The sequence below is a fragment of the Lathamus discolor genome, chromosome Z, assembly GCF_037157495.1.
Source record: "Lathamus discolor isolate bLatDis1 chromosome Z, bLatDis1.hap1, whole genome shotgun sequence".
Taxonomy (NCBI): Eukaryota; Metazoa; Chordata; class Aves; order Psittaciformes; family Psittacidae; genus Lathamus; species Lathamus discolor.
In genome coordinates, this window is record NC_088909.1 from 65,018,927 (window position 1) to 65,163,105 (window position 144,179).

The 144,179-nt window shown below is 38.6% G+C and overlaps 1 protein-coding gene across 3 annotated transcripts; it reads left to right on the top strand.

Moving 5' to 3' along the window:
• The first annotated feature begins 8,731 nt into the window (after positions 1–8,731).
• MFSD14B (major facilitator superfamily domain containing 14B) lies at positions 8,732–48,778 on the top strand. Of its 3 annotated transcripts, none has more exons than XM_065662078.1 (12): positions 8,732–9,056; positions 17,727–17,822; positions 21,296–21,358; positions 24,291–24,418; positions 25,257–25,371; positions 27,271–27,489; positions 28,670–28,783; positions 29,309–29,380; positions 35,477–35,589; positions 36,479–36,576; positions 41,442–41,599; positions 45,803–48,778. In XM_065662078.1, exons 1-12 carry the CDS (start codon positions 8,886–8,888, stop codon positions 46,004–46,006), a joined length of 1,551 nt encoding a protein of 516 aa, XP_065518150.1. In that variant the 5' UTR covers positions 8,732–8,885; the 3' UTR covers positions 46,007–48,778. The 3 variants fall into 3 exon arrangements, with proteins under 3 accessions (XP_065518150.1, XP_065518151.1, XP_065518152.1); XM_065662079.1 differs by having other exon boundaries at positions 8,733–8,969; XM_065662080.1 differs by lacking the exon at positions 8,732–9,056 and adding an exon at positions 20,868–20,899 and having other exon boundaries at positions 17,747–17,822.
• The last annotated feature ends 95,401 nt before the right edge of the window (positions 48,779–144,179 follow it).

Here is a 144,179-nt window from a genome sequence, read left to right on the forward strand (position 1 = left end):
TGAGCAAATGCTCTGCTTCACCTTCGTGCAGTGTATTGCACTAGAAAAATGGTCAGGAACATACCAACATAATTACAGAACCAGAGTCTCTCGCTTATTCACAGCTGGAAACCTCACACTGCATCATCTAAATTTTATTCCCTTACAATTACAAACCACACACAGATGCTTAGAGATGTTCATACTGGCACCCTCATGCCACCAATGAGATGTTCAGCTGGCAGTACTTAAAGTTACGCCTCCGCAGTTTTCAGGACATGTTGTCTTATGCTTCCACTAAGGGGAAGAATTAGGGTCATCATGCAAAGTCCTGAGGGTGCAGCCTGCAAATCATACTGGTTTGTACAAAATACCAGGTTCAATACCAGGTTCAGTTCTTTAGATCCTGAGGGACCTTGGAGGCAAGTCAGGTCTAGTGTGACATAAAATATGTACCTATCTTTCTAGAACAGAGAACACAAGCCTGAAATTACCATAGGAAAAGGGAAACACATTTTATGTACCAAATGGACGTGAAACTCTCTGCTTGTATCCATAAAAGTTGCTACTCAACTTGTAAAAGGAAATAACAGACAGGCCTTTCAATTGTTCCCTTTTTGTTCAGGAAGGAAAGGAGCAGTAAGCGCTGTCACTTTGGGAACCGAGTACTTCTTCATTTGTATGAAAAGGGTTAAAATATAGTTGCTTGGGGTTTTTTGCTCCTCCTCTCTCCCTTCCCCCTCCGCCATCATGGGGAACTGTGAAAAAGAATACTTCTAACTGGACCCTTGAAAGAGCAGTTTCAGTCCTTGGACAAGGCATTGCCTCTATTCACTCACTTTTCGAAGATAAAGCAACACAAAGCAGAGTTGATGCTGCTGCAGTACTTACTACATGACTATATGTGAACTGCAAGCAGGAAAGAGGAACATGTGCAAAATGTCTGCTTTTTGTTTCTCTCCTATTAGATCTGTGCAAAATTATAGCAAACTCCAATTCTGTGTAGAAAAAAAAATGCTTCTAAAGATACGCTAAAACTTCTGTAAACTTATTAGGACTGCTTTGGGTTTTTAGCCTTTTCTGAAGCCCTGAAGGCAAAGTTCAAGGCTGCATATTCAATATAAACAAAAAAACTGTAAAAGCACCATGAAGCAGAACCAAATAACTACCCAAGGGGGAATTCTGAAATAAGATACAGGTGTAAACACAGCTGCAAGGGAAATAAATAACTGATTCTACCAAAGGTTAGCATGCTCTGTACTGGAGGTACATGTTAACTTCTAAGTTTCTTGAAAAGCTGTAATAGGCTGTACCACCAGTACTTGCAATTTTGCTGTAGCTGTAACTTATGTGGATTTACTTATTATGTATGCTGTGAGTTTACACATTCATTTTCATTCATTAAGTTAGCTCTTTAAAATGCGCCTTGTTAATCACAAGGTACTAGTGATAGCTTTTGTCTGGTACATACTCTTGAGAGCTCTTTTCTTCAGACTGAAAGCAGGGATTCAAAATAAAGAGCTATTTATAGAATGGTATTAATATTCCATTAAAAAAAGCTATTGCAAGGTATTTATACAATCATGCATGAGAAACTGAAACCTGGAGCTCGTTACTTTCTGAACGGAACACCTCCATGGGAAATCTGAGTGAAGGGGCAAGCGGCTGTAGCAGCTATGACCACGTCTGTTGCAGGAAGTTACCAAACACTGCTCTGCAGTGCCTGGCGATATATGAATCTGTCATTCAAAGTGAAGTTCTGTGAATGCTCCAACCTCCAGCCCCCTTCAAACGTCTTAAATCACTGTTAAAGTTCATATTCTACTGTTTTAGTAAAAGCATAAAAAGGTGAGAATTTAATTCTTCCTTAATTGTTGACATACCCAATATGTAAGTTCAGAGATGCAGACAAGACAGCACAGTAAGGACGGCTTTTCTACTACTCTACTTGCAAGCTTGAGGCCAAGCAACGGCTCAATGAACTTTTGCTTCATCCTACAGCAGTAGAGGAACAGCAGCACCAGCAGCAAATAGATTTAACTGGAAAAGAGCAACGCTAGCTGAAATTGCAGCAGAAATTACATGGTTTGCTACACACACTGGAATTTTTGATAGTCACGTTTTGTGTTTCTTGAGCAAATTCAGGTTTAAATCCCTTCTGTCTTCTTGGCAGTTTTTTTTAATTCAAGTTGACTCTCCTATATTCTGTGTTTCAATAAAATTATACAAGCTGCTGTGAACTGCTGAACTGCAGGCATTTGCAGTTGCCACTACTGTAATATAAAGTGAGTAAGTAGCGCCCACTACAGTTAAATCCGAGTTTTGATTTCCATCCCTCAAGTGCAGGTAGTAAATTCATTCACAGCGCAGCTTAAATGGAATAGGTTCTCTGCTGATAAAGGTCAAACACCACCTTGTTTTTTCTGTTTAAGTTTGAACTCTTGCACTTGAGTTTCAAGCCTAGCACCAGTAACTAACCTTCCATTTCCTGCTGATAAGGATTGTTAAGCATTTTAACCCAGACTGTTTTTTCGTTTTTAATAATTCTACTTTTTATTTACTGTATTTTATTTTATTTATTTAGTTTAGTTTAATTTTATTTATTTTAATTTAGTAGTTTCTACTACTAAACCCCATAAAAGCACAGGAAATATGCATAGATGATACAGTAGAGACAATTTTAAAATACAGAACAATAATAATTGAAAATGCCTTTTATTTGTCACAACCTGGATCTCACTTGATGAAGCTATATTTTGATAATGCGGTAATTTTCACAATAATGGTTCTTTCCTTTGATTACCAACTGATCCCATGATGTAAACACACGCTAAGGCCTAGCACAGTTACAGGCGTGAGAATGCCTTGGAAATATGGTATCAATGTCAACCTTGCTGCATGCCTGAAGCATTGGTGTACCTGTTATGTCCTTACAGAGTAAATGAAGACAGAAGAACCTAGTGAAACTGTCTGCTAACTCATTTCTGATCACAAACCAGCTAAATGAATTTCTGGGTCTCTAAATAGTGGTCCAATTTTTTTTTAAGTACTGCTGCAAGCCGGCAAGATTTCCCATGTTGCCTGTGTATGCATCCTCCTTGATGGCAATACCCCTCTTCAGATTGAAAGCATATTCCATCTTGACTTATGAATAGGTGTTCTGGTTCCCTTAATTCTCCAAACAGGTAATTCTGAGATCATCATAATGGGCTTACTTTCAATACTGTCCCACAGACTTGGCAGACTATCATAGAATCATAGAATAGTTTGGGTTACAAGGCACCTTCAAAGGTCTTCTAGTCCAACTCCCCTGCAATAAGCAAGCACCAACTACATCAGTTTGCCCAGAGCCGCATCCAGCCTGGCCCTCAATGTCTCCAAGGATGGTGCATCCACCAGTTCTCTGGCCAATCTGAGTCAGTATTTTACCACTCTCATTGTAAAGAACTTTTTTCTCACATTCCAGCCTGAATCTCCCCTCTTTTAGCTTAAAACCATGATAATTATATTATGATCTAAATTGGTATGTTGCTTAATAATCAGATTATTCAGCTAACTCCCGTGTCTTATACTTAATGACATATGTGACTATGCAGAAAGTAATAACCACTTTAACTATATCAATAAAAGTATGGTTGGAAATCTAGGCCTTTAATTTAAATGAAATTCTAGGCCTTTCATTTAAAGACAGGTTGTGGAGTTTTTGAAACTGTATATGCCTAAAAGTTGCATCTGCTACCAATATCTTTGTCCCCCTGGGTTCTAAATATCTGTGGCATTCATTGGAGTTGAATGTGATGGAAGGTATTGACTTGCCTTTTTCTTTGGTGATATCAAAGGTAGCTGCATTTTCCCAACACAGGTGATAGTCTGGCCATTTGCTTGAAGGTAATCACTTTCAGATAATCAGGTTTCACAATTTTGTCTTGCATGCTTACTAATACATGTCTTATTACACAATCATATAAACAGCCCTTATTACACAAGCCCTCTGTCTTGACAAAGTATTGGTATAATAATTTCTGAGAGTTTACTCTTACTCTTGCAATGGTGGAGTTCCCAGTCCTGAGAGATCTGGCTCAGTCAAAGAGTAAAGTCAGGACCCCGAATTTTAGGAGAGAATTTAGTCAATAGGACCCCCTGGGAAACTGCCCTTAGGGATGGGGGAACAGAACAGAGCTGGCAGATCCTTAAGGACACTTTCCATAAAGCTCTTAATCTCCATGTGTAAGAAATCAGGAAAGGAAGGGAAAAGACTGGCATGTCTGAGTCAAGACCTGCTGGTCAATCTAAAGGGCAAGAAATAAATACAGAGGCAGTGGAAGCAGCAGCAGGTATCTCAAAAAGAGTATAGGGACACTGTCCAGTTGTGCACAGATGGGGTCAGGAAGGCCAAGGTGCCGCTGAAGCTGAAGTGAATTCAGAGGATGGCCACAGAAATGATAAGAAAATACTTGGGTTGTTCAGCCTGGAAGAGAAGGCTGCAGTGAGATCATATTGCAGTCTTTCAATACTTAAAGGGGGCTTATACAAAAGATGGAAACAGACATTTTAGCAAGGCCTGTTTTGACAGGACAAGGGGTGATGGTTTTAAACCAAAAGAAGGGAAATTCAGACTACATATATGGAAGAACCTTCTTAACAATGAGGGAGGTGAGGCACTGGCACAGGTTGCCCAGAGTGGTGGTAAATGTGCCATCCCTGGATACCATTTAAGGTCAGGTTGGATGGTGCTCTGAGCAACTTGACTTAGCTGAAGGTGTCACTTAGCTGAAGGTGTCCCTGCTCATTGCATGGCAGGTGTATTAGATGACCTTTAAAGGTCCTTTCCGACCCAAACTATTCTATGAATCTATGATTCTATAATTATTGCATTTTAAATGAATTACAGAGATTACTTTAGTAGCTTTGTCAAGTTGGTGATCAGCCATGTACCTCTAATCAACATTAAGTGGAGCTATTGTGCATCCTACATTTTGCAATACAGTTGTTATACTAAGCAACTTTTTTATAATTGATATAGAAACTGAAATACCACATAGGAAATGCTAATGCTCAGCTGACTTCTCCCTAGTCCCTTCCCCTGCTATGAGGTAATTTCACATCAAGCAAGAGAGAAAACCATCCAAGCCAAGTAGTTACTACAACTCATCAAGAATATGAGTTTTGAAAACATCTGCATACTAATGTTCCAGGTCTTCTCTGATGCACTAACAACTCAACAGTAACTCTTGCTACTCGTTAGCAATGACATTTTAATACTTTTTAAAGGGACATTTACTTATGTTTGCTTAAATTAGCTACAATATTTTCATGCACTTAACAATAAAGCACCTTGTAAAGAAGTACCCCAAGACTGCATTGTGCAGAAAGCCTAAAGTGATATCTACCCCTGAATGTATCCCTCTAAAAAATAAAATGGGAAATGTGCATACCACCTTCTTTAGTTTGCAGTGAATGACACTATGTTCCTGAATACTATCATATTTGCATATAATCTACCTGACAGCTATTAATAGAAATTATGGAAATCTATCTTCATCATTGCACAGATAAATCTGAAACAAAACCATCAAAAATTTTTGAGCACTCACTCCTGTGGGCGTACATAAACTACAGGCAGCTCAAACTGAAATCCACTTCTACAACTGCTAGCCAAAAGTGGGAAATAATCCATATCTTGCAGCTGTGGACCAGAGAATTATGCAAAATTTCTTTTAAGCACGTAAGCCTGGACAGTTGCAAGCCACACTCAAAGGTATTTATACAACACAGGCAACTGTAGATGATCTCATTAACTAATATTTCAATTTCTGTAACTAATTTTTGCTGTATATATTCATATGATGCACAGCTCATCCATAACAATAGTCTGTACTGCTTGGCGCAATACCTAACTTTGACGTTTGCTGCTTATGTCTACAGAATTGAGGAAATGGCCTAACCAACATGTATGTCCTTCTCTGACACAATCAAAGTGCTCCTCCTGTAGTATACTTCCCAAAGTCATACCAGTGTGAATGACCATCCACAAATAAAAATTTTATATAAATAATTTACAGGGTATAATTCCATTATTTTTCCATGATAATTTAACCTTAATATTAGTGTAATAATTTATTATTTATCTGGAAAACAGCATGCTACATCTTGTAACATGGATGCTTCTAGTAACGAATTACCTACCACTCAGGAAAAAAATTATTGTGAGCTCCCAGCTCCCCATTCTCCCTTCCCATTCTTGCTGAAACATGTCAAGTTTCTCCATAACACTGCTGCAGAGAAATCCAAAAATTAATTATATATTATTAATTATATAATGGAAAAGAGATTATGAAAAGGTAATTTGATATGATAGATATCCAGCAGCAACAGCAAACTGTTCTAACTACACAGAATATTTCTACAGGCACATTAGAATACAGCAGGTTAGAAATAATGACTGTTAATTCTGTTATAAACACAGAATCACAAAATGGTTGAGGTTGGAAGGGACCTTGGAAGGTCATCTTTTCCAAGCCCTGTACTCAAGCAGGGCCACCTAGAGCCAATTGTCCAGGACCACATCCAGATGGCTTCTTAATGTCTTCAAAGACAGAGGCTCCACAACTTCTCTGGGCAGCCTTTGTCCATGCTCAGTCACTTCACATTGAAGAGGTGTTTCCTGTCATACAAGAGGAACCTCCTGTGTCTCAGCCCACTGCCTCTTGCCCTGTCAGTTGCAGAGGATTTAAGTCTGCAGAGAACCAATCAGATGGAAGCTGATTTATGTATTTTGTTCTAGTGCTTGAAATGTGTACTGCAGGAGAATCACTAGCAAAATCTTCAGTTCATTTCAGGAGATGAAAGGCACAAGTCTTGCAGTTCAGTCTGGAAAATCCTCAGCATTGCCAGCCACTTGTGGATGCACAGTTTGGCATTGTACATGTCTTTTAACTCCAAAGGCATGAAATACTGCTTTCAGTCAAAATAAAAAGTGTTTTCGGTTTTTGTTTCCCTCCTCCCTCCCCCCAAAAATTAGCCTTCAAAGACAAAATTCTCAGCTTCAGGTATCATGTAAATATTTAAAATTGGGTAGTGGGTAGGACCTGCTGCTTTTAATTCTCTTTCAAACTTTGTTGAGCTGCTGTTCTTCAAATTTCTGATTGATTTCCACCTCCGGCATGACTATTTTTTAAAATCTAAATGATTTCATTATTTCTTCTGACTTGAATGGTGGAAGGTAATAGCCATGTCATAGTGCTGCAGAACTAAGTCAGTGCACTGGTCCTGGGGCTGTGACAACAGGCAGCCTCTAGCTCCTGGCAGCCAGCCCTGGAGATATGGTGGTGCCACAGTAGAGTATTGGCAGTGGCAGCTGGTAACAAAGCCAGTCACGGATGGGCGTGAAATTGCCCGTGCTAGCCCAGTCTGACAGACTAGCAGCCAGCTGAGATGAGGTAGGGAGAAGTGGGCACATGGGCAGGTGCTGCTTTGTACTGCATTTGGACATATGGAGAGGGAAGCAATCAGACCATGACACACTCCTGCCCCCTCCCTCCTCTGCCACAGAGCTGTACAAAGGCCGAGAGTCTACAGGACAGGTAAGGCGGATGTGGTTGCTACTGGATGTGTTAGCCATAAACCTGTCTACAAAAACTGATATATTAAGCTTATGTATTCATAACTTTCTAACAGAGGAAGGCTTTTGAATTAATAAAAAAACCCTCAGCATTTTGAAGCCTGTTGGTTAACAAAAAAAACTGACCAGAACACCCAACACTGTAAGGGATGAAGCCTCTTTGTTTACAAGTTACTAGAAAAATGGTCAGGTCTTCAAAGGAGAAAAAAATGTTGCTGTATTTCAAAGTAATAAGTGTCTACTTCTGAAGAAATGAAATATTTGTAACTTCTAGGCTAACAGAAGAAGTAGAACGAATGAATTTCCACACAGGATTTCCTTGAGCTGGCTAGCAAAATTAATTTTAAAGACTATGTGTTGATTCACTAATGCCTGTATAACAAAAAAGGTAATTTTGCATTATCCATTTAGCTCATGGTATTCCAATGTTCCTCTTAAATTCTGATGTCTTCTTTAAGCAAAACAGAGCTTCAAAAAAACGTCACATACAGGAATGTGTTCAAGTAAATGCATGGTACTTTGCTAAAAGAGAATTCTTGTTAAACTGTGGTGTAAGATACCCTAAAATATAAATTCCACTATGCACTATATCAAGTATATAGATTGATATACACAGCACACGGGAAACTGCTTTTTAAATTAAAATTTCTTATTCTAGCGAAATGAGAAGTGCCTGAACTATAAACAGCTTGGTACTTAGCAGCAGAGAACACCTGAGGTACAAAGGAAAAAAAGGCTTGAGCCCAATAATGTTATCAAGGCAGAAGTAAGGGTGAAACCCTCTCAGCATCGCACATGCACGGGCCATGTTCAGCTGTCCGGTGAACGGCACACTCTGGATGGGCAGCTGGCGCGATGCATTCGCTCTTCACTGTTAGTAGCCATAATCTTTATTATCTTAAAGTACTCCTGTATCTGTGCACATCTGGTCAGCTGACTTCTTACGAAATCTTGTGATACCTCTCATAACCGGCTGCCCTCGTAGTGCTTAAGGGAGAGAACACTGAGCTTCCAATTGCCCCTGCCTGCTGGCGAAGAACCCAGCCAGCTCGGAGGCCGCCGCACCGGACACTCCTTCGGAAAGCATCCCCCGAGAAGCGGCCGCGCCGCTTCCGGCCGCTAGCGAGCGGCTCGGCCGCCGGGCCGCAGCGGCGCCGGGAGGTCACGTGAGCCCGGAGGAGGTCCCCCGTGCACGCGGCGCGGGCGGCGCCTCCAACCCGCCCCGGCTCTCCCCGCCCTGGGCGCTCGGCCCGCCGCGCCGCTCCGGGAGGATGTGGGGAGCGAGATGAGTCCCGAGCCGGAGCCGCCGCCAGCCCCGGCCCGGGAGGAGGAAGAGGAGGAGGAGGCAGCGGCAGAGGCGGAGACGGTGGTGAGGGAGGGCGGCGGTGCGGCCGGGCGAGACGGCTGCATCATGCTGGTGAAGAGGGTCGGCCTGAAGGCGGGGAGCAGCGGCGCGGTAAATGCGGCGCAGGGCAGGGCTGGGCTGGGCTGGGCTGGGAGCGCCGGGATTTGCGGGGGGCGGCAGCGACCCGGCCTGTCCCGCCGGGCCTCCCCACCCGCGGGGAGCCAGCTGCTCCCCAGGGCGGCGTCCGGGTGTCCCCGCGGCCCCGGAAGCCTTCTGGAAGTCGGGGTGCGGCGGGGCGCGGGCGGTACCTGGGGTCGGACCGGCCGGGGGTTCCTCGCCGCCCGCTCCATTTCTTGTGCTAGCTTCGGCGTTTCGTTGCTAGGTCATCCCGGGGCTGAGGCGACACCGGGAGCAGATGACTGTAAATAAACTTTCTTTTAAAACGTACAAATCCGAGGCGCCTGTAAGTAAAGCTTAGGTTTCCTTCGGAGTTCTACGAGGTGCCTCTTGGTGAACCAAAACCATCTCGTTACCATGCGGTTTTAATAACTTGCTGTGCTTTCTGTCTCGTCGCTTCCCACTGCATTAAGCATTAATACGATTTTGTGCAAATAAAAGGAGCTGGAAAGGGGTGGTCTGTGCGCTTGAAAGCATCCGAAGTTGTGTTTGTGTGGGAGCGAACCGTAGTTACATCCCAGCGCAAAAGTCTTTTGAGTAGCTTAAGCCTTCCACTTTGTGCGTGCATGCTCGTGAGATGCTTTTGAAACGGATCTGAAACCTCCTGAACTTTCTGCTGTAGGTGTAGACAGGTGAGTTGTTTCATACAGCCCACCTTGTTTCTTGGCAGTGATCCCAGAGCAGAATGGGAGTAGAGGAACCCAGGGGTAACAAAACCGATGATCCTATCACGTGTGGGTTTTGGAGGAGTACAGACAGAAAATAGGCAAAGCCTTGCCGTGATAAATTTTCTGGCAAGTTGAAATCACGTGAGTTTTATTTGCAACCCGACTTGCCACCTATTAATATTTTTTTGTTATACTGTATTCATGTTAGGGTGTTCCTGAATAATGTATTTAGTATTAATTTACTCACAGACTCAGATATGCTGAAGGTACTGCTCATTCTGGAAGTTAAGTTTGTGTGAGGGAGCCAACATCTGCTACCTGTGCCACCTAACCTCCCAAGGATAAGCATCTCTGCTATTGGACAGGCAATAGTTTACTGTTACATGTTAATGTGAAGTGAATGAACTTGTGATATGTTTAGTTGAGAATTAATGGCCTAGCATTAATGTGGTGATATGGCTAAAACTAAAAAAATGTAAATAAATAAATAAATAGTGAAACCTATCTTCTTGATATCAGTAGGTTCTTTGTCCCTTACTTGTATCTGATGAAGGGGTTAATGCACTTTTAATAAGTGGTTAACCCACAGAAGATTTAAAAACAGAAGAAGTTCTATGGAATTCATTAGTCAAGTTATTTTGTGTAAGTTAATTGCAAAATATCTGCTGTACATCTGTAAAGGGTCACTTTTGTATTTGAGTCTTTCAGTTCTCTTTTAGAAATGGTTATGCCTTCCAAAAAGCAGGCTGGACTTCTTCAAGAAGTGCTACTGTATGCTGTATGGTGTATTTGTTGTTCTAGGTTTGTGTACTGCTCCTATTTGTAACGGTAGTTACGTAAGATACTGTTACTTTAAGATACAGTAAGACAAACTTAAGCCTGAATAGGAAACTAACTCTAGAAGAAGCCTGTTAACTTTTTAGTTAAAAAATGTAAGTTTTCATTTTTATTGACATGGATGATGGGGTGAAAGCAGTAAAGATGATGCTGTCATTGTATGAAGGAAAACCATGCAGATTAATTTAAATATTAACAGAGAGTAGGAACTGGCGGGTATGGGTAGAGAAATTAAAAAAAAAAAATTAAGCAACTTTGATTTCCTTCTCTAACTTTGAAGAGTGAAACTCAAATGGAGAAAAAGACTGTAAGTGGCAGAGTCACTAACCTGTGTTTTTTATTAAAGCATGGAGTGTTTGCTGAAGTTGGATTAAGGATGTACTTAAAATATGATGGTTTGTCAGTTTGAAAATTTAGCATTAAGTGTTTATAAAATAATTTCAGATTTTGCTCTCTGGATAGTTCCCCCCCCCCCCCAATTGTACTCTTAAGGGACTTTGTGTTCCTGTAATGCATCTCCCACCAGAGTGAAGAACATGGAACTTTAACCTTATCTTCTGTACATCGGTATAGCAGTGATACAATTACAGGGTCTGCCTCACAATTCCTGACTGAGCAGTCTGTTTCTTACTTTGTTATTGCACTTCTGCACCTCCTTGTGATTCTCACGTGGCTGTCATACTGCTAGAACTCTAACTAAACTTCATTGAAAGAGCTTATACAAACTAAAATATGAGGGGCTGGATCATGGCTTTGTATGTAACTGTAGAGATCTCTTTGATATCAGTGGGAGCCCATCCGTGGCATTTGAAAGTAGAATCTTGCCCTTTGGGCTGCTGACAAGGAAATAAATGTCATTTGGGTGAGCCACTTCTTTGCTCTGTGAAGGATGTTTTAATTTTTATTCTGATTCTTCTGTCACACCAAATCAGTAGGACAACGTGAAAGAGTATGACCAAGTCTGTCAGGTTGCACAAGACCTTTTACCCCTCCAGCTTAGGAGTAACGAGCGTCTATCTTGTTCATTTATGTGTACCTAACCTCACCCTGTTGAATGCATTGGCTTGACTGAAGTGAAGAACTAAAATATAAATGCCAGGCAAATGAGTTTTTATTAATTGAGTTACTGGCTCAAAACTAATAAGAATAGTAGTGTGTTTAATTAAATTTCACTTGAATCAAATCAGTTTCTATTGGCTATGTTACTTCCAATTTCAGTGAGCTTCAGAAATTGAAGTAATGATGCCATGGGCATTTTGTTACTGATTATGCAATCTTATTCCCTCTGAATTACGAACACTGGTAGTACAGAACTTAGCATGACACTCAGAGTATTCATACCATGTACTTCTTTTCTATGCAATCTATTGTCAGTAAAATAATGCCGTGGTAGGGAAGCTTTTTAGCAAAATACAGTATACTGTTCTATCTAAATAAGTGCTCTTATGGGAGAAGTCCCCAAACAGGGTATCTGAGGATAAAACACACCTATATACCTCTTTGAGAATTAATCAGACATTAGTTTCATGTTCTCGGACACTGTAAAATATACGTCAGCTGTTGTGAAGCCCAGTACCTCTCTGGTTTTTTAGAAGCATAATGAATGCATTCTGAAAGTCAGAACTGTACATCTCGGAAGTTTGCCAGCCTGTATGCGTTAAACTGTTTTAAACAGCAGAGCACAACTGATACATACTTGCCAGAGTTACAGGTTTTTACCATTACTGCTATTATTTTTCTTTTTAATGCTTCAAAAAACCCATAGCATGGTGAAATTGAGGCAGTTTGATTAAATGTTACAAGACTTTACCAAAACACCTTTCAGTCCATCGAGTTTTTTTTTTTTTTTTAAATGTCTGGCTTGGAAATTGAGTTGCCAGTAGTAAATATATTGTTAAAGTTGGCAGTTTGGGTAGCCAGGCCTTTGTGTAACAGTATTGTTTCCCCCACAAAAATTATTTTCCCTGTTAAATCTGAATAATAAGGGAGAAAGTGTGTTGCCTTCTCAGGGTTGCCAGTGTCATTCTGAAATCTTCCCATCATGTTAAATTAATACTGAATCTGAACTCTGAACCATTGCCAGGAGTGGTTAGCTGCTTTCTGTAAAATCAAATCACTCTTGTTTATATTCATGCTGAGAGCCCACTTAGGCTGTACTAAGTTTGTGGTACTGATCCTCCATGTTCTAGCAGTTTCAAAGGTTTTGTGTCTAGAAAAAAGTATGCTAGGCTAGAGCAATAGAAAGTTAATTATATAAAGAGGGCTTGATACTTTAGTGCTGAAGATCCAAATTTAACCACTGGGCAATGAGCTTGAGCAATTATCTGTGCCATGGAGAAGCATGTGAATTAGCTAAGCAGTCTGTGTTTTTTAGAGTTGCTTCTCAGTGTCATGCATCTTTCTACATTGTAGGCAGAAAACTTCAGCAATGTTTAAATCAGCTGGCAATTGGGTGTAGCATAATATGCTGGTTATATATTATTTCTGTAAGTGTTGCCGTACTGTCTAAAGCGGAGTTTTCAGAATGTGTCAAAAGTGTATGGTTATTGTTCTCCGGGGTGCTTGATTGGTCTCTGGGACCCTTGATGGCCTTAGCCTCAAAGACTGAAGCAGAAATGGTGTTCTCATGTTTTATTTATGTTCTTCAGAATCCTGCTTCTTAAACTTGTCCAGTTTACAGGAATGTGTTCCCAGGAGAAAAAAAAAAAAAGTGGCAAAACATTTTGGACACCAAGAGGACACTGCAATTTTAACTTGGTGTGTTTGGTCTCACTTTACTAATTTTCTTGTATTTTAGCTTAAGGCAGTGCCAATTGTTTTCTCTTCATGCCCTTCATGTTACTCCAAGTTCAGTAAATCCCAGCTGTATCTTTCTGCAGATGTTTCTACTATAGCTTGGATGAGTTTACTTCAACGTTCGTCTATACCTTTGGCAATATTCTTTGTCCTTCTTCGGGCCTCTTTCACTTGTGCTTCTGTAAAATAGGCTATTAAACAATGTGTATTGCTTAAAGCTTCTGAACAAAACAAGCAGACATGGGATAAGAGGGAGATACAATAAAAATGGTTAGCACACCAGAAGCAGAGGGCTAGGACAGGCACATCACATGTTTATGCAGCAATATAATGATAATATTTTTTCTAACGTGGTAGATCTTTGAATACACTTTTGTAAGCCACTTGCTAAACTGGTGTCTTTCGTGGAACTGTTTTCTCTAGGATCACATTCCTAAATAACAGTCATCCTATATGTGGAATTAATTTTTTTTCACATTTGCATTAGTTAAATTTATCTACATTAATTTTAATTTGCCACTTAGACTGTTTTACTGATTCCGTCAGCTTCTGATGTTCTTCACTTTTACCCTATAACTTTTCTACTGTGAATTGGTTTTTGTCATCAGTGAACTTCGTTACTTTGCTTTCAGCATTTTTACAGCTCGGTTATGAATATGTTGAACTACACAGGTGGTGGGACAGGGCACTGGAACTCATCTGGTAACTTTCCTCAGTTGTGGAAACAGATTGGATTTGGTTGGTTGGTTTGTGAGTTGTTTGTTTTTGTTCTTTTTTTTTTCTGTTTTTTTTAAGAGCTTTTGTTGAGGGTCATGCAGTATGTTTACTTGAATTCTCAGAAGGCTGATTAATGTGCCCTGTTTTATCCATGCATGTTCTTTTGAGAACTCCAGGAACTTTTTAAGTTGCAGGCTATTTACAAAATCTCTGCAGGCTTTTCCATTTTGAATGAGTTGTGATTCTGATACTCTAGTCCTGTGTAATATGAGTTAACCTAGCTTTTTCTTGAGAGAGCACATCATTATCTTGGTGTCCAGATACAAATCTGCTTAAGGTATTTCTTTTGCAACTGAAATACAAGTTTGGACAATGCATACGCTGAACTGTTTATGATTTATGTTCTAGCTTACAAAACACATCTGAAATGCTAAAGACTGTGCTGAACTGGAGAGAACTTTCACTTGTGTTCAGTGTGTTTTGCACTGCATAGAAATTACATGTCTGAAGCTGCTGCGGTTTATACACATTGTCACTTTGGTGGTTACTTAATGTGACAAAAGCAGCTAAGGTCTTCTGGGTGCTTTTTGCACTTCAGTGAGTTCTTGCCAGTTCCAGTAAGTGAGTCATTCATGGGGAACAGCTGGAATTAGGGTGGTTCCTAAATACTTCAGTTTAAAAAGTAAAGACAATAGGCAATAGAAAGAGATGAATATGCAGTATGCCTAGAGAGCTACCTGGGTAACATGTGAGAGAAGAGTATCCATAATGCAGTGAGACAGATTGGTAGCGTAATATTTGTGCTAGAATCAGCTAAAATTATAAAATGGTGATGTAGTGATGCATAGCAGGAAAAGCGTGCATTTGAAGTATAATTTGCGGGAGAAACTAACGAAAGAACAGTGAATATAAATGTAGAAAGGGAATGCACTTTATGGTTTGGCATGAACTTCGGGGTTCGTGTATGAATGATTCATGCATGTTTCTCAACATGTTTTACTGATCCTGTTCAGTTCTTTGATTTCTTGAAAACTTTAGAGTTGACAGAGTGGACTGTAGCGCAGGTTGTTCTGTAAATTAAAAGTACTTGTAGCAATTAACTTGTGTAGTGGGAGGATGGTTCTGAGGACTTTTCAAAAATAAAACTCTTCATACTTAATCACTTGAAAGTTGGTTTACATAGTATGGAAGGACTGTGAGTACTGTTTGCGAAGTTGTCTGTGTACTGGAAGTAGAACAAGTAACTAGCAGGCTTTCCTGAGAGACCCTACTGCCTGGTGGGAAAGAATTTCCCAGAGGAGGGTGTGGGGGCAAGTTCCTATTGTTGTCTCTTCAGAAGTTCAGCTTGAGTTTGGTTGTTATCTACCAGAGAAATAACAGAATTATTCGACTGAAAAGGCACTTCAAAGAGATCACTTCCTCCTCAGGGCAGGATCAGCTATGAGGCGTGAACAGGTTGCCTAGAACTTTTCTGGTTGGGTATTGAGACTATTTGAGGGTGTCTGTGTGCAGCTCTGTGGGCAAAAAAGCATGCTGTGTTTATTCAGTAGAGTCTTCTGCACTCTGGAGGATTTCAGAGCAGTTAGAAGGTGGTTTTGTTTGCTTGGGTTTTTGTGTGGTGATTTTTTTTTTTTTTTAATTCCCCTGAAATAAGTGCATTCCTTCCAATAACCAGTAAGCATGTTTGAAATTGGATGTTAGGGTGCTTTGGCAGCCATTCAGACAACTTTAATTGTTAAATTACAGATTTGAATTTACAGATAAATAGTTACCTAAAAGTGGTGTGAATAAATGAATACTGTTAATTCTAGCTTTGCTCTGAAGATCTGGGACTAGCTATAAAACTGTCTTGCTGTGACATGTTTTAGGGTGACTTGTAATAGCTCTTCTTTAAAATATCTGTTCTTATTGATACTGTATTGTGATTTTCTTTTTTTCTCCTTTTCTATGAGTAATTCCTTGCCAGCTGGATTTATGATCTTGACAACTCCTCATGGGTTTATTAATGTTCAACAGCTGTGTTCTGCTTCAAAAAAAAAAACTTTGTATTGCATCCCAGTAGTTTTCCTTGTTATCTTCAGATGAACTTTGGGGTTTGTTTTGCCTCTAATATAAGCAGCAGAAATGTTGTTAAGAATTGAGTGTCAGTGAAAAGTATGGAAGTGTAAAATTGGAGAAATAGTGGGTATTTTGTTAGATCTCCTAGAACTTCAGATTTTACAATGATGGCCTTAAACTTTTATTGTTAAGCGTTTGAGATTACGTAATGTTTTGCTCATTATTGATTATGCAAGTATAATAGCTTGACCAGCAGCTGCATTTGAAAGAGATTCCAATGTTCATACGTAGTTTCTCAGCCCACACACTGGGCTGTCATCTGAAGATGATCTGTGTGGATAGAAGATAGGCCCATAACAGGTTTTTAAATTTTTCCTGAGGGCACTTAATTTTTAACATTAAAGCTTTAACATTTTGGGGATGGGGATGATGAAAGCAACTTGTATTTTACCGAATCTGCACTATTTCTGAGATTCTGTTTAAATCTTTTTAATCATGAAGAATTCAGTTGGTCGGCCCCATATTGTCTAGTTCCAGAAGCCTGGAGCTCTTTGTGCTTCAAGTTTATAACAATTTTTCATATGTGTGTCTCAAGTTCTTTATGTAAATTGCATGCAGTTGTGTTCTGTTGCGAAGTATTTTCTCAATGTAGAAATGAGCCAAACCTCTTACTTCTGGGGTACTTTCATCTTAAAAGGAAGTATAAGTATTTTTAGAAAGCTCTTTGATTTTAAAATGAGTGAAGAGTTTTTATTGCTTTCTTATCAGTGGTGCAGGCTGTGTATATGGTCAATTATAATCTGTTTTCTTGAAAATAACTTGATGCTTGATTCCAGATCTCTTACCTGGGATCCAGTCCTTGGGTCTTGAATGGAAGCAGTTTCACAGCATGCTAAGCAGCATAAGCACTTCCCTGGTTTGCTGATTCTTGTGGGATTACTTGTTGACCAGTAGAATAGCTCCTAGGCCTCTAGTGTGTAGGCACACACAAGTGTAGGTCAGCAGTTAGCAGAAAGCAGTTGCACAGATGGCATAAGCTGCCCCTTTTTTCATACTTGTGCAGTTTCAAATACGAAAACTACTGCTCTTACGTATGTTGTCGTAATTCTGTTGTAACAGCAATGTGATCTTCATAAAGGAGGTCTGTTTCATTGTCACTTGTGGAGATAGCAGGGAGAGTTACACCATTTGTCACATTGCTGTGGAAGGGTTATGAATAGTACTCAAGGGGAGATGAAGCCTGAAGGCACACTGGAGGTTTGAGCAGTACAGGGCAGTATCAGGAACTGGGAATGTAGTTCTCTTCAATCAGCAAGTATTTGAGGGAACAAATGTTCTTAAGTTTTCTGGGTATCTTTTGTTGTTCTGTAATAACTCTTCTCCACCCTTGTTTGAATTATTAGGGTTCCCATGGGCTTGGTAATAGGTCATTCTGAGAGCTGTCTGTGCTAGAAATATGTTTAAGAGATCTTTGCACATGTAACTAACTAGATGTTTACAAACCACTGCATGTGTTTTTCTTTCATAGCAACATGGTATTAGTCGGCCAAGTGTGTACCATGCAGTGGTGGTCATATTTCTAGAATTCTTTGCCTGGGGCCTCTTGACAACTCCAATGCTAACAGTAAGTATCACTGATCAGCTGTCTTCTTAACAATAATAGCAAAAATTAATTTACTAATTCCTAGGAATTGTTGTTTTAATTTGTTTTGCATTTTCTGCTTACCTCTTTAGCTGAATTCCAGGAGTCTCCACATTTAACACCGTGCAATACTAGTATATTACAGCTAAGGTTTGAACTGCTGAAAGACTAAAAGATAGTAAAAAATAAATCAGCAAAACACTGTAATACTTATTGACTTTTATTTGACTTTTATGGTAATATCAATTTAGTGTATTGATGTAAATATTCTTTGGAAATTCTGGGTTTTTTTAAGACTGCAGTTCAGTTCATCTTTCAATCATAACAACTGAATAATCTATGCATTCCATAGTTAACTTTGTACACTATTGTGGGCTGGCTGTTTTGCAAGCATATAATTTGAACTAAATTGTAAAGGCTTTTATGTAAGAGAAGTGGATTTTGTAAGTATTTGTTCTGGAATGCAGTTTGGTAATAGGATATGAAGCCTGAAGAAATGGGTATTATTAATTAAAATCAGGCCTGCCCGAGAGAAGTCATCAAAAATCTATTAGTCCAGTTTTTCATCAGATAATATCTGACAGCACTTTGAATACAAGACAGGCAAGGTTTTATGGGATTAAAAGGTCTTTGAGTTATTTTTTCTTCTCCAAACTCCATATAAAATAATCTACATAATTTTTGAGAGGTGTTTGTCTGCCTTTGTAAAGACAATCACTGATCTTTTTAACATAACTTAATAATGAAGTCCATATAACAGATTTCCATAACAAAGATGTCTCACTACGTGACCATCCTGTCACACTGTCTTGCCAGTGTCATAATATGGGGAAGCTTACTGGGTGGTTGTTCTTATTTCTTTCGTTTTCTTTCCTTTTTTTTCCTTAAGCAAAATGCTTAAGTTGCTCAAGCTTGACACTTCTCATCTAAAAGAATCATGTGCTGATAATAATTCCTACACAGTCTTAAAGAAAACAGCCCACCTTAATACAACTGTTGGATGGATTCTTCAGTAATGTGCTCCAAGTGAAATAGTTGCATATAAATTTTTACTGTTAGTCACATGCAGCTGAAATGTTAATTCTTGAAATTAGTATTGTGTCTAATGAGAGTGTTATGAAATTCTTCTAATGTAAAGCTAAATTCTTGCTTTGACTGAAGGTATGTGAATTCAGTACATTTGTGGTCTTGAACGTCTTGTATTTTGAACAAGTTGTGTTTCTGTTTTACCTGGTCTTGAATGCTTTGGAGGCTGTTAGATTGGATCGAAAACTTAATTTAAAACACTGAGTTACATATAATAGTGTTACTTGCCTTACACATGTGTAAATCTCTTCTTTGATCATGGGGGTGATCATCTTTATTTGTAATCAGCTTTGCATGCACTGAACAGTTGCTCTTTGTTTTAAATAATTTCAAATCTGGTTTGATACTTCCACCCTTCTGTCATGTAATGTAACTTACCTTGGCCTGCTGATGGGTCAGTAGTATTAGAAGTAATTCAGAACTTTCCTATGAGCAAGGTTCAGCATTGGAACTGCCATCTGCCCACTTTTGTTCAAGGAGGTTTGTCTGGTAGGAAGGGCAGAAGTGGAAATGTCTGTCCTGTCAATCAAAGCTCATGATCACTCAGTTTTTGTGGTTGTGATTCTCCAGGTCATTGTCAACATTAATTAGATTAAAATATTGTGCATTCTCAAAATAAACTGTATTTATTCTATGGTAGCTGAGACTATAATTTTTTTGACATCTGTTAGCAAAGCTGTAGTATTTGTTACATGACGCTATACTTGGAGAAGAGATGAGTGTTTATAAGCACACAAAGATTATTTTGGGCACAGACTACACAAAGCTTATGTGCATTCCTCTTATTTGTGGACTTGTAAGCCACTATTAGTAAATAGCTGTTAGAAAAATGAATCACTTAATGGCATATTGTATCTTCAATGTAATCTTTTTATGAATATGCACATGTTGTCTTGAGAAGCTGTGGCTGCCACATCCCATCCCTGAAAGTGTTCAAAGGCCAGGCTGGATGGGGCTTTGAGCAACGTGGTGTAGTGGAAGGTGCCCCTGCTCATGTCTGGGGTTTGGAAATAGGTGATCTTTAAGCTCCCTTCCAACCTAAGCCAGTCTATGATTCTAAAATATGAGTTCTATCAGCAGAACTCGAGTAAGGCAGTTCTCTTTGCTAGTTTGTCAACTGGCATTTCTTTTGTCTATAATGTGGCAAAAAATTAATCTCAAAAGCTTGAACCAATATCAGCAGTGGTTGTCTTCCAGGAAAATACTGGAAAACGCTTTACAGAATGATAATTAGGGTAGTTAGACTTGACACCGTGAACTTTCTGCTTGCCTGCTTTTTTTTTTTTTTATTTTTATTTTTATTTTTTCCTCTGACTTGGAAGACATCTGCTTTTTTTTTCTAATATGAGCCCTGACTTTTTTCTAGAGGTGCAAAATTCTTTTAAATAGAAGATGAGATCAGAAGTAAATAGAGCTGTTAATAAGCTGAATGGTTTGACCAGTAGTTAGCATGGGAATGATAGTCTTTATTAAACCTATCATTTCAGAATCTTAGTCATCCTTGAAAAATGATTCTGATACTCCCCAATGATACTGAAGTATTGTGTTTCTTAGGCTAGTGGATTTCTCTCTCTCTCTCTCTATATATATGTATCTCAGCAATATTTGTAGTAGTTACACTTGCCTATAGATAAAATGAGCAAATGTATTTGGAGTGTGTGTGCATACATGCTTTAATTATTGTAATAATTTTTTTAATCCACACAATAGCAAGTGTGAGGCCTTTTAAATCTCTTGCATATTTATGGTAAATCTGTTTAGTGTAGATTAACATGCTTGCCCTTGAAGTAAGACTGCTGGTAAAGCACCTTAAATGAATTCATAGCTGTAGTTAAAGGATACATGAAATGCTCAAAACTGTTGCTAGTATTTATAAGTATCTACTTGTTCATTAGAAGTGTTTTTAACTGTTTGACTATTGTATATCTGCAATTCTTACAGAAACAGTTTGCACAGTGCCTTTTTAAGCAGTTGTGAGTATACTGCTATTTTTTTCTTTACAGTCAATTATTAATAACAGTGATTGAGTCAACATTTTGAAGGAATTCTCTGTCTGAAAAATTCTGTTATTTATACCACATGGAACCACCTTTTGCTTATATTGATCCCTTTCTGATCAGAGTAACCCAAACCAAACTGTGTCTGCAGTAATATTCCATCTGTGCCAGCAGAGGAATTTTTGCCAATAAATTGATATTAAACCTTATCAGTATGTTCTTCCAAAGATGACAAGTAAGAGTGTAATTCTGGAATAAGATACTTTCTTAACAAGTTCCAATAGAGTTACCATGTTTTATAAATCAGATTTAAACTTTGTGTCAACTTTCTCCTGTCTCTTCTGATTCAGGTAATCCTTTTTTCCCTATCAGGTCTTACATGAAACATTTTCCCATCATACATTTTTAATGAATGGTCTTATTCAGGGTGTTAAGGTAAGTTGTTTTTTTTTTTTTTTTTAGCCTCTGATGTAGATATTCTGCGTGTTCCTGTATTGCAATTTGTCTGTCTTGCGTTTTCCAAGAGCATTCAAGCCACTGAGAATGTAATTAATTGTATTAATTCCTAAACCCTTTTTTTTTTTTTTTTTTTCATCGTAATGGTTATTTTCTTGGGCTCAGTTCCAGTTTTACTGCTAAATTGTAGCACTTTAAAACAAGCGTAATATTTCTCAAAGTTTAAATTCCTCTCATTTAAATAAGTACCAGTTGTGGCTATTATAATCTTGATAAGGATCCTTCTAAGAATGGAGATAGGTTTTTTCTGTCTGCTTCCTAATATTAAATGATTTTTTTTTTATATCAGTGTTTTTTTAGTGTTCTGTGATGGTCAGGATGTTCAGGCCAGCTTATAGCTTACACCATTTCATTCACATGATGGTCATGCTGGATTGTTGCTACAAAAAAAGCTTGCAAAATTTCTGTAGCATAACTAAAGCTTGAAAGTCTCTTTGGTAACTGTCGTATTGAGAGGCTTCAAAGCACTTACTGTAAGTTTTGACTGATTTATAGCAGCCAGAAATTGAGCTTTGTATTCTGTAACAAAATTAAAGTGTTGCCACGTTTTTAAACATAAGAACATCTTTAGGATGATGTCACCATGCACTGGGGACGTCAAGAGATCTCATACTGAAAGAGGAAGTTAACTTTGTATTTATCTCTTAGAAGAGCAAATTTCATGTTCTTCTTTGTGTTTTCCTTCGACTCTGTTTACAATGTTACAGTGAGTATCACTTAAAAGTAGTGAGTAAAAGGTTTTCCATATATTATCTACAGAGCATATCATAGTCTAAATCTGTGTGCTACTTGAACAGGTTTAATAAGCAGGGGAGCATACACTAGAGTGAGCTTGCACATCAGCCTCCAGTACTTTCTTTAAAATGCTACTTATGAAAAATCAAAAGTGTTTCAAGTAACAGCAGAACATGTTATATTCTGCTGAAGTCTGAGTCTTAAGGAGCAAAAGCATAAATATGAACTGAGCAAAGCATCTAACTGTCCTAGGATCCGGTGTTCTGGCTTTAGAGCTTTTGCTCTCAATTTACATACTGAAATCATTGCAATCAGAGTTGTTTATTGGGATTTGGAAGAGCAGTGATTTAGTACAGTATACTGTACATATATATTAAACTTGAAGGTGACTATATTTGAATACCGGAGGTTATCTAAAGTTAGCTGGAGTGGACTTCCAGTGTATTGAGGAACCATAGATTTACTAACATTTGGTTTTATGGCAGAGTTGGATTGATTAGACAACACTGTGCTAATTAGGAGGAAGATGCATCTGTTCTGGGGGTTTTGCAGTTAACAAGCCCGTGAAAGGCTTTGCTTATTTTAATTCCTCTAACACGTAACAGTTTTTAGGCCTGTATTTCAGGACTTTATGAAGTGCTGAAAAAGGTCATATTTGATCCTTAGTTGTTTTTTTCCGTAACGGATGTACCTATAAGTCTGACAATTGCCACTGGAATATCATTGTGGTGTTCCACTGCCTAAAGTTGTCAGGCTTACTCAAATGGTCCTCATACTTATTGCAATGTACAATTGTCCTGTATATGGTAATTAGGTAGTATAAAACAAAGATGTCCTTCATGAAACTAGACTGGCTCTGAATTAGAAAGACGTGGATTCGACAGATGGACCACTGAGTGGATATGGAATTGGCTGGAGAGTCACACTCAAAGAGTTGCAGTGAACAGCTCAATACTCGAGCGGAGACCAATGAGGACTGGTGTCCCTCTAGGATTGGTATTGGGACCAGTGCTGTTTAACATCTTTGTCAGAGACAAGGCCAAATGCAAGGTTCCAGTTCCTCACCTGGGTTGAAACAATCCCAAGCACAAATCCAGGCTGGGTGGAGAATGGATTGAGAGCGGCTGTGAGGAGAAAGACCTGAGGGTATTGGTTGATGAGAAGCAAAGCGTGACCCAGCAATGTGCACTTGCAGCCCAGAAAGCCAACCGTGTTGTGGGCTGCGTCCAAAGAAGCATGGCCAGCAGGCCAAGAGAGATGATTGTCCCCATGTGCTCTGCTCTCACGAGACCTCACCTGCAATGTTGCATCCAGTCTGGGGTCCCCAACACAAGAGGCACATGGACCTGCTTGAGCAAGTCCAGAAGAGGGCCATGAAGATGATGAGGGGGCTGGAGCAGCTCTCCTGTGAAGAGAGGTTGAGAGAGCTGGGCCTGTTTAACGTGGAGAAGAGAAGGCTCTGGGGAGACCTTATAGCAGCTTAAGCTCATAGCAGCTTATTCCAGTACCTAAGAGGGGCCTACAAGCAATCTGGAAAGGCACTTTCTAGAAGGGCTTGTACTGGTAGGCAAGGGGTAACGTCTTTAAACTGAAAAGGCATATTTCGATTAGATGTTAGGAAGAAATTTCTTGCTGTGAGGGTGGTGAGACCTTGGCACAGGTTGCTTGGAGAAGCTGTGGGTTCCCCACCCCTGGCAGTGTGCAAGGCCAGGTTGAGTGAGGCTTTGAGCAGCCTGGTGTAGTGGAAGGTGGGTTGGAACTAGATGATCTTTAAGGTTCCTTCCAACACAAACTTCTGTAATACAATGTTTAGGAGGTTTTATAGTAGCTTTTGCAGTCTGTGGTACCTCCGTATTGAGTTAAATTGATTTTGAAGAGATATATGTGGGGTTTTTTTTTGTTGTTTTGTTTTTTTTTTTGCAGTCAGGTCTTATATATTTGAAATACAAAATATCAGAATCATTAAAAGGTAGAAGAAATTTCGTACTATTTTAGTTAACTATATTTTTGTGGTTAATTTCAAATGGAGTTTGCTGGTAGCTCTTTTCTATATTGTGAAGTAAAACTTGGAAGTGTAAATATATATACACATTAATTGTTTTTTTTTCTGTCACAGGGCTTTTTCTCTTTTCTTAGTGCTCCACTAATAGGTGCTCTATCAGATGCATGGGGAAGAAAGTATTTTCTTCTTATTACAGTTTTCTTCACTTGTGCCCCAATTCCATTAATGAGAATAAGTCCATGGTAAGTGGTACAGACTTCTAATAGCAAGCTTCTCAATACAGCAGGAATCCAAGCAGGCAAGTTGTTTGGGAAAATGGGAGAGGGACAATGAGACAAGAGAAATGCCGCTTTCCATTGAAAATGTGATTGTGTTATTCTGTAGCTTTTCAAGTGTGAAAAATGTAACTAAATTGCATTTCATAATTTCTACTTTTAAGATACACAAGTATAGCTAATTTAATGGTTTGATAGTCCTGTCTAACTCGGTTTTAAGCTCAGCTGTTAATTTTTATTCCCCCCCGGGGACTAAAAATGCTGTAAGAAACGTACTTGTAAAACTGAATGAACCCTGGAATTTATTTACCACAGAATAGTATAATTGCAGTAAATTAGATCATTTAACTCTTTATTAGGTAACTTTGAAGTCTTAACTGAGTGGAGGCTTCAGTTTTGTTTACATTCATTGTGTAGCGTAGAAGGATTACAAAAGAAGTTTGTGTACACTGAGTGCATTGAAAGTTTAGTTTCTGAGTCGTTATGTGTGATACATTATTCCTTAATTGGTTGAAAATCTGAGTTCTCAGATAATTAATTTTTTATAACTTCCTCAGCTTTGAGAGTGAAAATGTATAGGCAACCTGTCCTGAAAGGGGCACTTACTTCAGGCTGATGTAAACAGTAGAATATAAAAAATGCTGTTCCACTATATAGGTGAGACTATGTCATTCATCTCTAGTAAAGGTGTATGTTAGTTCTTGAGGAACACTTCTCATATCTTAAATACAAACTTGGTTGGTTAGTAAAAAAGCAGCTAGATGTCTTAGCTTAAGCTTTCTAATTGTTGCTTTTAAATCATTAGGTGGTACTTCGCTATGATTTCGGTGTCTGGAATCTTTTCTGTTACCTTTTCTGTAATATTTGCTTATGTAGCTGATGTAACACAAGAACATGAAAGAATTACAGCCTATGGACTGGTAAGATATGCTAAACGTGGGAAAAAAAAAAAGGTCAGATTATGACCTTCGTATTGAACTTGTGTTTTGGTGCACAGATTGTTTCCTGGTTAATGTTGATAGATAAGAGTGAATATTGAGCATCAAGGCACTGTGTTAGTTTGCGAAATTTAAGTTAGACTTTTCAGTGTCTCACAGACTGCTCTGTGCTCATAGGAACAGAGTAAGAATTTGACAACTTTATCTGCATAGAAGGCACGTGTAACAAAACAGGTTTTAAGTTTTGTAGGCAGAACAAGAAATGTTCTTAAAGGTTATTTAATACTTGTTATTTAATAAAAGCTACCTAATACTTTAATCTAGCAATATCTTTTCACCACACATAATTTGCCTTTTATGTGATTTCTTTTTAATACAGAATGGCTTTTTCTGTAGTCAAAACAGTCAGGAAGGGTGAAAATGCATAATGTGGTAGTTTTGGTAACTTTGTTGTGACCTTTTTTAATTAGCAAGAAAAGAAGAAAATAGTTTAGGGAAGTACAAACTAACCTTTTCAGTAATAGTGTAATTCTTTCTTAGTTTGCTTTCATGAGTACCTATATTGGTTTAGGTTTTGGAGCCCCATTGGTAGATGCTTATTGGCAGATGCCCTTAGCTTTCGAATGTCATTTATCCCTTCATCCTCTGTGCGTATGTTTTCACTACCCAGTTCAGTTCATGGACTTGATTTTTGGCTGACTGTACTGTACTTTGAGCTGTTAAGGTTGCCATTTCTTTTTAGCCTTAGAGATGGATGATTCCTCAGAAGTTGATTTAACAGTTAAGAGAATAAAGGGACTTAGTTCTCTTGACCAGACTTGCATGTATTGTTTAGCAGAGCAGACAACAGGTGCAAAAGTTCTGGAATTTGTTCTTTATTTCTCTTGCCTTTAAAGAGGGCTTTAAGTATATTTATATGACATATATTTGCCTGCCTTCAGACAGGTTTGTTTTGTTTGGGTTTTTGTTTGTTTATTCACAGAAACACCTTCATCTGAAATTCTATAAAGCGACAGACAAAACTGTGGTTATTTTGATGAGGGCTGTATCTCTTTCCAATCTGTTTGTTACACCTTTTCCTTAGGACTTTTTTTTCTAGCTTTGCATAAAGCTAAGTTTTTAGCTTGGGCTCTTATTCTGTAAAACAGTTCTGCAGAGTGTTTTTAGTTTGGGCACTGGAAAAGAGTAGTCATTAAAAAAAACAAACAAACTGGCTTTATTGCAACCTTTCCTGAAGGTTTTAATAGTGAAATTTAGCTACAGTACTTGATTTTTCATCATGCTCCAATGTATGTTAGTATAGTAAGTGATCTGTAGCTGCTTGTCACTACAGCATAATATAAAGGAAAGCAGTTGTTGAAGATGTAGCTAATGATTTTCTAGTTTGCTGTGCTAACTTATGCTTGTTATGTATTTAAAATATAAACTGTTAACAAAGGCATTATGTATTATTCTTGGTATATTACCTAGAGTGCTGAGGCTCAGGTTCACTTAGGCAAGTATTTAAATGTGCTGACAATTTTTTCAGTGAAATCTCATAAATTAGTAATTGGAAAACAAAACCATTTTAGAGCATTTGAAAGTAAGAGCTATTTCTTTTGGGCCAAACTTGCTCTTTAACTGCAAATTCTGTCTCCTCTGGTGGGCTGTGGAGGAGGATAGGGAAATGGGAAATTTGATCTTGACCCATGTTTGCTGTGGCAGGGTTTTTTTCTTGGTGTTTTTTTTGGTTTTTTTTTTTTTTTTATGGTTTTATTTTTTTACTTAATTTTGACTGGTGTTATTTTCAAAATCACATTTCTGGGGAGGGATGTTTGCTTCATTTTTCTTCAGTGGCAGAACAACTACTTCAACAAATTTGTGAACTGTTCTTGTGTTCAGGTGTCTGCCACTTTTGCAGCAAGTTTGGTAACTAGTCCTGCCATTGGAGCATACTTGTCTGCCAGCTATGGAGATAACCTTGTCGTGCTAGTGGCCACATTGGTGGCAGTTGTGGACATCTGCTTCATTCTGCTAGCTGTACCTGAATCTTTGCCAGAAAAAATAAGACCTGCTTCGTGGGGAGCTTCTATATCGTGGGAACAAGCAGATCTTTTCGCAGTAAGAGTAATAAGTAATTAATAATTAGTTGATGATTGATCAATAATAATTAATTGCATTTTATAAGCTTGAGAAATCTTTAGTCTTATTTCTAGGTTGACTGTTCAGTATTCCATAATCTCTGTTCTTTACTCTTGCATGAAAGGTCTAGCTACACTTAAAAACTGAAACCAAATCAAACTTTATGGATTAAATAATTCTTAAATAGGAAACAATGTTTGTTTTGAAATCCAAAAAGAAAATGCTTTCCTTTTCTAACTTATTCTGTTTTATCGTAAGAGAAATGCTAATTCTGTTTTATCGTAAGAGAAATGCTGAATATTTACTCTGCTACAGATCCTAAAAGCTGATCCTATAAAACTTTCCATATTCATCTTATGCTTGCTAGTTTTGGTTGGCAACATGTCTCCCCAGTCCTGAATTCCACTTTTGGCTGTATTTGATTTCTTTTTATTCTAGATTGAATCTGTAAAGTCTGATTTTTCTGCAGGCATATATAGGAAGGGTTAAAACATGCAGTCATTCTAGTGACTTGTTTGGTTATTTACACTTACTTCGCTAATTTGTGTTTGTGTTACACCTTGACATCTTAAGAGGGGAAAGAGTGATTGTTCTTCATGAGATTTCATCTTGCTGGGAACTGCTTATGAATGCTAAGAGATGAGTGACAAGCTTGAAAGAATGCGGTTAAAAGAATTTGTTTACAATTTACTAGTTACTCAAAGTGATTCATATTATGGGTAAAAAACTATAAGGTGAACAAGTATAAGGGTGAACAAGGAAAAGTAACTCTTGTAGTTTGGGAAGAGAAACAGTTGTAATGAGGCTATATTATTTGCTAGCATCTTCTGAACAGATTGTTATGGAGATCAGTTAGAAGATACACATTTCCCTAAATACTGTATGATGCTGTTTTCAGTGAATACTTGTAATCTGGCACTGAGCAGTAGCTTCAAAATCAAAGGACACTTTGCAAAAGAATCAGATACCACAAACCATATATAACAGGAAGTTGTTTAGAACTTAGTGTTCAGCTTATCTGTTTCCGTGTGTGATTTTTTTTTTTAAACTGATGTGCACAGTTAAAACATTTTTTAAAAAGTGAATTTACCTTCTGCTTTCTTTGTGCTTTCATTAGACTTTGTATAAATGTTCCAATACTTGCTTTGTTTCTTTACAGTCTTTGAAGAAAGTTAGAAAAGATTCTACAGTTCTCCTGATATGCATTACAGTGTTTCTCTCCTACCTGCCTGAGGCTGGCCAGTATTCAAGCTTTTTTCTGTACTTGCGACAGGTAAATGTTGGTCTCTTTGTGACTTACTAAGGACATTTAAATAAGTATTCCCTAAGACATGTTTCTTATTGAAGACTTTGCTCAGAAAACTATGTTCCTGCAAAATACAGCTTTAAAAAATAAAGTCAGTGTACTTTGCTAAGCCAGGACTTGACTCCTGGTGTGTAAACCCTGCCATAAGTTTAAGCATGTGTTCATAAAGTTAGGTAGACCTTTGTTACCGTTTCACAGAGCAGTTTGTGTATTTTGAGACGGGAGCTTGCCTATTGAAAAGCTATTGTGTCTGTGGGAGTTTCCAAACACATTACTTCCTCTGTCTCCTTTTTTGAAGGCATTTTTTTTCTTCTTCTTGTATTGATTTCTTGGCTATCAGTCAAGTTAGGGATTATTCTTGGAAGAGGAGACGCTTTCTGTATAGATTTAGATTATAAGCAGAGATCAGTGTTTTCTTTGATAAAGATACTTCTTTGCTTGTGATTGGACTGTGTTTGGCATTTGTTTTATGTATCTTCTGCTTCTCTTCAGATTATAGGTTTTGGATCTGCCAGCATTGCAGCATTTATTGCTGTGGTAGGCATTCTGTCTATAATAGCTCAGGTAAGCTGTATTCTTTTTAGTGTTTAATTAGGTGGTACAAACTGTATGTCAAGGCACACTCTTCCAACTGTTAAGTCTATAAACTTCTTACATGCTCTAAAATGCCAGTATATCTTGCATTCACTAAATGTTATATTCATTTCTTTCTGCAACTTGTTGAGGTGTTCAGCTCTGGAGGAGGGACATTTCACAGAGGAGCTGGGGATCACAGTGTATGGGGTGAAAGGTTCATGAGCCTGAAAAACCCCAAGGGCGTGCCAAGACCTGACAGAGCCAGCAGCTCACATGAGAATGGCTGATGAAGCATGTGTGGGGCCTGGACTAACAGTGGTCACCCCCCACTCCCACACATGTCAGCCCTGGGGAGCAGGAGTGAGCAGGAGCACCACCAACAGGGCAGTCCAACAGGGCATAGCACATCGGCTGGGTTGTGGTGCAGCAGATTGCATGGCAGTTCACTTTTGAGGCTCTGTCTTTGAAGGACAGACATTCTACTGGCCAGGTAGAGAGACTTGAAATCCAATAGCCCAGCAACTGAGCACCATTCTGTGGCCACCTGCACAGGTCAGACTCTCAAGGCAGAATGGTGGGCACTCATGAGAGCAAAGGCTGTGGCACTGGCTGGGGGATCTGCTCCTGTGCCTGCACCCAGATGAAGCTGCGAAGGGAGAGGCTGCAGAGCAGAACTCGAGTGCAGGAAATGCCCAGACCTTTCTCGTGGGGCAGTGACAGGCAGCAGACCTGCCTGGAGAAGGTGTGCTTAAGTGGAAAACCTAGAGCAGATGGCTTAGCTGCAGGAGGCAGTGAGAAGGCTGTTGCAACATCAAGGATACTAAGAAGGTGTTAGCTGGTTCCAAGCACAGTCTGCAGTGGACCCACAGCCAAAAAGACAAGAATTCCCCTCTAGCACTCACAGAAGGGAATGGGCGGATAACACAGAAGGATTGAAGCTTGCAGTGGGAAGGACTTGCAGGAGGGAGAAGCATCCCCAAAGCCTAGAGGTACCCTTGCTGAACTGCATTAGACTAAAGAGGAAAGACCTGTCACATCGGAAGAGAGGCTGGAGCTGAATACAGCAGCCCAGTCTGCTCCCCGTATAACAACCAACACAACTAAGAAAAGATGATTGTTGATACTGGTAGGCGACTCTCTTCTGTGCAGTATGAAACACCCGTTTGCCAACCTGATGCACTTTCTAGAGAGGTGTGCTGTTTACCAGGGGCTCATAATCAGGGATGTCACCGAGAAACTACTAAGCCTTGTGAAGTTCACTATTATTTGCTGCTGTTGTTTACATGGGCACCAGTGGAACCCAGGGAAAGGGTTTGAAAGGGCCAGTTGAGTCTAAGTAATTATGGGTTATGGACTGGTGCCAGAGCCAGGGGTTTGGCAACCTAGACCATGGGGCTCACTTTGAGAAACCTGGTCTGCTGTGGGCTGATGGGGTCTGTCTGTCAGAGAAGAGAAAGAGCATCTTTGGTCATAAGCTTGCCCACATGGTGAAGAAGGCTTTAAACTAAAGTTGCCAGGGGAGAGGAACCTCAATCTGTACTATTCTTACCATTCTTACCAGTTTGATGCCAGTGCCAGTGAGAAATGCATAGTCTGGAGAGGGATCGCAGGTCAGCAGGAGAACACCTGAACAGCAGCAGAAAGAAAATTTCAGCTACCCCAGCCAGTAAGTCAACTTCACTGGGAGGCCACCTTAAATGCCTGTGTGCCAATACCTGTATCATGGAGAGTAAACAAGAGGCGTTGGAGATGTATGCATGCCTGCAGGGCTGTGATCTTCTTGACATCATGAAGATGTGGTGGGATTGGCTCGTATGACCAGAGTGTTCAAATGGAAGCATATAAGCTTTTTCAGGAAGGACAGGCAAGGGAGAAGAGAGCCTGTTGACCTCAGTGACAGTGGACAGCTGGAGTGCATGAAGCTCCACCTGGGGATGGATGAGGAGCTGACTGAGAATTCATAGGTCAGAATTAAAGGGAGGGCAGTGGCAGGTGACTTTGAAGCAGGGGTCTGCTAAAGGCTGCCTGACAAGGAAGACTGAGTAGATGAGGCCTTCTCTGTAGACAGGTAGGTGTGGCCTCATGTTCATGAGCGCTGGTCCCCACATGGGACTTCAACCATCCTGATATATCTGTTAGAGGGAGAATACAGCAGGAAGTAAGGAATCCAGGAGGTTCCTGGAATTTGTTTATGATATCTTCCCTCTTAAGTGACGGAGAAGACAACAAGGTACAATACAGGACTTTCACCAACAAGGAGAAGATGGTGTGGAATGTAAAGCTGGAGGGCAGCCTTGGCTGCAGTAACCAGGAAATGGTGCAGTTCAAGATCCTTAAGGTAGTGAGGAGAGCACACAGCAAGCTCACTGTCCTGCGCTTCAGGAGAGTAGACGTTGTCCGCTTCAGGGATTTCCTTGGAACATGGGATATACCACTGGAGGAAAGAGGGGCCACAAAAAGCTAGTTAGTATTCCAGAATCACCACCTTCAAGTTCACGAGCATTGCATCCTGAGAAAGAGGAAGTCAGGCATCAGCTTAGAAAAGCTAAAGCACTGACAGAAGTAAATCTCATCAGGGACATCAAGTGCAATGAGGAAAGATTTGTAGGTATGCTGGCAATAAAAGGAAGACCAGGCAAATGTGGCCTCCCTGTGGAAGGAAATGGGAGACACCGTTACCTGGGATGTGGAGAAGGCTGAGGTGCTCGGTGACTTTTTTCCCTTGGTCTTCACCAGCAAGAGCTCCAGCCACACTCCCCAAGTCACAGAAGGCAAATGCACGCACTGAGAGAATAAAGAACCTCCTGCTGCAGGAGAAGATCAGGTTCAAGAGAATCTAAGGACTTTGAAGGGCATGGGTCTGCGAGACCTCATGAGAGGCATCTACAGATCCTGAGAGAAATGGCAGATGAAGTGCCTAAGCCACTATCCATGATAGAGAAGTCGTGGCAGTCCAGTGATGTTCCCACTGATGTAAAAGGGGAAATAGAATCCCTGTTTTAAAAAGGGTGAAAAAAGGAAGACCCCGTATCAGTCTCACCTGAGTGCCTGGCAAAATCATGGAGCAGATCCATGTGGAAACTATGCTAAGGCACATGGAAAGGAAGTGATTGGTACTGTCAGATCATGCCTGACAAATGTGGTGGCCTTCCAAGATGGAGCTGTGATGTTAGTGAGTAATGAAGGTGCAAGTGACATCATCTGCCTGGACTTCCGCAAATCATTTGATGCTGTCCTGCGTGATGTCTTTGGCTCTGAATTAGAAAGACGTGGATTCGACAGATGGACCACTGAGTGGATATGGAATTGGCTGGAGGGTCGCACTCAAAGAGTTTCAGTGAACAGCTCGATACTCGAGCGGAGACCAATGAGGACTGGTGTCCCTCTAGGATCGGTATTGGGACCAGTGCTGTTTAACATCTTTGTCAGAGACAAGGCCAAATACAAGGTTCCAGTTCCTCACCTGGGTTGAAACAATCCCAAGCACAAATCCAGGCTGGGTGGAGAATGGATTGAGAGCGGCCGTGAGGAGAAAGACCTGAGGGTATTGGTTGATGAGAAGCAAAGCGTGACCCAGCAATGTGCACTTGCAGCCCAGAAAGCCAACCGTGTTGTGGGCTGCGTCCAAAGAAGCATGGCCAGCAGGCCAAGAGAGATGATTGTCCCCATGTGCTCTGCTGTCACGAGACCTCACCTGCAATGTTGCATCCAGTCTGGGGCCCCCAACACAAGAGGCACATGGACCTGCTTGAGCAAGTCCGGAAGAGGGCCATGAAGATGATGAGGGGGCTGGAGCAGCTCTCCTGTGAAGAGAGGTTGAGAGAGCTGGGCTTGTTTAACGTGGAGAAGAGAAGGCTCTGGGGAGACCTTATAGCAGCTTAAGCTCATAGCAGCTTATTCCAGTACCTAAGGGGGGCCTACAAGCAATCTGGAAAGGCACTTTCTAGAAGGGCTTGTACTGGTAGGCAAGGGGTAACGTCTTTAAACTGAAAAGGCATATTTCGATTAGATGTTAGGAAGAAATTTCTTGCTGTGAGGGTGGTGAGACCTTGGCACAGGTTGCTTGGAGAAGCTGTGGGTTCCCCACCCCTGGCAGTGTGCAAGGCCAGGTTGAGTGAGGCTTTGAGCAACCTGGTGTAGTGGAAGGTGGGTAGGAACTAGATGATTTTTAAGGTTCCGTCCAGCACAAGCCGTTCTATGATTTTATGGTTTGTACTCTGGGTAAATGTCTTGCTTTAAATCTGAATTATTTTAGAATTGTTGCACCAGGGCATGGGAAAATGAAAATAAAATTTGCTGTGCTTGGATCAGTAAATTTACTGGAACACTTGCTTTATATTGTTTTATAATGTAGGAAATAGGTTACTTAATACAAGGCCTTCTGAAAGGGAAATGAGTTATGTTAAGCAAAAGTCATGTTCTTTCATCTCTTGATTTGGCTCATTATATCAAATTTACATACAGACAACACAGGAATTGACATTGTTTGTTGAGGGTTATTGAGGCTCAGCATGGGTATGGAGGAACCGTGAAGAACCGGTATATTGCTTTTATATATCTTAATTGGGAACAGTGAGCTGATTTTTGTGCAGGTGCTTTATACACTTTAGAAATCAAACATTTCTTATGATGCGATCTTAGGTATCTTTATGGGTACAGTTTTCCTGTCTTCCTGTTGTGTTAACTGGAAAAGGAATGGCACATTCAATGTAACCTTGTTGCCATTCTTAGCAAGGTGGAGGTCTTAAGGGTTTGATGTAAACAACACATCTTAGTGTTTACCAGTTTTACTGGTGTCAATTGTGTCCTTCATCAATTCAAGGCATTATTTTAATCCTTATTGTGTGCTTTGTTCTGATGCTGTTAATGTGCACTGATATTTGCCAGTCATATTTTATCCAGACCTGTATTTTTGCTGAAAATCTTTGAGTTTTTGAAAAAGCTTTTGAACTCTTTGAAAAGTGTCACTTCTTGAAACCACCTTTGCTTCCTAAAACTGGTTTGTGTTGGCATTTTGGATATTTCTAGAAAGAACCGATCGCATGTGGATAGAATTAGTGTATTCTTCCTGTTTGGCTTTCAAGCTAGCTTTGTCTTGAATGAGAACAAGAAAGCTAGTATAAGATTTGTGTGAGAAGGGAAGTGTGCCCTGCTCTGCAGTTGTTTTATTCTCTTTGGCTTTTTGCTGATGTGTTGCTGAGTTATTTACGTTAAAAAAAAAAAAAAAAAAAAGAAAAAAAAAAAAAAAAAAAAGAAAGGTGTGCTCTGTTAACTGAGTGAGGTTTCCATACATACTAGGCCTTACTATGTGCAGGCTGCTTCTTGCCATGAATGTATTCCTGTTGTACCTGGATTGAGACAGCCTTGCCCCTCAGCAGAAACACTTCCAACAGATGAAAAACAGTGGTCTTCCATTAGGATTTATTAGGAAATAAAAAAGTCGTGTCAGTGGTGTAAAGAGCAGGAAATGTAATTAAAGATGCCTAGGAACTGACCTTGGCCAAATTTCACTGCATGTGGTAAAGTTGGAAAAGCATCAGTATTTAGTTGTTTGTTTTAAGTGTAACTTTGGATAGTAATTCACCTGACCTAAAGAGAATACTTTTGTCTGAGCTGAGTCTTTTATTTTTTTTTTTCATTAGTATGTAGATACTAGTAAATTTAAGTGACATAGTAAGTATACAGATACTGTTAAATTCAACCAATATCCAGCCTGTACTATCTTAACGTGGTACAAGCATTCATTGTGGAACTCTCTAGACTTCAATGAAACAGAGTTGTAGAGCTGGAAACAAAAACCTGTTTACAGTAGAAGCAGACATTGAGATAAAACATCCATAGAGAAGGCAGTACATACACTTCTCAATGTCCTGAAGTAAAAATTCTTTAATAGAAGAATGTTTGTACATCAAATGTTATGACTGGTCTGCATTTTGGACTTAATACAGGGAAAGTAAGAGCACAAATAGTGTGAATTTCCTCAGCAGTTGAAAGCTCTTCTGAAATATTTTGTGTAGAAGGAGATATTACTTTAGCAATCTGGCTTTTTAAAATAACTTTTGGATTAACCAATTTCTCTTGCAGACTGTGTTTCTTGGTATCTTGATGAGGTCTATAGGGAACAAAAATACAGTTCTCCTTGGCCTTGGCTTTCAAATCCTTCAGTTGGCTTGGTATGGTTTTGGATCTCAGGCTTGGTAAGCACACATATTCCTAGGTACATACCTATTAAGGAACTGAAAATGTTTTTCCCAAGAAATTCTGCCATTTAATTTGGTTATCATGAGTATGTAAATGCTGTGCGAGATGAGCATTCTTGTGTTACGCTATTAAAGTTCCATATGCATTTTGCACATGTAGGAATTATAGAATATTCCAGGTATGTTGTACAAGCTGCAGACCAACAGACCTTTTGAAAAAGGAGTCTTTGCATCATTTTGGTCAGCTGCATTTTACATCTACAAATGTGGTTAAAACTTTTCCTTAAACTCACAAGCTAGTATGTTCTCTCCAGTAATTCCACTAGATCCATTCTATCAGTCAGTTACTGGACCTCTTTTTCTTTTATTTTCTGACATGCTATTCTCCTACTATAAATGTATTTGGTCTTGGAAACTATATTGATTTTCTTCTGTTGGAAAAACTGGAAGTGAAGTCAACTAGCAAAGTTGGAACAGCTGTTTCTTTACGAAGTTTATTGTACTAACAGTGATAAATGCTAGTTCTTTATCAGAGCAATTTGTAGTGAGTTATACAAGGTAGAGAACTGCCTCACCGGGACACCCTGTGAGTGACATTGTTCCTTTGTACAGCCTTTGGAGAGGGAAAGTCTGTGCATTACTTCACTCCCACTCCCATCTTTTTATTTGCTGTAAAGGTAGTGTAGTATCAAAAATGCTTCTGTTCCAACAATCTCAGGGTTATTTGTGGAAGGGAAGTAGGGAGAAAGCCCATACTGGATGATTTTCAGTCTTTAGATATTTTAATAAGAGTACTTTTGTAAGTACCCTTGTGGCACTTTTTGGGGGGTGGAGAGAAATTATATGAGCAGTTTCATTTTCAATTCAGATTATGTATTTAACACAGGATGATGTGGGTAGCAGGAGGTGTAGCAGCGATGTCAAGCATTACATTTCCGGCAGTTGGCGCTCTGGTTTCACGAAATGCAGAGTCAGACCAACAAGGTGAGTATTGAATGAATTTCTGTTCCAGCATCAGACTACTTTCTTAAATAACTCTTCTGACTAGAAAGCAGAATACTCATCTAGGTGTACTTCTGAAATGTGTTGATGAATAATGATTTCTTTGGTAGTAGCTGTGGAAGTCTGCCAATCTATCTAGAGAGAAAGGAAATACGCAGATTTATCAAATTTGCTTTGCGAAATATATAGTTTGTCTGACCAGCAGCATCTAGATTCCAGTAAAAGTATCACAAAAGCAGCAAAAACAGAAGTGGTAACTTTCATGGTTCTTTTCCTTCCTCTTTTTTTTTTTTTATTAAAAGTAATATTCTCTAAATAGATAATGAGGATTATGGTAACAATGCCATATTTTTAATGGAAACTAAACCCACATTTTACCAGATTAAAAGAAACAGACAAGTAGCTCTATTTAAGTGAAAATTTGTCCCTATTTGCTATAATACTTAAGATGTTCAAGAAATAGAAAAGGAAGCTTAAGTAAGTAGTTGGTTCGAGAAAATGGAAGAATTCATTGATTTTAATATGAAGGGGAATGAACAATCAGAAATATAACTCTTCATTTAAAATGAAGTAAGGGAGGGAGTCATCACAAAGTATAACACTGGCATATAATAAATGGATTTAGTGTTCTCTGTAGAAAAACCCAGTCTGTTCATATAAATTCTGAGTATCAGTCTCGCTGTAACATTTTACAACTTGGAGTTAGATTAGTGCGGTTAAATATGGGGGAGGTACCGTATTTTTAAAAGGGAGATTTCTATTGAGTTTGAAAGGTGCAAAAGACAGTATTTTACACGGCTTGTTTTATTATTCCCCTGCCCCCCCTTTTTTGTTTCTAATAGAGTTTTGAAAGACGTATTTTCTTTTTATGTCATGAAATGAATAGTTTACTTGACAGAAATCACTGGTTTGTGGTTTTTTTTTTTTTTTTTTAATTGTACATAGAGGAAGCTACAGTTTATAGCTCAGGAATACGGTAGTTTCTAAAGTGAAGTTTTGCCACCTAGTGGCACAGAGAATTTGAGCTTACATGTTAGCCTATGAAGAAAAATTTGGGTAACTTGCTTTTTTTGGCATGTTTTCTTTCCTTTGATTTTACAAGTTATTACTGCCTTAAGGAGGAAGCAGGTGTTCAGACTACTGATATTTTAAGAACAGTGTTCTGTAGAATCTTAATCTGTAAGATTGTCAAAAAACTTGTTACACTGTTGTCACAATCACTTCATGAAGTTGAATCATAGAATCATAGAATCATAGAACAGTTAGGGTTGGAAAGGACCTCAAGATCATCTAGTTCCAACCCCCCGCCATAGGCAGGGACACCTCACACTAAACCATCCCACACAAGGCTTCATCCAACCTGGCATTGAACACTGCCAGGGTCAGAGCAGCCACAACCCCCCTGGGCAACTGATTCCAGTGCCTCACCACCCTAACAGGAAAGAATTTCTTCCTTATATCCAATCTAAACTTCCCCTGTTTAAGTTTGAACCCGTTACCCCTTGTCCTGTCACTACAGTCCCTGACGAAGAGTCCCTCCCCAGTATCCCTATAGGCCCCCTTCAGATACTGGAAGGCTGCTATGAGGTCTCCATGCAGCCTTCTCTTCTCCAGGCTGAACAGCCCCAACTTCCTCAGCCTATCTTCATACGGGAGGTGCTCCAGTCCCCTGATCATCGTCGTGGCCCTCCTCTGGACTTGTTCCAACAGTTCCATGTCCTTTTTATGTTGAGGACACCAGAACTGCACGCAATGCTCCAGGTGAGGTCTCACAAGAGCAGAGTAGAGGGGCAGGATCACCTCCTTCGGCCTGCTGGTCACGCTCCTTTTGATGCAGCCCAGGATATGTTTGGCTTTCTGGACTGCGAGTGCACACTGCCGGCTCATGTTCGTTTTCTCATCGACCAGCACCCCCAAATTCTTCTCTGCCCAACCTGTAGCTGTGCCTGGGATTGCTCTGACCCAGGTGTAGGACCTTGCACTTGTTGTGGTTGAACTTCATAAGGTTGGCATCAGCCCACCTTACAAGCATGTCAAGGTCCCTCTGGATGGCATCCCTTCCCTCCAGCATATCAACCGGACCACACAGCTTGGTGTCATCGGCAAACTTGCTGAGAGCGCACTCAATCCCACTGTCCATGTCAGCGAGGAAGATGTTAAACAAGACCGGTCCCAACACCGATCCCTGAGGGACACCACTCGTTAACAGTCTCCAGCCAGACATCGAGCCATTGACCACAACTCTTTGTGTGCGGCCATCCAGCCAGTTCTTTATCCACCGAGTGGTCCATCCATCAAATTGATATCTCTCCAATTTAGAGAGAAGGATGTTGCGGGGGACAGTGTCAAACGCTTTGCACAAGTCCAGGTAGATGACATCAACAGCTTTACCCTTATCCATCATTTCTGTAGCCCCATCATAGAGGCCACCAAATTGGTCAGGCAGGATTTCCCCTTAGTGAAGCCATGCTGGCTGTCACCAAGCACCTTGTTGTTTTTCATGTGCCTTAGCATGCCATCCAGGAGAATGTGCCCCAAGACTTTACAGGCACAGAGGTGAGACTGACTGCTCTGTAATTCCCTGGGTCTTCTATTTTCCCCTTCTTGAAAATGGGGGTTATATTTCCCTTTTTCCAGTCATTGGGAACTTCACCTGACTGCCATGATTTTTCAAATATGATGGCCAGTGGCTTAGCAACTTCATTTGCCAGGTCCTTCAGGACCCGTGGATGGATTTCGTCAGGTCCCACGGACTTGTGTGCGTTCAGATTTTGAAGATGGTCTCGAACCAGATCCTCTCCTACAGTGGGCCCAAGGTCTTCATTCTCACAGTCCCTGCGTCTACCTTCTAAGTACTGCGTGGTGCAGTCAGAGCCTTTGCCAGTGAAGACCGAGGCAATGAAGTCATTCAGAACCTCAGACTTCTCCAAATCCTGTGTAGCCAGTTCTCCTGAAAGCTTCCTCAGGGGGCCTATGTTGTCCCTAGTCTGTTTTTTGTTTGCTACGTACCTGTAGAATCCCTTCCTGTTATCCTTAACATCCCTGGCTAGGTTTAATTCTAACTGGGCCTTAGCCTTCCTAACCTGGTCCCTAGCTTCCCGGACAACATCCCTGTACTCTACCCAGGCCGCCTGTCCTTGCTTCCATTTTTTATAAGCCTCTTTTTTCCTTTGAATTTTCCTCAGCAGCTCCTTATCCATCCAAGGAGGTCTCCTGGCCCTCCTGCTGCACTTCCTTCTAGTTGGGATGCAGCACTCCTGAGCTTGTAGCAGGTGCTCCTTGAATATCAACCAACAGTCTTGGGCCCCCCTGCCCTCCAGGGCTATATGCCATGGAACCTTACTAAGCAGGTTCCTGAAGAGGCCAAAGTCTGCTCTTTTGAAGTCCAGGGCAGTGAGCTTGCTGCACGCTCTTCTCACTGTCCTGGGGATCTCAAATTTGACCATCTCATGATTGCTGCATCCAAGGCTGCCCTGGAGTACCACATTCTCAACAAGCCCTTCCCTGTTGGTGAGCACAAGGTCAAGCATGGCACCTCTCCTTGTCGGCTCCTCTATTACTTGCAGAAGGAAGTTGTCTTCCACACAATCAAGGAACCCCCTGGATTGCTTGTGCCGTGCAGTGCCATTGTTCCAACAGATATCAGGGTGGTTGAAATCCCCCATGAGAACAGGGGCCTGCGAGCGTGAGGCTTTTCCTATCTGTCTGTAGAGTGCTTCATCCACAGGTTCTCCTTGATCAGGCGGCCTGTAACATATCCCCACAGTAATGTTGCCCACGGCTGTTTTCCCTTTAACCCTGACCCACAAACTCTCTGTAAACTGCTCACCTGCCCCCAGACAGAGTTCCATACTCTCCAGCCTTTCCCTAACATAAAGGGCAACTCCCCCTCCCCACCTGCCAGGCCTGTCCTTTCTAAAGAGCCTGTAACCTCCCATTCCAACACTCCAGTCATAGGAGCCATCCCACCATGTTTCTGTGATGCCTGTTATATCATACCCCCATAGATGTGCACACATCTCTAATTCCTCCTATTTGTTCCCCATGCTACGGGCGTTTGTATAGAGGCATCTGAGACGAGCTCCAATTGAAGCCGGCTCGTTGGCTGGAGCAGCTGGAATATATCTACATTGTTCTGAGCATTTATTATAGGTGTTGGCAACTGACTGGGTGTGTTGGGATGGAATGATGCCCCCCTCCCCCAACGCATCTAGTTTAAAGCCTCCTTGACCAGAGGAGTTGAAACAGAAAGACACCTATAGAACTCTGATTAATCAAGCTTTTGAAATAGTCCAATGTAAAACTACAACCAGTCTAGTATTGTGAATTTACTTCAGTATTGCTGAATATACTGCCCCAAAATTCGATACTACAGTAAATCCTGGAATTAGACTAAGGGGAAGAAATCTGCTACAGTTTGTGCATATTTAGCCAGTAGCAACCCTTAACATAGATAGACTACTCTAAATTTCACTTGAAAATAAATTGAGCTGGTACCAGACTTAACCTCTGCTTTCTTCATTGTAGGGTTTAGGTGAAGGTGGAAGAGCTACCACAGAAAACTAGACTTGCAAACATGCACGTAAATTTAGTTACTCATTTTCAAAACTCATATTGTTCCCAGTAGCACGCAAGTACAGTAACAGACTGTGGTCATGCAGAGAATCACTTAAATCCAGCGAAGTTTTCTTCAGTATATTTCTTAAGATTGTAATATGTAGAAATAATTATGTGATGTGCTATTTTGGAACAGCCATTAAAATACACTTAGAGCTGTTGGCTCCCAAGGTTTAATTCTTGATTAGAAAAAAATAATAATCCTGGTCTTATTTTCTTTTCTTCATTAGGTGTTGTCCAAGGAATAATAACTGGAGTAAGAGGTCTGTGCAATGGCCTGGGACCAGCACTGTATGGCTTTATTTTCTTTCTTTTTCATGTGGAGCTCAGTGAATTGCCACCTGATCAGACTTCTGGAAAAAAAGCAATGCAAGATCCCAGTGATGAGGTAGATTTAAAATTTGATGTGAAGTTTGTGTTGTAGACACTGGTAAAAGGGTAATAATCTTGTCATTTTTGGTTGATTTTAAAATGTTGATATCTGATTCTTGAACTATGTAATTCTTGCTTGTCACCTTTATTGAACCATTAAGATCACTTGTAAGTTAAATTTGATAGTAAATATTCAGATTTACAGTAGTAGCAGCTTTGGTTTCAGTATTTAACAGAATTGGTTAGCTTTCACATAAATCTACTCAAAACACAGCTGTAATTCTGAGTTACAGTGAAACATGAAATTGTCACAATAGGAAAATAATTTTTGTAACTCAGTAAATTGTAACAGGTTTATTTTTTAACCTCACAGCAACAGGTTAATTATTTATGTGGGTTTTTTTTTTTTTGTTTTGTTTGTTTGTTTGGGTTTTGGGTTTTTTTGTGTGGGTTTTTTTGTTGTTGTTGTCGTTTTGTTTTGTTTTTATTTTTTAAACAGCAGTTAACAATGCTGTTCTGTTCACCATCCTTTCTTACCTGGAGGAGAAGTTAATCCTTTACAACATTTCTCTGGAAGTCCTGGGCCGCATCAAAATGAGTGTGACCAGCAGGTCGAAGGAGGTGATCCTGCCCCTTTACTTTGCTCTCGTGAGACCTCACTTGGAGTATTGTGTGCAGTTCTGGTGTCCTTAACATAAAAATGACATGGAACTGTTGGAACAAGTGCAGAGGAGGGCCACGAGGATGATCAGGGGGCTGGAGCACCTCCTGTATGAAGACAGGCTGAGAAAGTTGGGGCTGTTCAGCCTGGAGAAGAGAAGGCTGCGTGGGGACCTCATAGCAGCCTTCCAGCATCTGAAGGGTGCGCATAAGGATGCTGGGGAGAGACTCTTCGTTAGGGAGTGTAGTGATAGGACAGGGGGTAGCGGGTTCAAACTTAAACAGGGGAAGTTTAGATTGGATATAAGGAAGAAGTTCTTTACTGTGAGGGTGGCGAGGCACTGGAACAGGTTTCCCAAATGATTGGTAAATGCTCCATCCCTGGCAGTGTCCGAGGCCAGGTTGGTTAGAGCCTTCGTAGACATGGTCTAGGGTGAGGTGTCCCTGCCTATGGCATGAGGGTTGGAACTAGATGATCTTAAGATCTTTTCCAACCCTTACTATTCTATGATTCAGTAAGTCTCTCCAATCTCTTTATTTTTTTGCCTTTTTTTTTCTTTTTTAATCCCTTCCGACTTTGTTTCAGGTCTGCATTTTTGTGCTTTCCTATTTGGCTTCCAAAGTATCAAATGTGTTCTTACCAGAATTTGGAGGATCTTATGGACCTTTTTTCTTTTTTGCTTGATTGCTCTGACCTCTTCAGCTACTATGTTGTTCTTAGGATTTTGACAAAGTAATGTGGTGGGGTGCTCTGTAATTTGCTCAAGTGAACCGAATAGAGTAAGGGGGCAAAGACATTCTTTTTGTTGTACAAAAAGGAAACTGTAGTAAAATATTGGAAAACCTTTATAATAATAATTTCAGGTTTTCGAGAGCCTTGTCATGCTTCCATTACTTAAACTTTTGCTCTTGAACTCTTTTTTAAAGCATTGAATCACATAAGCTTTTCTTGGGGACAGGGAGTCTGTTGTCTTTTTTGACCTTGTATACACATTTCTGTCACAAGTGATTTCAGTATATTTTGTTACTGCAAGAATGTTCTTGTGGTGCGTTTTGTTGAAGTAGCCCAAATGTGTGCAGTGAAGGAACTGACTGTTTCAGTAAGTTATAAATGAGTCAAAACTTATGTTGTGGAATTTCCTAAGGCTTTTGGTTGAAGAAATTCCTGTACTGAAGCATAATGTTAGAGCTCCTGTATGAAAAAATGATTTTTCTAAGCTGCAAGTATAAATTAAACTGCTCTTCCAGATGTTCTTGTTTTCTTGAAAACCTACTTATTATTAAGTACTCATTTTTTAGTTATCAGTACAGCAAAATCAGTAAGTATTTGAGTAACTATTGTTTCAGTGGCACAGCTCTTATTATGTAGGTACTCAAATCTTTGTTAAATATCTGTAATTATATCTCTCCCTGTTAATAGTTCCTAGGCATCTAACATGTAAAACTATTATTCAGGAAAAAAAAACCAAACTTTTTTTCCTACTAATTCTTATGTTTAAGTCTAGTAAGTTTAAGTCTAGTGAAAGAACTCCCCAGTTTAAATATTACATAGCTTTAAAAATTAATTCAAGTAAAATGAGTGGAAGTGAAAACCAGGGAATGCACCAAGATTAGACTAGGAAATTAGTGGATGCGTACAAGCCTAGCTTGGATTTTCTTCAGTGTTTTAAATTGATAACAAGGAGTTGCTGTACAGGTATACATACTTTGAAAAATGTTATTTTGATTTTATTAAATGCTAATAAATTTTCAGTAAGAAGCATTCTAATTACAAGTTTTAATAATCACGACTTTTTTTAAAAAGTTACTGGAAGTCTTTGGAACTGCAGTTAACTGATGTGCAATGTGTTTTAGTCTGTGACAAGCGTTGTTTGTTATCTTCTGATGCTGAAGCTTGTATTCTACCCCTGTTTTTCAAAAGCTGTGAGTCTATATAAGCTCAATTGAGAATGCACTGTTCCTGTGCTGAACCTTGCTCAAACCCAGTGTACTGTTGACGTGAATTAAAAATAGTTCTTCCTCCTTTGTTTCCATTGCTGTAGTAGTGAGTATTACTGCAACTACAGTATATTTATATAGGTATTGTTAAAATTATTGATGTGAATGAAGGATAAAGTTTGTTGTGTAACTTCTGACACTGTCCCATAAAAAAAAAAAAGCCAAACAAAAAAAACCCCAAACAAAAACCAAACGTTTCAGTTTTAACTAGTGAAAGCTGATTATTGTCATAACTTTGTATTGTACCGTTCAGTTATAGTCTTTTGTGATCACTGATTGACAGAACACTAAACCAAGTTGTTAGGTATAATGGGTTTGTAAACTTTCATGTTCAAACAGTGGTGACAGGAAAGTCTGGATGCAAATTACAGTTGTTTAATTTGTAGAGTAAATGCAGGAGAACACAGTCTAGTGGTCATAACTTCTTGTGATTTTTTTTTTTTTTCCCTAAACAGATTGAGCTTAATTTTTTTTTTTTTTTAATTGCCTGTATGTGTTCATTTCTATTACTCTAGAGGACGGGAATATTACTTTTTTTTTTTTCATCTCATGGAAGTGGGAGAGCTGGAATCTTATCACGGGTCGCAGTGTTCCATCAAAGAACAGATCTGATGCACTTAGTCAAGAAAAATTGCATATCTGCTCTGTTGAGCATAAATAATAAAAATTAAGCATATATCTCTTAATTTCCTTTTAAATAACTGGCAGTGCAGTAAGCAAATGCTTTTCAAAGCTTCTTACTCCTTTTGATGAAACTGCTGTAGTGGAATATTCAAAAGCTGCTCAGATAAATCATACAAATGAAGATACTAATTTATGGAAGTTTATTACATTTTTGAAGAACTTGCAGACTTAGCAGCACTTGAAGATATAAGTAATACTCTTCATATAAGTTCCGTTAATATGATTATATACTTCAAATTTAGACACCATCAGCTGAAAAAGTAGGCTTCTGCTTGTAATAAGGCAGGAGCAAGGGAAATACCCTATTGCTGTATGCTTAATTTCAGCTACCTTCCCACTTCACACTAGAATAATTTTGCGCATTTAGTTTAGTAGAAAAGAAGTGCACTTGATTGACTATTTCTGATTCTTATTTAGTCTCAGTTGACAAAAATACAGAGAAGTTGTTTAAAGATTAAAAAGAAATTGCTGGATTGCTGGCTTTTTTTATATGGTTTTCTCATCAAAATTAGCTGGTTTAAAGGTAGTTTTATAACCTTTTTTATGATTGTTTTTGGTTTTGGTTACAGGCATGTTGCCTAAAGAAAAAAAGAATTGCAAATAGGTATCAGGCAATGTCTGTTTCATCTGCCAGGCAATCCTAGTGTGTCAATAGTTTTGTGTGTGTTTCTGTTTCTTAGATCAGTGTGTAGATCAGGTGAGGAATTCTTAGGGATGCAGAAGATTCATGTTAAACTGTGCATATGAACTTGTTTGCATAAACTTTATAGCCACTGTAAATATGTTTCCCATTATGTCCTGCCATAAGGGTACAATTCTTAATGCAGAAGTCTATGTCTAAAACTCTGAATTCCTTGATATGCTTGTTTCCCTGCAGAGAGCAATCATTCCTGGTCCACCCTTCCTGGTTGGAGCATGCATTGTTCTTCTGGCTTTCCTAGTTGCCTTATTTATTCCTGAGCACAACAAAACCAGCAGTACCAGAAAACACAGGAGCAACAGCAGCAGTACTTTGGGGAACAACCTAGACCGAAGCAGTGAAGAGGACATTGAACCACTGCTGCAAGATAGCAGTGTATGAAAGCTACTTTTGAGAAGACTGTGGAAAAAAATCATGCACTGAATTGCGGCTCTGAAAGCTTGGTGGGATGTGCAGAAATCTAGCCCCTGAAAAGAAGGCAGCTTCCCATGTGACAGGGGAACATCACATGCAGTATGATACTTAAGGTTGATACCATACCTGCAGGAGGGTTTGTTTAGCATAGCAGATCACAGCTGGGAGTGACTCAACCCAGTATTGGGACTGGAGTTGCTATGTCAATTCCTGGTATTGGAAGAAATGCAAATATACAGGCATAATGTGTTTTTTTTTTTTTTTTAAGTTTGAATGTTCCATTCCTGGAGTTGTATGCAAAATAACCAGGTTTGAGGCAGAATGGTTTCTGCCACTGCTGGTAAAAGTGGCTTTGTGTCTCTTAACGCCTTTTGTCTGCATATGTACCACGTATAGTCCTCACAATGTGAGAGGGACTGATCATACAGTTCTGATATCTGAAATAGTGGTTATCAGTAAAAGTAATACAATTTCTGAAGATACATTCTCAAATATTATTAGGTAAAAAGAAATCCAGAAGCTACAAGAAAGCAATGATGAAACTGAGATAACTTTTGAGGATATATGATCACACATGACAGTCATTACCCATAAATGAAGGTCATACTGACGTTTTAAACCCACATTACAAAACAGTCAGTTCTGAGCAGTTAAAACAAATCCAGATGGCACCTGAGAGCACTGGTCACATTAGCGTTTTCCTAATTAAAAAAAACACCTGTAGAATTTTAACTACAAAATTAGCGGCATCAGAAATATGGAAACTTCTGGCTTCCAAGGTAGGAAAAACAGTGGATGCCATAATAGTTTACATCAAGAAATATGTATATTTATTGCATTTTGTCACTTTATCTGCCATATGAAATGCTTCCTATTAATTCTTTTCACCCCTGCCTTAACTGCCATTTATTTTTCAGTTATTCATAGAATCATAGAATAGTTAGGGTTGGAAAGGACCTCAAGATCATCTAGTTCCAACCCCCCGCCATAGGCAGGGACACCTCACACTAAACCATCCCACACAAGGCTTCATCCAACCTGGCATTGAACACTGCCAGGGACGGAGCACCCACAACCCCCCTGGGCAACTGATTCCAGTGCCTCACCACCCTAACAGGAATGAATTTCTTCCTTATATCCAATCTAAACTTCCCCTGTTTAAGTTTGAACCCGTTACCCCTTGTCCTGTCACTACAGTCCCTGACGAAGAGTCCCTCCCCAGCATCCCTATAGGCCCCCTTCAGATACTGGAAGGCTGCTATGAGGTCTCCATGCAGCCTTCTCTTCTCCAGGCTGAACAGCCCCAACTTCCTCAGCCTGTCTTCATACGGGAGGTGCTCCAGCCCCCTGATCATCGTCGTGGCCCTCCTCTGGACTTGTTCCAACAGTTCCATGTCCTTTTTATGTTGAGGACACCAGAACTGCACACAATACTCCAGGTGAGGTCTCACGAGAGCAGAGTAGAGGGGCAGGGTCACCTCATTCAACCTGCTGGTCACGCTTCTTTTGATGCAGCCCACGATATGTTTGGCTTTCTGGACTGCGAGCGGACACTGAAGCCGGCTCATGTTCATCTTCTCATCTACCAGCACCCCCCAGTCCTTCTCTGCAGGGCCACTCTGATCTCTTCTCTGCCCAACCTGTAGCTGTGCCTGGGATTGCTCTGACCCAGGTGTAGGACCTTGCACTTGGCATGGTTGAACTTCATAAGGTTGGGATCAGCCCACCTTACAAGCGTGTCAGGGTCCCTCTGGATGGCATCCCTTCCCTCCAGCATATCAACCGGACCACACAGCTTGGTGTCATTGGCAAACTTGCTTAGGGCGCACTCAATCCCACTGTCCATGTCAGCGAGGAAGATGTTAAACAAGACCGGTCCCAACACCGATCCCTGAGGGACACCACTCGTTAACAGTCTCCAGCCAGACATCGAGCCATTGACCTTTGCATGCGGCCATCCAGCCAGTTCTTTAACCACCAAGTGGTCCATCCATCAAATTGATATCTCTCCAATTTAGAGACAAGGATGTCATGTAGGACAGTGTCAAACGCGTTGCGCAAGTCCAGGTAGATGACATCAACAGCTTTACCCTTGTCCGTCATTTCTGTAGCCCCATCATAGAAGGCCACCAAATTGGTCAGGCAGGATTTCCCCTTAGTGAAGCCATGCTGGCTGTCACCAAGCACCTTGTTGTTTTTCATGTGCCTTAGCATACCATCCAGGAGAATCTGCTCCAAGATTTTACCAGGCACATATTTAGCCTTCATATTACTGTCTTACCTGCTGGATCTCATGGGTATTTTCACATTAAATTTCCTTTCAAAAAGAGGCTTTAAAAGAGTTATGAATGTGTACAAATGTGCTAATTTTTAGAGGCATTTTATGAAAAAGAGATTTATATGTATTTTGTTTCAGTGTAAATGGACCATTAAACCCAACTTTAATGAAGTACTCCTATGAATGTTTTATATGTACGCAATGTATGTAGATATTTGTAAGGAGTTTAAATTTTTCCAGATGGGGTGCTGTGTAAATCAAGTATTTATGAATTTAATGAGGGTACTGACAGATATACAGTTTTCTAAAAGGATTGTGTATTGACTGAACAAATCTAAGAATATATATTTTGAAACTTGTTCCACATAGAGCAGAGATAATGGACCTTTTGTACTATGCAGTTTGATTTTTAAGTTAATAAGTTTCCTCATGCATAATAAATCTACAGCTTAAGCTTTCTAGGTTTCATGTGTAAGTGTGTTTTCTTCCATGTCCATAGAATCGTGGAATGGTTAGGGTTGGACGGGACCTTAAGATCATCTACTTCCATGGTCTCACACTAGGCCATGTCTCCCAAGGCTCTCTCCAACCTAGCCTACAACACTGCTGGGTATGGAGCATTTACCACTTCTCTGGGCAACCTGTTCCAGCATCTCACCACCACCACTGCAGTAAAGACCTTCCTAATGTCCAATCTAAACTTACACTTTTCAGTTTTTTTTAAAAAAGTTACTTTAAACTTTTCAGTTTAAAAAATGTTGTCCCTTGTCCTGTCTCTACAGGCTGTGCTAAAACATCTTTCAGTCTTTCTTATAAGCCACGTTTATATACTTAAGGAGTCTCCCAGAGCCTTCTCTAGGCTGAACAACCCCAACTCTCTCAGCCTGTCTTCACAGGAGAGGTGCTTCAGCCCTCTGATAGTTTTTGTGGCCTGGCTTTGGACCCACCCCAACAGGTCCATGCCTTTCTTCTGCTGGGAAATCCAGAGCTAGATGCAAAAAAGTTGGTGCTGTGCAATATGCTTCGTTATTTTTGAGAATCTTGGTTTAACACTGCAGCATGGAGATTTGAAGGTCTGGTTCTAAGTTCAGTTTATTTTAATACTTGGTTTTAATGGCTATCATTGCAGATAAGAGTATTTCACGCAGATATGTAGATCCAGATGGAACAAGTGTGCTGCTGGCTGTGCTTACTAGATTGTGATTCTCATTTTTCAGTCTTATCCAGCGATTATGCAGAGGTGTTTGTTAAAATTCAGGTAGGAGGTTTCCATCCTCCCTACTGTGAGTCGGTTCTTGCAAGCTAACTGGAAAGTCTTGAATTGTGGGTTTTAACAAGTGGATTGAAAAGGCACTAAACCTCTTCATTTGAAGACTTTTTAAAACAGATGAGGAAATTGTTTTCAAGCTCAAACGTGCTGGTATCACAGTTTTTATAGGTGATACGTTTGCACTGCTTTTTGCAACAAAATCATGATGATGGAAACGTTTCCAAACTTCTGTTTTCAAAGTGATCTACCCATACAGTGAGTTTCTTTAGAAAAGCAGTTATTTTCCCACTCACTGTCAAAAAGTCACCTTTGCCTTGAAGAGGTAGATTAAATGTTTTTATTTTTCTGGCCTAGGTAGCATAGTACTGACAGGCCTTTTTCATCACAGGAAAGGTCAGGAGATTTGAAACGCTTCTCTTTTTGTGAAATTAAAGTGTATACTTACTGTTAAAGTTTGATTGCTCTTTTAAACACTTTGCCATGAGATAACCAGTGAACCTCTGAGTTACAATAGACTTTTGTGGTCACTCCCTATCTCTTCCCAAAGTATTGTGAAGATTCTAATATTGAAAGGTCCTTGGGTTTATTAAATTAACCACATTGATGACATCTTGTAGCACTTTGTGTGCTTCTAACTCCAACTTAATTGCTGCACAAGGAATTGATTGTGTAAATGCAGTCATATCAATTAGGTACTACTTGTGAAGCTATATTTTTTGTAACCCTTGGTTTTGTTGGCAGGAAATGATGGCCATCTCTGATTGAGTAGCCAAATGAGAATTTAGGCTTGTGGATTTCAGAAAGTTGCTTTTATCTGAAGTGTCCCTTAATTGCTGCCTTTTGTATCCCTTAATGCGTATGTATCGGTTGTATAAGAAATGGGCCATAAAGGAAACTGCTGCTAGGTCTGAACAAAGGCAAAAATCTGCCCAGAAGTACTTTATTTAGTGATTATGCAACAAAAACTAACAATGGAACAACAGAAAAGCAGCATAAGCCATGTCAAATTACTTTTGTACGTATGGAAAGAGTCAGTGTTCTTGAAAACTTTGCTGTGGTTTTATTGTTTTCTTCAGAAAAATCTGTTTTAGAGGCAGATTTTGTCTTCCTGGCAACTATTCTCCTCCCAGTTTTGGTAGTATTTCTAAGCATATTTTCATGCTTTGCGGCAAAATACTGCAGTCTTTCCTGGAAGTAAAGAGTTCTCTTTCATAAGAGATAGTAAAGTATGGAGGTGTCTGCTGGATGTATGCAGATAGTACTGTTGACAACTTGATGCTTTTTCTCAGAGCAGTGATTGAAAGATACCTGTGAAAAATACTGCCAGGAAAAAAAACATGGCATAATTGTTCTGGTAACAGACTGAAGAAAAAATGGAACATACAGGTCTAATCATCCTTCCACAGTGGTGAAAGCTCCAAAGCTGTTTTTTCTTGCATTGCTACTTTATGCCTGCATAATAACTGAAATGTGTTTTGTAGTCATTGGCTTCGTTTGTAGAATCACAGAATAGTTAGGGTTGGAAAGGACCTTAACATCATCAAGTTCAACCGCCCCCCCCCCCCCCCCCCCCCCCCCGCCATGGTATGTAAGTAGCTGCAACATCAAACTTCTGTCTTGCCGCGCTTGTCCTCTAGCTTAAGTGTAAGCACTCTGTGCTTACACTTAAATGCACTATGAGTTTTAATTCAGTGCTGCTAGTGATCCCAGAAAGTTTTAAACATGCATTTAAGTGCTACTAGGATACTTTAAAGACAATATTTAAAGAAGTCTACAAAAGGTGTATATTTCATATATTCGTTAACACAGAGAACAAGAAGTCTGAGGAATATAAATACTCACTAGACCTAAAGCCAATTGCATTCTGCAGATCCTTGTCAGGCACACATTTTGACCTTTGAGAGAGGTTGCAGGCCTCCTTGTTGTCCACACAGGAAAAAAGCTGTTTGCCTGGCTGCTAATTTGCAATCTTGTGGAGTGGTTAAGGATTTAATGTGCTTGGAAAATGGCTTTCCATTTTTCCTCAAGAAGCAAGCTTTCCCTGCCAATGAGTTAGCTTTCATTTTTCAAACATGTAGGCATGTTTGGGCAAATACCATGGGAAATAATGGAGCGGTGAAAACTCCTAATGATTCTGGAACCAAGTAATGCAGAGTCCGTATTTTTTTATTTTTAATGCAAATCACATGAAAATAGTGTATGTGGCAAGATCAAGAAAAGAGTTCAATTGTTGGTGTTTCTAAAATTCTGAAATTATTTATCTGTATATGAAATACTTCAGCAGCACCACAGCTGCCCTTTGTGAAGGTGAAAGAAAGAAAAATTTGATAAAGGTCAGTCTGTCATGCAGCGTATTATGAGAAAAACACTTTCCTAGGGTACAGCCTCAGCAAAAGTGGGCTGCTGCCACCTTGACATTACAGCATCTGTCAAAAGGAAAAACAACTCATGACTCTAGGCAATAACTGAAGGTAGTAAAAACAACCCACTTGCCCTATTTCACCCATCTCTGGGGGGGGAAAACATCAAGCTACCATGTAGCAATACTATTAAAAAATTCTGCACGGGTGCCTCAAGCAGCTGGTCGAGGTCTTGGTCTTTTATTTTATTAGGAAATAGAATCATAGAATAGTTAGGGTTGGAAAATGCAGAAAAAGTAAAAGCTTAACTCTGTTTGTGGAAGAAGCCCAAGGCAAATATATTTGAATTTATTTGGTTTTTTTTTTTTTTTCAGCATTAAATGTAGTAGTATTTGGAAAAGGGACTATAAAAATGCAACAGGGAAGATTGCGCGTGTGCCCTTTGAGGTAATATTTTTTTAAATACTATTTTTCCTTAATCGCAAAGACTCCATACTCAACCTGAGATTTTTCAAGTCGTGCTGTTATATTTCTAACACAATTGTCAGGAATTCTGGCCATCTAAAGTGTAGGGTAAGTGTAATAAAAGTGCATTTGAAATAACATGGGGTTACTGAAGAGAGAGAAAGAAAGAAAGCAGCTTGAATTCCAGTTGAGTTTTCAGACCCAATAAAAATCTCATGAAGTGGGTGGGCTTTATCTGGAAGTTGATACAATAAGGATTAGTAGTGGTTGCACAAAGGCTTTGTTAGAATCATTTAGTTAAAAAGTGCTTTACTTTCCCTAAGACCTGGCTTTGAAATTAAATATTTTGACATCCTGTTGATCAATGACTTTAGCCAAGGTTATATCTGAAATATACCTAGATTTTTTTAAAATGAGTCCTATGAATCAAAAGGTAGTAGAAAAACCTGCACGCCAAACTTGATCTCTGAAAACTGAAAACAAGACAATTCAATCGCATCTCACACAGAGCCATTTTCCCATGACACCTTGTGTGCCACAAACTTTTCTGGTATTCATTTATCCTCACAGAAGAAAACTTACAGCTTCAGGCACCTTGTTCTTCAAAGCTGGGAGAGTCCAGCTGCTGCCGTCTCTGATGTCCGTTTTGCAGCTGCTTCCAGCTGGTACACTTCTAAACAGCAGTGCTGTAAAAATGTCTTTTGCTTATCTGTTCATGTTCCAGCATTTCCCCCCTGCTAAGATGACAATTCTTTTCTGACCATGTGACTTTTGAGAAGATTTCTAGTAGCTGGCATGTGAGAGTGTTAGCAGCAAATAGCCATGTTTGAGTTGGAGTGTTTGGATGCTTGTTGTCCCAGGAATGCTGGTTTAATGCTTTTTTGTGTCCTCTTTGTCCTGCATAAAAAAAAAGTAAAAGTCTAAGGAAAGGGTGACACAGCAGCACTATTTAGAGCATTGTACATGCTGATCATTTAAGCCTTGACTGCATAGCTTCTTTACTAGCCAAGGTTCAGACGATTAATCCTTTTGACAGTAGAGACTGGAAAAGCTGGATACTGCGAGTTGCAGCTGTCTAGAAAGCCTAGTAATAGTAGTAAAAGCATGTGGAAATCTTGGCTTTTGTTGTCACAGTGTCAGCCTTCACATCATGGTCTCAGGAGTACTTTAAGATGTAGGTGTCTTTGTAAACAGATTGTACCACTTTATTCCTAAGTAAAATCAGTCACAGGAGAAAATCTTAGCTGAGAAAGTAGTACATCTATCCACAAAACCCAGCGTGTTGTTTTAGTCAGAAAGTGCCTCAGGGCACTGAGCTTCAAATGCTCGGGTGAGACATCACAGATCCTTCTTAGATACTAGTCTGAGACCATCTTGTCAGTGGTTTTAGAAAATCCAATGCCTGCATTATGGCAAAAAGCTAGTGAATTATCTAATATATATATATATATCTGGCATTACCCTTCAACTCAAAGGACCATAAAGAGCTTTACCAACTGGATGCAAACTATTTCTAATGCTACATAAAGACAATCCCTGGTAAAGAACAGACTGAGGGAGTGAAGAGTGCTTATGTTGATCTCTTTGGAAGTGCCAGTTGTGAAATCTGAGGTCGGTTTCATCTGTGGATGGACTAGAAATTGTCACTTACTCATGCACAATGGAGTGTAGCCTGTGGTGTTCTCACCTTGCTAAAGTCTTAGGTAAGCTTGAATAGCTTTCTTCTGTGTTTGTGTACTGATTAGGCTGGATTTCGCTAAACTAAACAAAAAAATTTTTTCAAGAACAATCATCCTCTGCCGTGAAAATGTATTTGCTGAAGCAGATGATGGAAGATAGAACACATTCCTGTTTTATAATTAAACATGACAACTTTAAAGTAGTCTGACACAGGAGGAGCTGCACCTCTGAGGTGTTAAATAGCTGAATTACTGAAAAAGAAATGGAAACAAACTAAGCTAATTAATTTAAAGAATGTACAGAGATTTCTACCAAAAATATGAAGACTGGTATGACTGAAGTGTGAACAGGATAGTGTGTTGAAGCCTTAGAAACAGCCAGTGAGGGTATGGTGTGTGTTAATTGCTACAGAATGCCGTACATTGTTTGATTCAGATAACTTGACAGCAAGCAAAAAACCTCCTGAAATATTAGTGCTGTCAAAGTGAGAGGTCTGAAGTCATAAAATACCCATATAGGAAGACAACAGAGTAACAAGTCTCAGGCGTCTTGCTCAGGGTTTACAAAGGTTGAGACAAGTTATGGAGGTGAAAAACCCTAAGTGGGGTCCACAATGAAGAATTATTAAAATCACATCCTGGAGTCAGTGTGTTATAAGTCAACCAAAGAGAAATCACAGTAGGTGAGAGGTGAGTAGATAGTGTTGCTTGTCCTTCATGTTGTGTCAAAGCGATCCTGGCCAGACTGCTTAGCTGCATGCCTTGGTGCTTGTTGGTATGCAACTACGTGCACATTGTGAGATAATTTTGTTAAATCACCTTCCCCGTCTGTAACATCTTGCATTGAATTTTGCTACAGTAACTTCCCGCAAATATAGGAGTGGGTTAAAAGCCCTGCCATGACTGACATAATTTTAGTAGAGTAAGTGGTGGCTGAAAAGTACTTTGTGTCCGCAAAAGCGAGTGATGCCACCAGGCAGGAAGGCTGTCAGGGGATAATTTCTTTGGTGGCAGTGCTAGTTCTGAATTGGTTTGGTTTAAACGTCTTTCCATTATCTCAGGCGGATGAGCTGACTGCATTAGAGAAAATTTAGGAACGCTGCTCTCTGCACAGAATTGAAGCCTATCAAGAAAATACTAAGAAAAGCTCTAAGTATAAAAAAGAAAGCAAGCATATGTATGTGTATTGATGGCACTTGCTGTTGGAAGGAGGAGAACAGGTCCCTGATCAGCTATTGGATTGTGTAGGACAGAGTGAAAACTGGAAGATGAGATCAATGAGCCTTTGGCACTAGGAAGTTTTTATGTTGCAGAGAGTGAAGGCTGTGGAGGGAAGCATATCATATACACTGTAAAAACTGGCCACTGCTGGCACAGCACAGTGTACTGCAAGAGGTGACAAATGTGCTGGTCTTCATAGACGCATGGACAGCACTGGAATGGTGTTGACTGCCAGTCTGTAAGCACTCCTCCACAAGCTGCTTGTAGCTGCGCAAGTTTTTAACTACCCAAGTTAGTTAGAAAAGTATTGCCAACATCTTTAAGCAAGCAAACAAAACCATAACTTCCTGGTATTGAAAATGGGGGAGGAAAACATGAGGCTTACAGCTAGATCACAGCAAGACTTAGGCCACCATGTCTGACCCAAAGGGAATCTGGAGACACAGAGCAGCCTTGCACTGGAGGAGAAAGTATGTGGGGCACTGACGCAAGTGCCTGAAAATGTAGTTTAAAAATAGGTATTTCCTGTCAGCTGGATACCTTTGCAAATACTTAATGGAGAATCTTAGAACTTGTTTGAGGTGAACTCCATGGTGCACTGTGATGGTTAGCAAAATTTAAGTCGCCTATTAACTTCACTGGTTGACAGCAAGTCTGCTTGTGCTTTGGGAGGCTTTCAGGTGCACCTCACAGTATTTGACACTGCCGAGGCTAATTAAATAATCTGCTTACAAACAATGTTTGCGTGTGTTTGAAGATTTCTGTTTGTGGTGACTAACAATGTAACAAGAGTTTGGCTTTGTGTTGTTTACATTTTGTTGTGTCTATATTAGGAAACCACTTGGCACAACAGAAGAGGATCTGTAGTTGGAGTCTGGTCCTTGTCTTCTGCTTCTGTTTGCACTGTTGGTGCAGGGGGTTTACTCTCAATTGCATCTAGGTTGGTCCCCTGGGCCAGAAGTCTCCATCCCATGTGTGGACTTAGCGAAAGGCAAAAGGCTTAAGGGCTGCCCGAATGAATACTCTTCTGACAGACCTGGTACAAGACCTAAGGCATCTGTTCTGTGTGTGGAAAAACACTCTGAGAAAAGAGAATGTTAAGTAAAGACAATTAGGGAAAGTGCTTCAAAACTACTCTGAACCAAGCTGCTAGTGCAGATGCAGCCTGAAGGGAACAGATTTTCCTTTGCTGCCTTTAACTGCTCTCACAGGTTAAAAGGAGAAAATTGCCTTCTTTCCTCTTTCTAAAGAAAGACACCTGCTAGGTTAGGGCTTCATTCGCAGGTAGTGGATAATTTTAAATGATTCTGAGTTCTGAGTTTAGGACAGACATTCTGTCCTCGGTAGCAGCTCTCTGCCTTTGATGACAGATCTGTTCCTCTAGGGATACTCCTCATATGAATTTTAATAGCAATACAATTTTCCAGGCAAGGGTGGGCTTGGCCTTCAGACTCGTATCTCAGTTCACTCGTTGTACTTACCCTGGCTATCAGAATCATTTGCCAAGGTGCCTGCTAAGCTTGTATTTATCCATGCCAAGTAGTTCTGCTGAAGTCAAAATAAAATTTAATGGGCATGTAAATCTTTGCAGAACAATGTCCTGTGGTTGGAAGGAACTTACACAGATTTTTTTTAGCATATGTTTGCCCAGTCCTTTACAGGCAAAAACCAGGTTGATTTTGCTAGTGCTCCTTATGAATAAGAGCTTGGTGTGTTCCTGGGAGCAGGCCAGGCCCCATAACCACAGCTAGCTCAGAAATGAAGACCACACAATAAATCTGCCTGCAAGGCAAGATGAATTAACACAGTTTTACTGCAAGGTGGTGGTAGCTCCCAATCCTGGTTGATCCTCGTGCAAACAGAGCTAAATTTAAAGCTGGTTGCAAATCGTGGCATAGATACACCCTTTAGTGTAATAAAAGCTTATTAATTCCAGCAACCATAGAATCATAGACTGGTTTGGGTTGGAAGGGACCTTAAAGATCATCTAGTTCCAACCCATCTTCTATCAGACCAGGTTGCTCAAAGACCCTTCCAGCCCGGCCTTAAACACTTCCAGTGATGTGGCAGCGACAAGTTGTCTGGGCAACCTGTTCACAGGTGTCTCACCACTCTCATAGTAAAGAAATGCTTCTTTATATCTAATCTCAATCTCCACTCCTTCAGTTTAAAGCTGTTACCATTGTCCTATCACTGCATGCCCTTGTGAAAAATCTTTCTCCAGGTTTCTCGTAGGCCCCTTTAGGCTCTGAAAGGTTGATATAAGGTCTTCCTGGAGCCTTCTCCAGATTGAACCACCTCAGCTCTCTCAGCCCATCTTCATAGGAGAGGTGTTGCAGCCCTCTGATTGTCTTCGCAATCCTCGTCAGCACTTGCTTCAATAGGTCTGTATCCTTCAGGGGCGCCAGAGCTGAAAACAGTACTCCAGGTGGGGTAAGGAGAATCACCTCCCTTGACCTGCCTTAGCAGGAATTATTTGATGATAAGTATTTATAGCATCATAACTTTGCCTTTAACATTTTGTACTAGTTGTAATTTTTTAATATAATGTCTTTTAAATTCTGTTTTTCTTATGTTAATCTGTAGGAAATGTCTACTTCCACAATGCATATTCTGCTTTATGAACTTTACATCCTGACGTAAATGCTGATTGACTTAACTTTGACAAAGGCAGCATAGCCACTGAAGCTGTATATAGAAACAGAGTTAAGCATATATGTTTTTGCAGGACATGACATTTACTTTAGGATCCATTCTTTCCATTCCTTCACTTTCTTGTAGCATGCATTTTTCATTACTTGTTGTTCATGTTCCCTTATACCCTATTTCACAAAATAGCCTCTTTGAAGCTAGACCTTAGATTAGAGAGAGAATTCAGAAAGATGCGTCATCAATATTAAGTGTAATTATTATAGATGCATGCCTTATTCTAAACGCACACTCCTGCATTTTCCTTGACCCTTTAGTGTCCATTTCATGGTTGTTTTGGTGACACTTGTGCCTTTGTGAGAGTTTTCTTTTAATTGATAAATAAGAATTATCAGCAACAATCATAATAAAAAAATTGTATTATTATCCTGGTGTCAGAACAGATAACTCAGAGATGGCACTGACTGTAAAATTAAACAACACTAATTAAACTATAATTTCCTGAACAATGGAAATCAGTGCTGTTATGATCTTATAAATATCCATGTGCTCTTGAATTGGAAAACTAAACATAAATGCAGGACTAACATATTCATTAGCTAAATGGCAACTTTGTGCAGATTTTAGGTTCTGATGCCTAAGCTACTGAAATATGTTTGCAATTTATTTTTCATCTTTTTAAACTACAACTATAAAAGGTTTTATTACATTTCAAAATTATTAAAACTGTGCTAGAATTGAGTTATTGTGCTCTGAAGTCAAGTGACCACTAGCTGGCAATGTTATACAGCTCTTCTTGTTGCAGATTCATTGCATAATATATCAGGGTTTGACTCAAGCCTTTAATTTTAAAAATAGAAAAAGAAATTGGATTTCAGTGGGGCTGAGCACTTCTGAATATTTCACCAGTAAGGTTCCAGTGTAGGTTAGCAAGAAAATAGGAAGGACAGTGGACAGAAATAGTTTCTGAAGTAATAACCTTTTCTTATAGGATTTCTTTTGTTTCTTCAGTTCTGTGTATTTAGTTTTAACTTTGATTTTAAATGCTTTTTACTTATCTCAAAGTATCCAGTGTGTTGAAAATGAAGCTTGTATAATCATCTGCCAGTAGTCTGGACTATACTAACAGCAGTTTGAAACTCCAGTGCAGGTGCCCTTCATTGCCCTTATTGCAAATATCTTTCGCTCACCTTCAGACGTCTGAAAACTGAATCCCTTCCTGCTTGTCCACTATTGTCTATTTTCTGTGGCATCATTTCATGTCTTCTTCGACATCTATTCAAGGGAGACAAACAATGGGAGTTCAGGGCTATGACGACGGGAACGATGGCAGCACAAGCTGACTACATTTCCATTCTCATGCACCAGATGTTCAAACTGCCATCATTCACTATACTCTCCTGTTTCTACCAGGTTTCTTACTTATAAGTATTTAGAGACTCATACTTGTATGAACCTCAGTGATCTATTATTCTTCTTGGTACGAATAAAAATGTAAGATAATGAAACATTGAGACAAGTGTAAAAATTGCTTGCAATATTTTGTACCGTGAAGCAAAAGGTGGGATCAACCCCTACTCTTAATTCTAAAGACATTCTGTAAAAGAAATCATGATCATGACTGAAAATGTTTTATCTACACTTACTACATGAAGCATTTTGAGATTCTTAAATATGATTTTTGGAAAAAAGTTGATTCCCTTTTTTCTGTTGGTGAATAGGCTTGTGTACATGCAGTTCTCAGTGTTCACTTTTCTTTCTCTAGTCAATGGTTTCATTTGGTTCCTTCAGAAATAAACAGAAAACCAAGGTCCTAGTGGAAAGAAAGCCATTGCAAGGAAACAAAGAAAATGTGACTGCAAATAATTTAAAAAGAGGCATTTATGAGGCAGATGTATTGATTTAGGTTATCTTGAAGTCAGCTTCAGCGTAGTCAGCTGAATATATTCTTTGCTGGTCCATGGCTGTGGCCGAGCACCCTGTAAATGTGGTGTGAAATCTGGGCCACAGTGGCTAAAGTCAGCGACTGAAGGGCTCCTCTACGCATGAAAAATCCCCTGCTTTTAGAAAATTGCTGTCTTTGGAGTGAATGGATATGTGAACAGCACAACTGTAGCTTAGATGAAGTATGCTTTTATCTAAAAATACAAAGTGGCTTCCAGCCAGCTGTTTGCCTGGTGGACTTTGGCTGTGATTGGGATGCTAGCGAAAAGGTGGAGTTTTTGGTTTGTTATTACCTACTTCTATATCTCTTAGGTTTTTGCACTATTGATATCTGACAGCTAGTCTCTAATATGAAAGCTCTTTTGATCATGTATCCTGCTTTCTGTTCTTTTATCTTTTATCTGAAACCTGCTTTCTCTGGGGAGAAACTGTTCACTTTAGAAAGGTTAATGAAATGTTTACTTCAGAAAACTGTTTAGTCAGTAGATGTCTTTCTGTGCTGGATAAACTTTCAGATGGTGCTCACTGGCACACAAAGGGAGCAAGCTGTAGCTCAAGTTGTTTGAAAAGTACCCCAGTTTTCCTTCATAATCATTCATTAGGGAGGGATGTTTTTTTACTGCAGTGGTAGAAAAGGTTGCCTACTAATGAAATGTAATTCTATTTGTAATATTAAAACTGGGCTTAATTTATAGTAATTACAAAAATTATTCTGACACCAGGACGCCCGAGGAAAATATCTTAATTTCTCAGATCTTAGGATTTGTCTTGCATTTTTTTCTAAGTGTATCTAAGAACATCTGTACTAAAGATCCCAAACTGTAGCAGTGCTTAAAGTTGAGATGCATCCTCCAGGTGTTTTGAATATAAAAAAAGTCTGTTCTCATGAGACAGACCTCAAAGCCTAAACAACACCTTGCAAAATTACATACTTAAAATATTGCACTGGGCAAAAGTGGTCTCTTAGGTTAGAGGAGTTGTTTATCATCAGAAAATGGCAAAACTATGTGTCCTTTGGTACCCATATTCTACCACATGACTTCTAATTGGCTTTTCTTCAGATCACTGCAGTTGCAAAGAAAATAACTAACTGTAGATTAGTGTGTTGCATTTCTGTTTTGACCCTTCTGCCATCTCTCTCAGGCAGCGCCTTCCCTAAAGTGGTGACACAGGAGCTAATCGAGACAGAGATTGCTAAAAAACTTTGTTTTGAGGGGTTACTGAAAGAATTAAATGTTTGCCAGAGTTATCTTAGCAGGGATGACACACTCAGTTTTGGCAAACTGGGGGCTGGGGTTGGGGCAGTAGGTACACCTAAACAGGCAGAATTCTGTCATTAAAAAGGTTGACTGCTGTTACATTTATTTATAATAAATATCTATTAATGTCTTGACACCAATTGTATTGCTCCAATCTCTAGATGTCTATCAGGATTTCTTAAAAAAAAAAAAAAAAAAAAAAAAAAAAAGAAACTGTGGCAATGGGGTTCTTTTTCTTTTTAATTTGCCCAAGAATCTGTGGAGAATTGTTTAAACATAGCTTTTCAGAATTGCAGAGAGATATGCTCTGTATCTGCCATTCCCAGTGGAACTTATATTGTCAGTCTGGTTCCATTTATACAGTATTTCTGGACTCAGATAATTTTCTTTATTAACTGGGTATATTATTATTATTACTCAGTTCATCGTAAGGTTTGCCTTGTAAGTGCCAGCTACTGATGAAATAAAACCAAAAAAGGCAGTTCATTTTTGTGTTCTCTAACTCTTTTTGTCTTGCTTGCTGCAGCAAGAATTTAAACAAATGCAAAAATTATGTTGAACACTAGCTTTCCGGATTTTAATGTGTTGTGAGCTATATAACTTGATGGAAGACTCTTCTAACAGGAACTGTGCCATTTGCACATTTGCTTTATTGAGATAAAGAGCTCAACAACAGGCAGAGGTTATGTAAGCAAACTAGCTCAAATATACAAAATGATGTTGTGGTTGTCATTTCTGTGAAATATAATTTGTTCAGATGGTCTTGTAATTTTCATACTCTGCTTGACTGCACCTGATCACTTTCTGAGTAGATTTTAGTAAAATAGAATCTTATTTAAAATTTTTCCTTTGCATCTCCCCTGCAGTTAAAGTGTTTGCTGTGCCTGGTAAAGAGACAGATTGATCTTTCTGGTTTGAATGTGAATATGTGAGAATTGGAAAGTGTAGTTTCCTTGGCTTCAGGCAGAAAATTTACCAGCTAATAAATTACGGGAATTGTTTAATGATGTCTTCAGATATCACTACCTAGTTTCTTTATTTTCTGTTCACCTTTTCAAATTACAGAATATTTCTTTCATGCTTGTGCGTTTCTAAGGAATATTTTGTTTCTCACTTGCAGCTAAGCAGTCTGGACAGTGCAACACCTTTTTCATTACTCTATGCAATGCATCAGATTAACTTGTAAAGTTGAAAAGTCATACCATGTTAATAATAAAGGTGTTTTGAAAGTAGCTGATTATTTTTTTTTTCTCAGTGAGACTGTTTTCACAAAAACCAAGTCTCCAATGTACCAGGCCTATTTTTTTCTTCCTATTATATTTTCACTATTATCCCTGAGACTTGAAAATGAACAAGTTATTAGATAATTGAGTTTAAAACATCATTTTAATGTACTGTACTTCCCTACCTGTGGAGTTCATCCTGATTCTTCACCAGGTTAATACTGACAGCTTCAATTGTATTCCCCTATTTATTTGAACTAAAGTATAGTGCATACCAAGGTTTTATAAGTAGAAAGCAAAAGATCTGTTACTTTTCTATTTAGTTCTAGAGCAGCTTTTATCACAATCTTGGACCATTGCCAAAATTCATGATGGAAGTTGACAAGCTGGGAAGACTCAAGGAAGAGTCAGGAGGATGAGGAGTTTGCTATAAATTGAGAGACTCTGGGAAAGATTTGGCTTATCAAAGAGCAAGGGAAGCGATAATGATTTACAGACATCTGAGAAGGGACAGGCATCTACTAAGAAACTTATGATAAGCAGAATTGAAGTATAAAAGAAGATCCAAAGTTTGGAAGTCAAAACCAGATGAATTGGGATTTGAAATGAAGACTGTCACCAATAGCAATGAAGTACTGGAACAGTGTAATTAGGTGGCACAGTGTGTTTTCTATTCAGTTTGTATGATATTTAGGTTTTTTGATGCTCTGTAATTCAAGTGACAACTTACTTAGGTTCATGGTCTGTTCTGTAATGTAGAAAGTTGGATCATAGCAGTACCTTTTCAGTTGTTCCTTCTGCCCTTCTGCTCTAAAATTTCTCATGAATAAAACCACTACTCCACTCCTCAGAGATAAGATTTAATACGCCATTATCTTCTGAATTTTTTTGCTGTAATACTGCTAGATTTTAAAGGGCTGGTATTGATTGTACTTTCAAAAATACATTTCTACACAGTGTGATATACCAAATAGAGAAAAGAGCCTATATCTGGGCTGTGTGTGGACAGGATGCATTTTACTGAGCTGTGTAACCTTTATTTGCAGTTTAATTAAAAAGTCTGTGTCAGCAGATGAAGAGTGTAGAGTGCAAACCATACAAACCCAGGAGAACTTACTTCATTATCAAATGTAAGGGTCAGGCTTTTTAGCACCTTTGCTATCACTGCCTCTGGGTTATGCTGAAGGAATGAGCTCAGACCCTCAGCGTGCAGGAACAAGGTTTCTTGAAACTGTGTCCTCTGAGACTGTGGGGAGCAGTGGAAGCACTTATTTTCTTTTAGGTAACTTTTTGGCTAGACTGATGGGTCCTATGTGAGAGATTGTGCCAGATTCTAAGCAGAGGAGTTTTCCCCCTGTGATGTGCCTGAGAGTAAAAAATTGCTGAATCCATAAAATCCTTCACATAGACTGAAGTCTGGTCCCTAGGTTGGATTCTATGGCAAAGCCATCCTATTTTAGGGGCCAATATCCTTGTATAACACAAAACTATGGTTAACAAAACATTAGTTTATTCATATCTTTTCCATTGCAACCATCAAAATATTAAGATCTGGACTTCCTAACAGCCCTGAGTAAAATTCTGAAAGAATATGTGGTAGGAGAGGTCTCAAAAATAGCTAGGGTAAAGATAAATAAAGCAAAACCCCCTTTATCTCCTTCTGGAAATGTTGACTTGGTGGCAAAGTTTTTTGAAGGTCTGGAAGGGCTTTGCTTGTTTCATGTTTATTTATTCCTTGCATCTCTATTACTACTTAAATTTTACTTGCTGAATTTATTGAGGAGATCAAAAATAATTTAAGATTGAAAACCATCTATTGTTGTTACTTGTAAAATAGGGGTTATTTGGTTTGGTTTCTTTTTTTTTTTGTTGTTTGGTTTTTTTTTGTTGGGTTTTTTTTTTTTTTCCCCCCTCCTTATTTTATTAGTCTGCCAAGGATTTCCTGTAAGAAAGTAGAGGGTTACTTGTGGAAATCAAATTTTCAGAAGCAGTCATTTTAAATTAATACTCTGTGTCTGGAAATCAGTGGTGAAGACAGCATTGATTTATTTGAGGGAAACTGGGGAGATATTCTGTACTTTTAATAATCCCAATTAATTTTGTAATTGGGAAACCCTGAGACATGTGAAATTGGTGCTTACAAAATGCCTGGTACTCTTCATAGCCTGTTTTTGAAAGCCGGTTCTTTACTGTGCCTGGAAAAATGCAGGCACAGTTGAAATCGAATGGAAGAGGTCATATCCATTTGCCTAATTACTTAAGTGTAAATTTTGTGCAAACAATGTTTTATTGAACTCTAAAGCTCTCAGAGTCATTAACTCGAGTGAAAGCATGAATATTTTAGGACTCTTGTCTGTCACTGTGCATCTTTAACTGTTCCAGATGAAAGTTTTATATTCCTTCTAGCACAAGAAATGTACTAAAATGAGAGCAAGGTGGGATTACTCTTGAGATGATTGTACCTGTTGATGCATTTTGGTGTTTATTATAACTATGAATATTAAATCTCTGATTTTGCTTTCCAAAAGTAGTAATTATTTTGCTTTTGATCTTGTCTGAGGTATTTTTGATAGTTAAAGGGAAAACTAATTCTTTATCTATAATGCACTTTTTTTTTTTTTTTTTTTTTTTTTACATTTCACATTTCTATAGGAAGATAGCTTTAAATACTGACAGAGCCACTGATTTCAGCCCTCATGAGATTTCAGTGAAATCAGGGATGAATTTGGCCATTGTGATGTAAATTTTTAAGGTAAAATTTGATTAGTGTGCTCTTTCGGAGGGGCAAGGCTTTGCAAAAGATTTGGAGGCAGTTTGGGAAGTGATTTAAGAAAAACCTTGCATTTTGGGCTTGGTGTAGCTAATCCCGCTGGAGCAATTGAAGAATGGGAGACCAAATGGTTTTTTTGCTGACTGTAAGTGGTCAGCTTCCCCAGCTGCAACCCAGCCTTGCACTTCAGGGCCACAGTGGCAGCCAGACTGCATTTCTACAAGAGGGCAGCCATGACCATTTAGAACTCTGGTGAGACCTTCTTGCCCCAAGTAGCTATTGACTTTGTCTGTGGACAAAGCCTGCTCTTTTAGCTGTAATGTGTGAATGAATAATTTCCATAGGTTCCAGTTCTGGCAGCTAAGGAATAGTTTAAATAAAGCAGTCAGCATTTTCTTTTTTGGTCTTTGGAAAGAAAAATAGAATTATCAGCCTTAACACCCCTATAAATTACTAGTTGTAAAATCTGAGTGTTTTCTAATTGGTGTTTTAATTTAGTCATAAGGAAATGCAGAATTTCAAAATGAACCTTTTTTAATGGGAATTTCTTTGGCAATGCCGTTGGTTCTTATGGGTCTCGCATCACCTTCATGAGACTCCTTCAAGCTGATATCCTGGATCTAGGTTTTGATGAAACCACAACAATCATGCAATCAAGAATGAAATGTTTTTTTTTTTTTTTTTCCCTTAGTGTCTTTTCTTTTTGTGGCCATAATAATCCATAGGATATGGAAACTGGTGTTTATCAGCTAAAACAGCCTTCCTAGAAATTGTCTTGAAGCAGCCTTCTTAAAAGATACTGGAACCTGAAATGTTAAATACAGGAATTTCGATCTGATCCAGAGAAGGAAAAGCAGGAGTACATTTTCCATGCACTGTGTTTTTCTGTGTAATTTCTAGCAAAAAACATTGATGAACTGGCCTTCACAATCTACTGAAAAGTATCAGATCACCAGGACCCCTAATGAATGAAAGATCTTTTTTCTGTCACAGAATCACAGAATCACAGAATCCCAAGGGTTGGAAGGGACCTCAAAAGATCATCTAGTCCAACCCCCCCACAAGAGCAGGGTAACCTACAGTACATCACACAGGAACTTGTCCAGGCGGGCCTTGAATATCTCCAGTGTAGGAGACTCCACAACCCCCCTGGGCAACCTGTTCCAGTGCTCTGTCACTCTTACAGTAAAGAAGTTCTTCCTGATGTTAACGTGGAACTTCCTATGCTCCAGTTTACACCCATTGCCCCTTGTCCTGTCCTTTTGTGATAACATTTTTCTCAGTCAGCTGAAGGCATTTACTTCATCTTGAGAACATTTTGGTGTTCACAGACTTAGGTTGTACTTGTATTCATAGTGTAAATTCCAGTATAATCATGTTTCCGCCTGGTGCCTTATTGGACTGTTTGACACCTGCTAAAGGTCCCTTCCCTGGCTTTCAAATTTTCTTTTTAAAACTTCCAGTTTTATTCAAATGTGGCTTTATACTTGCAAAAGATGCTAAATTTAGACCTGAAGACTACTTGAGGGAATGAGCATGAACCATTTGTAAGGAAGTCATCTGCACTTCAGCAGTATATTTAAGAGGTTTAGATAATTAAGTTGTTACTAAGGTTTGCCCCTAATCAGGAACAAAATTGCAGAAATCATTTTTGCTTCTGCTCTTGGCCTGCAGGGGTCTAATATCACATGGAATGTTATTTCATAGAATGACTTTTCAAAATCAGTGTGAAATACCTTAAGTAACTTTCTCTCTAAGTGAAAGGCTTCACATAGTTATCTTTGGTAAAGGAATAGAGAGACTCATTCCTAGAGGTCTCTTCCTTATTGCAATCAGCAATACCTAAGTATGTCTGCGAGGCACTGGAGGGAGAAAAATCTCCACATCTTTGACCCCATCTTTTAAGTGGTAATAGAAAAGATGAAATTGGTTTAAAGGAATCTGAGGACACCGTGCTGGACTTTTCTGTCAGAGACTCTTTCTCCTTCAGTATTTTCATTTCATTTCAAGTCTTGCTCCCATCATGCATCTCAGACACTTTGGTGAGGCACGCCTTAATCGGAGTGCTAGTTGGAGTATTTTTTACAAAATGCATTTTCATGGGACCTTACCAGGTGACTAACCTCTCAGAAAAAGTTCAGTCTGCCATATATAGTTCTGTATCAAAATCACAAAAAAGAAAGAGGCAGTTGCTCTTACTTCACATACAGGGTTCAGGTTCAAATCTCACCTCAATTAAATAACTATCTGTAGAAATTAAAATGCCTCTAACACGAAAGATATTAAAAGAAACTAACTCCAGGATAAACAACATGTGACAGAATGGGAAGGCCAAACTCAAATGAGACTGTCCTAAAGGCCACCTGGTTGCTCTAAATAATGTGGTGTGGGCTGTTCTATTTGCTTTTTAATAAAATATTTGAGAAGTCTGTTTATTTCACTGCTTACTTTCTGCTATGTACAATAGCAGAAAAACTTCTGAAATCTCACAGTCTGGGGTGGGCAGATGGATGGTTGTCAGGGAAGTAATTACCCAAAAATTCTACTTGGTAGTTTTGGAATTTGGAATAAAGGGTCTCTTCCCAGTGTAAGAAATGAACAACCCTTTATCACAGTACAAGTAACAGTGTACGTGGAGAAACTCAAACATTTGAACATTTCACTGAGGGGCACATCGAGAAATCTGCAGAACAAGTGTGCATATAGTCTGCCATTCTTCAGTTATTAGTGAGTGAAGTTGTGGTCTTCAGTCTTCAGTCACAGTGAGTTTGAAACCAGTTCTCTGTTTCCATCATTTGATGCATTAATGTTAGTGATCTTCTGCTCATGTCTGCTTTTGGGGCTTGACTCTTTCTGGCCATTAGACTACCAACATATCTGATTACCCAGTGAAGTCTTTGGCAGGCACTGTACTCAGCTGTTTTGTTCAGATATTGTTTTATTCCTCTTCACATTGTTGTACATGGAACAATCCCATTAAACAGCTGACAGTTGCATCTCTTACATCTCAACTTACTGTGTTCAGTTATCACCCTTGATTTATCTATATCAGTTTTTATTTCTTACACATTGTGGAAGCTTAGCAGAAATGTGTACTGCTAAGTATGCAGAACATATTGACACACTCCAGTCCAAAGACGATTTTTCTTGTACTCAGCACTCATGAACTGAGGTCACAGCTTATCAGGCTTTCACCTGTGTAGCACAGGTTATGGCTGCAGCTTGCAGTGCTTATTACTGACACGCGGGATCAGAGCTGCTTCTGGGGCAGTTCCTATTCTTCCACATCTCGAGCTGTGATAGTGTGTAGAAAACTCAAACACAGCTAATAAAGCCTTAAAAGTGTATAAATGCAATTATTTTTTGTAACCTGAGTATTTGGAATTGCATAGTATCCCTGGGGTTTGCACTGTCAGCCAAAGTTATGCACATACAAATAATGCATTTACTTTCTGCATATAAAATCATGTGTATGCAAAAGTTTGGAAATCTGGAGTTGTTGGAGTTGAGCAAGATTGTCTTGAATAATTCAGGTTATTTTATTTCTAGTGAATTCACAACTGCATGATTCCTTGGGAGACTTGGCAGCCTCAAAAGAAAAACAAAATGCTCTATAAACTCCAGTTTGGGGATGAAGGGCTAACTCATCAGTGTGGAAGTAGTTTGAACCAATAAATACTGGGAATTCCCTAGCCAATATAAAATAATAAATACAAAAGCTATAAACTGATCTTAGAAACCATGCCAAAGCATTCTTTTTTTTTTTTTTTTTCTCTAAGACTGAGATGCTTTCATACTGCACCAGAGAATGTATCATCTTTTACAAAACCTAGACAGTAAATATTTTTACTTTCCTGCTCCACAAAATCTTGAAATCTGGGATCTTAGCCATTTTTCACTGAGATAAAACCTTGGTATTCTACGAGGCTTTTGTTGTTGTTGTGTTTTCTGTGCAGAGAAAGAGAAAGAAAGATGTCTGCAAGACGGCATTCATGTAACATATGAGAAACCCAGGTGTTATTCTGGCTTTCCTGACTGAGGCCAGGAATTCATACCCTGGACTGCCAAATCCAGGTAGATACTCTGTCCAACTGCTTGTCTGGGACTCATATGCTCCTGCTTTGATTACCCAATCCATCTTGGATCTGGGTCGTATTTTCCATTCAGTTCTGCTCTGCACCCTCCGTTTGCAATTCCACATAAAATAGCAGCTAAAAAAATTCCCAACTAGGTCCATGTTTGACTGTGATGACAAAGAACATGTGTATGAAATTTAAACCTAAGCAGATCTGGAGTTTTACAGTCTATAAGGAATGTTGTACTGTCATGTACAGTACAAGGACTGCAGAAGGTATTCTATATACTTCAGTTTATATACTAAACCATTTAGAAGCTAGGAACACCTGGCTTGCCTGCTCTCTGGCAGGAACCCTGCCAAGGATGCACATGGAGGAAAGAAGTGGTGAGCAGTGCCAGGGAACTACTTATGAGAGGTCAAATTTCATCATATTGTCACAACACAAGTTATAATCAAACCCACTGCTGAACATTGGGTTGCTTTTCTTTAGCACACAATTTGTGCTCATTGTGTGAAAAATATGATAATTACTCTTTGGGTTTGGAGACTTCAGCTACCAAAGTTTAATTTTGTAATTTGTTAGCTGGCATGTTAAGAGAATAGTGACCAGTTTGTCATTATGATAGCAACTGGGTTTAGTACTATCATGGTGGGGGCTGGCTGCCAGAGGGTGGGCAGAGGAGTGCAGAGCTGCCCAGTTAGTAGCATGCCATCACCATCTGAGGACTGGGGCAGGTTCTGGATGCCTGGCATGGGCTTATTGTTCCTGACCATGTTGCTGCTGACAGGAATTTTTTTTTTTTTAAATTCAGAAGGCTTGATGTTTAACACAGGCTAAAAGGTCAGACTGACCTTCTTGCTGTTTATATTCTTGGTTTGTTTTATTCCTGATGGCCCTGATTGAACGTTATGAGAAAGGAAAGTAAAATATGTAACCTATGCCATTATGCTCAAATAGTCCTAGAGAAAGAAAATGTTCTGGGAACAGTTTCTCATACTAGTGAAAGGTGACATGAATATCTCCATAAGGGAGTATTAGCTGCCTAGCTGTTCTCCACATTATGGAAAGCAAGTCTTTGGTTTATAAGATATTGCAACAAGCTGTCTGGACAAGATGGAAATTCTTGGGTCTATGGCTTCTAAAACCAGGTCTTGAACACAAGCTTGGCCCATCCAAATTAAGTGCTGGTGTCAACGCTGACAGCTGTGCTGAAGCAGTGACTGTATGTGCCAGGGATGACATTGGCCTTTCAGCTCTGTCAAGCCAGCTTGTTGACTTAAAAAAACCCAACTTTGGACAAGGACTGGAAAATTTGCTATGAAGGGGAGAATAAATTCTGAATTTACGTGGCTGTGAATAACGTCTAGGCAGAGTTTCTCTGTTAGGCAGAATAGAAGAGACAGATGAAAACCAGTCTGAGAAAAACTCCAAACCTTTCTATTTTAGATGCTAAATAGAATATAGAAAGTTTTACTGTTTTCTTTTTTACTTGCCAAAATACCTCTCTCCTAAGGGTGTTTTGAACATTGCAGATATAAGAAAAAACAATCAGGTACAAAGTGAGATCTCCTATCTGAGATCCTTGTTATGCAGATTTTAGGGCAGGCCAGATATATGTGAGGAGAAGAAGATATTGAAATAAATAAAACCAAAGAACAATTCTACTCCGAAAACTGACAGTAACCCATATTTTTTTTAGTCCCAACTTCCATATGTATTGTTTTCAATTTAGAATTAAAAAGATGTGAATTTATTTTCCTCCAGGATAGCAGTACATGTTTATCTTGGATACCATTTAGTCTCTTTGTACCCCACCCATCACTGCCACTTGTACCCTGCAAGTAATATAGGTAATAGCAACTGCATTGGACCTCAGTTACTGCGTTGTAGCTGAGGTCTTCAGCATGGTCTTCATCATACATGTTCAGCCCTTTACTGAGCATGCAAGTATAATTCACTGTATTTAGTAATGTTCAGAGAGGAATGAGTGCCAATGCATATAGCTGGGCTGGCTGTGTGGGGCCTGGTGGAATGAAATGCTTGTTGCTGAGCTCAGGACATGTGACGAACTCCAGTAATATGTAATGCTGAAACATGTATTTTACAAAGCACAATTTGCTGTTTTTTCCAACCTATTCACCAATAACTGATATGCAGATTAAACTTGCTCTGGGAGATATGACTTTTTTCCTTTTTTCTTTTTTTTCTCATTTAAACTTTTAGTTTAACTTTCCTAGCCAGCTCCTGAAGACTCACACCCTAAATTATCAGCTTTTCAGAGTTTGTCTGTCTTCATGCAGCTTTGCTGCCAGGTAGCTGCAGAGGCCTGGTGGATGCAATCTCTTGTTTACTTCCTGCTTTTTGTGCCCAGCTGATGCTGGCAGCCTGTTGGTGAGCTGCTGTCTGAACTTTTTATGTGACTCAAAGGAGTGGTGTTTAACAGCTGAACTTCTGTTTCATCATTTTGTGTTTGAGAGCTTTGTGCTCACTGCAGGGAGAGACTGAACAGAGGCATGAACTGCTTGCATGTTTCTTCATGTTCTCATTTTCTGTCTCAAGTATTTCCTCTTGCAAAATGCCCCTCTCAGTCATTGTTTCCAGATCCTGTAGTACAGCTCCTCAGACCTGGTTTGTTATCCACATAGTGAGCTGTCAAGTCCTCTTGCAATCATACAGTCCCCATTCCTTCTCCCACAAACAATTAGCTTTTTCCACCCAGGAAAATGGCTTGGGTCAGAAAATTCATATATGTCAAATTTTTATAATGCAGTCTAGATCTTTTTTTTTTTTTTTTTTTTTTTTTGTTATTTTCTTTTGTGAACATGGTATGTGAAATAGAGTCAGTGCTATATAATCTTTAATTTATTTCTCAAATGGAAAGCAGTTTGTCATTGAAGGGTTTGCATGGATATCCTCACTGTTTTTCTCTAGACAAGCTGAATCTAAACTGTTACCAGGTCAAAAATGGAAGAGCCTTTAAGCCTTTGAGTGTGTACTGTTGCGCAATTCCTACTCTGATGTGCAAGCACGTGTATGCCTGAATCCACAATTTGCAGTTTTAAATAAGCAATTTGGACAGTAGCCTTACATGGACTTTGCTCATTTCTTCTACCTTGAATTCATTATAGTATAAACTGAAATGTACTTCTCTGCAGGATGTTGCTTAAAAGCATGATTCTAAATGTGTATCTCCTCATAGAGGATTTGCAATCACCAGTGTTGTACAATATTTTGTGTAGGAACAGCTATATAAATTAAATTATCACCTTTATTAAATTTGGATTAAAGGTTAATTACAGCTATTTTAGAAATGCTGAGTGCAGCTGCCTGATTTGGGCAGAACTACACAAAAATACTGTCTGCTGTGATATTTACTCTTCCTTGCTTGGATTTTAGATCAACTTCTTAAATATTGTACTGAAACATATTTAACATACAATTATTTTCCAATGAAAAATACTCAGTAATTAAATGAACTATTTGGATTGTAATGGCACTGATGTGAATGAAGATCATTCAGTCTTTATACCTTATTTAAACACAATTCCCAGCCCTGGGCAATTCTTCAGTACATCAGACTATTCCAGCAGCTTGTGTATGTCTTTGCGACCGCCAGACTTAGTTTGAATAAGGTACTGGCTTCTTTAACAAAGCCTGGAGAGTTTGATGCCAAAGCAGAGGAGTTACTGGATCCAACAATCTGAGCAAAGAGCTGTTTTAGCAAAGCAGTAGAGAATGCCAAGGAGGGGAATAAAGCTGTGATTCCTATTCTCCACAGATAATTAGCAGTTAAGCCTAAAATAGAAGGAAACATCTAACACTGCTCAGCTGTAAAACCTCTCCTTAAGCTGGGGTCAATCCTACGTAATGTGAAAAATCAAAATACAAAGATCATCTCCATTAAACTAGTGGCTAGGACATCAGTGGGATATATTCTAAAATGTCTTTAATGCCTAATTTGGAGAAGAGATCTAATCCAACATAGTGTTATTGAGTATTCCTTTTTTTTTTTTTTTAATTTATTTTATTTTTTTTTATCCTGCAAAGTTATTTCATTTTCTATGAATATTTTATGGAGATGGGGTTTAGGTGAGCTATGTGAGTACTCTAACAACTGGGCTACCTCTTCTATCTCTTCTTACTGCTTATCCTGGGAATATTTTGTTAGCTCAATGGAGTGGAATGGCCTAAGCTGGAGAAATAGCGAAACAGTAATTCCATGATACTGTGCACTTCAGGCACTGTCCAAAGATATGGAAAATTTATACAAGAACCTGCTCTGAGTCAGGTCAAGTAGAGGACCAGATTCATGCTCTGATCTACTGGTTATGCCAGAGAGCACGTCCTAAAAAGTCTTGCTTATTACTGCCTTTTGCACAAGGTTGAATTCAGTTTTGCATCCTAAAATCAGCTTGGTATCAAGATGCATGGTGGAGGAGTGCCTGCTAATATTACTGGTACGAGGCATGACTCCTGGTTATAAAAGTGGCCTTAGGCTGTAGGTGATTTCATGCATCGCTTCTTATTTTGGCACACTGAAATTTTATTAAGCTTTGATATGTCTAAGTAGGAATAGTAAGGCTTGTAAAAGGTGGAGTTCTTTGCAGAAGTAACCTGCATATTATTGAAGAGTATTTGGCTTTTTATGTTGCTAATTGCATTTTTCCAGTTGTAATGACTGGAAATTGTGAGTTTTTCCTGAAGATGAAAGACATACCTAAAAGCTGGAAAATTCTTTAAAACTCTTAGAATGGGATTCTTTAAAATGGGAATGGTATTCCTCACCTTAAAATTACTTTCTGTAACTCACCCTACAAATTCAAAATCCTCATCTTCACTGTCTTCAGTTGTGCTTGTATGTTTACTTTCTCTTCTTGCTTCACTTTCTCTAAGTTACTATTAAGTGAGGCGCTTAATCACATACATAGCAGATGATAAAGAGAGCTGTGGACGCTTAAAAATGCAGCATGTCCTGAACAAATGTCCAATGCAAAAATCCTTACCAAAATAGTTACTTTAATACTTAAGAATAGTAGACAGAACCTTGTCTTAAATAGTGCCCACAGGTGTTTAACTGGTGACACCATTGTTATAGTTCATGACACCTGGAAAATAATTTATTTTGATATTTTAAAGGACTTAGAAACAATTTGAAATACTGTTGCAGGCTTGCAGAAGTAAATTAGGTATGAAATTATGTTGTTCTATGCATAGAGTTTTGAAAATAATTTTCACAACATTTAGATAAATAGAAATGCATAGTTGTTATCAAAAATGACCAGCTGTCTACTCTGCTTGATTTTAGGGGTTTCATATGATTAATTTGTTTTTCTTCCAGATTTTCGGTGTGTTTACCTGTATCTCTAGGTACTAAAATATCTTTAATATACATGGTCTTCAACCCATCTATATAGGAGTGAAATATGTGCCACTTAGCTTTTCCCTCTTACTAGATTAAATTTACTTCATTTTTCACCTCACACAGACCTCACATTACAGTAAATTATGTACATAAGAAGTACTAAGTCATGATAATAAGGTTAAGGAAAATGCATTCTCTATTAAAAAGGAAAATAACTTTTGCCTTATTTCAAGTTGCTATAATTCTCCTTTTTTCTCTGCTTAGCTTTAAGTAGCAGAATCAGCAGATTGAGGGGTGACATCTGAATAGATAAATACACATTAGGAAGATTTCCATCCTTATGTCTGTCTTTCCTGCTAGTACCCGGATGATGCAATTCCATTTAAAGCATCAAGGAAGGACAGTAGATCTTGGCAAACCCACCAGTTTAACATAAGATCAGGGTGGTGGTCACAGTTTTGCTACAATCATCCTTTGATATTTCTGAAAATATGGGTACTGATACTACTTTTTGCATAAAATTATGAATTCATTGGATTGTCTCTTTGCTATAAATGAAATATGCCTCCCTGCTATTTAGAATCTTGTCCTGACCTTGTTTGGAATCTTCTCCCATTAATGTAAATAATGCACAATCATAACTATAAAGCAAAAATGTATTTACAGACTACCCAGGCTTAAAGTTTGTTTCTAAAATAAAATGTACATTCTGGAAAGACAGAGAGTGCCTTCTCTTGCTCGGGCCATAATAGTTGAGTTTATTGTCTTCTGTTGCCTTGAGACTAGTGCTCTAATAAACTCCCTAAAAGTCTCACTGCATTGCTCTATAAATTGAATGATCCTGACAAACTAAATTTATAGTTTCATATCAGTATCTCCTATGTTGTTACCATAAACTATGTTAGCAGGTATTGCACATTAACTTCTTGATAAGATATAAAATAAGCTGCTTTATTCTCATTACTCCTCTCTGCACATCTCCTTCTAAGCACTTACAGAAAGGAATTATTCTTAACTACCTGTGAAGGCTGAAGGATTTGGTGCAACAATGTTTTTCTGGGTTCCTTCTCAGTCATTTCAGCTATTGTTGATCTGATATTCTGCTTCCCAAGTTTGAATGACATCTGAGCAAAATGCTCAAGCAAAAGTTTTCAAAGGTAGATCATAACAGACTGTGATTTCTTGTTACAGAATGATGGCTGATACCTAGTCTTTCCTTTTGATTATCACCACAGATATGTCAAGCCATACAGAAGTAATTTAGATAGCTGGAAAATTCTTCTGCAGCCAAAGTGTAGAGAGAACAGAGTTTGTTTGTGTCCTAGTCTCTGAAGGTGTAACAAAAAATGCTAGCTGTCAGCATCTTCTCCACTGGCTTTTAGCACCTCTGTGTTCAGTCCTTTATTTCCCACTGTGAAATTCTGATTCAGAGATATATCTCTGTGCCCTGATGTAGCACAATGGGGTACTGTGGCCTATAGAGTAAAGGGCACTACTCTTTCATTTAGCGTCTTAAGGCTGGGACTGAGCTGGACAATATGTGCACCCAGATGGCTTTATGTGGGTTGGCTGACTGGCTTTGGGAAACATGCTGGTTTTATAATGCAAAAAGTGATTTGTCAGGGGCACTGTTATCTGCATATCTCTATCTATTGCATTGGTACTCTTTTCCCTATATGTTCAAGATTGGTTTCTATAGAAAGCAAGCGAAGTTGATGTAAATAGTGCAAAGATCATAGTGTTTATGTACTTTTTTAAAGGCTTAGAAGCAGGAAGTATGAAAAGCAGCAGAGAGACTGTGGTCTGCTTGTCCCCTGGCACAGCTGGCTGAGCTGGTGTGACTTTGAAACAAACTCAAAGTTGAGCTTCGTTCTGAGTAACCCACACATCAGATAACAAAACTGTGCCCAACTTTTAATGTCTTTTTATAATTCCACCTCCTTTTTTTTTTTTTTTAAATAAATTATAGAGGAATAATTAGCTCTCATAATTAGCCTGAGATCCTATTAAAAAGATTGGTTGCAAAGAAGTCATTAGGCCACGTAAGGACATGTACATTATCTGCTGCTATAAAGTCAACCAGCAGAGGGTACTAATGACTTTCATTGTTGACTCTTGCTTATGTAAATGTTAATATATTCAGTGCTGAAATGTGTATTTGAAAACAACAGTATATTACCAGTTTTAAACAAAAAGACAAGTTTGTCATCTACTCTCCATTTTGCTGCCTGCATTTGATTTCCATCTCTTCAGTGAACGTTTGACTTGGACGTTCACGTTTTATACATGGGGCATGAGTTAGCCAAAAAGGTTGTATAAAGGAGAGAGTAAGTTATTGGCACATGCTTAATGGAAGACTATACTCTGAAGAAATGTGTAGTATCAAGGATAGAGGATGTGATTGTATAGGATGGTGGATGCTTAATCCTTTGGAAAAGCTGCTTGTTGTGTACCGCAGTTAACATTAAGTCTCTATGAGTACCAGGCAAAACTTTCTAAACCCGTGGGTCACCAGAAGCTATGGAGGATTGATAGATCTGGGCTATGTTAACAGTGTTTTTGAGCTCAGCTGCTTGTGCCTGGGGCTGGAGGGCAGTGTGCCCAGCGGGCATTCAGCCAAGGGGTCAGCTGGGCGCAACCCACTGCGGGTTTGCAGGGTCCATCCAGCCTGTGACGGAGAGCAGGGTAGAGGCTGGGCTGTCAGCAGGGTCCCTGCACCATGGGTCAGGCTGGGCTGTGGCCAGGCTGTGGTGGGGAGCTTGGCCCTGGCTGTGGTGTTCTAGGCGAGCCATCCTAGCTATCATGTCCTTCCAGGGCCTATTAGGTCACATCCTGGGACCCTTCTCATTGCTGAAGCCTGAGGTCCGGCCATGCCAGGCCAGCAGCGATGAGCAGCTTTGTACCTCTGAGGCATTTCTGTGCTGTGCATTTATTTGCTGTGCACTTGAGCCAGACTTTTTTTTCAGAGCCCCTTTTGGCTTGGCTTCCACTTGACATTCAATGGCTTTTACTGTTTAGATGCTGTGGGAAGTGCCTCTCTCCAGGTTGTAAAGTGGGCTAGGCAGCAGGAGACAATTAAGAGAAACTGGCCCTTAGTGAATAAATTAAAAGGATTGGTAAGGCAATGAGCAGCGAGGCTCTGCTCAGTGAGGTCTCCCAGTACAACTAAAACCTGCCAGTCAGTGCACTGTTTGCTGGCAGCCTCTGAGGTCATCCCAGCCAGAGGCTGTTCCACCCTGTTCGTTGCCAGCAGTGCACACATCTGTGGTGTCTATGGCTTTGATTGCTTTTTATATTCATGAATTTATTTTAAAAAGTTTTTTGTTGGGTATGATTACTGTATAGAGCCATGTGTTTTAAAATCCAGAATCTGCACCAATGGTGTGCATAAAGTGATGTACTGAATAATGGCCCAAAATTTAGAAGCATATGGAGCTCCTTCCTGAGTGTATCTCTGAGACAACACCACAGTGGTGCTAAGCTGGTTTTGAGATGATGCCTGCTGGGAGGGACCAAGTGCAGTTTGTCTCCTCATGGTTTTTCTGGAAATACATGTTGTGACCAGGCACAGTCTTTGGTTGCCCCAGATATTTTGGTAGCATGCCACTTAACGCTAAGTATTGCTAGTGGCAGCAAGGACTGTAACTCACTTAGTGTAAGACCCTTTGAACTAATAAGGAAATTTAGGAAAAAAAAGGTAACTAAAAGATTTTGAAGATACCTTCCAAGATTACCTTTTAGTATGAGCTCCAGAGCCTTTACCTGATCATCTACAAATATTTGAGAATATCATTTTGGACCCCTATGTTAAAAAAATCTCACTATACATTTCCGAATACTAGTTATTGTAATAGTATGATAGGCTGCACAAAGCTTTTTTCTAAAGTAAGAATTTTTAGAAGGCCAGATTTTTGAAGTTTATAACTTTTGTGTAACAGAGAGGTTTTCTTTATCTAAGAGATATATTTGTGTCACTTCTGATAGTCAGAAATATAAAAGCTTCAAACCAAAACACAAGTAGAGAACACAGTCCTTTTGAAAAGCACCTCGACATGGAAAGCTTATTTTTTTCTTTACTGCAAGCATCCTATCAGTTAGACGTGCCACAAAGTTTAAGACGTATGTATTCAGTGTGTTTAATCCAGTAATGCTATGGTTATGGTTGGAGAAAGAAATCCTCAAACATCCTTATAAGTATTTACATATATATGCTAATCAGACCTAAGAAGTTTCAGAGTACCTGAAAAAGAGCAAAACATTTTTGGTTTGGGCCCACAGATCTTGCTTCAGCACTATATTTTTTTGTGTATTTTCACTTGGGAAAGTCATAATTTTGTAACAAAAAAGATTTTACAGTAAATTAACTGTTTTCTACCTTGTAAAGCTGCTAGTCAGATATGCAAAATAATCACAGTTAAGGAAGGAAATATGCCATACTTCATTGTCAGGTCATAAAAATATGATTTATTTCCACTACTCATCTTGATATGAGAGATTGTAAGACTGTTTTCAATAAGAACTTCAAATTTAGTGTTCAATTTTCCCTCCAGATATGTAAGTCTGCTATCCATGCATTATGTCTCCCTTGGGGCAATGCTTATATCTTAAAATTTCTTTTTAGAAGTTGCAGTGTAAAGAAATATTTACTAACTTGTGTGGACCTACCCACAGAAAACTAGATTCACTGACACTGGTCCAAAGTGCATATTGTACCTTTATATGTCGGTGGGAGTACATATTGCCCATGGGATTTATAATTCAGAAAGAAAAGGTAGAGTGAACCGCAGCTTCCAGCTGTGTGAAGTACTCCCCAGCCTTCTCAGACAGCACACTGAATCACCTCATCACCTATCTTCTGTTTTTGAGCTAATGTTTTTTTTTTTTTGCCATGGTTTTCACAGGAGTGCATTGCCCCACCTTTGTGCTGCAGGCAGGCTCTTTGGTGGCTGACTTCCCACTGGGAGGATAGAGAGTGGAGCTTCAGCTTGATTCCTGTGGTATAGCTATCACATTAATTTTGAAGGGGTATAAAGAAATGGGCATATATAAAATTGTTTCACACAGATGTGCTTACGGTGTGCATCTCAGCTGACTCAGTCTGTTTTTTAATGCCTGCATTATGCAACCACCCTGAGTTTTTGAGAAAAATAAAAGTGTTTGGTGACATGCTGCTCTGTGAGAGTATAATAGCCAATAGGTATCTCTCAGGGAATCAGTGGCTGGGGATCCCACCAGCTCAGTGTCTGTGGTGAGTTCATGTGCTGGAGACACAAGGCAAAAGATCACTCCCTATTTTCTTCGTTCGATTTTGCTTGCAGGCATTTTTAAACACCTAATCCTAGGAAAAGGTGGATATTCTCTCAGAGTAGTGACATTTTGATGCAGGCAAGCATTTAAGGAAGGGAAAAAACCCCAGCTAATGATGTCTCTGGAGTATGCACATTTGACCATCTTGTCCTGCTTGATGGCTTTTATTTGTCTGAAGTGTAGAACACTACTTTTGGGTAAGCATAAGTTCTGGCTTGAAGAGAATTGTAATTTTCAGGTTTGTCTCAGGCAGGATATTAAAACCCTAGACAGGTTACTGAATTCTTACAGAAGGCTAGGGCCTTATGTTTTTTTTCTTTTATCTCTTTCTGAATCTTCTCTCTACTTGTAGCAAGCGTCAAGTTGCCTTTGAGAATTTTAGAAGCCAATGTATGAATCTGCCTTCAATTTATCTAGTTTTCAAATAGACTACACAATCTTATAAAACCTTTTAAGAAATCTTTAGAAAATCTATTGCAGGTTATGGATATGATTTCATTATTTAATTTTAAATGACCTACTGTTCCAGGGATTTGATTGCTCTTTCTAATTTCCCTGGGAAGTTTATTTCACAAAAGTTTTAAAAAAATATTTCCACGTACACAGTGAAGCTAAACAGCCAGATTTTTTTGCAATTCGTGAATGTTTGTTGTTTCCCTGTTACTTCAGATATTCACGTCGTGATAGGCAGATATGAAAAGTTCAGCTGGAGTAATGATTTCTTTTTGATGTCAGGAAAGTTATCATATCTAATAAGCATAATTCAACACACAAAATGTACCAGGCAACAGATTTGTGACTCCAGCATATGTTCAAGTAAGCTCATGATAAAGTGTGAATGTATACAAATAGGCTCACATGGGCTATGGAACTGCTAGCTATGAATATTTAGAAATAATTCTATGATAATATTTAGTAATAATAGAATGAGGGAAAACAAAACAATTGCAGTGAGCTTAACTGCAACTGGGAGTTGTTCTTCTTCTCTACCTGCATAAACAGATGCTCTAACATGTTGAAATGCCACATGGTATGCCCCTGATCACCTCAATCCAGTATTTTATGTATATGCATACATGCATATATCTAAGGAAAAAAACAATTTTTAGATTAAGCCTTTATTTTCTGGGCTTTCCATTCTTCACCTAAAGATATAAAGCAAACCTTGGCAGGTTGGAGGAATTCATCATGAACTACTTTGTCTTGCAGTATTATATCCTTCAGTTTAGAATAAATTCATTAAGCATAAGGTAAGGACTTTATATCTCAAACATTTTTTTAGGACTGTGATTGGAAAATTCTCTTTTGTGGAAACAGAAATTTTGGCTACTTCATCAGCAAGTTGTGGTTATTTTTGCATATTTGTTGTGAGAGACCCAAGCTCCCACTGTGCTCTGAATAAATCATATCAGAAAAATGAAATAAGAATGGTTGAATTATCAGATGATAGAGTACTTATGAAAAATAGACCCAGTCACTTTTTCAAGTAAAATTGTCCGGTCTGTTTGATCACTGGATCCTTATCTTTCTTTCAGTTTCCAAATCTTGTTTGAGAAATGAAAATTTATTTTTCCCTGATACCGTAATTCTGTGTAAAATTCTCACATTTGACTTAGATAAATTCTGTTACATAATAGATGATGTTATCCTTGTCTTGGTGGATCTGAAATTGTGTTTTGCTTATGATAAACTTTAGAGATAACATTCATATGTAATGGTAAGATGTACTTTTAGTGGATTTATGAGCGTTGAAGACAAATCTTCATGCCAGTCACTTTGTTCAAGAGGTCTCTGGGGTTCCAGCTCCAGGAGTTTGGGAGGACATGAAATGGGATGGATCATCAAGCTTTTTATTCTCCTCAGGTACTAAGAGAAAGTTAATATAACCCCAGACTGAGTTAATATGTATTTCTTCTTCTCCTGAATACTGGCATTACTCTTCCTTCTTATGTATTTCTAATTACAATGGCAGACAGCAGTTAATAGAAGTGCATGGCACCATGCAGGTGAAAATTGGCCAGGCAAAAATGTCTGTTAATTCACACGGATTGAGGAGGGATCCAAAAACTAAGCAGCAGGATAGGGAAAAATAGATTATTACTATTTATTGCAAATGAAGTCCTAAATTTCTGGATAATCCTTTGCTTCTTAAGGCAAAATTCTAATCATTTATAAGAACAAATTCCTTCCTCAAGCTCTCAGGCAAGTCTTGTTTGAGCTAACAGGTGATTGACATTAGTATCAAGGGAAACACTAGAAAGTATTTTTCTTGCACAGCTATGTAGTAAGAGTTGCAAATGCTCCTCTGTCTCTAGCTTTAATACTAAATTAATTAATTGCAAAATAGGTGGATTACATGATAATAAACTATGTCTGCAAGCAGAAGCTTTAAACTGATACAGAGTGCATGTGTCAGATATTACCTCCTAATAGCTATTATGTTTATTAAAAAACATATTTGAGTCATTAGGAGCTTGCACTTACTCCTCCCCCAGATAAAAAGGTGGTTATTACAAGTGTTTATTGTGTATTATACTTGTTAAATAGATTCAAGGGAGTAGGAAATATGCCCTGGAGGCTAATGACATAAATTAATACAACAAAGCAGATAACATGTTAAGATGAAAACATGAGTACTTCTGACATCTACAGAAATAACAGATCCTGTCACTGTCTTGTTCTCACTTATTTAAATCTTCAGTGTAAAGGATAATTTTGCATACTCACAAGGGTATATTTTAAACGCAGAAAATCTTCTATGTAAAACAATGTTATACATAGAATTATGGTATCGGTGTTTCCCAATTTCATTTTTTTATCTTACACTATAAAACTGGAAAACAACAGTAGGATTGTGTTTGTACTTTTATCAAGATCCATGTGTTATGATAGTGTCAACATATCAAACTAGAAAAGTGTCAGGCGACTAATTCAGTTCAAGACAGCAAAAATTTCTGCCCTTGCACCCTAATGAAGGCATTTTCCAAGGGCTGGTTGAAGGTACCTCTGTCTGCCTGTGTAGTTTGTTGAAATGAAATGCTGCTCAGGACAGAAAACAGGGCTGCCTATTTCATCACCTCTTACAGTGTCTTACCAGATAATCTGTCTTCACTGAACTTGTGGTGGTGAGTTATTGGAGAAAGCTAAAAAAAAACGGGTGCAGTGTGTAGGGATTCATTCCTTTTGTTCTTGATACCTTCCACTAGATCGGGTTGTTTAAAGTCCTGTCTTGTGGGGAGTAAAGGTGATAAGATCTGCATAAAAAGAGTTTGAGAATGAGCTCTGAGGCCGTGGTGCTTGACAATCCCTGGGGCGATGAGTTGGAACACTGAAGGACAGAGAAGGTAAACAAGCAAGCCTTGGGAGGATGGACCAGGATGTAGTTGTGGCAGGAATCTTAGTTGGAGGCCAGAGGATGTGGGGTTGTGAGAGGGTCTGCAACACCTTGATTGGACTATTTACCTGGAGTGTTTCACAGTGGCCAATGAGATTGAACGTTATATGTATGCGCAGGTTGGGAAAGTACCGAATAAGGAGATAAAAAGGGCTTGTTGGTACTAAGCGGGGATTTGAGTCTCTGCATCAGCTTGAGTCCGTGTAGTGAAATGCCACACCATCTAAGCTGGCCTTGAACACTTCCAGTGATGGGGTATCAACAGCCTCTCTGGGCAACCTTCTCCGATGTCTCACCAACTTCACATTAAAGTATGTCTTCCTTGAGAAATAGTTTGACATTCTTAAACCGAACATTTTTAAACTCTTTTCTTGCATAAGCAATCTTGCAATCTATTAGTTTATAAAATTTTTAATTGCCTTTTGAACTAGAATTTTTATAATGTAGAGATCTTGCAGAACATACTGCAGGTGGCATTTAAGTGCAAGTGTTTTTAAGTGCGAATTCACAACACACACAGTAGACAACATAGCAGTGATAACAAGTACCACCATGGTTAGCCTGTGGTGGGCATTTTGGATGTGATGTTAGAGTAACATGGCTCGCAATGCAATTAAACCTGAGTTGCCAGTGACAAATGCTACAGTAGGAATACTTTGTAAATTTGCAGGTAGAGCATCTAAGAAGAAATTTTTACTAAGTAGAAATTCATGTAGGGTGGCTGGCTGCTGAAAAAAGGAATGAGAAGGATACAATACTGTGTTCATATTTAAAGTCATATAAAAAAATGAGACACAGGGGAAGAGGTGGAAGAGTTAGGTAGCCTACCTCAATTAAAACTTCACAGAGAATACAAACCCTTGGAGAGATTTTGAGACAGGATTCACCTGGTCACACTGTTACTGAACATCATGCAGTGATAACAATGTGTGGGTTTCAGCCTGACCCTGAGATTCTTTGGACTTGTGAAGGAGAAAAATGCTTGTAAACATAGTGCACATCAAACAGAAAAAAGCTGTAAGAAAAACTATGACCTCTGGAGAATAGGCACTATTTAGGAACATTTTGTCACAACTTGAAAGATTGTTCATATTGTGGATTGTGAGAGCACACACTGCAGTATTTTCACAAACTGTAAGACGTGTGTGTGTATAAGGTGTGTGATAGACAATGTATGTATTCCGTGGAGGCTGAGAGTGTTAAAAGAACTAGACAAAGGGTTTTTACAGTGAAGACGTCATGTATAAGGACTTGATCAGGTGTGCCATATTCAAGGAGAATTTAACTACACTTCTTTCACATAATCATTATTTGAATTCTTTTCTCATATTGTTAGTGCTGTGATGTTACTCAGCAGATTTCAGTAGAATTAATTTTCAGCTGTGCAACTGGAGCAGCAAAGTGACATTTTTCACAGGTAGTGCTGCTTAATTTTGCAGAGATACAAGTCCAGTGCCAGCTGCCTGGCTGGAAACTCCTCTAGTATGGGAGGTGGTGGTGTTGCAGGTAGTCCTGCAAAAGTTTATGACAGGTGGACAAGTGCCAGTTGATCATTTAAGAGGGTATTAGCATCCCCTGAGACAGGCTGAAAACAGGGCTCCTCATCAGAGGAAGTTGTCTCAACTCCCTCTTCGGTCCATAAAGTAAGTCAAACCCCCTCTGAAGGTAGTTCACCTCATCTCTTTAAGACATACATTTTAAAATTCGATAAATTTTCTGCTGAAGAAGGCTCTTTATTGACTAAATACTAGATAATGAACGGGGACCATACACTAAAGTTTTAGATGATTAGTAATGGGCAAATCTTACATTTGGTAGCCATAGGTTCTTAACATTAGAGGCAGGTCTAACCTGACTGTAGAGAAGATTAAGAGGAGTTTAAAAATTAAGGATGGTCACTGGTTGCCTCTCTCTTTTCCTTTGCTAAATGAATCTCAGCAGAAGACGGAATTTATCTTTTTGTGATAAAGGTGTTATTCTAGATAATCTACAAATTTAGTGAGTAGTCAGTAACAAACAATTCCTTGTCAGTAGGCAGCACATTTCTTAAATTCAATAGATGAGGTAAGGTAGTTAACCAACTTGCAGTTAATTTAAGCCTCAAAACTGTGAGTGTATCAAAAAATTTCCACTTCTACTCTTGCTGTATTTGTTCTGCTTTATGTTGTGTACAGTGTACCTTTTGTCTAAATTACTTTAGTGGGCCCCAAGTCCAGAACAAGTATAGTAGTATACAGTGTGATAGGTGCATTAGAACTCCAGAGAAAAATAAAGGCTATTTAAAATTGTAGTGGAAAGAAGTATATTTTATACTATTTAAAAAATACTGTGTTGTCTTGCAATTATGTTTTGTCTCCTATTATGCCTGTAAAGGGCAGAAATAATTTCATACTCTACAGCTAAACTTTAATGTACCCTTGCTTTGGAACAGATGAGAAGCAAATTTTTTTTTATTATAGGTTTTGCAAGCAATGATTATTTTAAAATAATCAAGCCAATTATGAATTTGTCTCTCCAGCTGTGTGACACGTATTCTGATGTAGACTACAGCAATCTCTGTCCACTGTTAGGGCAGTCCTTATGAGTTCTGACTTTCCTTTTAATTATGTCTCCTCTCTTTTTTCATCCTACTTAGTTATGTTCACATCCCACCTTCCTGGAGGAATTGATCAGTTATATTGGCTGGACCAAGAGCACTAGCAGAGGGTTAGGAAGCACATATATGTTCAAGGAATTTTGATGGGACCAAGGAGAAGCTGAAGTGGAGCAAGGAAAATAAATTTTCTTTGTAAAGAAAATGAAAAAATGAAAGGTTGAAATGGGTAATTATCTTTTTTAGCGTTTTTATTTTAATCTTACCATTGTGTTGAGATAGTGATTATGAAGATCACAACCTCAGGTGCTTTGCCTCAAGTCTTCCTTACACTACAATACTACTTAAAAACAGGCTTTCGATAAGTCAGTTACTGATTTGACTTTAAAGACCAATGTCATCTTTCATTGTCTTAAAAGTTTTAAATAATTAAAATTATTTGTGAAATTATCAACAAAGGCCATGGCAGATCTTTCTATTTACTTTCTCTCAAGAAGTGTGCCCTTTGGAAGTTTGCTTATTTCCCACTTGTGAGTGAGCATGGAAGTAGAAGCAGAGGAGGAAAGATCCCTTGTGCCTCTTGGATTTAGGTAAGCAATGGTTCTGATTGTCAATAGCACCGGTAAAGCATGGCAGGTAAGGTGGTCTTGTAAGGGAAAGTGTATGACCAGGCAGTCTGAGATGCAAGATGACTTGTTTTAGTATTTGTAGTGTACAAGGAATATACAAAAGACAAACTTTTCCATGGGGTTAAGAAGCATGTTTAGAAGTACAATAGTGTACATGCTTAAAACTGATCACTTCAAAGCTGATCAATGTGTAGTATTACTTCTTGTCCACTGGATTCAGCTCTATACTCTTCTCATACAATACAAATTAAGTACCATGAGGTGACCCCACTTTTCCATGTGTCATGCATTTCTACCTCTGTACTAGCATTACTTTTTATCCTTAGAGAAGTATGGGATTCTAATGCTATATATTATTACAGTTATAACTGACACCCAAAGAAGGCAAATTTACTGACAGAGTTCTGAGCAGAAATTATTCCTATCTCATTAAAAAAACCCCACAATTAATTATCATCCTCTGTCCAACCTCCTTTTTTGCAAAAGTATTTTGAAAAGGTAATGGCTGAACATGTGTAATTCTATATTTGTAAAACCCACAAGTAAGGAAAAAATTCACTCAGTTCTTAAGCTACATCAGAATATTCAGATTATTTTGGTTGATGCTTCAATTGGACCAAGTGTGGGCAACATAAATGATGGATTTTGACTAAGCATTCAAACAGCCACTTCTGTTCCTTTTCAGTTTGATAATTTCAAAAATTACACTTGAAGCTTTTCAGTGTTGAAAAACAAGTACAGCATCTTTGCTGGGTAGTATGGGAAGCCCAAAATATCAGACTTTTCCACAGAAGTCTCTCCAGCTGTATCAGGATTTTGGACTTATTTCATTCTAGCAGAGAATTATGAATATATATATTAAGACAAAGTGGTTTAATCTTTAAAATAGCATTCAAACCTCATTAGATGTCATTAAATAAACTGAGTTAATCTTGTAGAAGAAATGGTTCTGAAGTACCACTAAACAGACTTTTTAATAATATGAGATTTGCATACGATTCGAGGAATTTTGGACTAAATGATCAACATTTTTGAAACAGACCCGTAGTGACACAGTAGGGTGCCAGTAACTTTTAACCAGCAAGCAATCCCACAGCCGCTGTCATCCCATAAATCTCTTGTATCTTGAAAGTAGGTTTCTCCAGAAATGAAAAGAGTAATAAGGGCTCAGACTTTATTGAACAAGCTTGTGATCCAATACTGAATGTCTAAAACCATTTGATGTCTGAAAAGATGGTTAATACTAATTTTATATAAAAATTCTGACTTCAGAATAAAAAACATCATGTTTACAGATATTTGCAGATGACAGCTGACAAAAGAAAAGCTGCTGACAAGGGCTGTCTGAGAAGTGGTTATTCTTTACGGATTTTATTGAAGGAAGTCAATAAATACATTTACTTTTTTTTTTTATTCATATTGCTAATTTTTTTTATGACAACCAAAGCAGTTGTGTAATTTTAAATACCTTCTCAGACCCCCATTTTCTGTAAGTTACCACATGCAAACACCGCTGTTGAAGAAACTACCAAAAATGTATAGAAGTGTTTTAATTTTTAGGCAGATTTTACTATGTCTCATCTAGGGAGTAGTTCACAAAGTTGAGCTATGAGGAGGTCACACTCTCCGTAACCTGAGCTCAGTGTATACATGAAGTGTTATGCATCTTTCTTTCAAAGAAATTTATTTCAAGAACAATTTGTAATCCCTGTGTATTACAAGGTTACAGTGTTACATGTGTTACAAGAATTTGTAATTCTGTGACTAGTGGAGTTCCTCAGGGGTCGGTGCTGGGACCGGTGCTGTTTAATATTTTCATCAATGACCTGGATGAGGGAACTGAGTGCACCCTCAGCAAGTTTGCTGATGACACAAAACTGGGAGGAGTGGCTGACACACCAGAGGACTGTGCTGCCATTCAGCGAGACCTGGACAGGCTGGAGAGTTGGGTGGGGAGAAACTTGATGAAATTTAACAAGGGCAAGTGTAGAGTCTTGCATCTGGGGAAGAACAACCCCATGTACCAGTACAGGTTGGGGGTTGACCTGCTGGAAAGTAGTGAAGGGGAAAGGGACCTGGGGGTCCTGGTGGATAGGAGGATGACCATGAGCCAGCAATGTGCTCTTGTGGCCAAGAAGGCAAATGGCATCTTAGGGTGCATTAGAAAGGGAGTGGTTAGTAGGTCAAGAGAGGTTCTCCTCCCCCTCTACTCAGCCTTGGTGAGGCCGCATCTGGAATATTGTGTCCAGTTCTGGGCCCCTCAATTCAAGAAGGACAGGGAATTGCTTGAAGGAGTCCAGCGCAGAGCCACAAAGATGATTAAGGGAGTGGAACATCTCCCTTATGAGGAGAGGCTGAGGGAGCTGGGTCTCTTTAGCTTGGAGAAGAGGAGACTGAGGGGTGACCTCATCAATGTTTACAAATATGTAAAGGGTAGGTGTCAGGATGATGGAGCTTGGCTTTTTTCAGTGATATCCAGTGATAGGACAAGGGGCAATGGGTGTAAACTGGAGCATAGGAAGTTCCACGTTAACATCAGGAAGAACTTCTTTACTGTAAGAGTGACAGAGCACTGGAACAGGTTGCCCAGGGGGGTTGTGGAGTCTCCTACACTGGAGATATTCAAGGCCCGCCTGGACAAGTTCCTGTGTGATGTACTGTAGGTTACCCTGCTCTTGCAGGGGGGTTGGACTAGATGATCTTTTTAGGTCCCTTCCAACCCTTGGGATTCTGTGATTCTGTGATTCTGTGTAATCCCAATACCTGCACTTTTCTAACATCCATCTTCTGATTAAATAACATCCCTAGGATTTAATTCAGCATTTAAGCCATTTCTTCCAGATGCAAAACATTTAAATGAGTTAGCTTTTTGCTTCACCTCCCCAGATTTAAAGAAAAAGGAAAATAATTGCACTGTGAGCAGCGTATTTGTTTGAAGGACCTTGAAAGACTCTTTCTTAGGACAAAAAAACCTGATCCAGCTATAACCGAATGGGAATGCACTTCAGCATCTACTTACTAACTGTGAAGAGTGGATGATTGTTATTCACTGCCTTTTATTTTGTCAATCTTCTTTGGCCGGAAGCAAGACATCTATAACTCATCAGAATATTCCTGATTACTTCTTGTACATGAAGAATAAAGGAAGGTTTGCCTGAAGTTTCTTGACTCATTAGTGATTTTGCAGATTTTGAAGTATTCAACTTCCTCACAGATAGTATGCCTCAGGGCTTCAACCCAGCTAGTCCCAGAATGATCCCCACTAATGAAAGAAGAAAATCCCTCTTTGCTGAAGGCTTAGAGAATAAATGAGGTAAAGTGAGCTTCAGAACAACCATTTCATATCCCCTCCACAAATGGTACTAATTGGCTCTACTGTCATCCTTCCCTCTAAATGCAGGCCACGAATTTGGTATGGCTGCAATTTGAATGATCTTTTCATCTATAGAAGGGCTTAATCCCAGCACAGGCTGAGACCATGTTGCTGCTATGATCTGGATTGAATCAGAACTTTAGTGCTGTACCTTTCAAAGGTGGGATACATTCAGTTGTGCCAATTTAATATAGAAAATACATTTTTCTGACTTTTCAGATGGGAGTCTACTATTTACCTCTTCAGGACATTAATGTCTCTGGAATCCTTGATTTGATAAAGATTGTGAAAACAAATGGGTCTTGTATATGTGCCTATACAGGGAACTCGTATTTAAAATAAAAATACCAGAGGAGGATATCTGAGGAACAGAAAATGTTATAAAAAAACCTTCATTACCATTTGTTTTCTTTTACAGATGTATCTATGTCTTGATACTACGTCTTTTCCTGTAGACTTGAAATTCCTGATTTCATGTGTGAGTTATACATTTATATGTGTATTTATGTTTATACAGGAATCTATTTATTATACTGTCCATATTAATATACAATGTGCTTTAATAGTTAATGTTAAATTGAAAAGATGTTGATTAAATATCAAAATCTAATGTTCACATTAGACTTTTCTGTTCTGCCACAACAAGCAGATTTCGGAATTGTATTCCGAACTGGGTTCATTTAAGCTTGTCCAATCTAGCTTGATATAAGAGACTGTTACAAAGATGAAGATCTATAAGAAGCTTTATAGAGAATTTGAAGTTCACTGTTCAATATTAAGTAAATAAAAATGTATAAATACTCTTACAATGTGTAAGGAAAACAGTAGGTGTAATGAAAATTCTGGGTTAAATGGACTGTCATACAGGAGTTAAAATACGAACTGTTAATCAGCTGTGATTTCATTGCACTATTTGCACTAACTCTAACTTGGACATGGCAATTAATATGGTTGAATGACAGAAACTCTAGAATTGCTTTATGTCCTTGTTCATTCCTGCTGTTTTCCTGTGTCACTAATGCTCCAAGGGATAAAAATGAGTTTGTTGCTCCCCTCTCTGGCACTTGCTGCCATTTCCACATGCTTTATGGTGTGGTGATCAAATACACCATTCTCCATGCTAAGGTTTGTAATTAGTTTTTTAATGAGTATCCACATTTCTGCACAAGTTTATTTTTGACAGACTTGTGTGGGATTTAGGATATACGCCTGAATATCTGTTCCATAAACATGCGGTGTTGCCTTCTGATAATGATAGAAAAATGTGATTTTCCTTTTCTTAGGTGGTGGAATGTTTTCAATGAGTGTCCACAATTTTTTGAGTAATTTATTGGAATCATAGAATCATAGAACAGTTAGGGTTGGAAAGGACCTTAAGATCATCAAATTCGAAACCCCTGCCATGGGTAGGGGCACCTCACACTAAACCATGTCGCCCAAGACTGCATCCAATCTGGCCTTGAACACAGCTAGGGAGCATCTACCACTCCTTCGGAAAACCATTCCAGTGCCTCACCACCCTCACAGTAAAGAACTTCCTCCTTATATCCAATCTAAACTTCCCTTGTTTAAGTTTGAAGTGAGGTCTCGCGAGAGCAGAGTAGAGGGGCAGGATCACCTCCCTTGACCTGCTGGTCACGCTCCTTTTATTACAGCCCAGGATACGGTTGGCTTTCTGGGCCCCGAGTGCAAACTGAAGTTGGCTCATGTTCAGTTTCTCATCAACCAACACCCCCAAGTCCTCCTCTGCAGGGCTGCTCTGAATTTCTTCTCTGCCCAGCCTGTAGCTGTGCCTGGGATTGCTATGACCCAGGTGTAGAACCTTGTACTTGGTATGTTTGAACTTCATAAGGTTGACATCAGCCCACCTCACAATCATGTCAAGGTCCCTCTGGATGGCATTCCTTCCCTCCAGCATATCAACCATACCACACAGCTTGGTGTCATCAGCAAACTTGCTGAGGAAGCACTCAATTCCAATTGTAGATGACAAATTTGTTGAACAAGACTGGTCCCAAAACCAGTCCCTAAGGGACCCCACTCGTTACTGGCCTCCAACTGTTAGCGTAAGAATAAACACATAACCACCGGAATGGTTATATGAGGTGCTTTATTGCAGCGCTGGGAAACCAGGGGCACTCGCCCAAATCTGGCTTCGACCTCGTCACATCGCGTTCACAATTTATACACTAAAATTTGGTTACTAATACATATTTAACACGGATTGCATCATTAACTAATACATATGCATCAAGGATTGCCCCATCAGTCTATTACGACATCAGCCTCTTCTGGTGGTCGCATTGATGAAGTAAGGAGTCTTCCTCAGATGAAGTAAGAAGTCTTCCTCGCTCTGTCCTCCTTCACCTTTCTGTTCTTTGGATATATCCCAACCATTGTGTGGACGCCAGCATTGTCTTGTTCTCACTTGACTACCCTGGTGTGTCCATTAATTTCTACTTCGATAGACTTCACAATACTTTTTAAATCCACCCGTATGCCCTTTACCGTATGTAATTATGTTAGCTCTTACCACCTAGCCTACCATTGTTAACATTGGTTACTGAATAACTCTGGTACAAACTACAAACTGTACTGGAAAATTACAGTATTTCCAAACCCACACTACTGATTTATAAATTTTCAAATATAATCATTTCTAATGTTTAGTTATCGTAAAATTTTGCCCTTTTCTCTAACATTTCCCCCCTTTGAAAATACTTCACTTAACTTAAGTAAGTATTTTCATTCTCTTAGGTAGCTGTTTCCTGATAAGTCAGTGGAGGTGTAGGGTATTTCAGATGTTTCCTAGTTACTGCCTCTATGATTCGATGGGTCCATGCCCTGTTTTGGGCTATTTCCTTTCGAATACAAAGATACATCAAATATAGCATTAAAAATACAATCAGTATCACTATTATAGTTTGTACGAGGGAATGGACCCATCCTGTGAGGTGAAGGCCTAGATCATCAAAAAGTGCTCCGATCCAATTTTGTTCAATATATTCTTTTTCTTTTCTGCTTCCTGTTCAACTTTAGTCAATTGGGAAATATTATATTCTATGTTCGCAGTTACATTGGGAATATGAATACAACAATGGTCTATTCTATCTTTCAAATATTCACAAACGCCATGTTCTTTAATCAGTAACATGTCCAATGCCATTCTGTTCTGCAAGGTCATTTTAGTTGTGGCTTGTAATTGCAAATTTATATCTTTGAATCCCCTTTTTTTTTTGTTATTCTGGCTAACCCTTTTGTTTGACTAAACAGGTTGTCAATCATTTCTCTGTTTCGATATGCTGCCACTGGGGCAAGTAGAGATTCAAAAGCCCATCCTATCTTAACTCCTGTTGAGGGCTCCTGCCAAATGTCTTCATCATTATTGTCGTTATTATCTATATCTCTTCTTGTTCGAATTTGTAAGATTTCTAATTTGCCTTTGAATGGTGAATTTTTCCAAATTGGACAAAGAGTCGGTAATCCTAAAGTAATTTCTTTAGCTGGACCTTCCATGGGTAGGTGGGTAGTCCAGGTTCCGTCACTTGCTGCCCAAACGAAATGTCCCATACTATGCACTGTTGAATATTTACAATCTATATTGTCAACGGGGACTTGTATTACTTTTCCTCCAATTTTCAGTCCTTGGCACGCGCATCCTGCCTTTAAAGCAATCTTGATTGGAGGTATTGTAATTTTCTCAGGGTCAGTGTCACAATCTAAGATTCTGGTACAATTCCACCAAGGAACATTTTTGATTATATTTTGACTAACCCTATTTATGGACAGTAAGTTACTGATGTTTATATTTTCTGTTAAGTTTTGTTTTCCTGTCCATCTAAGACACCAAGAGATGTTCCCAATATATTGGAATTTCTGTAAAATGCTCACTGACCAAATTGTATTCCAGTCTTGTTTTGAACTATTTGTTTTTCCACATTCCCACACCCTTTTTTGCCTGTTTATCTTGATTTCTTTCTTATAAATGCATTTTCCCCATTCATCTCTTACAGAGGTAAATTGAGCATTTTGGTATCTCTCACAGACTGACCTCAGTACTAAAACTGCAGGATCTCCAAAAACACCTTCTTCTCGATATTCTGTCACTGTCATGTTTTCCGTTACCTCCTTTTCCTGACACGTGATTGCTCTGTTAATTTCTGAAAGTGAGAATGTTATTATTCCCCATTCAGTTGGTTCTCCTGCCGCTTTGGGTATTGGTAAACAAGCTGTTATTCTACTTGTGTTTTTCATCTTTGCAAAATCTTTAATCAGTCCTATCATTAAATTTTCCTCAGGATTTCGATGATACAATTGGATTATTTGTGTTGAATTTACTGATCTTTTAGTCCTTTTTCTTGTAACCTTAGTTTCGCTATGGCTAATTGTATATCCAGTCCTATAGAACCATTTATCTTTTTCACAACTACCCTTGTTGGTGTTGGTCCTATTGGAGTGGTTTTTGCGAACTTGCAAGTCAGAATGGCATCTTGTTTTAGGTCGTTTTAAAACTTCTTTCCGAGGGATTGCTAGGATAAAAACAGATGTCAGCTCTGTTAACGACCATATGAAAATCAAAGTTTTATAATAGAACCCAGGCATCTTATTTACATTCCAGTTTTAGTTTTGTAGGGCCTAGTACCTGTGTTTCCCAGATTTTTGAAACTTTCTTTATTCGTGTATAATGTATCTAAGAATCTATTCCTTTTACCTTCACTGTTGTGAATGTGGTTAGCAATACTAGATATGGTCAGTCCCACTGTTCTTTTAATGGTTCTTTATTCCAGTTCCGGATGTATACTTGGTCTCCTGGTTGGATATCATGTGCTGGATTTTCCAGAGATAGTGGCCTATTCTACACCAGAGTGCTTCGCAGTCGAGTTAAGGTTCTACCGAGAGATAGCACATAATTATAAACATCCTGATTCCCTTTAATATGGGTATTAGGGTTGGGTTCCGGTATCTCATATGGTTTTCCATAGAGGATTTCTTAGGGGCTTACTGACATTTTACTTCTGGGTTTTATTCTAATTCGTAGCAGAGCTATAGGCAATGTTTGTGGCCATTTTATTTTGGCTTCCTGACATATTTTACAGATTTGTCTTTTTATTGTTTGGTTCATCTTTTCTACCTGTCCACTAGATTGGGGCCTCCAAGGAGTGTGTAAGTTCCATGATATTCCTAATAGTTTACTAGCTTCTTGTACTGCGTTGGCAATAAAATGTGGACCCCTATCTGATGATATTCCTAAAGGAACTCCAAACCGTGGAATGATTTCTCTAAGTAACCATTTTACCACTTCTTTTGCTTGATTGGTGCGACAGGGAAAGGCTTCTGGCCATCCAGAAAAGGTGTCAACCCCTACTAACAGATATTTGTATCCTTGTACTTTTGGTAATTCCGCAAAATCAACCTGCCAATTATCTCCTGGCTTCATTCCTATTTTAATTTTTCCTATTTCAATTTGTCTCCTTACTATCGGATTGTTTTTTTTTTTTTTTTAGACAAATTTCACATTTTGATCCTACTGCTTTTGCCATCGTTAACATCTGTGTGGAAATTATTCCTAGCCTTAAATAAGTTACCAATACTTCTGCACCCCAATGACATTTTTGGTGTTCAGTTTGTAGGATTTTTCGCATTATTGCTGGTGGTACTATTATTTGTCCAGTTGTTGTTGTATACCACCCTTCAGAATTCTTTTGAGCCTCCAATAGTCCTGCCAGCTTTTCATTTTCTTTTAAATAATTAGGATCTTGTGAAAGATAGGTATGGAGTGGGCTTACCTTGAGAGGTATCAGGGCCATCATGTTCCATACCTTTTGGGCAACTTGTCGAGCTGTCCAATCTGCCAGTGTATTTTTTCGGACATCTTCGAAGTTCCTCCTTGGTGTGCTTTACAATGCATACTGGCTATCTGTTTGGGTTTTTGTACAGCAATTATCAGTTTCAAAATTTCTTCTTGATATTTTATATCAGTCCCTGGTGAAGACAACAGTCCTCATTCTTTTTACAATGTTCCGTGTATATGTATTATACCAAATGCATACTTTGAATCAGTTCATACATTCACCTTTTATCGTCGCTCAGTTCCAACGTTCTTGTAAGAGCTATCAGCTCTGCCCATTGAGCTGACGTCCCAGGAGGTAATGTTTTTGCCTCAATTACCTTTTGTTGCATTGTTACAGCATATTCTGCGTACCGTGTTCTGTTCTCCACAAAGCTGCTTCCATCCGTGAAAAGTTCCCAGTCCGGTTGCTCAAGAGGTACCTCTTTTAAGTCTGTTCTGGTTGCATATATATATATGCTCGATGACCTCTGTACAGTCATGTTCAAGAGTTCCTTCCTCTAGGTCAGTTCCTAGAAAAGCTGCTGAATTTAACAAATTAATAGTCTTTAGATTCATATCATCTTGTTCTGTTAAGATTGCTTGATATTTCATCATTCGGCTAGGGGATAACCAATACCCCCCCTTTTGTTCAAAGACAGTTTTTACCATATGTGGTGCAAACACTTCCATATGTTTTCCAGAGTCAGTTTTCTGACCTCCTGTATTAGAACAATAGTTGCCGCTACCGCTCTTAAACATGAAGGCCATCCCGCACTTACCGGATCTAGTTGTTTTGAAAAATATCCTACTGGTCTTTTCCAGCTTCCAATTTTCTGGGTTAATACTCCCAACGTCAATCTCTGCCTCTCATGGACAAATAACTGAAAGTCCTTTGTCAAATCTGGGAGTCCCAAACAAAAGCATGTGATTTTTGGGCTTCATACAGGGGTTTAGCAATAAGTCCGTAATTCATTATCCACAACGTGCACCATCCTGCCATGCCCAAAAATGTTCTTAACTCATGTAAATTCCATGGTTCTGGAATGGCACAAATTGTCTCTATGCAGTTTTTATTCCTAGCTGGTTCAGGATTTCAATAGTCACTTTTATGCATAATGATTTCTGTTCTGCCACAATAAAGATACCATCTACGTATTGCAATCGGAGATATTGTGATCTCGGTACCTGTACCTTTCCTTGAGTAGTCCATGTCTCCAGTTCCTTAGCCAATTGATTCCCAAAAAGGGTTGGATTGTTTTTGAATCCTTGTGGTAGTTTGGTTCACATTAGTTCTGTTTTTCGTCCACTCTGTGGATTCTTCCCATTCAAATGCAAACAGTTTCCTGCTATTTTTATTAAGAGGAATGCAGAAGAAGGCATCTTTTAAATCAATCACTGTAAACCATTTATATTTTTCCTTCACAGATGTTAACAGTGTATAAGGATTTGCTACTACTGGGGGATATCTTTTGTTATTTTATTTATTGCCCTCAGATCCTGTACTAACCTATATTCACTGTTTCATTTTCTTACTGGAAAAATTAGTGTGTTATATTCTGATTCACATTCTTCCAAAATTCGACATTTCAAAAATTTCTCAATTGTTTTTTATAATCCCAAACTTTGCCTCTAGCTTCGAAGGATATTGTTTAACTCTTACTGGCCTAACCCCATCTTTTAATTCCACTGTTACTGGTTGAGCTGCTTTTGATTTTCCCGGGATTTCTGTCTCCCAAACTGTCGGTATCACAGCCACTTTTACCTCTTTTGGAATTTGAGCAATGGTGGTTTTTTTTTTTTTTTTTTTTTTTTTTAAGAACCAAAATCTGTCCTGCTTTTGATTCGGGGATTTGCATTATTAATACACCATCTTCAAAATTATTATTGCATCCAATTTGGCCAATAAGTCCCGTCCTAAAGGGGGAATGGGGCATTCAGGTACATATAGAAATTCGTGTGTTAATTCCTTCCCTCCAAATCGCAGATCTAGGGGCTGCAAGAATGGCCGTATTTCCTCCTTCCCTGTGGCTCTCACAATTGTCATAGTTCTTTCCCTTAACCCCCTGTGTAAATCATTTAAAACTGAATATGTAGCCCCTGTGTCCATTAAAAAAATTTTACTTCCTCCTCTCCTAGTTGGATCTTTACAAGGGGTTCTTTATTTTCTGCTTGGCTTAGTCAGCTTTGATTAACAAAATCCCCCAACAACATTGTTTTAGCCATGTCGGATCCTGCAAAAGGATTTCTTGTTGACATGAACTGCCCCCCTTTTGATGGACATTCATTTTTCCAATGTCCTTCCTGCTTGCAAAGGGCACATTGATTATATCACATTCTGTCTACATTCATTCTCTTTTGTTTTTTTTTTTTTTTTTTTTTTTTTGTTTTTTTTTTTTTTTTTAATTACAAAATCCTCTTTCTCCCCCCCTTTCTTCATTTAATGCCAGTGGGGCTGATGGGGCAACTGTCAAATCCAAGCTTTCAATATCTTTCTGATGTTGTAAATTATTCTTTAAAGCAAGACACCCTATACCTCTTTTCTTAGTAGTAACACATCCCTTACATTGTTCATTAGTATTTACCTTAACAACCATTATTCCATAGGATTTCTGCCATTCATCTTTTCTCTTTTTTTTTTTTTTTTTTTAAAGGTTTCATCTTTTTTTTTTTTTTTTTTTTTTTTTTGCTTTTTTTCTTTTTTTTTTTTTTAAGGTTTCTGTTTTTTCTTTTTTTTTTTTTTTTTTTTTTTCCTTTTTCTTTTTTTTTTTTTTCTGAAGGGAGGGAAAGGGAGTGGGGAAAGGAGAGGGGTAAAGGAGGAGGGGTAGGTGGGTGGGAGGAAGGCAGCAGCAGGGCTTTCCAGCTCGCTCCTGCCTCCCTTGAAACTCGTCCCATTTTCCTTCCCTTTTGCAATACAACATCAACTGCAAGATGGTATTATACTGTAAAGTTCCATTCTCAGGCCATTTTCCTGGTCTTCTAATTCATATTGCATCCACCGTACATTACAGTAATCAATTAGTTTACTCTTTTGCATGCTCTGCCCAAACCGACCCTCCTTGCAGTGACTTAAAAAAAAACAACCTAATGGAGACGACTTAGGGACCAATGGCATTTTGTAAATACAAAGAGATCTCCAAAACACGCACACACACTTACCACTACGTTACAGGAATTATACAGACAGATGCTGATCCTGCAGCAGAAATACCAATACCATAACCACGTTTGCCGAACCTGCAGAGCTTTCGCTACTGTCTAACGGACGGCGCCTAGGCTTTTACCCCGAGAGCTCTCTAGCCCCAACCAAGCGCAGCTTTCACCGCGTCTAACAGGCAGGCTTTACTACTAGCCCAGCCAAACGCAGCTTTTCGCTGCGTATTACAGGCAGGCTTTTACCAGACCTAACCAAAGGTCAATACACCATACTTTTACTAGAAACCGGTTCTGTAACTTAAATAAAGCACCTTTCTTACCGTGTCAGAGGTCCGTCGTGAGCAGCAGAGGTCGGTCGCGGTCGATGGCTCCCCGAGAATTTCTCGGTGCCGGCTGGAGCGTGGTCGAAACGCGATCCGCCTCAGCAATGCCCGCGAGGTCCCACCTGGGTCGCCAAAATGTTAGCGTAAGAATAAACACATAACCACCGGAATGGTTATATGAGGTGCTTTATTGCAGCGCTGGGAAACCAGGGGCACTCGCCCAAATCTGGCTTCGACCTCGTCACATCGCGTTCACAATTTATACACTAAAATTTGGTTACTAATACATATTTAACACGGATTGCATCATTAACTAATACATATGCATCAAGGATTGCCCCATCAGTCTATTACGACATCAGCCTCTTCTGGTGGTCGCATTGATGAAGTAAGGAGTCTTCCTCAGATGAAGTAAGAAGTCTTCCTCGCTCTGTCCTCCTTCACCTTTCTGTTCTTTGGATATATCCCAACCATTGTGTGGACGCCAGCATTGTCTTGTTCTCACTTGACTACCCTGGTGTGTCCATTAATTTCTACTTCGATAGACTTCACAATACTTTTTAAATCCACCCGTATGCCCTTTACCGTATGTAATTATGTTAGCTCTTACCACCTAGCCTACCATTGTTAACATTGGTTACTGAATAACTCTGGTACAAACTACAAACTGTACTGGAAAATTACAGTATTTCCAAACCCACACTACTGATTTATAAATTTTCAAATATAATCATTTCTAATGTTTAGTTATCGTAAAATTTTGCCCTTTTCTCTAACACAACTGGACATTGGGCCATTGATCACAACTCTTTGTGTGCAGCCATCCAGTCAGTTCTTTATCCACTGAGTGGTCCATCCATCAAATTGATATCTCTGCAATTTAGAGACAAGGATGTTGTGTGGGACAGTGTTGAAAGCTTTGCACAAATCCAGGTAGATGACATCAACTGCTCTACCCTTGTGCATCAGTTCTGTGGCGCCATTATAGAAGGCCACCAAATTGGTCAGGCAGGATTTCCCCATAGTGAAGCCATGCTGGCTGTCACCAAGCACCTTGTTGTTTTTCATGTGCCTTAGCATGCCTTCCAGGAGAATCTGCTCCAAGACTTTGCCAGGCACAGAGGTGAGACTGACTGCTCTGTAATTCCCTGGTCTTCCATTTTCCCCTTCTTGAAAATGGGGGTTATATTTCCCTTTTTCCAGTCGTCGGGAACTTCACCTGACTGCCATGATTTTTCAAATACGATGGCCAGTGGCTTAGCAACTTCATTCGCCAGCTCCTTCAGGACCCGCGGATGGATTTCACTAGGTCCCATGGACTTGTGAATGTTCAGATTCTTAAGATGGTCTCAAACCAGATCCTCTCCTACAGTGGGCCCAAGGTCTTCATTCTCACAGTCTCTGCATCTGCCTACCAAGACTTGGGTGTTGTGTTCAGAGCATTTGCCAGTGCAGACCAAGGCAAAGAAGTCATTAAGAACCTCAGCCTTCTCCAAATCCAGGGTAGCCAGTTTTCCTGACAGCTTCCAGAGAGAGCCCACGTTGTCCCTAGTTTGTCTTTATTTGCAATGTACCTATAGAATCCCTTCCTGTTATCTTTAGCATCCCTAGCCAAGTTGAATTCTAACTGGGCCTTAGCTTTCCTTACCTGGTCCCTAGCTTCCCAGACAGCATCCCTGTATTCTTCCCAGGCCACTTGTCCTTGCTTCCACTTTTTATAAGCCACTTTTTTCCCCTTAAGTTCAGCAGCTCCTTATCTGTCCTTGGAGGTCTTCTGGCTGTCCTGCTGCAGTTCCTTCTAGTTGGGATGCAACATTCCTGAGCTTGCAGTAAGTGATCCTTGAATATCAACCAACAGTCTTGGGCCCCCCTGCCATCTAGGGCTATATCCCATGGAACATTACTAAGCAGGACAATGTCTGCTCTCTTGAAGTCCAGGGCAGTGAGCTTGCTGCACGCTGTTCTCCCTGCCCTGGGGATCTCGAACTTGACTGAATCATGAGCCCTACAACCAAGGCTGCCCTGGAGCGTCACATTTCCAATCATCCGCTCCCTGTTGGTGAGCATGAGGTCAAGCATGGCACCTCTCCGTGTCAGCTCCTCTATTACTTGCAGAGGGAAGTTGTCTTCTTTCTTATTCCTGTCTTATTCTCAATAGCCATATTTTATTTTTTTTTTCCACACTAGCATTATCTTTTGAGCATTCTCATTATGCTCTGGTATTATATTGCTTTCTCTCCTAAATATTGCTGAGACCTCAGTGTCTTGAGGCATCTCTTATCTTTGCTGTTACTGTTGGTTTCATAGACTTAGAAAGGGCAAGCAGCATAATTCTTGTGCAAATTTTGTAGGTAATTTGTGAAAAAGCTACTTCAGATACCAAGTGTATTTCTATGGCTCTCCCTCTTCCTCTTTTGCCTTTAAAATCATATGGCTGCATTTTCCTTGACACTGTATTATTTTGTTTGCTCAAAGCACTATATGACCATTGCACGTTGCTAACAGTCGATTTTGGAATCTCGGTATGTACTACATCCATTGAAATAGATTTTCAGTCAGTGGAGTGAATTTCCATGAAGCATGCCATGCTGAGGGCTCTTTACCCTACATGCTTATTATCACCAATGCCAGAATAGACCTTTTTTTTTTTTTTCCTTAAAATGTTTCTAATTAGCATGTTTCAGATTCCTCTCATTGACGCTATGGATGTCAAGTGGGTAACTGTCTCCTTCCATAATGATTTTTGAGAAGACATATATTGCCATTGTAGTCCAATGACAAAAATTAGACTAGATTATTTCTATCAGCCCTAGATTTTTCTGGGAACTTGCTTGCATCAAACTTTAATACAGAATGAGGGTCTAAGAATATTCTTTGCAAAACAACCATTTTTACTGAAATCTTAGATTAATCTTTTTTCTCTTGCTGCTATTTGTGTGAGGTTAGGTAGTCCTGCTATTACATTATGGGGCTTGAAATAGGCAAATTCAGTAAAATAGATTCTCTTAAGGAGCTGTAGTTTTGTTAACATGAAATGCACCTTCTGTATTAGAGAAAATAAATATTTGATGGATGAGGGAGGGCTAATAGAAAGAAGATGACTGAGGTAAGAAAAAAAAGCCTTAACTGTGCTGTCTTAGGATATATTTTTAGTATGGAGTTATCTGAGGTCTTGGCTGAAAATGCATCTGTAGAAGTCAACAGATGAATTCAACCTTCTGCGCTGTGAGCATGAAAGCAATAGAAGATGGTTTTCTAATCTAAATTGTTCAAAATAACTTTTTTGTCTTTTATATAGATAGATAGAAAATTTAAGGTTGTTTTATTTCTGTTGTAGGGGAAACTAGGCAAAAAAATTAGAGACTCTTGTTTTCATCATGCAACATGACCTCTTCAAATTAGTTTCCCAAAGAAAACTATTTCCCTTGCTGAAAATAATGAAGAGGAACATACAACTTTCTGGTTTCCAGCTCAGCTGGAACAAGGTCATGTTCCTTTCTACTTCTGCAAAACATTATTTTCCAAATACATTTTAATCTGAGTTGAAAATGGATTGATATTTAGGTGAAGTTCAATCAGTGTTAAGAGCGTAGTGTTAAAAACTTTGATGTGCGTATTGGATTACAGAACCTAATAACATTTTCTTTAGTTATTCAAATTATTTTTCCCTATAGTTCAGAATATTTCCAATCAGACTTTTACAGATAGTGAAGTCCTGCGGCAGCTATTTACAGTACTTAGCTGAAAGAGGAGAATTTCTGATGACCTCTTATGATTAAATGCATGAAAAACCCATTCAAAAAAACTGATATTTTTTTCTTTTTTTTGTTATCAGTTCTAATACATGACTCAATCTGTTCCACTTTTGAATGTTTCTGGGAGGTTTGAGGAATGATTTGTCTATCTTCACAAGACCAGGTTGAAGTACTGGAAGAAAAGCAATAATTTTATAAGAAAACCCTTTCTACTTTTGCAGCACTATCAATCAGAGGATTTATTTGAAAAGAACAAACTAGATAGAGAAAATGAGATTGTTAAGATTAAATAAAAAAAGAAAAGAACTGCTTTTGTTAATAAGACTAGCATCTGTGATTCTGCTCACTGTTGTAAAATACGAATGATTAATTCTTGTGCTTTGGGGCATAAACTTATCAGTTTAAGCTGGATGGAATTTTATCCATTTTATCTTGGTGTAAGTTTAAAAATCACTTAAATTGTTGGAAGTGTTTATACTTATATATATTTAGTAGCAAGGCATCTGTGCAAGCAAAGATCAGATAATGTTATTAATAGAATTAGGAAAAGATTTTCCATATTTAAGAAATGTTGATAACTGATTAAAATACATACAGTTTTAAAATATGGTATATATCTAGAAGCTCCTGTTCCAGTGTTAAGCAAACTGTATTTGGAAAAAACAGTTTCTAAATGTATTCTTAATTAGTAGAAATTAATTAGTAGAAAGGAAGAGAGAGAAGAACTGGGATAAGGGGAAAAGCTTAAGTATATATTAGAAAAATATCCTTACTTCAGAAATCAGTTTAAGTGAAGAACTAAAGTGAAAAGAAAAGAATGCTATCATTCCCATCATAAAAAGAAATGTGGGAAAATTGACAGCAACGTGGACAGAAGAAAGGTCTTCCATAAGTGATATATGAAATAGATGATTAGATAATCATAGAATCATTAGGGTTGGAAGGGACCTCTGGAGATCCCCCAGCCAAGGAAGGGCCACCTAGAGCAGGTTACACAGGAGCATGTCCAGGCAGGTTTTGAATATCTCCAAAGAAGGAGACTCCACAACTTGCCCAGGCAGCCTGTTCCAGTGCTCTGCCAGCCTCAACATAAGGAAGTTCTTCCAAATGTTGAGATGAAACTTCTTATGTTTTAATTTATGTCCGTTGCTCCTCATCATATGGCTGGGCACCACTGAAAAGGGTCTGGCACCATCCTTCTGGCACCCACCTTTGTGATACTTACATGCATTTATGAGATCCCCTGTTAGTCTTCTCTTTTCTTTGCCAAACAGGCCCAGCTCCAACAGTTTCTCCTCATGAGATGTTCCAGCTGGATCATCTCCCATACCTCCTTGTCTTTTGATGTGGCCTCACTTAATGCCTAAAATGAATTCTTGGTATCTTTTTTTTTTTTTTTTTAGGGATTGAAAAGATTTAGTATGTTTGAAAAATAAGTTAAAGGATACTTATGCAGAAATTAAAGATGAAACAGTAAATGGAGGATATTCAGAGTTTAATAAAACATTTGGTTCAATATGTCTTTATTTATTTCAGTGGTTAGTTCAAATGAACTTAAACAAGACCATTTTCATAATGTGCTTACATTTTTTTCTGTCCTTAGAAAAAATTCTAGTATGTGTGTCTCTTGTTCCATGTCACAGGGATCAATATAAGACTATATTCAAGGTACAGTGACTCTGGGGTATGTGAATTCACTCCCTGAATTGTAGCAATGATTTTTAATTGATATTACCTCTCAAAAACGTAAATCGAACCACCATAAAACTACAATATCTATGCATATAGGCAATTCTCCTACTATTATGGTGAAGTTTAAATGTTCAAAATCACTCTCTCAATACTGAACACCAGTGCTGAAAGAAGAGAATTTGAAAACTGAAGCTCTTTTTTAATAGTGTCACATAGGGTACTTACACTAAGCATGGTTTACAAACTAGCACTCATTGAAATGAATTTTTTGGTGAGTCACGCCTCTAAATAAAATCTGAACTTCAAATATTTTACAGGTAGTTCTGCCACAGCTAGAGTTCTTTCCCGGTGGCTAACACAAATACTGTAAGAAACTATTTATGAATAGATATGATCTATCAGAATATGCCTCCAGTGACTTCTTGATCCTCTTGAGGGCTTGAAGTGACATTTGAACCAAATGATGATTTTATATGGCCTATGATAGACTGGATGGTCTGGAATAAGCTCATGTGGGCTGGAGACTGACTGATTATCACTTGCAGACCAGGCGATGATCTTCTAGGCTGCGTGGAGTCTGCAGTTATTGAGGATTGTTGTATCCTGTGTTGCCAAAAAGGAGCCATGGAAGCAGATCAGCAGGTTGTGCAGAGCCAGAGATGACAAGAATGAGGCTGGCCAGATCTTCTCTGACAGAGCTGGTATAAACAAAAGGGTTTTGATCCCATGACCATGGACTGACATTTGAGGATCCTGGACTGCTTGAAGTCCATAGGATCCATTTGACTAAGAAGGACAAATGCATCTTTGCTAACAGGCTGGTCAACCTGATAATCATAGAATTATAGAATCACAGAATGGTTTAGGCTGGAAGGGACCTGAAAGATCATCTAGTTCCAAGCCACATGACACGGGCAGGGGCTCCTTCCACTAGACAGGCTGTTCAAAGCCCTGTATCACCTGGCCTTGAACACTGCTAAGGATGGGGCAGCTGCAGCTTCTCTGGGCAACCTGTCCCAGTGTTTTTTTACCCTCACAGTGAAGAATTCCTCCCTTATATCTGATCTATATCTCCCCTCTTTCATTTTAAAACCATTCTCCTTCCTCCTACCATTATACATCCTTCTAAAAAGTCCATTTGTAGATGTTTTGTAGGTGCCTTTTAGGTATTGAAAAGCTGCTATAAAGGCTCCCCAGAGCCTCCCCTTCTTCAGGCTGGACAAGCCCAGCTCTCTCAATTTTCAAAGGAGAAGTGTTCCAGCCCTGTGACCATCTTTGTGGCCTTTTTCTGGACTCACTCCAACAGGTCCACATCCTTCTCATGATGGGAGCCCCAGGGCTGAATGTCAACTGTATCCTGGGCTGCTTCAAAAGGAAAGTGGCCAGCAGCTCGAAGGTGATTCTCCCCCTGCAATTTGCTCATGAGACCCCATCTAGAGTACCATTCAGCTCTAGGGCCAATATTATGGATTGTGGCTAAGCTACTTCATCTGAAAATGCCTTCAGGACCCATGGCTTCATCTTATCAGGTCCCACAGACTTGTGCACCTTCAAGTTCCTTAGATGGTCTCAAACTCAATCTCCACCTACAGAGGTCTGTTATTAATTTTCCAGTCCCTGCCTTTGCCTTCTGCAACTCAGGTGGTGTGACTGGAGCCCTTGCTCATGAATCACTGGTGTAGCTATAGAAGATTTTCTTGTTGGCCCATCACTTGTGAGCTTGGATGAGGTGATTGTTGATTATTAACCAGCTCTCTTTGGCCCCTCTTCCAGGGCTTTATCACCTGCTACCCTACCAAGCCCTGAAGAGGCTGGAGAAGCAGATTTGGCTGATTCAGGAATCTGCTTCAAAGAATCGTGTGGGAAATGTTTCTGAAGAGAAGAGGACTTCTGGAGAACTGCTTGATTTTCAAGGTTCACCTCCTCCAAACTCAAGAATGGTCAAGCACAGTGAGCAAGAAATGAAGCAAAAGTGGCAAGAGGCCTGCATGGATAAACAAGGAGCTGCTGACAAAACTCAGATGTAAAAAATGAGTGTACAAGAGGTGGAAGAGTAGAAAAATAACCTGAGAAGAGTATAGAGCTGCAGCCTGAACATGCTGGGACATGGTTAGGAGGGCAAAGCCCACCTGGAATCTAATCTGCCAAGGGACATGAAGGGCAACAAGAAAGGATTCTACAAGCATATCAGCAACAAAAGGAAGACTTGAGAAAATGTGTGTTTGTTGCTATATAGACCAAGAGATCTTGTGACAAAGGACACAGAAAAAGATGAACATGAATTAATGCCTTCTCACTGTTGCTCTTCTGGCAAGAGCAGCCTTCAGAGATTCCAAGGATGTACGGAGCCTCAGTACAGACGGATCAGTTTAGGGAACATTTAAACAAACCATACACATGGTCCATAGGACCTGACATAATGTGCCCGTAAGTGCTGAGGAAGAAAGTGAATGTCACTTCTATCTTTAAGAAGGATGCAGGGAACTCACCTTGATACCTGGGAAGGTAATGGTAGAAGTCCTCCTGGAAACCATTTCAAAACACTTGAAGGACAAGAAGTTAATCAGGAGTAGTCAGCATGGATTTATGAGGGGGAAATCATGCTTAATCAAACTGATAAGCTTTTATACTGAGTGGCTTGATAGATGAAAGAAGAGCAGTGGATGCTGGATACCCTGACTTTAGTAAGACTTTCAACAGTGTATGCCATAATATCCTCATAGGAGGACTGATAATTACAGGCCATGTAAGTGGACAGTGAGTTGGATTGAAAACTAGCTGACTTGTTGGACTGAAAGAGTTGCATTGAGTGCTACGAATTCCAAATGACAACTGGTTATACTCCAGGGGTCAATATTAGGGCCAGTACTGCTAACATCTTCATTAATGACCTGGGTTCTGGGACAGAAGGCACTCTTAGCAACTTTGCAGGTGACACAAAACTGGGAGGGAAGGAGTGTTTAATCTGCCAGATACTTGTGCTGCTGTTCTGAGGGTCTTTTTCAGGCTGGAGAAGTCAGTAGAACCTCATGAAGACAGGAACCTCACGAAGTTCATCAAGGGAAATGCAAAGTCCTGGGGTGAAAAACGCTATAAACCTGCTGAACAGGTTGAAATGTGCCAGCAATCTCCCCTTGTAACAAAAGAAAGATTGACAAAATCTCGGGCCAAGTTAAGAAAAATGCCACCAGTGAGCTGAAGAGTGATGATTCTATGCCACCAGTGAGCTGAAGAGTGATGATTCTTTCTCCTCAGCACTAGTGAGGCAACATCTGGGTGCTATGTTCAGTTCTGTGTTCTGCAGTGCAAGAGATAGATGGATTTACTGGAACAAATCCAGTGAAAGTCCAAAAAGATGGTTCAGGGACTGGAGCATCTGCCATAAAGGAGAAGATGAAAGAGCTGAGGTTGTTTAGTTCGAAGAAGAGAAGATTCAGGATGCTTTTACCAATGTGTATAAATACCTGATGGCAAAGGATACAGAAGACAAAAACAGACCCTCAGTGGTGGCTTGCGACAGGAAAGAAGGAAAAATCCACAGTAAGTGTGGTTAAGCATTGAAACAAGTTTCCTAGAGATGTTGGGGATTTTGTTCTGAAGGATACTCAAAATTAACTGGAGAAGGTCCTGAATAGCCTGAATTAAATGTAAAGTTTGCCTCCACCAGAGAAGGGTGTTGACCATCCAGAAGTCTCTCCAGTTTCCATTATTTTATAACTCTGTAGTTATTCAAATTTTTAGGAACTCTCTTAGCCTTGTAGTATTAAAACTGTAATAATATCTGTGTAAGGAGAGCTAAAAATTTGAGAATAATGAGTGAAAAATATAGGTGCCAGAAATCCTTTTTAGCTTTGGGATACTTCTTATATTTCAGATGAATAATTTTCTTTGGCCCTTGTAACTGCCTGATTCTCTGCACTATGACTGTGTACAGAATATGAGGGATAAAAACTACCTGGTATGGAAGTAGCCAAGTTAATTAATGTGATCTATCCAAAGCCCCTACATTTCATATGAAATGAAGAGAGTAATTGGAAAATAAGAATTTGAAAAGGAATTACAAAGAGATACAGCAAATAAGGGAAAAGTTTGCATTAAGGCATGTGGGCAAGTACCCTCCTCCCAGCAAACACTTCCAAACACTCCCAAATGTGACTTACTGGGTGCGAGCAGGAGGGGCTGCTGCTCCTGTAGTGCGGGAGGATGATATGCTGCTTCTCTATGAGATGCAAGAGATTACGGCCATGATACTGGTTTCTTCCTGTATACATCAGAAGTGTGTTGAATTAGACAGATTGCTTATCTTTTAGTGTAAAGTGTATATGTGGGTGGATAAGTAGTTGTGTGAAATAAAAGTAAAAATAATAAACTGTGATTCCGTAATTACTTTGTTACACATTTTCTTCTACTCTTCTTTTGGTATGTGTTTTTTGTTAGACTACAAATTCCTTTGTCTGTTTCTGTAGCACATAGGCTTGAATCCTGAGTGGAGTTTTGTGATCCAATTGCAGTATTTCTCAATAAAAAGAGAGACTTTTGTAAGTGCCTTTAGCAGCACAGTCCTTGAGTCAACAAACCTGCAGAGCTGAGTCTCTGAGGTACTCTTGAAGACACTGTCAAAGCACTGCCATCCCTCAGATTTAGGAGAAACTTACGGTAGGCTTTTAGAAGTTACCACCTTCTAATTCCTCTTTAAATCACTGTAACTCCAAAGTACATTAAAATAACCAGGCTGTTGCTGTTCCAAGCCCCCTGGCTGCCATGCATTCTAGAGTTGCTTTTTTATTGTGTTAGTACAGTACTGAAGACAGTGCAGCCAGGTTTTGACAATTGTAACAGCGAACCCCAAATAAGTTCTTGAGCAAGAAAAAACACCTATGTTTAGGTAATTTTACAATAGGAGTGGATGGTGTTATGTCTTTCCATAGTTATGTTGCTATCCCAGATGTTAAATCTGATTCCCACGTGCCTCTACTGAAAAATATAGCACCTGAAAGATAGATTAGATGATAGATAGATAGATAGATAGATAGATAGATAGATAGATAGATAGATAGATAGATAGACAGATAGATAGATAGATAATGTGTCTGTGACAACTTGTGGTCTCCTCAGTATCTCCGGCAGGCTTTGAGAGACTTGTGTTATACAGTACTTGTACATTTCCCCGCACAAATGACAAGTTGTTTCAGCCAGCTTTATAATTTCTTTTGTGTCTGCATGGCAGTACAAAGAGATGAGGATCCCAAGTATCTAGCCCTTAGTGTTCAGTCTCTTCTAACTTCTGAGATGGAGCTAGTATGAAGTTGACAGTCACAGGCAAAGCTGAGGTAGAGAAGTCAACAATAAAGTGTGACATAAAAGAAGTCTCAAAGCTGCACAGAAAAGAAGCTGATTAGGGAAATGAGCCCTGCAACTAAGGCCAGAAAGAAATATAAATGCCAGACAGAACACAGGGACAAAGAAAAGTGATCTTTAAAAAGGAACTGAGGATGAAGAGAGGTCAGGAAAAAGGAAGACTAGACAGCTGCTGAAGAACAGAATTAGAGAAAACAGCACATTAAAGTAGGTTTAAAACTTGAGATATAAAATGTATCTCTAGAAATACAAGGAAAAAGATATTTTAGAAGATACAATAGAGTTTCAAAATAGTCTGAATTCTTAACAGTTATTAATTAGAAATGCTATTATTAAAAACAAATTCTGATCCCCATTATTGGTGTGTTCACCAGTAGTGCCAGAGCTCTTTCAATTATAAATCTTAGTTTGATCGTGTAGCATTGTCATACACCAAGTGTACAGCTGTATTTCACATGTGAACGAGGATCTTTCTCAAACACCATAAAATGAGAGAATGATGTCCAAATACTACAGAGGTGTCTCATAGCAAAGAGAGAACAGAGTGTTTGTATAAATTCAGTAGTTTGGGCATTATACTGAAGTAGGAAACTCTCTGCTTGTGAACGTTTCCAGGCCAAGTACAAACATTTAAGCTGGCAAAACTGTAAACTTTCCCCTCCCTTTCACAGGCTATTAGAAACCCTGGCTTTTGTTGAGAATATAGACCCCTATTGACATATTTTAAGAGTAACCTCGGCTATGCAGGGCCTGTCCAATGCAATGAATCAGAATATCCAGTCACTGCAATATTTGGCTTCCACACAGCATTCCTAGTTGGCCTCTGCTTTCTGAATTCCTGCCTCAATTTTCAGACTCAGATTCTCCAGAAAGTCAGTACTTTATTCTTTCCTTCAACATACTGTGGGGAATTTGACATCTTGTACTGGGACAAATTCTTCACCTTCAAAAGCACCTAATGCTTCTGAGAGCTTTATTGTCTGTTAGTCTGAACTATGACAGATAACACAAGCCTGGAGAAAATCAGGCAGTCTGTTGATTAGTCATGAGTTTAAAAGGGGCTCTGAGGGCTTTTGTGGTGTTTTTTTTTTTTTTTTCCTTTTTTCACAGAGGTACTGGATACTATATAAAAAAAAAAAAAAAAAGAAGAGCAGAAATGTTGAGAACTGGTTGCTTAGTAAGGAATATACTAAGTGTGGTGAAATCCCACAGGTTTAAGGGGCTGAGTGGTGCTGCGTGGCAGCTGATCTGTGTGAGTGGCTATGGTGAGAAGGTGTCCTTTAGGTTGTCACTGCTTTTTCTGATATTGCTGTGTAAGGATAATTGGACAATACTATAATATACTGCCATGAGTAATCTGAATTTGCTAGGTTGTAGGTTATACATGTTTAACTCTGTAACATTAGTGAATTATTGATGTGTGTGTATGTGCATAAACAGATGATATTACACTTTGCTTGCGGTAATAAAATGTTTTAGTGGAAAAAACACTAAACATCAAAGTTCAATGATGTAGACAAAATAAAAAACATAGAATCATAGCATGGCCTAGGTTGGAAGGGGCCTTAAAGACCATTTAGTTCCAACCCTGCTGACTTGGGCAGGTACAGATGAGTTAGTCATATACAGTAATCAAGTCGACTGAATGTATTTACCTTTTTTTTCTTCCAAATGCTTTTCTTTGCTTTTATATTTTGCATAGGCTTTGACCATGTGGATTTAAAACAAGCATAATAATGGTAGTACTGTCTATACTACCAATACTGGACAATTTTCTCTTTTACTTCTGCAATCTTTCAAAAAAAGAAAAAAAGAAACCAACAAAACTTCCCTTTGTGTTCCTAGTCATTGGTTTTTCGAAAATCAGTAAACTTGAGCTATGGAAACATATTCCATGGAGAAGGAAAGACATTACTTCTGAATGATACTGTTCAGTAGAACCAATAGCAATAAAGTGTCTATGCCATAATTCTGACACACACAGTAGACTTATGAAAGTTTAGCACGATTACACCAAGTAGTGACAGGAAGCTACTGTGAAGATAGTTATGGAGTGAGGCAGGCAGCTCAGGGAGAATAGCAGAGCCCTAAACTCTAATGTTTCTTTGACATCATTCTGCCTGCTGAGCAAAACAGAGTGCATCCAGCTCTGCTAATTTGCTCATCCCTTCTTCCTTCTGTCCAGCTTACTGCTAGATACTGTTTAGACTGCTGGCTGCAAACCTAAGGCAGGTAGGTGGAATGCCCAAGATATTGGTCGTGTCAAGAAAGGTCTTGAGTAACCTAAGCTGAAGCATTTGAGTTTCTGAGGATGTAATGCATGAATTCAGATATTAATTTGTATCATCTGTGAAGAAAAATATTGCTCAGAGATATCTGCATTTTCTGTTTTAAGTTAGTTTTATTGTTAAGTTCCTTCATGTTTACTGCTTTCAATCTTTGTTTTTTCTTTTTTCCTCCTTCTTTTTTGTTGTTTTTTGTTGGTTTTTTTGTTGTTTTTTTTTCCTTTGATTGTGATAAGGACAATCCAAATCTTGGTCTCAGTTTGAAGCTAATCTTTGATAGACTCTGTTAGTTAGAATATCCCTTAAAACCTCTTCATGACAGAGTGAATTTTGTAATCCACCAGTACATATACTACTCTCTGTAACTACATGTTGTCTTGATACAGACTAGAGACCTGTCACACTGCGAGATAAGTCAGCAACCAAAAAAACCCAACAAAAACTGACAAAAAAAAAAAAAAAACTGAAAAAAGCTTCCAAGTTCATGGCAGAGAGTGTAAATTATTCAAGTTTTTCCAATAGCAGCTTAAAATGAGACTATCCATATAACCCAGAGATCAGTCATGATGCTGAAAATCTGCCTTCGTTTGCCAAAGGAAATTAGGTGAGAGAAAGTCTTATGGCTCTGTCAAAATGTCTTTGTCATAGGCAATACCAGAAGAAAGAGTATTCATGAAAAAAACACCTTACATGGAGATTGTTTTGTTTGTCTGCCTTTTTTGTGGAACCCATAGCTTTATCACCTTGTCTTTCTATACCAAATGTAGAAAATTGTATCAAAGTAACACTTCATTTTTAGATATTGACTGCAATAATACTTTGCTCAATATCAAATGAATATAAAAAAATTACTATTATTCTGGTGGGTGTTATTTGGGTCAGTTCATAGCTTAAAATCATCCTGCACCAGTTCCATTTCTTGCTGTGTTCACTGCATGGAAAATGTATTGCTTTCAACTACAGAGAAAATAGTGTGAAACAGTCTGTTGGCTTTTCTTCCCCTCAAGAAAAGCATCTTTTAATTGGACAGTTTTTTGCACTTCTATAAAGAAAATAGGACAAACAAAAGAGGAAAAATACAAACGACCAGCTCACTGAATTCTTTTTACATATTGTTAAGGAATTCATTGCATAGGTTTCGTATTCAGAAATTTTTACTAAAGTTTCAACAACAGATGAAAGAATTCAAGTAAGCTTAATTTTTTTCTTTTTTTGTAGTAATCTGGTTTGTCTCAGGACATGAAATACATCACAAAGGACAGGATGAGGGGTTATTTTTAGAGTATGATCAGCTGTAGCCTATCACTGAAGATTAAATTTCTTGTGGAGGTTTCAAAAGTCACTCAGAAATTAACCTATGTCAACAGCTGGCAAATATTTTGACCACTTGCCAATTTTAGACTGGCACAGAAGAATTTGAGCTGGATTCTTCTCTGCCTTGTAAAAGAGTGCTTGACTCACTGAAAAGAATGCACCCAGTTCCAGTAGGTAGGGTGTATACGAAAGGTTTTGTGCAACAGTTGACAATGACATTATAGTGTATTTTGATTTTTTTTATGAATGTCTTTCATGCAACAAATTCACTTGGGTGAAGCTGCTTGTTTAAAAATCATCCTGGTATCAGAAATTTGATTGAATAACCAGCTTTTAAAATTTATTGTGAGATTCCTTCTTTTTTGGCTAGGTTAAAATACAAAGTTACAAGAAAGAGGAGCAATATTATGGGAACTTGAAGCTATATAAGTCATCCTGCTTATCTTACTCTTCAGATAAACCTGAATATTTTTGTAATTAGGCTGCAAAAAAAAGTTCCTAATCTTAAGATATTTGTGCTTCTGAACTTGCTTGTGAATATCTGAAGGTTCTGTGATATATTAATGAGAAAATTCTATGCAGTTTGTGTGTTGTGGTGCTTTGTTTCTATCAAACACTGAAAAGACAGTGGTGAAGGGCAGCTGCATACAATACTTTAATATTTTACTACGTAGGCAGAAATAATCGATTCAGTACATGTAAAAGGTCTTCATATATCAAGATATGTCAAAGAAGCTTATTTCCGAGTGTACCTCTTATAAACACAGACACTTTAAGTATACAAAGTGATCTGGAAAGCAATTATGGGATATGTTACAAATTCTAAAAAATGGCAGCAGCCTGCGTAGGTGACATAGCCAGAGGCAAGTGCAGGATTATTGTGAATGATGCTTCTGAAGTCTGCCAGAATGCCAGATGTCTTTTCTGCATTTGGATCCTCCAGATCTTGGCATACACATGGCTATCTGATCTACCATAGAAATGACAGAGGAGAAAGGGCCACTGGTTGTCTATACAATTCTGCCCTATGTTCAGGGTAAACAGTATGTTATGTTTCCTTAAGGCTTTTCACCTGATCAAAAAGCCGCAGACTAGATGAAGCCCGTGAATTAAGACTTTGTGTGTTTTACAGAGCAGGAAGGAGAAAAAATAGAAAGGTGTCCAGATTTTGGCTGTAGTGGAGTTATTTTTCTTGTTAGTAACTGTGTTTTAGCTTTAGTCTGAGAGCAGTTCTGATAACATACCAATGTTTTAGTTGTTGCTCAGTAGCACTTACCCTGATCAAGGACTTTTCAGTCTCTCTGTCAGTGAGGAGGGGCACAAAAACGTGGGAGGAAGCAGAAACAGGACACCTGACCCAGACTAGCCAAAAGGGTATTCCATCCCACAGCACGTCATGCCCAGTATATAAACTGTGGGGAGTCACCTGGAAGGGACAGATTGCTTCTTGGGTTGGGCTGGGTATCAGTGAGTGGATGGTGAGCAATTGTATTGTGCATCACTTGCATTTATTGTTGGTTTTTGTCTTTTTTTTCCCTTTTATTTTTATATCTCCCTTGTTGTTGTTGTTATTTTTATTATCATTATTATTGTTATTGGACTGTTTTTATCTCAGCCTATGGGGTTTACATTCTTTTGACTCTCCTCCCCATCCTGCCCAGGAGAGAAAAGGAGGGGGGTGTGGTGAGCAAAGGGCTGTGTGGTGCTGGGTTACCAGCTGGGTTTAAACCACAATGAAAGGCAAAGCTGAGGCAGAGTACAGATGCTGACACAGAGACAACTGAATTCATCCTGCATTGCTCACCATCTCTAAACCCAGATTATTCTTCGAGCATCCTTGATAAGGGAATCACATTTCCAAATATGAAGAATCAAGCTAAGTTCAAATAGACTGATATATATTTAAGTTAATCATTATTAGCTATTTCAAAGCCATAAAGTCCTATGAAACTATTTCCTATACATGTATTATTTTTTAAATAAGAATGGCTATTTAACATGAATTTATATTCAGTTTAAAGAAATGTACAGTGCACTCTTCTCATTAGGAAATTTTTGCAACTGTTATAGTTGATCAAAAAGTAAATGATAAGTTCAAGGGGAAAACAACTGCCTTCCAATTATTGCTGAATTTCCAATAATTAGAATTCCAAAAGTTTAATGGCCAATTAGGGCTTTAATTTTTTAATGGGTTTAATTTTGTGCTGAAGAGGCACACTTCGAGGTCACATCCAAGTTAATATACTTGTATTTGTCTTCTGATTGCATTTATGAGCCTTAAAGCTAAGGAAGATTGATGCCCAAAATCAAGAGCTCAGTGGCTATAAACAGGGAAAGTGTAAGTCCAAAAAAGTGACTATACATGATCCATATTAATACTGAACATGTTTTTCTTCTAGATAAATGGCTGACTTGCAGCACAGAATATGGGAGACAAAAATATCAATTCTTAAAAGTCTGAATTGAATATGAAGAACTTAACAATGAATATGAACAGCTTTGAATAAATTCTTGAAAATGATATAGGCAAACCAAACTTAATCAAGTGTCTAATACTCTATTCAGTGTGATTTCCTTCCTTTAGAAATACACACACGTGGGATGAAATGTGGTATTAATCATTCTTCTCATGACCCAGATTAAGCCATTTAAGCTGCCTATCAAATCATTGTTATTTTCAGAGATGTACATAAGATGAGTGCAATTATGAGCATACATCAAAAAGTGGTGATAATGAGAAAGAGAGGGTGACAAGCAGAAACAGAGCATTCTTAGAAAGGAAAATCTTAAGAGGAACAAGCAGGTACAGGCAAACCTTTGAGTACCAGATATGGAACTTCTAATGTATCTGAAAGAAATATCATGTTTGCATATTGTGTTTAGTAGAAATCAGAGCTAAAGCAACAAACACTCATAAGCACTGAAGAACATTCTGCATTACACCAGAGTGAAGTCTGCCATATCTCTTCCTGTAACATCCTATATAATACTTGTGGTGGAGAAAAGGAATGGCAGAAGAAAGATCAATGTCAACTCCTTACCACAAGGTGTGGTAAGCCACAGGAGCAGTCTGAAAAAAACCCGTAGGGAATATCTCACATGAATATACTTGATCTTCAGAAAAAAGCAAGAGTTACACAGGTCATCTGATTGGCCACAGGGAGTAGGTAGCCTGTATTTTAACTATAAGCAACTAAGGAGAGACTCAATGAAAGCAGCTCATTCAGTTAGTTATCTCCAGCTTGCACATGCACAGTATAACTACTAGCTGCAACTATAACTAGAATATAGGAAAGAAATAGCTGGTAGGGCAAAGGAGCTTAATGATGCTAAAAATGAGACAGGATGAGTTAGGAGTTTTCAGATCTGTCCCTTTCTTCCTCTGTATTACAAAGAGAGCAACACAAGTGCAACTCTGAGCCAGGTTCGCACCAAGTATGCTAGCATCTTTCTTCTTGGGCTTGTTAGCGCTGCTCTCCTGTTTGAATAATTTATTCCTAAGAAAGTTGTTAAACAATATTTTCTTTTTTCATCCCTGTGCCTATGAGCTTTTGTTTATTGTTCTGTGTGTGAAGACACATCCAGTCCTGATTACAGTACAAGTTGTGACAGATGTCTTTATTACCCAGTGGAAGAGGACCTTTCCCGCAGGCATTGCTTTCTGCATGACTTTATTTGACAGGACTGGTGTGTATTGTTAAATTCCTTTTGAAATGTTCTCTTGTGGGATTTTATGCTGTCATGCATCAAGAATTGCAAAGTTCTTTTATTTAAAAATCAATAAAATAAGCTAAAACAAACAAAAAAAAAAAAAAACCCTGATAACAAATACCTTGTTTAATCAAAGGAAAGGTGAAGTTCATATACCTTGCTGCATATGAAAGTGTTTTATGCAAGGAAGGGCTCCGAGGTTTTTGTTTAAAACAAAGTCAAGTTTTTGTTTCCAAGTGTTAGTTCTTTTGTGCAAGAGATTTTTACTGCAAATGTTGCTAATAGCAAACTTTTTAATAAAGATTGACTTTGTAAACAAATAAAACTTTTTATGAAGCTTCTCAGATTCTTCTTGATACGGCCAAAAGCAATTCAGTTTCTCAAAGATCTTTGTGTTTTTCTTTGTTGAATACTGTATTATCCACATTATCAAAAGATTACTCTCAAATTTATCTCTTGATCAAAATCAGAGAGGATGTGACATGTTTGCATGGAAAATGTTTTTAAACAGATACATTAAAGGCAGAAAAAAAATAAAAAATGACGAAGAAACTGTCAAGAAGGGCTCTGTAAAAGGATATATAGTAACATGCACCTAAAGCATTTCTCAATAAATCGAAACAGGATTTAGTAAACAGATCGTAATTCATACATGTATCTTAGTGAATGCAAAGTTACATATTTAATGGTACTGCATCATAGTACTGGACTGGGAAAAAAACCTAACTTTTTAGTAGACTTGTTAATTTTGATTTTTCTGGTAGATGAAACTGGTAAGATGGCTTCTCCTAACTGAATGAAGATCTATGAGTCTGCAGGTGGTGGCAACCATTTTGGAAGTTCATGTCTGGGGATACTTTAGAAACAACGATACAAAACTTGATGACTGTCTATCTTAGCTGTATACTTTCTGCAAATTACCTACATAGAATGAACATGGAGGTGTTTGACTTGCATCCATGTCTCACCGAATTCATGTTGTGGTGATGACTTTCATAGTCAATAGACTTTATATTTGAAATAAGGTATTCTATGATATCTTAATCCATGTGGTATTAATTCTTCTGTGAGAGTATGTTTTAGTACAGCAACATTACCATTCATGTAACAATTACTGAATGTAAAGTGCATGCTCATAACAACCAGAAGAAGTAATAGCTGTGTGCAACCACGTTCCTACTGAGCTGCTGTTTAACACAGCATAATGATTGCCAAGTGAAAACACACCAGGACTTTACCCTTTCAATCTTCCGTCATGTTTTGATATGATTAAGTACCACAGTTTGATTTCTACATCAAGACCTTCATGCTCTTTAGAACGAATACATGCTGAGGAAGAGTGAATTCTAAGCTGAGTCCCTGAGCTTCAGAATTGTCTCAAAAAAATAACAAAACAAAACCTAACACCAAACCCTCTTACTACTCATTGACATAGTTGCCTAACACTTATATGTGCTACCTCTGGTTTTGAAAGCTGATATAAATCAGGGTTCTGTTGTACTTTATTAAGGTAGTTTTGCTTAGTGCGGTCTCCTATTCAGAGTATAGTTCTGCTAAATTATGTTCTCTCTTCATGTGCTGGTCTCTGTTTTTTAGTGATTAACAGAGTGGATTGCCTCTAGTGATTATAATCCTGGCATGATGAGAGATGAAGAATTAAAAAAGGGAAATGGTGTTGTGTTAGCATAGACAAGGCGAAAGAAGAAAGGAAAGGCTGTGTGCAGCATCAGGAAAAGACCAGTATTTAATTCAGAAAAAGATTTGGGTTGAAAGTGATACTTACCTTAAAATTTTGCCTATTTTTAATTTTGACTATATGGATCTTTGTTTATTAAGTAGCATTTTTTTTAACTTTGACTCTACTTCTTGTACTGCAGGATGATTGCATGGACAATACAGAAGCCAGGCCTTCCCTGTCCCCAGTTTCAAAGAAAATGATTTTGAAGGAATCAGGTTCCTGTCTTCATTAAGCAGTAGAGGACACATTGCTGGAAATCTTTCATTTTTGCTTAAGCACCTGCATACCTTTCTTTATGGTTAAATTAAGAACAGATTGTGTGAATATGATCTTTTTTTAATGATGCCGTGAATATGTGGAAGCATAGTCAGAAGGAGGTTCTATAGCTTTTAGTAACACTATTTTTCTTTTAATGTTCCTACTCCTTATGGTTTTTATCTTCTTAGTATTTGTCTGATATCTTTACCTAATGCTAAAAAAGCTGGCACAACTTCTTAATGATACAATTTTGAATAAACAGATATTTGTTTTTCTCATAGGTAGGGCTCTGAATGTGGATGTGTGTATGCTTTGAATAAAGTTTTCTTTAAATACAAAATGGCTTTGTCATTACACATTATACATGTATCCTAGATGTGTGTATATATATATCTTCCAAAGGAATGTTATTAATTTAATAATTTATCAAAGGACTCCCATGAATTTCAGTGATGGAATATCTCCTCTTCAGGACAGGTGTTCTGTGAAAAATAAATGAGGTACAGTTTTTAGACAAGATATGGCCAAGCCATATAAAGCAATTATTTTTTCTACACACATGCCTGAGAAAGTAAAGTGAGTTATCTATGATTTGAAGACTTGGGCGCTCTGAAGCAAGAATGCTTTTCTTATTCCTTGATTACTCTGTTACAGATGGTCTATGTGTTCTCTAACAAAAACTTACAATGATTTCCAGAAGAAATGAATGTATGGCACAAGTACAAAGGTAGAATAACACTATTTTTAATTCCTTTACCCAAAGATAGACCAGGAAACATGCTGACAGGCAGCCTTGCTTTGGAAAAACAAACTAAAATCGTCTGTTGTGTTGGATTACAGCCCTTTTGGTCAGAGGGCATAAAGGCAGGCTGCTGCAGGAAAGTTCAATCTAACCTACTAAACAAGCTGTACTTGAATTTAAAACACAACAAAACTGGGAAGACCAAAACAATCCCAAGTAACCCCCCTTTTTCAGCTTAATTTAGATAGCCACAAAAAAAAAAAAAAAAAAAAAAAGGAAGAAGTTTTGATGAGGAAATGCATCAGTCCTGACACTTCAAAGCTGAATCAAAATGCTTTAGGGGACTGAAGTCTGTGATGCACTCAACTATATCTACAAGCAAGTTATAGAGTGCTTTTGGTTTTTTTTTTTCTTCTTTTTTATTTGTTACTAGAAATGGATATGGGGGCTTGGTACCATTTCAGCTGCTTGTGATTTTTATAGGCATACATGATAGCTTTCGGTGAACAGATGTGCTAACATTTTGTAAATGTCCTTTGGTCTTTGGTGAGTGTGTGCTCTTTTGTGTATGTGATCACTCATACTGTATAACAGCTTGTGGTGAAGTAAAGGCTATTCAAAGGCTAGGAAAGATGGGGTTCAAATTGTCTTTGTGAATTGCTTTCCCAAGGCTGCAGGATTATAACTGTCTATATGAGGGAGAAAATTGTTATGACAGATTTATTTGCAGTGATTTTTAATTTAAAACTTTGGAATATATGAAAATTTTAACTCACAAGACCTAATCTAGATAAATAAAACCAAAGGTATTTTTCTTATTATAAACATTGACATGTTTATTTTTTAAATTTGGTTTAGCCATGTCTATTTTCATTATTTTATTATCGATTAAGCTTCCTGTATTTCACATTTTTTCTTTAAAAAGCACCAATCATAACTAACTCTAAACAAAAGATTATTTTAATGCCAAAATCTTGAAAAGTTTGAGTCAAAGGTCCCAGATGGTCATTGAGCCCTCGACATTTATTTTCCATCACCCTTTCAAAATTGCATCCATTCTGTCAGTTCAGGATATTCTACTTGAAGCAGAGTTCTGTAATGCGTTAACAGCATAGAGCTTTGAAGTTTGATCCAGTATAGTGTAAAATATCTACACAGATTTTTTAAAGATACATTTAAAAAATCTACTACCTATAGACTGAACACACTCCCTTGAAATGCTGCAAACAGCATTAGAAGAAAAGGAGTAAGAAGACCTTACTGGTCCTGTTAGCGAAAAGACTGACCTTTGTGTTTCAAGGAAAAAAGGTGTGGTTACCTACCAGCAGGTACTATTAGGAGGTCTTGTTAATGATGAATTGCATTTAAAACTTCTCTGCAAGCCAAGGCAGACTTTTAATTTTTTTTTGTGATAGCTCATTTATGTGGTTCCTGCTGAACGTGCAGGCTATTGTAACTAACCAGTTCAGGCTATACTGTAGGCTGACAAATATGCTGCTGCTGTTTGTTGTGTAGATGGTATAAAACATCAATCCTGGTAGGTGATTTCTCTATGGCACTTTTGTGCCTAAATCCTTTTATGTAATAATGTGTTTTATGTAAAAAAAAAAAAAAAAGTGGAATATCATTTAAAGGTTTATTAATATAATGCAGTATACAGTAACAAGGTCTTAGCAAATTTGATCCAGGAATAATGTGGCTACTGAATTCCCTGGAGCATAATGCCTCAGTGCTCAGAAACCATGTATGTTTTATTGCCATGCATCTGTGGCAAGGGGAATAATTTACCCCTATGGGCTGTGGACTGGATTTCTAGAAAATCAAAACTAATATGAAATTTGAGAGAAAGGAAAATGAGTTAGTGAATGGTTATCATTTAGAAACATTTTAATTAGCAGAAAGCTCTAGAATCATAAAATAGTTTATGTTGGAAAAAACCTTTAAGATCACCAGGTCAAACCATTAGAATGAGGTACTGAAATTTAACTGGGTTATCTCAGACACCTGAACACCTGAAAGTACATTCCGTTTTGTCTGCCTTCAGATTCCTCCATCAGCTTTGCTCGGGCGCTTACTGTGAACTTTTATTATTTCTTTTTTTTTTTTTTTTTTTAAGTCCTGGTGGTTAATATGGCAGTGCTATGTTTTGCCTATTGGGTATTAGCAAGTGGCAGATTGTGTTTCAGAGTTAGTGTTTCTCAGCAGGAACCACCCTCAGAGCAAGAAGTTCAGGCAAAGCATTAATAAGGTTTGATGGCCTTATGCACCAGCACTTCACTCTTTATTATTCATCCAATTTATCTGAAATTGCATTTTATCTCCTTGGCATACAAAGACAAAGTTCTAATTTTCCTGACAGCCTGCTTGAAGATGCAAAAATGGCAGTAGAGAAGAAAGAACAGTCTGCTTTTATCTCCAGAAAATTAACTACAGTTCTAACAAAAGTGAATAGCATCGCGAGCTGACTGTATTACAGTAGTTCCTTTGTGTGATGCTAGTTCAGATTTGCTGCTTGATAACTATAAAATGAAATTTAATAAAGACATCCTGATGTCCCAGAATTTTTGCCATTGGGCTGCTCATTTATCCTTCATGTGCTGGACATGTAGCAAGAGCCACCTTTGTGATCAGTGCCACAGTATGGAATATATGCTTGCTTGAATAGGTAGCCATCATATGTTGTGATGTAGTTGCAACTGGATGTTTGAAGTCCTCAAGCAAGTGCTAACCTTTGCATTTGTCTTGGGTGTATACAACCGTGCTTCTAGTTGCCAGAGATCATTCAAGAAAATCTGTAAATACTGTATATTGACCTTTCATTCTATCTTTGTGTGTTTTCCCACAGAGTCTCATTCTCCCTGTGCGATAAATAAAAGGTTCAGAATTTTTTTTTTGTTTTGATTGCTTTTCTTTCTGGGGGATATTTTTTAGAAGGTTTTGGGGCACACTGAGGTGTTTGGCATAGTGATCTAAAGAAGATAAGTGTATGACGTAAAAGAAGAGTTTCTTGAAGAGCATATGGTGCTTACGGTGTTATCGCAAACCCTGATACTTCTCACCCAGATCAAATACTTCTATTAATATTTTTGCACTCCATCAACCTTAAGCAGCAGCCACACCTTTCCAAATCAGTCTGAAATAAAGTAACCAAATCAAAGCTGAGCTTGAAATCAGGGTGATCTAACATCTTGTGCTAAGTAGAGTGCGTCTGATTAATATATGTATTGTCTCCTCTTTTAGTTTTGGAGTTTAGCTTTAACAACAGCCTGCATCTCTTCTGAGTTATAGACTGCTCTGTATCTCAGTGCATCATTTTGCTCAGAAATCACCTTCACTGTAGTTTATTTCAAAACCAGAATATGTCTGCTCAATGAGTCAGCAGGAATTGAATGAGGGAGGATGCTGCGTCTTGGCACCTGCTAGTGGGAGAGGTTCAAAAAGCATGCCTGCTCTTAGTGCTTATCTGTTTGAGAACAGTGCTCTGCGACTGGCTACCAATTGAGAGGTTATTTTGGCTATTGTTCTTATGACTCTACAGTTTTTATACTACCTTATTTTCTTACGTCCAGCATTTGGAAAAATCCTGAATTATTTATGCATAAACTATGCTGGAGATGGAAGAGCTTATAATGAACATCGTAAAGACTTCAGTGTTTGAGATTGTAAATGAAATGACCCTGCTTGTTTAATTTTTATTTGTTTGTTTTTTTTGGGTTTTTTTGGGGGTTTGTTTTTTTTTTTGGTTGCTTTTTTTTTTTTTTTTAATAAAACATGCCAAAGCTTGCCTGTTCTGGCTAACTTTTGTGTCTCAAAACTGTAGGACAACAAAGCTAGTCGCATAAAAAGTTATTTCAATTGAAGCTGCAGTTCAGTTCACTCCGTTCATAATTGTCATTATATATGCTTCTTGATGGAGATTTCATTTTGTCAAGATACGTTTGTACATTATTAATGACTCTTCCTCAGAGATACTGTTCACAGATATAGACATGCAATGCTCTGATACTGATAAAAGTGCTAAAGCCAACTGCTAAGTGCTGCCATAACTGAGTATGGCTTGAGTAAGGCAGTGTGTGTAAATTCCAGCTGACTTTGCAAGTTCCTGGTTCCATTCCAACCCTGAGACAAATAAAAGGAAAGAAAAACCTCAAGCTAGGAAAAAGAAAACAAAACCCTAGATCTTTGTTTACCTCTCTTAGGGTTTCCTTATGTACTTACTCTGGTATGGTTTTTTGCCAAGGATGTTGTCACAAGAACTGTTACAGGTTTATACTGTGGTAAAATATTGGCTATTCAAAAATATTCAGACATACAGCAAATTATGAACCATGGTGAGGCACTCCCCTCTGCTTGAAAAATGAATGTGGTATTTCATTCAACTCTGCACTGTAAGGATCTAAGTGGGAAGATCCTTTTATTCATCAAAGCTTTAGTATGATGAGTAGCTGAGGAAAAATAGGCCATTGATGGGGATTTTGGTTATCAGTCCAGAATACAATTTCAGTGTCTACGTTGCATTCTTGTATTTTTTATTATTATTATTCTTTTAAAATTCTTTTTTTTTTTTTTTTTTTTTTTCCTCAGAAGTATCTCTAACAGTGGGTGCTTTCCCAGAAAGCAGTAAAGCAGTCTTAATATATTCTTAGAAAGGTACAGGTCTGCAGGTGACACTGAATTATTGCTAGTTTGCTTTTTCTATGTATTCCTAACATAGATCTGCCTGCCAGTCCTCTAGTTATGGGATTCCTTGAAGTTATTGCTGTCAAAGACCACACAGCCTGTTGTGATGGGTTTCAGTGAGCATGTTCCCAGGCTGCTGTCATGCTTCTAACAGAGCAGAGCAAGGGTGTTCAGAGTACAGGGTGCCAATTCCCTACCTCAATAATCTTGTCACTAGAGATTGCAGGGCACAGATGCTCTGTCCTTGTTTTCCCTTCCTTTTTTTTTTTTTTTTTTTTTCTTCCTATGCTTCAGAAAAGACAGGCAGGTTGAATTTTTCTCAGCTGGTGAACTACATAGATTAGGCCAATATTCTTTAAATTATAGTCTGTGTATTCTTTTTCATGGCTGGATGACCCTGGCTATGAAGAGGAATGTTTGCTGAGACAAATGCCACTGTCAGAGTCAGCAGCTCAATATGGCAATGTTCTTGTTGAACTGCATGTTATAGCGAGCAGCTCTTGCATGGTCCATTGACTGTTCACCTCCCTCTGCTCATCTTTTAAAATTTGTTACAGTTTACACTTGCATGAAGAGATTTTTGGATACTTGTCACAGTTACAATATCTTTCCTTGAAAAGTCTGTGAAAATGCTGAAGATGGAACAAAAATTAAGACACACATCCCTGTCTCCTACTGTGCAACTTACTTAAGTACAGTCAAGAGTTCTTCTGTGACCAGTGTTGCAGCATTTCATTGTTCTGCTAGCCAGAGGTGTCTGAAAACCTGCAAAACTGCCAAGCAAGAGCCCCTGAGATCATGGCTGCAGCTGACCCTAACTTGGAATTTCTTGCTTGTGGGAAATTTCAGGTTTTGAACTGTGACTTGGGTTAACATGGGTGTAAGAAAACCTCTTGATGCGAGGAATAATAACAGACTAAGGAAAGAATTAAGAGTTTTCTTCAAACTATGCATTGTCTTAATTTATAATAGGGAACAGGTATGTTCTTGTTCTTTCCAGTTAAACTATAACCCAGAAAGAACAGGTAATCGAGACACATTGTTTAAAATCAGGGACCCTTTTTCCTCAAGAGGATGAATGTCTGACAGGAACTTGTTTCAAGTGGCCTCTAAAAGTCTTGAGGTTGCCAGCTGGGGAAACTGTGCCAAGTGTGAAAAGTGCACAGCAAGGAAGACTTCTTACTTCATCCAGAAGACCCTGGCCCAAGGCCACCAGATGACAGTGCCCAGGTGTAGATGGGAGGGGAATGGTATTAATGAGTTCTTGGAATTAATTGTAATGATTTCCTCCTATGCTTGTGAAATCTGATGAATATGTATGTTTGTGTGTAATAAATAACCAGCTTGTTGAGCTCTTGGTGTGCAAGTTAGGAGGAGTGATCCCTCTCGCACCTGGCGCCGCAATAAACATACCTGCTTTATAACTCTTTGTGAGTTATGAAGTTCTGTCCTGTAAATCACTCTCAAATACATTTCTGGTAAAGCTGATTAGCTGTCTTTGGAGAGATTGCACAATGGGAGGAGACTTCTTCCTCTTTTCTCTTCAATACCTCATTCTGTAAGAAAGCTGAAATTAGTTACTAGTTACTAGGAAAGACACATTATTCACTGAAAAATCATAATCCTTAGTTAAAAATAAAGAAGTGGTCACTGTAGATCTAGCTTGGTAAAGTACTTGTTGAAATAACTGGGCTGTGCTTCCCTGAAAGTTCTGAATTTAGCTTTTGCAGTATTTTCCAGACTTCAGCCATTGTAAAAATGCTCTGAGAAACCCAGACTGATCTCTCTCTTTAGTCTGTGGAAAATGTAGTACTTAACAGTGATTAAGTGATACTATCCTTAAAATGAAGTATGAATTTGCTGTGAGCATTTCATTGGAACCGCAGGGCTGAGGGCAACTTGGAAGAGACTTAGAAAGGAGATGGATAACAGCAGTTACTGCAATTATCCTAAAGTGAGGTTTAGGGGTGAAAGAGGTAAAAGAAGATGGCATATTGTTTGATAAAGCCTTGAAATAAAAGTGTCTGCTGGTAAAAGATTCTATGATGAATGACAGATGAATTCTCTTTAATAAAGAGGTGAAACTGGGTGGGACAGGCACTGTTACAGAGCAGTGTTATTAAGGCAGCAGGCCATCTTCTGGTTCATCCTGACCTTTTGTAGAATAACCTGCTTTGTGTCCCAGGTGACAGTACCAAAAGGGATATCTCTAGCCTCTCTTTGATGTAATCTCCTACCTTGTCATCCATTTTACAGTAAACTGTTTTACAGCTGAGACTTAATCTCATCCTCTTGTGCTAGTGTGCCCTGGGTTCAGCTGTAAGTTATTTTTCTCCTTCCTAGTAGCTGGTGCAGTTCTGTGTTTCTTCTTTAGCTTGAGAAAAATGCTGATAATACACCAATCACAGAATCACAGAATCACAGAATCCCAAGGGTTGGAAGGGACCTCAAAAGATCATCTAGTCCAACCCCCCTGCAAGAGCAGGGTAACCTACAGTACATCACACAGGAACTTGTCCAGGCGGGCCTTGAATATCTCCAGTGTAGGAGACTCCACAACCCCCCTGGGCAGCCTGTTCCAGTGCTCTGTCACTCTTACAGTAAAGAAGTTCTTCCTGATGTTAACGTGGAACTTCCTATGTTCCAGTTTACACCCATTGCCCCTTGTCCTATCACTGGATATCACTGAAAAAAGCCTAGCTCCATCATCCTGACACCTACCCTTCACATATTTGTAAACATTGATGAGGTCACCCCTCAGTCTCCTCTTTTGCAAGCTAAAGAGACCCAGCTCCCTCAGCCTCTCCTCATAAGGGAGATGTTCCACTCCCTTAATCATCTTTGTGGCTCTGCGCTGGACTCCTTCAAGCAAATCCCTGTCCTTCTTGAACAGAGGGGCCCAGAACTGGACGCAATATTCCAGATGCGGCCTCACCAAGGCTGAGTAGAGGGGGAGGAGAACCTCTCTTGACCTACTAACCACTCCCTTTCTAATGCACCCTAAGATGCCATTTGCCTTCTTGGCCACAAGAGCACATTGCTGGCTCATGGTCATCCTCCTATCCACCAGGACCCCCAGGTCCCTTTCCCCTTCACTACTTTCCAGCAGGTCAACCCCCAACCTGTACTGGTACATGGGGTTGTTCTTCCCCAGATGCAAGACTCTACACTTGCCCTTGTTAAATTTCATCAAGTTTCTCCCCGCCCAACTCTCCAGCCTGTCCAGGTCTCGCTGAATGGCAGCACAGTCCTCTGGTGTGTCAGCCACTCCTCCCAGTTTTGTGTCATCAGCAAACTTGCTGAGGGTGCACTCAGTTCCCTCATCCAGGTCATTGATGAAAATATTAAACAGCACCGGTCCCAGCACCGACCCCTGAGGAACTCCACTAGTCACAGACCTCCAGCTAGATTCTGCGCCATTGACCACAACTCTCTGCCTTCTTCCTTTCAACCAGTTCTCGATCCACCTCACTACTTGATCGTCAAGCCCACACTTCCTTAGCTTATCTATGAGGATGCTGTGGGAGACAGTATCAAATGCCTTACTGAAATCAAGAAAAACTACATCTACCGCTCTACCATCATCCCTCCACCTAGTCACTTCCTCATAGAAGGCTATAAGGTTGGTCATACATGACTTCCCCCTCATAAAACCATGTTGGCTGTTCTTAATGACCCCCTCATCCTTGATATGCCTAGTTAATGTTTTAGTTGTTGCTAAGTAATGCTTACTCTGATCAAGGACTTTTCAGTCTCATGCTCTGCCAGGGAGGAGGGGGCACAAGAAGCTGGGAAGAAGCAGAGACAGAACACCTGACCCAAACTAACCAAAGGGGTATTCCATACCACAACACATCATGCCCAGTATATAAAACTGGGAGGAGTTAGCCAGAAGGCTCAGATTGCTGCTGAGGTCAGGCTGGGTACTGGTAGGCAGGTGGTGAGCAATTGCATTGTTCATTGCTTGCTTTCTTTCTTTATTTTTTTTTTTTTTTACTTTTTTGCTTTTATATTCTCTCCCCTTGTTATTTCCCTTAGTAGCAGTAGTAGTAGTTTTGTATTACACTTTAGTTTATCTCATGCCGTGGCATTTACATGCTTTTGATTCTCCTTCCTATCCTCCCCAGATCCTGGAGGGGAGAAGGGGGAAAGGAGGAGAGTGAGTGACTGAATGGCTACAGGTTTCTGAGTTACCAGCTGGGCTTAAACGACAGTATACTGCAACACTGTGCCTTACTAATGTGCATTACTCCTTTGCTTGTGAAAAAAAAAAGCAAGAGCCTTTTCAGATCTGTTTGATTAGAGGGATGTTTTGGTTCTCAGTGTCTTCAACTTTCAAATTTCATAACAGTATAATTCTTAATGTATAACACATCTTGCAAAGAGATGTAAGGAAGAACAAACAAAGCTCCATTTCATATTTTGAGCAATGTAACAATCCCTAAGCAATGATTATATATAAATATATTTACTAAAGGTGAAAAGGAAAGATGCATTTAAAAAAATTGAAAGTGCATTGGAGATTAAATAATTGAAAGTAAATTGGAGACATATCTTGACACCTAATGCTGGACAACCAATTTACTGGAAACAGAAACTAGGATTCCTGGGGAGATGATTAAGAAATCTGAATTATTATTTTGATGTTCAGATGGTTTGTAAGAATGAACAGAGCTACAAATGTAAAACAGTAAATTTTTGTCTGGCTTAAGCACATTTATCAAAGTATAGGTTGCCTAACCATGGAATCAGTCCAGTGATCAACCTTGCATTTATTAGGGTGCCATTTCTAATCACTTGTCTTGCATGTGCATGGTCTATTGCTAATGCTAGCTTGTGATTGTGCTCCATTTTTTAGTTGAACATGATCAACAAAACATGCACAAAAGGGGAGAGGTGACAGCAGCCTCTAAAACAAACTCCCTTCCATTTCTGCTTATGCAGCAGTTCTGTCCTTTCATGCCAATAACAGCTCAATTGTATTTCACAGAGATTGTAAGTGCCTTCAGATTCACTGGACCAGTTACACAATTAGTCCTACTGACTTCCAGAAAATTTTTTGTGTATCTATCTGAGATAAGCAGGTTTAGGTTCAGAATATTGGAACAACTCTGTGTTATCTTCAGTGTTCTTCTAGAAGTGGGATCAATTTTTTAAAATGTGTGATTAATTGTAATAAATTAATGACTGCGTAAACATATAGGTGAAGTTATGCATCAAATACACAGAATATCAGAAAGATATTAAAATCTCAATGCCCTGTATAGCTTTTTTGAAGAACTTACATGAATTTGTACGACAAAATGCTGTAATTGAAAATAAAATTGTGCAACAAATGAAAGGAAAACTAGTTTTGTGGATTGTTTAGTGAAATAAATATTCACTGCAGGGGGAACAAAAAATCAGACAGATGTTACACACATGTACATGCATATGCTATATTTATGCCTTTGTAGCTATATCTGAATCAGAATGAAGATTAGAGATGCTATGTAAAGGAGTGAGAGAAAAGATGATAGAGAGGAGGAATGGGACAAGGCTTGTTGCTTGGTTTAACTATGCATCCATGGAGTTTGAGTTATGACCTTCCTATTATTTAAAATTACCTGAACCCAAAGCAATTACAATGCTTACCATTTTAAAACTTCCATTTAAATTCAGAAAATATCATATAGGTCCTCCCAAAGTTGAGCAGAAGGCAAATAAGACATTTCAATGTCAAAGAAAAAGCTATTTTCTGAGCTAAAACTATTAAACTGTGACATGTGAAGTGAAACGGATAGTGTGACAGGTATGTTTGGGCAACTTTTCATCATTAAAACCAAGTGATGAACTTAAATGGTTGTTTAAATAGAGCTTAGTTTTTCTTATTTTTCAGTACATTCCAAGCAGTTGGTAAAAAAGCAGGAAGAGAACTAAAGGACCAATTCAGAATTAACAGAATCAAAGAAATACCTTGATGATCTCCGTGGGAATTGCAGCAGGCTATTGAAAAGCAGACTGTAGCGAATCTATCTGTCTATTTATTTTTGCTGAGACCTGTGTAAGCCAGTTAGACTTACCCAAGGAATTTGCTTATATCTAGTATCTGTATTCTGTTTAGGGAATTTATTAATCAATAAAACAGAGTACCTTCTCTTCATGGTCAAGCTTATTGAGTTATTGATGACAGATTTATTTGCTGAGCTTGTTTCTCAAAAACATTTTTAACGGCTTTCTTGCTTTTATGTGTTTATTGACTTGATCTACATTTAGGTTACATTTCTTTTTAATTCACAAAGGATACAAACTCGCATATATCCACATTATGAACACATCTTGGTACATATATTTTGTTTAATTGCTTTTCAAAAAAATAAATAATTCCAGCCCAGTTTATACCTTCCTCACTTTTCTTTGCTTGCATATAAAGTTTACACCTTTTCTTGTTTGCAGTGACCCAAATTGTTTGTGCAAGTAACTGTGACAGGAAATGTGAAAAAACGAAGGCTGCTTTTCAATACCCTTGTTGCTAATTGCATAGCATCTTATTAGCACAATCATATTTCAAAGTTGTGGATGCTTAGATGCATTTGACCTTCTTAAATGAATTAATGTTAGCTTTTAATACTGAGTTTATTTCCTGCATAGTCTTTTTTTTTCCTCACCCTATTCTAAGCATGTGACACGAACACAGAAAACCAGAAACATTCTTTTTGTTATTTGACTTTGAGTTCACTTATAATGCAAGGTAGGGAAGTAATGCTTTTGAGTGCATTTGTATGTCAATATGTCATATGACAGGTTTAACATTGTAGAGCAGAGGCAAAGACAATAGCTGAGCATTGAAATAACCTTGTCATGTGCTAACAGGATTATTCTCTAACTGGTTCTGGTGATAGAGAAGACAGCAAAGCCTCTCTTCTGTTCATAAAACCAAGCGCCTGAGCTTCTACCTTGAACTTTTCCCAGCGCCCCTAATTATTTCTTTGTCAATTGCACCAGGGTAACAATAGAAATAATCTAGTTTTATTGCAAAAACTAAACAAGAGAAAGGAACAACTAAACAAAGACATACACTTACATCACCCTACAGTGTTCAGAGAACACATATTCTTTCGGATTTTAGAATGGCTTACCTCACTTTTCAGTTAGGTTACTTTTTCTTATCCTAAGGAGTAACATAGAATGCAAGACAGGAATTTATAGGTCAAGTTTTAATTCACTGGGTAATTAATCTGAGTTATGGGCAAAGTAATGAGCCAGATCTGAAGCTCTTGGCAGTGTGGCTGTTCTTTGTTCTGCACTCAGTCCTGCTCCCAAAGATAGGGATTTAGGGATATTAGATACATGTTGTGACATACATAAGGAGATATCTGTAAGGTGAGAAACAAGATATCAAGTCTTAGTGATAGTTTTCTTCCAAGCATATTCTCCAGTGCTATGTTGAGTTAAAATACTGAGTTGGTGTCCTAAATGAGTTTCTCCCTTCAGCCCACGCTGGCATTTTTAATCAGATTTAATATCTTGTACCCAGTTTCTGCGTACTGGCTCATGTATTGTTTCTTCTACAATATTCTAGGATTTGTTACATTTTCGTAACCCAGTCACATTATTTAGCAAAATCTCAATTTTCTTCTGCTTAAAAGCTTAGTCTTAGGTACTTTAAGATTTGACCCCACTTTTGCCAATCCTATTTTTTCATTTGTGGAGGTATTTGTAAGAGCTTTGGAAAAAAAAAAAAACAAAACCCAAACAAACCATAGATTTCTTCAAGTATAGAAGACAGTGCTAGTTGCATTACCATGAGATTCTTGGTCATTTGTCCCTGCAGGAATATTAATTTCACTCAAAAGTCTTGCTACCGTACATCTTTATTTGTCTTCACGTAGCAGTGGTTTGGTTCTCATTTTGCATTCTCAGTGACTTAATTTAGCCTGACTTCAGCTGACTTACCTCTGGTTTACACCAGTGGGAGGAAAGGAAAGTAAAGACATTCAACTATACACACTTTGATATTATTTTAGTATTGGTTGTTAGTTCAGGATTTGGTGATAAGGCCAAGAAACACTCAAGGACTTGTATCCATAAAAGAGCCAGATGTCTCATTTAGTTTAGAAGGTTTCATCTTGTAGCTCTTCAATAAGTTATTTCCTTCAAAGTCTTAAGACATTTTCCTGTTACTTTTTTTTTGTGTAAGTTTTGCATCATGAGTTGGAGAAACTGAGTAATGAAAGAAAAATATGTAAGAAATATATTCCTTGGATTTTTATCTCAAATCTAATTAAGCAGAAGAGTGCTACATTGTCAAAGCATATCCTCAAAATGTGAGAGATTCTGAGTAAAAACTAAAGATCAGAATCCCTTTGAACTTTGAGAATATTTTGATCAGGATCTGAACTTCACAACAGGCAACTGTTGGATTTCTGTAATAGAAAGAGCCAGCGTTGCACAATCAAAGGTTCTCAAACTTCTGTAAATTCAACCCCTTACTTTTAAACTAACTCATACCTCATTATTTGAATCCATTACTACTTAATCTAGTTATAATAACTATAAAAAGTGTCTGAATTAAACACTGTAGACTGGAGGAGAATGATCAATTGAAGTCATTTTTTTTATTGGCAGAGAGAAGATGCATTCCTCAATCAAATGTTAGGGTTCTTTTCTATCCTCTGCAAACAAGTTTTGTTTCATGACTAAATTTGAGAAGTATTTGAAGGCTTACAATGGTCACATTCATGTTTTTCAGAGAGTTTTTTTCCTTCAAAAATGTGAACAATTTGCAAACTCTGGTTAAAACATTTTGTTAGAAGTTTTAAGCTTCCTGTGACTGCCATAGGTAAGGAGTATCATAGGATTATTTAGGTTGGAAAAGACCCTTGAAACCACCAAGTCCAATCGTTAGCCTGACACTGCCAAGTCCACCACCAAACCATGTCCCTAGATGCTACATATACTCATCTTTTAAATGCCTCCAGGGATGAGGTCTGAACCACTTCTCTGGGCAGCCTGTTACAGTCCTTCACATCCTTTTTGGTGATGAAATTTTTCATAATATCCAGTCTACCTCCCCCCAGTGCCACTTGAAGCTGTATCCTCTTGTCCTATTACTTGTTACTTGGGAGAAGAGGCTGACCCCACCTCACTACAACTTCAGGTAGTTGTAGAAAGCAATAAGACCCTCCCTGAGACTTCTCTTCTCCAGAATAAACAACCTTAGTTCCTTCAAGCACTTATTACGAGACTTATTCTCCAGATCCTTTATAAGCTTTGTTGCCCTTCTTTGGACACAAATATATTGCTATCTTTTTCATCATTCCCTACTTTAATTGCTGAATTATTTAATAGCCTTTAACAGCAACATGTTATTTTTATGCTTCCCAAATACATAATACAAACAGCAAATAAAACTGGAGAGGTTTTTTCCTTTTTTTTTATTTTTTCCTTTTTTCCTTCCTTCTTGTGTGTTTCTAACAGAATTGTCAATACTTCCTATCTTGTAATAGTCCCAAATTGGTTTCTCTGTGTGTTTACCAGCCCTCAGTGAAAACAGCTTGCAAATCTAATTGAACATCAAAATCCTTTTAAAAATTACTCTCTTTACCGCAGTAAACTGGATTAGTTTTGCAGCAGTGTATTTTTTATTCTTATACCTTGTAAAATACAAAGTACTGAGTAAGAAGTCTATAGTGTCTTAATAAGTACCTGGCCTTGGGCCACCTGGTCATCCTAAGTCTGGAGAGAAGCAAGTGAGATAGATGAAGCTGACTTAGTGACATCTGAAGATTCAAGTGAGAAGAAACTATTACCAATAATGAGAACCTCCCACCAGGAACATTTTGTTGGCATTCACCTTTTGTGGTAAAGCCAGGTGTTCTCCTAGGGCGGAGGACTTGGCTATTTCCAAAAGGTCAGTGTGCTGCGAAGAAAGTGAATCTTTGACTGGTATGTCCTTAAGGCACTTGACTGATCTTGCTCCTGCAGGAGCTCATTCTTGTATTAAATCTTACCCCCTACATCTAATGGAAACCTTCATAAATATCTTCATACAGTGGCTTATGTGCAGCCAGCAAGTAATTCTACACAATAAACAGACTCTAGTGGCCTTCCCAGATTATCCTGTGTGATTCTGTATCTCAGTCCCATATGAAGAACATACACAACAACTTGTTTCATAATGATAGAGGCACAGATATGTTTAGCAGGCTCTGCATCAGAAGGAAAAGCTCAGTATTTTGTCATAAAGATGTGAAATAAATTCCGTTACATAGCAGTATTTACATTTATGTCATTGGCCTTTGTAAAAGATGTTGGTGAGAAAAATATTATCCTCTTTGGCTTTGTATATCCCCATGCTATATTGATATCCAGAAACAGCTCATGGTCCTGTCAAAGTACTCAATTATACAATTGATCATAGAATCATAGGTTAGGGTTGGAAAGGACCTTAAGATTGTTCAGTTCCATCCCCCCTGCCATGGGCAGGGACACCTGACACTAAACCACGCCACCCAAGGCTTCGTCCAACCTGACCTTGAGCACTGCAAGGGATGGAATATTCACAGCTTCCTTGGGCAACCCTTTCCAGTGCCTCTCCACCCTAACAGTAAAGAACTTCTTCCTTATACCCAATCTAAACTTCCTCTGTCTAAGTTTTAATCTGTTACGCCTTGTCCTATCACTACAGTCCTTAATGAAGAGTCCCTCCCCAGCATCCTTATAAGCCCCCTTCAGATACTAGAAGGCTGCTATGAGGTCTCCACACAGCCTTCTCTTCCTTCTCCAGGCTGAATAGTCCCAACTTTCTCAGCCTGTTTTCATACAGGATGTGCTCCAGGCTTCTGATCATCCTCGTGGCCCTCCCCTGTACTTGTTCCAACAGCTCCATGTCCTTTTTATGTTGAGGACACCAGAACTGTACGCAATACTCCAAGTGAGGTCTCATGAGAGCAGAGTAGAGGGACAGGATCACCTCCTTCGACCTGCTGGTCACGCTCCTTTTGATGCAGCCCAGGATACAACTGGCTTTCTGAATCTGTTTACAAATCACAGCAACCATTAAAAACACTGATATAAAAACACCTGTTTTTCAGATTGGATTACCCAACCCACCAGCACTAATTTCCTTTGTCTGCTGTAATTCCATGTCCAAGTTTATACTCATAATAATTGAAAATTCATGTTCTGCACTAGGGTTATAACTGAGACCCTCTGAAATAGTGGCTGCTGCATCCCTGTTTTAAGCAGAAACCCATTCTGAAGTGTATAATACTACAGTTTTGTGAACTTCAAATGATATTTGTGAGTTTATGGGTGAAGTTCAAGCTTGACATTTACATTATATATGGAATGTAAAATGTACCTTCTTAAAAATACTTGTTCAAGTTTCTGCAAGTGGAATTGTTTCAAGTGGAGAAAGGGAAAGGCTTATAAAGAATTCTTCACCAGTGTCCCTCAGTTATGAAATGATTTTCTTTTTGTTTGTCAACTAGGGTACTGATCTGCTAATGTCCTAGGTATTTTGAAAAGCGGTTGTTTTTTGTTGTTTTTTTTTTTTTGGTTTTTTTTTTTTTTTTTGCTATACATGGCTGCATAATTCTGGCTGAATTTTAAATTAATACTTTAAGATTTGGATTGTGATCTCTTCTGTGGAACAATGGAGAATAATTACTGTTAGGAATTTCTTGACAGTGCTCAAAAGCCCCCTTTCAACACTTCTCTCTTGTTCTGCTGTGTTAATTAGGTATACCATCTGCTAATGATCTTCCGCCTGTATCACCATAACACTGAATTTTGAATTTTTGTGCATTGGCATGTGTGTTCACACCCTGTCTGGTACTCCAGTGATGTTTGCTCTGATCTCTGTTGTGCGTCACTGAGAACTTCTTTGGAAATGCTCCCTTAATTTCTTTGTTCCTTATACCTCATGTTAAAAGTGAAAAAAAAAATTAATAAATTCCTATTTAAGTTTTATATAAATCATTACAATAAGCAAAAAATGCCAAACTAGTCTTTGTTAATTCGATTAGCTACCATTTTTTTTTTTTTTCCAGGCCAGAAGTATTAATTTGCTGTGGTTAATGGCAATGAATTTTGGGGATTGCAGAAAAAAACTCTGATTCTGGGCTTTGTTGCAGTGTGCATAGGATGGTATATAAAGATGAATGCCATAAGAAGTTTGAGAGTCCTTCCTCCATTATGAAGCACAGCTAACTATTTTGAACAGAGAAACATTAGGACTCATAGTCGCAAGATGCAGTACATACCAGACAAAGAAGACTTTGTGCCTGCAGCACGCTTGCACATAAATCTGAAGTGCTACTGTATCTACTGAGTGCAGAATCACAGGAATAAACATATTTTTACACTTGGTTTTATGAAAACAATATTTTTTTTTTTTTAAGAGGCAAATAGTGTCCTTAGCCAGAAGGTCTATAAAATCTAATAAATGTAACTTGCAGATGTTTGTTTGAGGTCCTAAACCACCAAACAATGTTAAATATGCATCAAACTGCCCATATCTAGGAAACAAAGTAGTAGTCTGTTTGCCCTTCAGCTCTTCTGTTGCTTCCACAGCTTTTTTATAAATGGGAGTTTGGCTTATAAAAAGCTTTAAACCTTGTTAAACTCCCCAAAACACTTAAATATTTTTTGTAGCTTATTTACCTCAGATGGTAAATAGGCTCTTGAAGCTTCTCTTGGAGAGGACAAGCTGACACAAAGAATAGTGTATCTGATATGGCGTCAGTTTTACCAAAATACCTTCTCTGTGGACTAAGCTGAAGTCAAGAGCAGGTTGACATTGAACTTATCAGGTATAATTACCTGAATCAAAGTATTAGATAGATTGCACATTTGTCTTTTCTGTATGTTTTTGAAACCCCACCAATTTCATCACAGGCTTCACTGAATTCTCACTTTTTTCAGGTCTATTTACGCACTGATTTTTTTTTTTTTTTTTTTTTTTTTTTTAGTGTAGCTTATATTTGTTCAGCTGTTATATACAGCTCATTCTTTACTTTCTTGCAGAAGCCTTCTCGGACAGGATTGTAATTGTCATGTGGTTACTAAGTTTCTATGTTGTTCCTTGGACATTGTAAACCTGACTAGAATTTTCAGCAAATGCTCACCTGCTGTTATTAATTAAGCAACCTGGAAAACATACAGTCACAGAAACATCATGTACTTATAGAAGGGATGACAGTACAGACAAATGTAGCTCCTTTGATTTTGATTTCAAATAATATATTTGATGTAATCAATGCTAATTTTTTTTACAAGTATCATTACCTTAAAGAAATGATGTCTGCTAATCACCAAACAGAATCAGCATCTATATCACAGCTACAATTTAAAAACAATGAAATGTTATTGTAATGACAGCTCCCAGTTACATTTTTTCTTCTAACGTGCCTAAATTTTTGTTTAAACCTCTTACTTAAATAGGACATAGGGCGAGTTTTCTTGAGCCACCTTGTTAGAAAAATAACATTACCTAGCCATCCAAGCTTGCTTTAATGCCTCTTTTCTTCATCTAAAGCAAGTGAGGAAAAAAAAAAATAAATCATCAAAGCCATTGATATCTTATATAAAGCAGTTTAATCTGAAAACAAGACACGAGCATAAGAAAGATCAACATCTCTCTTGAAGCTACATATTTCAGTTAAAACATTTATTTTCTTTATATTTTTTTTCATATATAGATACTGACAAAAAAGGATGTATTCTGGGACTAGTCTATCATCCCATATCTCTAGAGTGTTTATCTATGACTTTCCTATTTTTGTTCCTGTAAAATGAAAACTGATTTTGAATGGAAGTCTGAAGTGCTGCTTCTTATTCCTTTGTTTTTTACTGACCCAGCTGATACACAGTAGGGTCTTTAACTTTTTTGAAGTTAATTACAAAGACAAAACAGATTAGATTATGAATTTTAGGAACCATGAAGTAGTAAACCCAATCATTTACTGGACAGATTAATCGAGTTACTCAACTTCATCTGCAATGAAATAATGTGGCAGTAAGGCATGTCTAAGACCTGTGGACTCACATGACATTTGCAGCAGATTCCCAGAAAGGCCCATACACCCCAAATAGTCTAGGTTAAAACCAGTTATACTGTGGAAAATTAAATTACGTGGTTTTCACCTGTTTGGCTGGTTTAGATGATGGATTTGTTTTTATAAGTCAAAAATATTCGAGCCTAATTTGGTTTTGTAACTGTATTTTCCTTTCTTCTCTGTCCTGGAATACACTGATTATATTGTAATGCTAAGGCAAAATATCTGTCATAGAAACTAAACTGCAAAATATCAGCATCATTGATGACTTGAGAAGTCATTTATATGGATGCTGTCAAAGGAGAAGTGTTAACTGTCTTTGATTATTGAGATCTACTGTACATAGTGAAAGCTATCAGTATACTATCTAGCCAAATTCACCATGCTGTATGGATGGTCCATCAGAAGGATAAGCTCATGAGAAAATGAACTGTTTCAGATATCTTGGGTAGCACAGAATGCCATTCTAGATTTCTAACGAATTGTTTTTTCAGTTTTTAACTAGCAAATTCGTATTGCACTGCATGTGTTGCAGTGTGTGCAAGACGGAAATCACTTTGGATTTAATAAAAAATTAAAATAATGAAATACTTTCTCTTGGCTGGATTTAATAGGTTTTTCTTTCCACAACTTCTACAAGTCAATAGAATTGGTTTTCCATGCATATAAAGCATGAAAGGATTACTATAAACGTTCATACCAACTTTGTTCTTTTTAAATATAAATATGAATAGGCAGATGACAAATGATTGACAATGTTTCGAAAAGTACACCTTGAGAAAGCTAATTAGGACAGATCTAACTAAATGTAAATGAAGTGCCAGCAGCTCTCTCTTGAATCATACTGTGTGAATTACTTTTTTGCATGGCACTTCTGAACATACCTACTTCTATATCAATGGTGCTAGGTAGAAGGACAAAACCTTACCTATAGGTACAAATAATACTTATAGTATGCTGAAAGGGGCTCTTGACTAGTTTTAGATTTTCTTTTTCCTGCAGCATTTTCTTATACACTTGAAAGATTGTGAGGGATCTGAAACAGGGACAATTTTCTAACCTATGAGCAAATCTAAATATATTACATTCTGTCTTTCTAGCATTTTGTGGAGAATGTGTGGAGTCAGAATGAAAGTTTGCTGAGTATGTATATTTTATGACCTTGGAACTCCAAAGATTTCATAATATTAAGGTGGGTGGACTGATCACTAGGATAAGTGCAATAAACTTGCAAAGGCATATAATAGACAATATGTTATCATCTGCCAAGATGGGAAAACCACATGTAATATACTGTTACAAAATTTTCTGTTATAAAGAGATTAAATTTATGTTCCCCAGTATATCATAGAAAAAAAAGAGACATTCAGTGAACAAAAGTCTATTTCCAGTGCTTTCATGCCAAAGAGAAAATAAAAGGAAATGATGTTAATTTCTTGTAACTGCAAGAAATAAATCACATACACTGTTTAGTCCCAATGTATTTCTTTTTGTTGCTTCAAAGGAAACATAATATCAAAGAGTAGAACAATTTAGAAATATGGTTGAATGTACAGCAAAACCTTTTCTGGCTTGTGGGTTGGGTTGAGACGCTTGGGTACAGCCCAGAACGAAAAACAATGAGAGCAAAAAGTTTGAAGAGCATTCTGACATAGCAGTTCTTTTAGGAATGTGCATGGATTTGGTTGACACTAATACTGTCTATTACAATGGAGGAAAGAAAACCATGATCTCATCTCCTTCCAAGGTTGGTTGACTTCTGATATATAACTACAAAAGTTTTTTGAGTAGTCTCTTTGTTCTTTGTGGATTTCTTTGGGCAAACAAAGATCTCAAGAACACCTTTTTACCACCTCATGAACCTGGCTTGGTATTATAGGAGAGAAGACAAAGACTCTCATGCTGATGGAAGGCAGCAACAACAGCTTCATATATCCAATATATTTGTCACTGTGCTTTCCAAGCCAGATGTGTTCTCTATTGGAAAGACTACTACAGATGTGGAATGCAAAACCTCAGCTGTACAATGGGTGAGAAGGCTTAAGAGAAGAAAAGAATAGATTATCATTGGCAAAATAAAAAGTTGATGTATTTCAAAGTTAAATATTATTGAAAAGCTGAAAAATGCAGATGCTGGTTAGCCAGAGCATTTTATAATCACGTATCAGATTCTCCAGACTGTCACATTTGAATGCTCGCTCTCTTTTCCCAAATACTAACCTCTAAGAAAAATTTAGGTAGAAATTGAGTTTTAAAACAATGATTTCATCTGCCATCAAACCATACAGAATTTATGATTGCATACCAATATGTAATTTTTAAAACCCACCATTTTATGTTTTTTTTCACGTGCCTTTTTTAAACCAGTAGGCAATCTCATGCTTCATTTGTAATGAGTTCATTCTGTTCCTTTCAACTGAGATAAATACCAAATGCATTTCTATCGGACAAACATAAAGAGTAGTGTAGATGGTCAAATCTCAACATCACTAGGTGTACTGGTTAATTATTGTGTGCTCATACATTACCCTTACTTAAGTAGAAATCTTTAAGTGCACGGGGTACTACTTGAGCTTAGATCTATGGTATGACTTGCTAAACACACAGGTAAATAAACATAATTTAACACTTGGTATGTTAAAGACTGATTTCTCTGTCCTTTGAGATGGTCTATTTGTTTCTAGGAATGCTGATTCACTCCAAGGTGACTACTTTAAACAAGGCATTTCCATATGTTGAGAGTAGTACTGCATTTCAGAATGGTGCTGTTACACTTTTGCAAAGATACAAGACATCTGATTTTGATTTAATGTTCATGTCTCATTGGGTTTGCCTTTGTCAACAAAAGCATAAGAATTAGGGAATAACTTTGGATTTCATGTGCAAAAATTTTGGAAAGATCTCACGTAAGTTTATTTAAAGTTGTCACTGTATGGAATTGATAAACAGAATTTTATATATGTTATGTATTCTTAATTTTAATAGTTTTTTATGTATTTTATATATAATTGCTTTTCTAAGCCTATTTAATGACATTAATTTCCACACATATAGTTTATGAAGCTTTTTTTTTTTTTTTTTACATATTCCATCTACACTTCTGTGTTAAATACAGTGCAATGTGTAAACTATTTTTTTGCATGTGTGTGTGCAAGTGTGAAGCTAATTCTTTCTAGTCCCTTTAACAGAATAAATCCAATGAATTGAAAACCCTCTGAAGTCTGTGTAGAAGTCTGATGTGCTAGAGACAACTGCGGCTTTTACTTATTTGGAAATTTTATTTAGCTTTTGAGAATGCAGTTTTGAGCTTCTGTAAAGCTGTAAAGAACCATTTGTTATAGAACCTGGGCATTTGTCATTGTCCTAAGGTACCTAAAACAGTCTTGCAAAGACATATGAATCAACATTTCTCTACAACCTACTGTTGAATGCTGAACCTGAGCTGTCAGTAGGAGTTAGAACATATGATATTATGAGATGTTACTCTTCTAAAGTCACTTATTCTTGTTTCTGCCTCTATAAAGACATGTTAAAATGAGGTAGAATATGGATTCTGAGGCAGAAAGGCTGGAAAATAATTAGAGACAGATATATATTTCCGTATTTTAATAATGCAGTGTATTTTTACTTGATTATGCTGGAAGTAAAAATTCTAAGAACAGGCCCCCACAAATGCTACACAGTACCCAAGTGTGCACAAGCAGTCAGAGAGTGACACAGTATTTAGCATCCAAAGCAGGACACTGCACCAGTTAGGAAGAAGCCCCCACAGAGAGACACATGCACAGACTCCTTCCCTGGATGTGAGATTTGCAGTTCATGAGTGACCTGTCTTGCCATTGAAGTCAAAGCCAAGGCTCACAGTCCAACTGCTGACAATTTTCTCTTCTCTTTTGTGTTTGTGATTACAGGGACTCAATGGAATAAAGCAATGTGGTCTACTAAGCAACCAGCTCTTCCCTTGCTGCTCTCTTTTGAAGGATCTGGATTATTAACTGCTGATTTTTCACCATCTTGTCTTAAAATACTCATCTGAGCCATGCCACTTTTGCAAGTGGTAGAGCTGTTTAGATGCAATGGATTTTACAGGTAGACAAGGGATATGGTGCAAAGCGTAAAACTCTGAAACTATGTTGCAGTGTTTCTTGAAAGAGTTAGTGCGAGTTCTAGTGAACAGACTGCCGTGAAGCATCCTATAGTTTTGCACCTGTTTCAGATATAATTATCTTCATATTTTACATCGTATGTTTAAAAGGTAACATTTTGTTTGAAAGGTAACATTTTATTCAGTCTGGTTTTGCTGTTGATGTTAAACTAAAAGATGTTGTCAGCCTAAAAAGAGTAATGTGCATTTGAAATTTTCATTATTTATCATTTTAGGAAATGTTGATAATAGTTTCACATCTTTCTCAGTGCTTTTCTTATGGTTTAGCTTCCCAGATTAATCTTTCTTGTTTTGTAAGTAGAGATATGGTGCCAGGTTTTGGATTTTTTCTCCTGCCGTTTTGTGGTGTGTGGTCATCTGTACTTCAATATTTAGAACCATAGAATCATAGAACAGTTAGGCTTGGAAAGGACCTTAAGATCATCTAGTTCCAACCCCCTTGCCATGAGCAGGGACATCTCACACTAAACCATGTCACCCAAGACTCCATCCAACCTGTCCTGGAACACTACGAGGGATGGAGCATTCGCAACCACCCTGGGCAACCCATTCCAGAGCCTCACCACCCTAACAGTAAAGAATTTATTCCTAATATCTAAACTTCCCCTGTCTAAGTTTTAACCCTTTACCTCTTGTCCTACCTCTACAGTCCTGAATGAATAGTCCATCCCCAGCATCCCTATAGCCCCTCTTCAGATACTGGAAGGCGGCTATGAGGACATTCAGATTGTGTGTACTAATTATGGCAAGTATTGTCTTCTTGTCTGAGTCAGACCTATCTCATGAAGGAGATCAAAATCAATAATTTTGTTTAGTTAGAATAGCGATGACTGTATACAAAACTATATAGTGAATTGTTATCCTATGAACCTTTTTAGAACATTACTGCTCCTATGGCCATAGAAGCTTACAGCCTAACACAGAGGTAAACAGAACAAAAACCAGTGTAATAGATTCATGAAGTCAGACAGAGAATTCGTGAAGGAAAGTAGATGGAGAATAGAAAATACTGAGAAAATGTTGCTGGGCATACTAAGAAGCCATATACTAGTTTGTGACCATTACCAATCTGACTGCAACCACAGAATATGACAACCGTTAAGAAACACCGAAAAATGAAGAGAGGCATTTATTACTGTATGTACATTATTTATAGAAACTAATCAGAGGAGGACAACCAAACCCAGAAGGTTATATGCAGAATTTTCCACTGTCCTGGGTTCAGCAGCAACAGTCATT

Bases quoted from the DNA above. Each gene is read 5' to 3' on its own strand.
- MFSD14B (XM_065662078.1), top strand. From the start codon at position 8,886: ATGAGTCCCGAGCCGGAGCCGCCGCCAGCCCCGGCCCGGGAGGAGGAA. The intron at 28,784-29,308 runs GTAAATGTTGGT...GCTTCTCTTCAG, and splicing joins TTTTTCTGTACTTGCGACAG to ATTATAGGTTTTGGATCTGC. The intron at 36,577-41,441 runs GTGAGTATTGAA...TTTCTTCATTAG, and splicing joins TGCAGAGTCAGACCAACAAG to GTGTTGTCCAAGGAATAATA.